Source organism: Panthera leo, chromosome A1 (assembly GCF_018350215.1).
Source record: "Panthera leo isolate Ple1 chromosome A1, P.leo_Ple1_pat1.1, whole genome shotgun sequence".
Taxonomy (NCBI): domain Eukaryota; kingdom Metazoa; phylum Chordata; class Mammalia; order Carnivora; family Felidae; genus Panthera; species Panthera leo.
In genome coordinates, this window is record NC_056679.1 from 31,621,460 (window position 1) to 31,765,638 (window position 144,179).

The 144,179-nt window shown below is 34.4% G+C and overlaps 1 long non-coding RNA gene and 1 other non-coding gene across 2 annotated transcripts; both read left to right on the forward strand.

Moving 5' to 3' along the window:
- The first annotated feature begins 1,396 nt into the window (after window positions 1-1,396).
- LOC122213252 lies at window positions 1,397-87,270 on the forward strand. The gene is made up of 4 exons (XR_006199456.1): window positions 1,397-1,518; window positions 19,342-19,517; window positions 53,290-53,369; window positions 87,157-87,270. It is a non-coding gene; the product is annotated as an uncharacterized LOC122213252 (long non-coding RNA).
- Window positions 25,175-25,281, forward strand: LOC122202799. The gene has a single exon (XR_006194886.1). It is a non-coding gene; the product is annotated as a U6 spliceosomal RNA (small nuclear RNA).
- Window positions 87,271-144,179: the final 56,909 nt, after the last annotated feature.

Sequence of the window (144,179 nt, forward strand, 5' to 3'; positions counted from 1 at the left end):
CTCGCTGTAACTCAACCCCCAGCAGAATGCCTGTCACAGTTGTTGTTACTCAGTTTAGTTATCTAATGGAATAATTTATCTGGAAAGATAATTTTGAAACTCCAATATTATGCATATAAAGTATGCAGGTTATCAAGTAACAGGTAACAAACATTTGCAGCATCCTTTGGAACAAACAACCCTCTTGATGGCAGACAGTTTTAGGTGTCAGTCCCAGTGGCAATGAAAATACCTGTGGTTTATACCCATCGTTTAAATGTGAAGTTCTGTTGAGACAAAGGCATATCTAAATAAGTTCTTGTTCAACTAATGTTCATTGAGCTCCTAATAGGTGACAGGCACATTGCCAGGTTTTGTTGATACAGAACATATACTCTTACAGAGCACACACATGTGCAGACCAAATATAAAATTTACAATCTAATGGAGGATTAAACACTCTTTTTTTTTTTTTTTTTTTTGTTCTCTCCTGTTTGTGGATTGAATGTCAGGGGACCAAGATGGGGCTGTGCACCTGGTTTTTCTGTTTTTCTGTTTTTTGTTGTTTTTTTTTTTCCGGCTGTGAGGGGGGTACCTACACTTAGTGTGGTGCAGGACCGGTTGGGCATGAAGTGCAGAGTTAAGGTGTTGGGAGGGAGCTAGGGGGCAGAAGGACATTCAGAGGGAGGGAGGCATAAGACATTGCACAGTGGTCCTTTCTAGGTGATCAGGAATGCTAAGTGGCGCTGAGGCTGGCGCAGACGTGCTCACTCCCTTCCCCTCAAGTTCCCAAGAGCTTGCTCACAGTCAACCAGAGTGTGGGTTGGCAATGTCCCAGAGAAGCTGACGCATTGCCACTCCTTGTCTTCCCTAACCCCTGTTGTAGGCCAAGGAGCCCGTACAGACGGGTGGAAGGGGGTGGGGTGGGGGCTATTCTTCCCTCCGTTGGGGCTTAGCCTGTGAACAGAACCTGGCTCAGACAAGGCCTGCAGCGGTGCCATAAATAGTCACATCGTGAGTTCCCAGTGCTTGGCGACTGAGGAACATGGCTGGACCCAGGGCAGCATTGTGCGCGGGGAGCGGGTACACAGCCTCAGGCTCTGGCGGGAATGTGAGGCTGCTGAGGCCTCCCGCGGGAAGTCCTCCCTGGTCAGGCGGGAGGAAAATAGGAAGGGAGGGGACAGACAGGACCAATGGGGGTAGGCGGGCGGGGCGCCCTCTACTGGAAGCCCCTCCCTTCATCAGCTCCTCTGTTCCCCCTTCCGGCACCCACCCTCAGCTGCCTTAAAGCTTAAAGCGAGGGGACTGGCCAGGACTTCCCCGGCGTCCCTTGCGCGGTGGCGGCAGCCACGTGACTACCCGCCAGGCCTCCTGGAGCTCCTTGCCGCTTGCTGACTCGCGTGCGGCTCCTCGGGAAGACGCCAGGGGTGGGGCTCTGTCGCGCGCCTGTTGCCTCACGTTCGGCTATCAGCTGCCATAGGTCAGGTGGCACAGTGAACGTGCTGGAATACGAGGAAATTAACCCTACAAGTTAACCAGGTAATGCTTTTTTGACATAAAATTTTGCCTAGTGATTTTAAAGACAGGCTTCTGTTCCTGAAGCATGCCGAGGGATATTTTCACTGGGTGTAGGATTCTGGGCTGACAATTCTCTGAGCACTTGAAAATTCTTGCGCCACTTCCTTTTGACTTCCATTTTTTCTTATGAATAATAGCCACAGTATTTCTAATGGTTTTCCCCCTATAAGCAAGGTGATGACTTTCACCAGATTTTTTTTTTCCTTTTCTAGTTTTCTGCCTTGTTAGGCTGTACTCTTCCTTGTTTGTTTGTTTTTTTTGTTTGTTTGTTTTTGTTTTTGTTTCAACCTAGAGAGAGAGCAGGCCTGTGTTGCTTGTGTGTAGGTCTGTACTCGTCATTTCTGGGTTGTGGCTTCTTCGGCTCCTAGTTTTGCATATGTGACACAGAAAGAAATCCCCCCAAACTCACAATCACATAGCTACTCTGTCTCAGGCTGCCTTGATGGTCTGCTTTATTCTCTCCACTTTCAAGAGTTGTTTTGTTTTGTTTTGTTTTAGTATAATCACTGTTGTTCACAGTTGTATTTAGCAAGAGGGAGTAGTAAAAAGTATATCTACTTTACCATCCTAGAAGTGGTAGGGGTTGTTGTCATTACTGATACTATTATTGTTTTGGTTTTTATCTCTCAGTGAATGCTTTTTGAATTATTCCCTATTTGATGAACTACTAGTGATGCACTAAGTTGAAACTTTTTGCCTATTTCTTGACTGTATTTTTAACTTAGCACTTTCTTATTTACGGTTGTGTAAACTTTGATGGAATTAATGCACTTCAAAATTAAGTATCAAATGAAGAAAAAAATATCAAAGTCAAAAAGGTGGCTTTATGCCCATTTTTCTAGATTATTTTTTAGCAATTTGATAGGTCAGAATGTATTTCTACTGTATACCTTCAAAACTTATGTATATGCTAGACAACATTTCTTTCTTTTTTCAGAGATACTTTTAAAACTTTATTTAAAATACTTTATATAACAATTTGGGGTATTAGTTTTCATGGGAATCTCTTACATTTTATTTTCTATTTGTTAATTTAGATACAATATTTATCTGCTGTGTTATATTTATAAGTAATAGAAAGCATGCTATAACAGAAGAAGCACTACCATGAAAGTTAGGAAAATGAGGTCCTGATCCAATTTTACCAGCAGTTCAATACCTGAGTATCTGTCATGAACACAACTCTACACATTAATGGTTCTTAAGCCTCTTCACTTTTAAAACGATATGTATAAACTGGGTGATCATTAAGATTATGTTCAGATCCAAGATTCTACAGTTTTGTGAATGAATCATTCTAATTTTTTGTGCCATATTTATTTGACCTTGTAAGTATTCTCACTTTTGACAAGAAAACCTTCAGAAGCCATGGCAAAATTGACATCAAGGAAATTTGATCGAAAATGACAGCAAAATTAACAAAGTGTCATTATTTTATTTTTGATTATTATAAAAATTTTAAGTGTTTATTTATTTTGAGAGGGAGCACACAAATGCATGCAACGGGGGAGGGACAGAGAGAGAGGGAGGGGGAGAATCCCAAGCAGGCTCCACACTGTCAGCACACAGCTCAATGCTGGGGCTCTGTCTCATGAACTGTGAGATCATGACCTGAGCTGAGATCAAGAGAGAGTCGCTTAACCGACTGAACCACCCAGGTGCCCCTAAAGTAAAATTCTTTTACAAGCCTGAAAAATTCTGCATTGACTGTATTTCTGAATCATGAAGAAAAATCAGCGATCTATTAACTCCAACTGTTTTTGTAAACTATTTCTGTCTGCTTTTGTCAGGTTTGCAGACAATTTTCATTGGGAATTTTCCTTTGACTTATATATTTTATATTCTTACTTTAAGTACTTTTATTATTCTGGAAAAGCGTCTAAGCAGTTTTTTTGAAGTGTCATTTTTATGTGACTTTTGATATACAGTGAAGAATTTTTTTCCAGCACATCTTATGTTTCCATCATTGCCAAGTGCAGTGAATTAATGTATTTGAAATCCTGTTTATTAGAGTACCCCACTTAGGCCTTAGCTATACACAAATGTTTTAATTCTGATTTTCCTTTTCTTCTCAAATATAGAGATACATTTCTAACAGTAGACACTTTCTTATCCAGTTACATTTACTTTGTTGTGTAGAGTATATCTGTTTATCTTTGAAGAGAATGTATCTTACTGTTTGTCACAAATTTTTAAAAAAATGAAATCAGATTTAGGAAAAGCAATATGTTTGTGTGATTTCATATAATTAAATCATTAGGCCAATACTTATTGTTCCTTCCTATCTTCTTATAGTGTGCCAAAAAATACAAAGTAATTTTTAAACTACAGAACAAAATTGATTGACTTTATTTACATATATCCTTTATCTGCAGGTTTTGCATTACTAAACCATTTTGAAATCTGATAAAGAGACTTACAGTGAAAAATTATTTCAATAATTTAACAAATATTTATTTATTATATACCATGTTCCAATCCTAGACTAGATGCCAGGGACACCGTTGATGTAGACAACATAAGTTGTCAAGAATATACAGAGAAGATGGCGTGCCTGGGTGACTCAGTCTGTTAAGTGTCTGACTTGATTTCGGAACAGGTCATGATCTTGTGGTTTGTGAGTTCCAGTCCCATGTGGGGTTCTGTGTTGATGACTCAGAACCTGGATCCTGCTTTGGATTCTGTGTGTGTGTCTCTCTCTCGGCCCTTCCCCTGCTCTCTCTCTCTCATAAATACATAAACTTTAAAAGAAAAGAGGAAGAAACAGAGAAGAAGACCTAAATTAGTTGGATGTTTCTGAGGGAGGTAGTGAACAGGGAGCCTTCCAGGGAGAGCCAAAATATGTTAAGACTTGAAGAGTAAATTGGAATTATTCAAATATGGAAAATAGAGTGGAAGGTGGTAAATCCATGCCTGTCACTTTCCTCTTTTGTAGCAAGATGTCATCCTCAAGATCCTGGGTATCAGAAATTTACAGGAGTGACTCTTTTTTCACTGCTTATAACCAAGCCACTGTTCCATCGCTCTTTCCTAATAATTACTCTTTCTGCAAAATAGTTAACATGGGACATGCCAATCTCTCGCCTACCTCACTGTCATTATCCACTTATCTATAAGACACTTCTTCATATGCTCTGGTACATCTAAGTACTATACAGCTGACAATTACATTCTCTATCTCTGTGCTATCATCTTTTTGGAACTTAAGGATTAGTAAATGTTCTTGTGCTGCCCTTACTAAACTTTATTCTCAGAGTTATTACTCTCCTACTATACTCAACTGTGGCCAGAACCTTTCTCTCTTCAAAGTATAAATCTTAATTTTTTAACTGTTTTATTTATTTTTGAGAGAGAAGACAGAGGGTGAGTGAGGAGGGGTAGAGAGAGAGAGAGAGACAGAATCTGAAGTAGGCTCCAGGCCCCAAACTGTCAGCACAGAGCCCGGCATGGGGCTTGAACTCACAAACTGTGAAATCATGACCTGAGCCTAAGTTGGATGCTTAACCAACTGAGCCACCCAGGTGCCCAAAATATTAATTTTTAAAATTGACTAAATTGTCATTTGACTTCAACAACAATCACAATTATATAACTCTTTTGTAATTAGGATTTCTCTTCACTTGACTTGCTTTCATTCCTATGTTATAAATAATGAACAGTGTTATTATAGGCATCCTTAATGAAGGAATTGTCCCTGTGATAGGTCTATCAGTTCCAGGGATTTAGATCTTTGGTGCTGAAGATAATGCACATTTCTGTTGAAAATAGCAGAGAGAATGTGAAGAATCTTAAGTACAACAGGCAGATCCTTAGAAAGTATGTTTCAGGTGTATATTGAAAAAGTGAAATGTTACCATCAAGTCTAAAGGAAAGGTGCCAGGTAAAAATAAGTGCTACAGCAAGGTGTTAATGTATGAACATACAGTGAACACAGTGGAGGCTATTATCTTAAGAGACATAAGAAGAATTTCAAGCGTTCATGTGAAACCAAACTGAAGTGTCCTTGATTCATTTTTAGTTGATTTCAGTCCAAGATATATAAGAGTATTGGGAAGTCTAAAATTTTAGGTTTGGGTCAAACAGTAGGTTTTCTGAGCATTTGATTTTACCGACTCACCCTCTCAATCTCATGGATTGATAACCAGGTTTGCTTGGTATTTCTAGAAAAATTGATGAGTGACAATTGAATCCACTCCAAACTCATGTTCTCTAGCCCATATAGTAGTTTTCTTTAAAAATAAATGATCCTAATTTTTCCACTCATTTTACTTCGAGCTTATAATTTCTCAGTCAAAAAAATCACTTTCTTCTCATGTATCCAGTATATCTTACATTTTTACCCAGCATTTCTTCATCTCCTCTAACCTTTAAAGATGACATAGAAATTCTTACTTCCATTACATTTACCTCTTCTGCCAAGCCATGATATATAGATATTCCTCAGTCTCCACTTAGCTTTTCTCTTTTCTTTATAATATTCTGTAGCAAATTTATATAAACTGATGGATAGCTGTTCACTTCTAAATATATGTGTAGACTCCTATATTTTAAAATTTGATCCTATTTTGACTTTCAGATTCTCTCTTCCAATATGTTCCTGGCCATCTCCATGTGGATATCACACTATTACCTAAGGCTAAACAATGTATACTACTATTTTTTTAAGTTTTCCTTCCCCAAATTTGTTCTGTCTACTATATGTCCTATGTCAAATTAATAAAATCAGTACCTTCCCAAAAAACAGTTCAGACAATTTAAGATTATCCTCAACGCATCTCTTTTGATTAATCCAATGACTTTCAAACTTGAGTGAGCATCAGAATTATGTGAATGGTGGGCTCTACCTTTAAAATAGAGTGCTGGGCTCCACTTTTAGAGTTTTGATTCAGTAGGTTTGTACCAATGCCCAAGAGTAGGCATTTCCAAAACGTTCCCAAGTGATGCTGATGCCACTGGTCCAGGAACCACAGTTTGAGAATCAGTGCTTTAAACTCTTTTAAGAAGTAGTCATCATGATGTTGTTAAGTTTGCTAATGACATTTTTGTAACTCTCCATTGCCTACAAAATAAAGTTGAAATTACACACACACACACACACACACACACACACACACACACACACGGTGAAGGGAGTGGATATTAAGTCCTTTGGCAATCAGATTTAATTATATTCTGTTATATTTTGTTGCTCTCAAATATCATATGATCCACCATCCAAAAAACATTTTGATCCTTGAACAGGTGATTGTTTCATACATTTGTTTTGGAGAAATTCTCTAGATCTAACTTAAAACAAACAGAAAACAAAACCATATATGTTAGTGCTTCAACTGTCTTGAATTTTAACTCTCAATTTCCATTTGTGTTTTTAGACTTTTCTACCTGGTTGTCGTGTCTGCAGCTCATTCTTAGCAACTTTGCCAAAAGTATCATCTATAATTTGTTCATCCCCCTTTTTTCCCCCCTCTTATAGTACCTCCTATCTATTTTTTTTAACAAATATTTATTATTAATCTTAGGACATCAATTAATGCCTATTGAATTGAAAAAATAATAGGTACTTCTTCCATGCAGCTTTACCACTTTAGCTTTCATTGTAAGTACTGTATATTACAAGGTGTTTCCCTAGATGAGTAAAATTGTTACCCTCATTTGGCTAGGGAACTGTTTTTTACCCACTGATAATCATTTAAAATCCTCTCAGAGGAGTAAATGACCCTGCAGTCTTTATAAATCTCTTTTGTAATAAACAACTAGTTAATGTTAATTTTTAATATTCATACTTAAGTAGGAAGGTACTTTCCTACACAAACAGGGGCAAAATGAACTGATACATACATTGTGCTCATTCCACAAGCATAAACTTCTCTAAAGCATGGGACCTTAGGAAACATTCTATTATCAAAGCACATAGTTACACACCAAGAAATCTAAACCATGAATACAAATCGTTCTGATGAAGGAAATCATTGATCTTAACACTAATTAGCAATATGTTCTCCAGGAAGGAAATCACTCTTGAGAGGTTTAACAAATGGTAGTATGGATGAGCTATTCACAGGCTGGTTCCACAGAATGGTCCACTTCCAGATGCAAACACCCTTGCTTTTTTCTCCCTCCAGCAGATTCTTCTCAAGTTCCTGATATTAAAAGTAGTTTCATCTTCAGTTTTATCCTCTAGAATGGACATGATCTTGCTTTTATTTCCCCTCTCAATTGCCTTTTATTAAACAAATAAAAATAAACATTTTGTGTGCTACTTTTCTACAGGAATGGTTCTTTTGAGTACCTTTCGTACCTCTCCAGTTTTGTTTCTGACTTCTGTTAGTTTCTCTCTAGCTTCCTTTACGTAAGCTGCCTCATATATAGGATCTTATAAATGTCAAGGACATAAACTACTTGAATGTCTTTGAACTCCCTCAGAACCTCCTTTACTATAGTTGCTCCCTGATTGTTAAGCTAACTTTTGATTGATCTGTTTTTCTCTCTCTTTTAAACTGCCTCCTCCTCTGCTAGTCACTACCCCTGTTTACCCACTCAGCTACTTACTCTCTTTTGCTTTAAACTCCTTTTTATTAGGACTCATGCAGTCTCTGCCATGCCCTCATGCTGTCTTTCTGTAGCTGGCCTCTCAGAGCTTTAGATTATTGATCATTCTGCAGATGTGAAATTAAGCTGAAATTCCTCTGCTTTACTTCTGGTGTTACTCATGTTAGGTTTGAATTCAGTATTTCTGAACATGTTATACTTCTTAGAAAGTAGTAACTCCCTTAGTTGATGGATTATTTATTAGTAACTAATAAAGACCACACAATTTAAGAACTACAATGGCTCTGAGTGTATGGATGTATCATTTAAAGAGGAGGAAAACTGAGGCTCAGAAACTGTTAAGTGATTTGAAGTGGGTTTAAGTAGTATGTTAGTAAAAAGCTAGGGAGAAAAATCAGGTTTTCTAACTCTTAGAGAGTTTCTAGTTTACCGTAAATAACTTATCCATCTCTATCTATCTGTATCCCTATCTATCTATCTATCTATCTATCCATCTATCCATCTAAAAACCATGAGATCATGACCTGAACTGAAATCAAGAGTTGGAAACTTAACTGACTGAGCCGCCCAGGCACCCCAATAGCCAGTATTATTTGATGGCATAAATACTTAAAGCTTTTATATCTGTACTATTAAACAATCATTGTTTAAATAGAAGAAATAGAAAAATACTTTATTTACTCAGATTTCGGTATTATTTCTCCAATAGTCCTGTGAGATGTTAGGAATTGTATTTTCACTCTCAAGTAGTATCTCAAAAACAGACACTAATAATAGTAGGTTGCCAATATTTGTACAAGGTGCTCTAAATGATTTTTCTTTTAATTTTATCTTTTGGTACCTTTAATCTCTTTGTAAGCCAGAAAAGTCAACTGATAATTTCCCTGAAATAGCACAAATGTTTTGTTTCACATTTATTTTCACAATTCCCCTTCATTGCTTAGAAAAATCTTGATCTAAGCTTCTTGAAATGGAAAATTAGTTCTAGAAATTGTCTAATAGTGAAAGAATAAGTATTTTAAAAACAGATATTGCTGTATAGGGTCCAGTTGGTTTTCAGATCTTGAAGTCCCCATCTTGTAACAGTTGGATTCATTTAGCTTTTACCTTGAAGATCTAAGTCAGGCCCATTTCTAAGGCCAATACTGATTTAAGAGATAAAAAAACAAAATTGGGACTCACAAATAAGTATATTTTCTACTATAACTTTTGATTAAAGGACCATTTTTGCTATTGAGAATTTTCTTTGATTTTAAAACCAATTCCCCTTTGGTTCTCCAGGACTAATAAATGCCTCCCCGTAACTGTGTTCTTTTTTTGATTATTTGCCTTTCCACATCTCTGGGACTGAATCTCTGAATCATTCTAGCTAATTTGTTAAGGATTCAATTCACATCCTCTTGCTTCAGCTACCCGTAAGATTACAATTTTCTAGTTTGTATTTCAGATATTTCTGGGGCACCTGGGTCGCCCAATTGCTTGAGCGTCTGACTCTTGATTTCAGGTTATGATCCCAGGGTTGTGGGGTCAAGCCTTGCTGCGGGCTGAGCATAGAGCCTGCTTAAGATTCTCTCTCTCCCTCTTTCCCTCTCTTCCTTTCTCCCTCTCTTCCTTTCTCCCTCTCTTCCTCTCTCCCTCTCTTCCTCTCTTCCTCTCTCTCTCCCCCTCCCTCTCTCTCTCCCCCTCCCTCTCTCTCTCCCCCTCCCTCTCTCTCTCCCCCTCCCTCTCTCTCTCCCCCTCCCTCTCTCTCTCCCCCTCCCTCTATCTCCCCCTCCCTCTATCTCTCCCTCCCTCTATCTCTCCCTCCATCTCTCCCTCCCTCTCTCTCCTTCTCCTCTCTCTCTCTCCTTCTCCTCTCTCTCTCTCCTTCTCCTCTCTCTCTCTCCCTCCCCCTCTCTCCCTCTCTCCCTCTCCTTCCCTCTCCTCCCTCTGCCCCTCTACCCCTCTACCCCTCTACCCCACTCACGCTCTCTCTCTAAAATAAATTTTCAAATAATGTTAAAATATTTCTGTGTGAGGAATTCCAAAATCTGTACCTATTGGTGAAACTCTAAGATGGTAGTGGCACGGCTGTTGACATTTACCATGCCCAGAAACAGTGCTTTATGTTGGGATGGACTTCCTACCAGCTTATTTGATTGGAGTAACTCCTTCCAAGTTTGAAAAACTAGCCCTTTTAATTTCCCCATCTCTTTAAACTTAAATGGGATCTAGCAAGAACATATTTGTTATAAAATGTACCATGTAATTTTGAATTACGTTTTTAAATTAGTGCTATTTTTAAAGTCTATTCTGCTTTTTTATGGCCACCCTGCCATTAGATGGATTAAAAATATAATTTAAAAAAATTAGTGCTTTTTTTTTTTTTTGAAAGTTTATTTATTTATTTTTAGAGAGAGTGAAAGTGGGAGAGGAGCAGAGAGAGAGGGAGAATTCCAAGTAGGCTCCATGTGGTTAGCGCAGGCCAGTCCCCTACACGGGGCTTGAACTCATGAAACTGTGAGATCATGACCTAAGCCCATGACGCTTAACAGACTGAGCCACCCAGGCACCCCAAAAAAGTTAGTGTTTTTAAATGTAAGATATCAAATCTAAAAGTAACTTATGTTTATATAACTACATTTGCTTTTATCCATAACATTGTTAGAATATAGTGTTATTTTTATAGGTGTACATTTTCGCTTTCATCGGGTATTAAAGAATTATAGAATCATTACTAATAAATTTGAAACTCACAATTGTAATTTCAATTAAAAATTGTGGTTTGGCATCACTTATTTAATTTAAATAATTGGAAAGGAACAGAATATATTTTATTTTGTTTTAAAAATAGATTGATTTGTACAAAGATGAGAAATAAGAAGTGCCCTCATTTATATTTAACCAGTGAATGTTTGTCGAATTGTAGCCACTCTTCCAGCATAGTCAGCATCATGTAAGAACTTGTTAGAATGCAAGGACCCCAGACCTACTGAATTAGAATTTGGTCCTGGACCCCAGCAATGTGTCTTAACAAGTCTTCCAGGTGATTATGATGCAGTGCAATTTGAGAACTACATAATAAATGAGTTTTAACAAGAAAAGTTAGCTATTCTCAAATAGTAAGAACCAATGGATAGCTCATTTTGAATGCAAAATTGAGTTTACAGAAAACAAAATAAAAACAAGAGTGAAAAAAAGTGAGTTTATCATTATTTTTCATGAAAAATCCTTCAGAAACTCCAAAAATGTGTTTATTTTTTGTGAAGTTTTTAGAATGAACTAATAATTGTAATGAAATTCATGATGGTAATTTGAGTTTTGGATTTCATATGATATTCAGTGCTTACTGACTACCATGACTTCAATCATTGGGTCAGGTTACACATAATTATCAATGGCCAGTTTTACTATTCACATGTAAATGTACAAAATTTAAAAGTCATGGAAATGAGTGTTTAGCAATTGGCTTCTCAATGAAGAATTTGAAATGTGATTTATTTTCTTGGCTTTGTTAGCAATGAATATATTAGCCCTGCTCTAATAAAACTCACGTTTCCCTTCTGTGCTTACTGAATGAGCTTTTCAAAAGGCAGAGATCTAGAGTTTTGCTTAGTAAACAAGAATCAACAGACTTCTAACAGGTGTTATTGCCAGCCTGATATTCGAGTATCATAGGGGAACAATTTAGAAACACATTAGTGAAAGCAAATGTGTGGAAACTATAATTCGAATTTATTATCTTTTGTGGCTAGTTTTCAAGAAATTCATATCTTTTGAGGATAATTTTATAATTTGCCTTCAAACTTGTACATAAGCCTATTTCTCTTAGGTCTGATATTAGTAGGTTCAGTGAAATCCCAATAAAGGACAGATGTTTTTAATTCAATGCCTATCACAGTAAATTGTTAAGAGCAGTTATTAGAACTGATCATGAAACTGATCAAAACCTTCATGAGCAATGGAAAAAAATTGCAATGACAGACTCCCTAGTATAGGAATCTCATTTTTACTTAGCAGATACTTATTGGCCATGTTCTAAATGCTAGAACTGTGTTTTCAGTATGCAGTTCCCATAAGGGCAGCATCAGCATCACCTGGAAACTTATTCAAACTGATAAACCCATAGGTACACAACTCTAGACCTGTTGAATGGAAAACTCTGAGGATGGGCCCAGCATTATGTGCTTGTTAAAATTGCCTCCAGATGGTTCTAAAACACATTAAGTTTCAGAACTACTGTCCCAGAGCTAAATATTATATTAGTAACTGAGTATACTTAAATAGAAAGATATGAAAGAAGGGAGGAAGGGAAGGAGGTAGAGAGGGATCAGTGAAAGATAAATGGATAGTTTAACTACTATTCCTACTTGTAATTTATTCATGGTCTAGTCGTGAAAACAGCTAGACTGGCAACACATGTAAGTTTATGGGCTTCAAGAAGGACATGTACCGGTATTCTGAGAACACTGTGGGACTGGTTCATATGTTAGAGCTCGCAGAGAAAGCTATACTTGAATGAAAACTTGTGAAGGGGGGTTGCTAAATAGGTTTTAGGTACCGCCCTGTCTCTGACTTTTTTCACGGTGTGTCTCTCTTCTTCTCTGCCTCAGGTTTAGATTCTTTTTTCCATATTGGATTTGGAAAATAAACTATAATTACTATTTAGTACTGAAAAGAGTGTTGTGAACATTAGAATAGTAATAAATATAATCATTGGCAGTTGGTTGTGGTATTTTTATGTTTCAAAACATAGGCTCTTACATCTTTTAAAGAGAATAATTATAGTTTTGCTTTGCCAAATAAGAACGGCATGGCAAGATTGACTGGTTTCCTCTAGGTTTTAGGGCTAACAAGAGGTGGGACTTAATATCCACTCTTTCACCACGATCCCTAGGGTCTTCCCTTCATCAGTATACTTTGTTTTCTCTGCAAAACTAAAACTAAGCTCAAATTCACTCAAATTTTGACCACCAAGGGGCAGTTTTGTCTCTGTGTTAAAAGAGTGCAACACAAATAAAATATTACACACAAAAATTTTTTAAGTAAGGGTAAAGATAAAAATAAAATAACATCATTAAATATATATGTAGAGACAAAATAATTTGTACAGCCCAGTATTTCTCTTTATCAAACAGATCAATATAAAATATGTGGAATTTTCAGTCTAATTCTTAGTTGTTTTTTTTTTAAAGAGTTTATTTTTAAGTGGTCTCTACACACAATGTGGAGCTCGAACTCACAACCCTGAGATGAAGAGTTGAATGCTGACTCAGTCAGCATTCAGATACTGACTGAGTCATCCAGGTACCCCTGTAGTTCTAAATAGCTAAGTGATAGGAAGATTATTTATGTCTTTTATAATGCTGAACAGGCGCTCCTAGTTAAATCCTGAGTTTTGACCTTATTAAGCCTTTAACCTCTTAGTCTTTGAAATGAAACCTAGCAAGTTAAAAGAAAACCAACATCTGCAAAAGCCTAACAACTGTATTTCCCCATTAGTCCAAAATCAGGCGTTCAAATAATTTTCACATAAAGTACAAAGAAAGCTTATTTTTATATTTTTACTTTAGTATGGAATGGTTACGAAATTAATGATGACAAATATTTCCATGTACTCTTTAATACACTTTGCAATAATACTGATCAATGAATTGATTGCCCTCCTCTTTTCCCAGTATGTATTACATTAGCTACTTATTTTAAACTTTAAATTAGATGGACAGAATAGACAGAATTTGAGGTTCTAACTATGCAGTTTACCTTGAAGTCGTCAACAATGCTATTTTGTCAAAATTAAAGTTTGCTTGCCAGAAAATTGAAACAAATTTTGAAAATTGAATGGTTTTCTCTAATTTCATGAACATCAACATTATGGATACTTATTTAGTATGTGTTTATTTTATAGGTATTGTATATATTGAATAAATACATGGGTTCCATTCAATTCAGCTTAGGATTTTACATTGGTAGTAGCCAATACTGTTACTACTACTACTTTTGATCAGCTACTGAGTCAAAGAAGATGTTAAAACAATAATTTTCAAAACCTCTTTATTTTGCAGTATCTAACCGTTTTATTGTTGTAACTCTAAGTTACTGCTATGTTTTGCTGAAATTAAGATATTTTTTAATGACATTTTCACATCTAGAATAAAAATAGAAGTTGAAAATCAGTAAGAATTTTTGAAGAAAAATACTGTCCTCATCAATGTGCGTAAACATGTCACAGATGAATGTACAAGTGTGTGTGTGTGTGTGTGGGGGGGGCGGGGGAGATTGTTATCACCTCTAACACTAGTTAGAAATTAATGAAATCTTGAACATTTTCTAGAAGTTATTGAACTCTAGGAAAACAATGTTATCTCTGACATCTGCAATACTGATATCTGAAGATAAACAATGAAAAGATTGCTGGTTTTCTATGGTAAAATTGAAAATCTTGATAATTGTGCAATTTTTTAGACTTAAAAACACATTGTGTTTTTTTTTATTTCAAGAACCAATCCTTTTAAAGCCTGGACTTGTCCTTTTCTAAATATATTTTGCTTAAGTCTTCCTTTCAAAATGACCATTTCCATGTATTAAATTTACATTATTTCCTATTACAAATGAAACAGTAAGAAACAAACAAAATTTCATAAGCTTAATTTCATTGCTTTCTTATTATAGTGAGTTGAATAATGTCCCCTCAAAATATATGTCAGTCTGGGAGCTTAGAATGTGACCTATTTGCTGTAAGCGTCTTTACAGGTATAATTAAGGTAAGGATCTTGAGAAGAAATCATCCTGAATTTGGGTGGGCCCTTAACAAAACGATGAGTGTCCTTATGAGAGATAGAAAAGGAGTAGACACAGACACACATGGGAGAAGTTCATGTGAATATGAAGGTAGCTAATGGAATGATGCATCTATGAATGGAGGAATGTCAAAGATTGACAATAGTCATCAGACAAGACTCATCAGAGGCATGAATAGATTTTCCCTCAGAGCCTCCAAAAGGATTCAACTCTATAGACACCTTGGGCAGACTTCTGTGAGAGGATATATTTCTGTTGTTTTAAGCTACCGAGTTTGTAGTAGTTTGTTACGGCAGCCCAAGGAAACTAAGCCACTTGTCATGAATGATAGATCAGTACTTCTTTTTAAAATTTCTTTGTCCATCTTCCACTGGCCACAAATACATTTCATTGAATGTAAATTGAAGTCGTGTCACTTGTACATTAGAAAAGCTTACCAGAATCTCTGTTACAAAAATATTGCTGGGGAGTCTTAACCACTACCTTTAGAATCAAGTGGATTCCATTGGATCAGACAAAATTCAGTGGAAAATGGAAACCATATTAGATGTGTTAAGCAGGAAGAGATCTTAACAGGGGCTTTAGATGCTCATAAAACTGTTAGGAGGGTTGAGGCAGTAGGTTCTAGTCTCTAGAACTGCCTTGAATACCTCCTAGTGTAATTCAACAATAATCTACTGAGGGAGCTAATACTCTGAGGCAACCTCTTAGGTTATGACTAAAGCAAAAGCTTCACCATTATAACACTTCCATTTTAATATCAAGGAAGTTGGAGAACGGAGACCCATACTTTTAGTTCAAGGAGCTTATGTCAAATAGCTTCCTAGTAGCCATAGCTAAAAACCTTGGCCTGCTTCTGCCTTTTTAATCAATTATGAATACATCTAGCTGGCAAAACCAACGTCACCTCCAGAATTATTGCTTCCAGAAATTACATAAAATGCATATTTCAGCTTCCAAACCTCCTGACAGTTAGAAGGGACCCACATTTGGTTCAATATTCTGCTGTTGCCCTCTTGAAATTCTTAATAATGATTTAATAAGGAGCCCATACTTTCATTTTTTGTTACTCCCCCCAAATTATATAGCTGGTTCTGTCAGCCCTGTACAGAGCTCTGACATTTTACCAGGTCCTAATATTACAAGGACATTTGTTAGGGTTTTGCTTTTGTGGCTTGCCTCTCTAAATCCCAATTCCCAGGATTCTGTTGTTTGTTCCCTTAGCTCCTTGGTAATGACTCTTGACTGACACACAGTGTGTTGCATCTTCCCAGATTCCTTGACTTGGAGCTTTGCCAGCACCCACTTCTAATATCCCACTTGCTCCCACTTGCTCCTAATATCCCAAGACTTCTACTCTTCGCTTATAGCCACATTCTCCCAATACTGAAAATTTCCTGCCCATTCAGATTTTCTCTTCTCTCTTATACTCAGCTTTACTTGAAATTAATCCTGACTTGGCATATAGACAGAAATCTGGTGCATTGACTCATTAGTATGGCCTTTCTACAAGCAAGACTGTCCTGCACTGAAGCCAGCTTTTGTATACAGCTTTCCTTAAATTTATTTTATATCTTAAATAAGGATGCTCTGTGTGTTACAACTGTGTAACAGGAAGCAGCTTGTAATTTGATATAAAGTATACTGAGTAGGGAACATGGAGACCTTGGTTCATATCCCAGTTCTGGTTAACTACTCATAAGACCTCTGGGTATTTCTTCCTGTCTCTGAACCTATAAATTGGAGGGGCTATACTAAATGGCCTATAAATACCTTTCCAAGGCATGGTTTTTTTTTTTTGTTTTTTTTTATAAATATGCTAATAAGCATAGCTAGCCCCATAGATTTTGTTATAAGAAAAAAAAAATACTATTTTTTTTCCTAATGGTATATTATAGATGCAGGGCAATGATTACTAGTAGTCAAATGTAGCATGCAGTTTCCATGCTGTATGCAATCATGCTAAGTACAAAAAATAATAATTTTAGCTAAAATGAATACTATGTGCGTTTTGCATGAAAGAAAACTAGTGCTAGCTTCTCAGTATTCATGCAGGCAAACTTATATTAATACTTGATCCTGTGCCTTGCTTTGACACTCAGTTTCTTCAAAAAAGAGAGGTACAAGTTGAGGGCAAAAAGGATTAAAATAAAAAGGGGAAAAGAAAGGTAGTAGCATAAGAGTGGTTGAAGATGAGATTGACAGGATTATTCTTTAGATGGTTTACCCCATGCCACTGCAGTTTTTGGGTGTCAAGCAATATCATAAAAAATGTTGCTATAACAACACTAATTAATTATAGTGGGGCTTCACACACAGTACCTTAGACCCAATTCATGATGCTCTTAGGATGCTTTTTTGTGTGATGTCACACAACTGTGGCAAAAATGCTTCTGTTGAGGTGTCTTGAGATATGAGGTGATGTGCAAGGCAGTTCTTTGTGATTATTTTAACCTGTGCTTGGACTGTTCTGCACATAATCTTGTGGTTTTTTTGTAAACATATGGCATGGCTATCAGAGCTAATGAAGCTCGGAGTGTACATGTACCATGGACATTCTTTGAAGTCAAAGGAAAATTGTGATAAAGGACAGATTTGTGGAACCCAGGTTACCACTATTACTGATTTAGAGGGCTGAAAAAAGTCATGGATGTCAATGCACTTATGGAAATTAGTCCCAAGGATTCTAAAATGACAGCAGTAACCATCTGACAGAGAGGTGAAATCCAGTGTAAGCAGTAAAGAATCTGTGATGTATATGTAGTAGGAAGATGTCCAAAACAATAAATAAAATTAGAGTACCCAGATGTCTGAATATTACCAGTGGATGTGCAAAATGTCACTGTTAATGTTTTAGTTACTGAATTCATATTTTCTCTTTTCTCCCTCCAAATACCATGTTTTCCATAGTTTCTTTTTTTTTTTTTTTTTTTTTTTTTTTTTTACAGTGGTTGCTACTGCAAAACAACACTGTACTAAAATCCAACTTATTGTTTTGGCAGGATATATTATTATGGAACATCCTACACTATTACTAATTCTAAAGAAAGTTTAAAAAGAACTATTAGCTTAAAATAATTATTAAAAATATTTAGCAGATTTATTTCCGAGAGTGTCTTAAGGTGGAGATAGCTACTGAAATGAGTTCGCAGGTCACTCAGCAATCTGGTAGGCGAGGAGAAATTTGAACTCTCAGCCACGATAGAAACAACAACAGCAGCAACCTGTCTTGTAGTGCAGATTAAAGAAAATCAGACATTTGGAAGGCAAGGTGGATGCTTCCCATTTAGCAATGTCGAACCTGATTCTCATGTCCCTGCATCCGGCTGCCAGCTGTGTAAGGGGCTGCCAGCGACTGTTATTCCCCTGCAGACATAACAGCAGCTGTAACACCACCTGTGTAAGGAGATGAGCCTGAGAGACGAGAGAATTACATTGACCTCAGGCTAGTTTTGTCTTTCTCTAATTTCTGCACCACTGTCAGATTTGAAAAAGAAAATCACCACGTTCTGATATTGTATCATCAGACCCCTCAGTGCTCTGTGTAGGGCACTGGGTAGCAATCATAAGCATATAAATGCAAAACACATCACTACAAAGGACAGGAGCTCTTTGGGTCTTTTAATCTAAATCAGATGGATAAAGGATAGACTCAAGAAAGAAATGTGATAACAAGGAGTAAAAACTAATGGTGGAGTTCATCATCTTTTAACCTTAGGGAATCTGTAGTTATTAGTCAAGAGCTCCCAGTAGAGGTCTGTTATAAGCCAAAAAAAGGAAGGACTGCAAGTAATTTGTTTTCTTGATGTGAAATAGAAGATTGCTGTAGGACTATGAGGAATTAGAAAAGAATGTTCAGAAAATAAATAATGTATATACATATGTAGGAAGGAGTAAAAATAATATTAACTTGATCAGAATAAAAGAAGTAAATGAGATAATGTGATGAAGAAGTAATAGATGGAAGCAATATTGTCATCAGTGTTTTCAAGATCAGCTAATACACTAATAAGATAAAGGAAAATGAAATGAACATAAAAAGGATTATCTTACACAGTCATCATTACAGCCCCACTGGTTTTATTTGGGGCTTTGAACAGAACAAGAAGACAGATGTTCCAGTAGCCTTCTTATAGTCACAACGTTTATTTCACTAGTAATTTTAGAAAAATCTAGAAGATAATAATTGATATATTTTTAAAAACTATGTCATACCTGTATAAAAAAAGACTTTTAAATAATTTATAAAAGGATTCTGTTTCAGAACGGCATGTTTAATAAACTTATTGCATTAGTATGTATCAGTGACTTTTATCAATTAACCAGAAATCTGGGTCTATCAGCAGAATTCATCCATCCATCTTTGCTGTGAAACTGGAAACAGATTTGTTTAAATTATTGGTCTTTTAATTTGCCTCGTTTTGTCTCCTGTCTGAGAAGCCTGTTTATTTTCAGGCAGCTGCATATGTTGGCATGATTGATGAGATCTGCTACAGTCAAGCAAGCAGCCCTGGGTGACCAGTTTACCCTTCCCCGCTAGGGTTCCAGCTGCCAGTTGCCCCCATTCTGTGACAGCTTCTCCTTCTTCTCACCTTGTCATCGAGCCAAGATTGTACACTGTAGGAGAACAGGTAAGCATCTGCCTCCATTATCATTGCCAACAGCTCTCCATTATCAACTGCCAGGGGTGCTTCAAAGCAGTGTGGAGTTCTTTCTCTTGACACAGGGACCAAGTGTGTTTATACCGGAGACAAGCTTTGTCTTTACTGACTGGGGAACCTCACGTGTAAACTCTGTTTTTTTCAAACGTGCATCACACATCACTACAATATTATAAAGCAGGTCAGATCACTCCCACCCCCTGCAGGTATTCTAGATGAGACTATGCAAAGACCTGTCACTTAAAGATAGGATTTTTTTTTTCTGATTATTATATTCCTATATAGCAGAAAAATTAAAGAGCTCCGTCAAACATTTTCACTGCAGCATGGTGTGAATTAAATCTACCTAAAAAGGTGAATTATCTTGCAACATCTGTCCTTCTGTTTGTAGAGCAACATGTGTGTGGATCAGAACCAAAGTAGAGAGAGCATGTTTGTGTATAGCAAGATTAAAGTGAATTCTACTGTTTTGGTTTTTAAATGCATAATACTGAATATTTTAAACGATCTGTTGTGGTTTAATATTTATTGAGAGTTCATGCTAACCTAGGAACTATAGGGACTATCAATACAACTTTTGCTTTTAAAAGTAGCTAAATTTCTATAGTAATATATGTTATTAATTATATTTATGCATGTGACTACTGGTATTTAGAGAACATGGTACATAATTTTGACAAATATGTGTTTGTCAGACTAACAATAATGTGCTTCAAAACAGTAAATGTTATACAGTGGTTATTAAGATCAGAGACTTTCAGAGAAATAATTTGGTTCAAATCGTGGGTTGGTACATACTAGCTCTGAGATCTTGGACAAATTATTTAACTTCACAGAACATAAGTTTTCTTATCTCCAAATGGTGATAATGAAACTTAACCTTTTGTGGCTGTTCTGAGAATTGAATATGAAAATATATGTAAATAGATGTTAAGCTCTTAGTGCAATGGTTGACATACTGCTATTATTATGTTTAAAGCAGTGAATAAAAAACACAGGATTGTTTACTAATAGGTTCTGAGATAGCCATGAGCCACACTAAGAACCTTGTACCAGTTGAAGTTCGTTAATATACTTGCACATAAAAGATACAGCATATTAATATAGTGGTTGAGTAGAACTGTATTTTTCTGCAAATTCTTGTCCCAAAGTAGAGATACTTAATCAAATTTAGCAAGTCAGAGAAAGTAGTCTGATTTGTTTCTTCTATAAAGGCAGAGGATTCAAAGTCTATTAGGGCCTGTCTTTATTTGGTGGCTCACTTCGGTGAGCTTGATATTTAATTGGCCTCTTTAACTTCTTGGTGTCTTATTGACAAATTATTTAATACATCTAATTCTCACACGCTTGATAAATAACACAATAATGAGTATCAATGAAATAATTTAGAAAACACTTGGCATAGAGCTTGGTTTATTACCTATTTATAATTAATACTATTATTGTTATTATCATTATTTTTCTTATATTTAAGTTTAACTAAAATTAGAAAATTGCCTCCCAATGGTCAGATTAATATGGAAAATTACATTCTAAGTCAATTTGGATTAACACTGTTATTGGTTCCTGGATAATAAATAGGAGCTTGAGGTGAAGAACCATTTTATATTCTGGCTCATGTTTCCCCTAAACCTAAATCCCAGAATATAGGTAGAAAGATAAACTGTATTTGTATAGGTGTTACAAAATTCTCACCACAGGCTATAGTTTTCCCTCATTTATCCACATGTAGCTGTCAGGAAATACCCATTGGGATAAGCATGTGATCATAGCTAACAGCAAAAGCTCTAAGAAAACCATCCTTTTTCTTTTTTTTTTTTTTCCTTTTCACAAATTATTGTCATGACTGTGACTACTAGTCACGTTGGTTTATAAGTAGTCCATAAGCAATATAAATAGCATAGTAGTCACAATGAATATTTATTTTAATCACATTTTAACTCATTAGGATACTCGGATGTTGGTAGAATATTTACAGAATGAAAGACACAAAAGGAACTTGGAGGGATACAAAACAGCTAGGTCACTTTGCTTGATAACGTCAAGGTGAAGAAGTCTTAGAGTACCCACAGCAGGGAATGGGCGAGTATCTCTCAGCATAACAGACGAGTGTCACGCATTAATCAAGGGCAGAATAGTCTACAGACAGAATTTGTGGGAAGTTTTTATACTACTGGGTAAGCACTGAAGCAGTCCATGTGCCAGGGGTTCTTAGGTGAATACAGAAGAACATGGATAATTTTTTGTAAGTAAAAATGGCTGAGAAGGAGTGAAACATTTGAAGCGATAAAGCATGAAAATAGCAGGTGGAATAAATGGAAGAACTGGCAAGTTTTTACCTTTTATTTTCAATTGACATAGGAAAAAATTACTGATTATTTATCTCATTTTCTCCTAACTTTGGCAAGCCTATTACCTAAAAGACATATATCTGCTTCCCCTTACACTGTGGAATATATTTTCCCTTGGACTTTGAAACAGAGATCATGTAATCTGTAACACATCATATAATATGTAATAGGGTCATGTGATGATTAGTGTCCCTTGGACTTTGAGACAGAGATCATATAATATGTAACACATCATATAACATGTAACACAGTCAGGTGATGATTAGTGTCCATTACCCTGCATGAAAAAAAAAAGGAAAACAATTCACAAAAATAGCTGTTGTCATAAAATAAGTAATACATGTTGGTCAACAATGAATCATCAGATGAAAATTTAATTCTTAACTCATTCATTAGTTTGGGGATCACTTAATTTTTGTGTTCCTCAATTTCTGCAAAAAGTAAATAGTGTTAGATGTACTATCCATCTTCACACTTTATTAGTATTTTAATGAGAGCGTTTATTAAATGCAAGCAAATGCCATCAATCTCCATTAAAATATATTTTACTATATTAAATTATCTCAAAGTGGGGGCGCCTGGGTGGCTCAGTTGGTTAAGCATGTGACTCTTGGTTCCAGCTCAGGTCACGATCTCGCGGTTTCGTGAGTTCAAGCCCCGTGTCAGCCTCTGTGCTGGCAGCTGAGAACTTACTTGAGATTCTATCTCTCCCTCTCTGCCCCTCCCCTACTTGTGCTCTCATTGTCTCTCTCAAAATAAATAAGTAAATTAAAAAAAATTTTAAAAAAATGTCTCCAAATGGAGGTTTTAATTTAGGCATGAAGTGATAATTGGGCTTAATGTTATTTTGTTGAGAATGATGGTATGTGTATCTCAATAGGGTTCAAGGATGGAGAATGTATTAATAAATTGTGTTTCACCAGCAGTGAGGAGTAGAGTAAAATATTGACTACTTCTGAGTCAAATAACCTACTTGTTTTCCTGGCACCGTCTTATTCAAACATTTACATCTGTGGAAATTGTTTGCATTTGCTCCTTTTTCAAAAAAAATCAATCCTACTCTGTGGCAGTTATCAATTAACTGCCTCTCATCTCATTTCCTGTTTTATTAAACTGGAGCTTAACCCTGTGAACAGGTTGTGCTTAGAAGAAACTGACAACTTGAACCTATAATAACTCTAAGCCTCCCTGTGCCATTTAAGTAACCTGACCACTGGTACCTGAGGAAATGAACCTTCCTTTGCTTAAAACGTCTGTTAATCTTTCTGGGGCAGACACTTTCAAGGGGATACTAATTCTTCTTGCTACTTGACCCATGAATAGAGTCACATCTCAACATGAATGTAAAGAAATGACCCCAGGGAGACAATTCTGTAAATTTCTTCAGAGTGCTACATTATATCTAGCTTCCAAAGCCTTTCTTATTCAAACATCCTCTTTACTTAGAATTAAGTAAGGATTATGGGCAAGCATGAAAATATTCATGAAGAATGTCTTCTGACAACTTATTGTAAAGAACAGCAAGGACTTACTTGGCCCACAGGGACCAAACATCTCATTAATCTTGATCTCCCAAGAAATCAAATAGATGGAGAGCATACTCGAATATTGCATGACTAATATAAAAGTGAGAGAAAAAAAAAAAAGCCTTCTAGATCTGGTGGCCAAAAAAAAAAAAAAAAAAAAAAGACTTGAGTCAGTACAGTGCAAAATCATGGCCTTATACCCAGTGCTAGACTAAAGCCAGGTCACTGACATAGAGCACCTTGATTGAAAGGGAGGGTGGTCCCTCCTGGATATCAGATAACCATGCGGCCCAAGTTTTCCATGTCTGATCCATTTATTTATAAAAAGTTGGACATGGGTAGCAACAATCTATCATCAAGTAGAAATAATATATAAAAAATGGGTTTTGGCAAGGCTGGAATATACAAGTAAGTTGCATAAGCAAATGTCTCAGTCTTTTTTGAAACTGATTTCTTCTTCATTGCCTCCTTTCCATCAGTCCACACCCATTGTCTTGTAACAATTGCATACAACCAGTTGACTGGAAATAAAACACTGGGGTCTAGTTTACATCTGGGTCTGCAGGATATGCTGGTATTACCTGAAAGTACAATTGCATCGTTACATCCCCACTCAGAATGACTGCTAATATTGAGTACTTACTCTTAATCACAAATAGTTCACATTAAATATCTGGGATTAACTCTACACTGGCACTGTCCAATACTGATGCTTTCTAATATGGTAACACTAACCACATACGACTGTTGAACACTTGAAATGTGGCTAATGCTACTGAGGAACTGAACTTTAAAATTTTCTTAACATTAACTGACATAAATTTAAATGTGTATAGTCATATGAGGCTAGAGGACATGTTATTAGACAGTGTAGTTTGAGACAGATTCTGTTTTATTTACTAGACACATAAAATGGACATTAATATCTGTTATTCCTTTAGTATCTTCAAATCAGCCCTCTCCTTGTTATACTGATGGTTACCTCTTTTAATTCAGTTTTTTCATCTGTATTGTTGCACCATCTTCCTGTATGTTCCCCTGTCATTGTACTCCATCCTAGAGACCCTAAGATATTTGTAAAACATAAAAAACTTAGTTTGTCACTTCTGTGTTTACACTCAGCTCCCCAAAGCCTTCAGTATTTTGGCCCCAGATTTGCTCTCTAGCCTCAGACTCCTGCCACATCATCAAAAACTCACCCGATTCAGGAGGACATATCACCCCTTCTAAAATTCTTTTAAGAAATTGTATATTTTTATGTCTTCATGATTTTGCATGTTCTAATTGCTCTTTCTGGAATGATTCTCCAGCATTTTCACTGATGTTTCTCTAATTCTTCCTTTAAGACTAAGCTCATTTGTAACCCGGTGATCTTTAACTGCTCCTAATTCCCCAGAGAAATCTATGTTAAGGATCTCTCTTCACTGTTTACATAACATACACTTTTACTATCCTGGTGATAACTACTAAATTGACAGCTGGCTGTGGTCATAAATAAAAGCTTAGTAGTCCAGGACTCACAATATAAAATGTTTTCTTCAAGGTCGAGTACTCATTTAAAGAGAACCCCTGAATGATGACGAGAAAGAGTTATCTAATATGATGGTTCCGTGGTATATTTGATGGCTTAAATATATTGATAGTTTTGAAATACGTAGGTTGTCAATGAACTTTGTTCAAATAAACTAAACACTTTTCCTCACTTCTGTTCAATATTAAATAATTTTATATTGAAAAATATTTGCACCCAGTGCTCACTTTGGCAGCATGTGCACTAAGATTGGAAAGACGCATAGAAGACCAGCACGGCCCTTGTGCAAGGGTGACCTGCACATTCATGGAAATCTCCCAACCTAGATTTCAATTTGCAGTATATTGGAAAGTATGTAATTCAAGGACAAGAATATTCTTATTTTTTATGTGTTCCAGAACATCCCATGTAACTGAACATGGTGGCAGTATTTATCTTTATTTAAAAAGTTCTTGTGAGGAGGCGACATAGTAGGGGATGATCAAATTATCCAGAAAATGGTTTCTGTGAGACTTTACTTTGATATCAAGTCTTCATAACTTGTTATTTTACCTTTATTAGTAGAGACTTACTTTCACTATAAAAATTCTGATTTTCTTGGGGCGCCTGGGTGGCTTAGTTAAGCGTCCAACTCCTGATTTTAGCTCAGGTCATGATTTCACAGTTCATGAGTTCAAGCCCCAGGTCAGGCTCTGTGCTGACAACGCAGGGCCTGCTTGGGATTCTCGCTCTCCCTCTCCCTTTGCCCCTTCCCTGCTCACACTCTCTTTGTCTCTCTAAACAAACAAACAAACAAACAAACTTAAAAAAAATTCCGATTTTCTTAGTTTCCTGAATAGAACTTACACATCGGATGTAAAAGAGTAATGCTCCCCCCAACCATGATATATAATGTGCCATAAGAAGCAGCTTTGTCACTTATTGTCATTAAGTACCCATTAATACAATATTTTTGTCTGTTTATATCATGAGATGATTGATTTAAAAAATTTATAAATGTATTATGTGTGCACATTTCTTCATCTGATACACTCATTGAGAATCTCATCCTTGATGAACTTTCCATGCATGCTTATTTTACATTTATTTTCCTTGTTATCTCACTGTCTTGAGTCCTAAAAGTATGCATAATGGGAATAATTACTCTTAAGCTTATGTGCCCTTTATTTCACAGTGCATTTAGAAGACCCAATCTATGAAAGAGTGACTTTCTTTTTCTCTAAAATAACTACCAATTCAAGGTGTTTATTGGTGGCAGCACGGTCCATTAACGCAATCCCCTAAGACTTGCACTCTGCTATGATGAACAGATTCTGCTACGGAAGAACATCCCAGGCAATAAAAATATAATCTCTTTTCAGAGTCATTACCCTCAGCAATTAAAGCTTTTAAAAGTAGAAAACTCATATTTTCAAGTTTTTTCACTAGGTGATCAGATTTTTTAAAAAATAGGGTGTAAATAAAGAAGTGATAGTTGGATATTTTACTCTTACAAATTAGTTCCTAAACTGATTTGCACTTTGAAGTTAGTCTAGGCTACTGAAGCAATCTTGCTCTTTTAAGAGTAACTCTGTTACAGAAGTTTTCAGTTTTAAGTACTCGTTTAGTTAAAAACTCATTAGTAACTTCTCTTGCTAATTGTTTATAAAACTAGGTATCTTGGAATAACTGTAGTTTGGAAAAACTAAACTTTGTTATATTAATTGCTGAGAAGTCACAGAAGTAAAGATCAGATAGTGTCTAAAAATGGAAATTAAAGGAGGACTCCTGGGAGAACATGAGCTTCTCCCACAATGGCTGTCTGGGGTACAGTGAACCAAGAGAAAGCCTAGGTTCTGTCCAAGATGGAATCTAACAAAAGATCTTCTTGCTCCCACAACATACATGTGCACACATGCTCAACACTGTGATCAGTTTGGGCCATACAATCAATGTAAATGTGAACAAGAAATAAACTCTCCTGAAAAAAGGGGGCAATAATGAAACCTGACTATCTTGATGTTTTAGTACTCAGGAGAGGGAGGAAATTAGTTTCCCTTATGAATATGTGACATCTAATGGACCTCTTATGATTTTTGTAGTTCAAACCACTTTGGAGCAAAAACATACAAAGAAAAACTCAACAAACCAAAGAAAATTTTAAAAATAACCCATCTCTTCAAAGTGAGAATTTAAATAGTCTTCTAAGTCACTACTATTCTTGAGTAATCAACAGGTATAAAAACAAATACTCTCTGAAAGAATGTAATTTCAGCTCAGTGTCACAGTACTTCTACAAAGTTCCAAGAAAAAAATTACTTGAAATTTAAAAAGAGATATCCTAAACATGTAGAAAATAATGTACCAAAAGTGAAGGTGAGAAAAAAAGGAAGTAGGATGAGACATAACAAATTTTTAGATATTACAATAATTATATACAGAACATAAAACTCATTTTAATATATGTAATGCTAAAAATAGCGTTGGTTATAATATTAGTTTTATATTTTAAGCAAGGATGAAAAAACTACACGTGGGTCAAATAATTAAGAAGAATCTGAAGAATTAAAAAAATATATAATTGTTGACTCTACAGCTGGTGGATTAGTTAAAATTAAATCATGAAATTAAATACTAAGTTAAAATAAAAAGATACAAAGGTTAGGTTATATTATACATAGTAAATTGGACAAAATGAATAGTAAACTGGTGGACCACAAGTAGGACTGGGAAAGCAGGGAAATCTGAAGATCTGACTCAATATGTCCCTCAGAGAGGGAAGAAAGAGTTGTCAATATGAATGCTAATGTGAATGATAAGATCCAACAGAAAAGTTAACAAAGTTATGTAAGTATAAAAATGAGAATAAGGAAGCCAAACTGTCTGAAGATATAATGGATAACAATTTTTATAGGATTATTCAAAGGTATCTTTTCTCAGATCAAGAATTTTAGCAAATTCCAACAGAATAAAAAATAGTTAATTGACACCTAGATAATCATTGGAAACTAAATAATATGAAGAAATATAAAAAAATTAAAATTAGGGAAAAATAATCTACAATGAGTTTGCAATTAGAATGAGAACAGATTTTGAACAGCATGATGGAGGCCAGAGACATAAAAATAATATGTTTGAAGTTCTGAGAGAAAATAGTCTCCAGTTTTTAATTTTATAGATGGTTAAACTATCCTACCTTTTTTTTTTAATGTTTATTTTTGAGAGAGAGAGAGAGAGAGAGAGAGAGAGAGAGAGAGAGGGGCAAAGTGCGAGTGGCAGAGGGGCAGAGAGAGAGGGAAATAGAATCTGAAACAGGCTCCAGGCTCTGAGCTGTCAGCACAGAGCCTGACATGGTGCTTAAACTCACGAGCCTATGAGATGATGACTTGAACCAAAGTCGGACACTTAACTGACTGAGCTACCCAGGTGCCCCTAAACTATCCTATGTTTAATTAACAAAATTTAAGTAAATGTATTTTCAGATGAAGTAAGGAAAACATAGAGATTCTTTCTAATATATTTTTAATACAGTAGCTTTTCTCAGATGTACTTCAGATATGAGAAAAGTGATTACAGGTGGAAATTGAGAGTTGAAGGGTTAATACTAAGTGGACACGTTGCAAAATAGGTGGATAAGTGGAAATAAACCTTGACTCCATAAAAAAAATACAAATTCTAATATTTGAGGAAAACCAAGATAGAGCTAAAATGCTGGAATACAATGGACATACAATTGGAGAATAAGTTTTCAGAGTTTAAGCATTTTAAGATCCTTGTGTATTTTAGAATGAGGTAAAGATATTGAATAACTAGACAGGATTGAATCTGTGTATTTAAGTAGCTATGCTAATCACTAAAAAGAATCATAATGTTTTTTTTTTTTAATTTTTTTAACGTTTATTAATTTTTGAGACAGAGACAGAGCATGAACAGGGGAGGGGCAGAAAGAGAGGGAGACACAGAATCCGAAACAGGCTCCAGGCTCTGAGCTGTCAGCACAGAGCCCGACGCGGGGCTCGAACTCACAGACCGTGAGATCATGACCTGAGCCGAAGTCGGACGCTCAACCGACCAAGCCACCCAGGCGCCCCATAAAAAGAATCATTATAATGTTTAAAGAGGTTGAAGGGAACAAATGGAATAAGGAAAAGAAGAAAAAAACTTGTTTTAAATCAAACCCAGAATGGAAGATACAAAACATTTAAAGAGAAAGTTGAAAGAAAGCACATGAAGAACAAATTAAACTTTTTATTTGTATTCATTTATTTTAAAAATATTTATTTATTTTGAAAGAGAGTTTAGTGGGGGAGGGACAGAGAGAGAGGGAGAGAGAGAGTCCCAAGTAGGCCCTGTGCCCATCAGCGCAGAGCTTGACATGGTGACATGGGGCTTGATCTTAAGAACCCAACTGTGAGATCATGACCTGAGCTGAAATCAAGAGTCAGATTCTTAGACGACTGAGCCACCCAGGTGCCCCTTGAATTATCTTTTTTAAAATCAATGAAATGTGTAATCTCAGCAAAACACAAAATTAATTATATTCTGCTTCTAAGTCACACACATAAATTTTAAAGACTGATTTATGTTGAAATTATAAAATACAAATTAGAATTACCCTACAAATACAAGCAAATAAAAGTGATATAATTATACAATTTCAGACAGATTTTAAAGGAAAAACATTCTGAGGTTAAAAAATGTGAGTGAGGCATATGAAAAGTTGCTCAATGTATAAGGGAGCTATAATAGCTCTAAGAATATATGTGACAATAACACCCTCTGGGGTGTGTGGGTGGCTCAGTTGAGCATTTGGCTCAGGTCATGATCTTATGGTTCATGAGTTTGAGCCCTGCATGGGACTCTCTGCTGTTAGCACAGAACCTGTTTTGGATCCTCTGTCCCTTTCTCCTGCCCTTCCCCCACTTGTGTTCTCTCTTAAAAAAAAAAAAAAAAAAAAAAAGAAGAATACCCCCAAAGTTGTAAAGCATATTTTATAGGTCTTTTCTTTAAGAAATTGATAAATATACCAACATATAAGGAGAGACTTAAAAATACCTTCATAAGGTATTGATAGATGCTCAAAACAAAAATAGCAAAAAATGTCTGCTGTATATAACATAGAGAATATCACTTACAAACTTTATACCTGGACATATGTCCACTAAAATATATATTTTGAAGTACACATAGGACATTTAAAAAATTGACCTGTATGCTAAGCCATAAAAATGAGCTTAACAAATTTCAAATAACTGATGTTATTGTGTTCATACTCCAATTACATACCATTTACATAAATAAATAAGTAAACAACCCTTAGTCATCTATACTAAACAATATTTTTAACATTCAGCCAAAAATTACAAGTTACACAGAAAGATAAAGAAAAAACAGTCTGAAGAGACAAAGCAAATCTAAAAGTTAGACTCAGATGTGATACTGATGTTGGAAAGATCAGACAAGAAATTTGAGATAACTCTGATAAATATTTTAGAGGTTCTAATGGGAAAAGTAGACAAAATGGAAATTAACAAAAAGAATTTTAAAAAGATAGAAACCAGAAAAAACAGTAAAAGAAATAAAGAATGGCTTTGATGTGCTTATCTGTACCGGGGACAGACCTGAGGAATTTTTCTGTGGTTTTGAAGATAGGTCAACAAAAAAATAAAAATTACAGTTTTTACATTTAAAACTTTGAGATAAGCTGGCATAGATCTTTGGCATTTTCGCTCTCTTTGATATCTCCAGTCATAATGTCAATAGTGATTCTAATAAGAAGTCACAAACATTTTCTTGTTGACATATTGTTTTAAATGAAATGAAGTACTATTACTTCTAGGATATGAGCTGAAGCATGTTTGAAAAAAGTAGTTTCCCTGAAGCTCAATTAAATCAGCATATTGTCGACCTTGGCAATATACAGAGGAATATGTAGTTTAACTTTACTGGGAGTGGATTTCTTGGCTATAAATAATCATTAGGATGCATTTTCATCAAAACTTCTTTAGGGTCTTTTCATAATTATGGCTACCATTTATTACCATCCATTTCTATTATGTGGCTGGACATACAGTCAGGTAGTTTTCATATTATCTCTTATTTTAACTCTCAACAAATATGAAAAATAGATTTTATATCTTCATTTTTCAGAAGAGTACTACAGCTCAGTATCACATAGCTGCAAGTGGCTGGGCTAGGATTTAATAGTCGTCTGAGAGTTTGATAACTGTTTCCCTAACAATCCTGTAAAGCTGCAACAAGATGAAAGTGGTCTAAGTGATGAACTACATTAGGTTAGTTAATTTTATCACTGTTTTTGCCAAAGTTCTAGTCAAGGCATTTGTAACAAATGCATTGGCTGTGTGTCTGTTATGCTGAATCAGCACCATAGATTTGGTTAAAATTAGAATGTGCTAATTGTATTCTATTTCATTAGAAAAGAATATATCATCATGGGAAGGGGATGATGAGGGAAGATTTTTAAGAAATGTGAGCAACAGGCAAAAAGAAAATAAGTGGGACATCTTTAAAGAAAGTAGTTCTGATACTAGAAGGAGTCACTTTAATGATGCAGTAAAGTGTATCATTTGATCCTTTAATGTAAATTGGTAGAAAAAAATTAATTTTCTAAAATATCTAGAAATTCAAGCTAATAACACATTCGTTTATATTTTTAGTGATTCACCTACAAAAATGATGGCCTTGCATTTTGAAAAGAGCGTGGGTTTTAGAATTGAATCTGTGCTCAGTTCCCAACACTTTCATTTATTGTTTAGCTGTATGGTATTAGGCTAATTATTTAAACATTTTTAAAATGGGCATGATATCCTAAGGCAAGGAAAACAAAAGTAAAAATAAACTATTGAAACTACATCAAAATAGAAAGCTTTTGAAGAGTGAATGAAACTATCCACAAAACAAGAAGGCAATCTACTGAATGGGAGAAGATATTTGCAAATTGTAAATCTGATAAGGGATTAGTATCCAAAATACATAAACTATACAACTCAGCACCCAACAAACCAACAATCAGATTAAAATTAGGTGGAAGACCTGAATAGACATTTTCCCAAAGAAGACATACAGGTGGCCAACAGACACATGAAAAGATGTTCAACATTACTAATTATCAGGGAACTGCAAATCAAAACCACAATGAGATATCACCTTACATCTGTAAGAATGGATAGAATCAAAAAGACAAGAAATAACAAGTGTTGGTGAGGATGTGGAGAAAGAGGAACTATCATGCACTGTTGGTGGAAAACAGTACGGAGTTTTCTCAAAAAATTGAAAATAGGAATACGCTATGATCTAATATCACTACTGGGTATTTACTCAAAGCAAAAAAAAAAAAAATACCAATTCAAAAATATATATGCACCTTGTTTGTGCTTGTTGCAGCATTATTTACAATAGCCAGCATATGGAAGGAAACTGAGTGTCCGTGGATGAGTAAATGGATGGACCAGAGGGTATTACGCTAAGTGAAATTAGACTAAGAAAGACAAATATATGATTTCACTCATATGTGGAATCTAAAAACAAAGCAAAGGAATAAACAAAATGCAGAATCAGGCCTGTAAATACAGAGAACAAACCGATGATTGCCAGAGGGAAAGGGATTGGAGGGATGGGCAAGATAGGTGCAGGGGAGTGGGAGATACATGCTTGCAGTTATGGAATGAATAAGGCACGGAAATAAAGGTACAGCATAAGGAATATAGTCAATGTATTGTAACGGCGTATGATAACAGATGGTGCCTGCACTTGTGGTGAATATAGCATAACATATAGAGATGTTGAATCCCTATTTTGTATACCTTAAACTTATGTAACATTGTGTGTCACTTGTACTCAAATAAAAACTTTTTTTTTTTTTTTTTTTAAAGGCATACTATCATCCCCATCCCAACCACTGTAGGTTTGCTGTCAGGTTAAATGGGATGCATGTAAATCACCTAATCCAGACTTGTTTCTTCTTAGTCAATTGTTATAACCTTATGACTTAAGAGAAATTGTATGGTGGACTCTTAAAAGTTTTTATGACCAGAGACTTTATATCTTAAATGTTTATTTATTTGTTTTTGAGAGAGAGAGAGAGAGAGAGAGAGAGAGAGAGAGATCACACGTGGGGGACAGGCAGAGAGAGAGGGAGACAAAATCCAATGTAGGCTCAACACAGCCAGTGCAGAGCTCGATGTGGGGCTGGAACTCACGAACCATGAGATCATGACTTGAGCCTAAATCATGAGTCGGATGCTTAACCAACTGAGCCACCCAGGCACCCACAAAATAAATCGAAATTATTGTCTCCAAAATATGTCATCAGACCTGTGCATACATTTTCAGACATCTGACAAGGCAAATGTACTGATCACTACTAATTTATAGGACTTATTCATATAATTTAGGGAAAAAAATCTTTTTCTGTTCCAAAAGAGCAAACATATACTATTTTTCTTTAAAGCATGGGGGATAGTCTAAGAATTAAACTCATTACAAGAAGTATATATATTTTTAATTACATTTATAACATATGCATATATATATATATATTTTTTTTTTTTTTGATTTCCTGAACTCCAAGTCCATGTATAATGAAATACACCAAGTAGACTATATCATGATGTTTGAGGTGAGAGCTATCACTTTAAACATCTATTTTGAAAGTATATATCAAACGTACTTTAGGTTGACTTTTTTATAATTACTAATTATTACTCTAATTCACCTATAATTACTGTAATTACCTTATTCATAATTAGGGCACCAAAGGCCCAATTAAGGTCCCAATTAAAGGCTAAGACTGTATGGCTCCTAACATTTGAACTGAGACAGAAGAAAGTGGTTAACAGGAGCAGTCTCAAAATGGCTGCTAAGATTGCAAGGGCTTCCTTCAGGTTACAGTAAGGAAAGATCTGAACAAATTTGACGATAATTCAAGCAGAAACACACTGCCATCATATTTACCATCTTTGTATTATTGCACAGATATTTTAAAATTAACTCTCTTCTGTTTTCCCTTTGTCCTGTTCTGTTACTTGGAAAATATTTAACCAAGTGATATTTACTGATTTTGATTGCTAATACTGTCATTTTCAGATCTACTTACTGACCTGGCCTTTATAATTCTTTTAATTTTTCTTTTCAATCATACTTTTAGTGGCTTATTGCTGTTGCTGCTATTGTTGTATTATTGTTGTTGTCATCATCATCCATATCAAATATGATTCATTTCAAGAAGGTAGAAGTCCAAATAACAGAATCCATTTATCTCAGTTTTACTGTTTTTGTAAATTTACTCCAAGCTTTATGTATATTTTCTGTAGTGTAATAGATAACAAGGGCCACTGAATTTTTAAAAATATTAGGCCAAAAAAATATCTTTCTTTGCCTGTTTTTAGTAGTCCTCAGCAACAAAATTAAAGTGAAGAATGAACGTGGGGTGCCTGGGTGGCTCAGTCAGTTAAGCATCCAACTTTGACTCAGGTCATGATCTCATAGTCTGTGAGTTTGAGCCCCACGTTGGGCTCTGTGCTCAGAGCACAGAGCCTGGAGCTGCCTTGATTCTGTGTCTCCCTCTCTCGCTACCCCTCCCCTGCTTATGCTGCGTCTCTGTTTCTCAAAAATAAATAAATGTTTAAAAAAGTTTAAAAAAATGAAGGATAAATATAAAATAGGTATTTACTACACCACATTCTTTGCTGGAAGCTGTTGCCAGTGGCCTTATTTTCAAAAACACCTAAAACTAAGCAGCATCAAACTGTAGAAGACACATATTGCATAGCCCAGGATGTGATGATGAAGAAAGATCCATATCACCACTGATTTTTAAAAGCTGTTATCAAAACTCATTTTGTGAATAAAGAATGTCATAAAACTGAGCACAAATAGGCCACTAATCAAATACCTATATCTTTTCAAGGAATCCAAATATAATAAATTGAATCAAACTAGATTTCATTTCATCACCCTAAGTAGAAATTACACATGAGCTTCTTAACAGGATTTTACTTGGATCAAAGTATTCATCTAAAATGAAGATTGATCTGAGCAACTGTGATCTTTGTGTCTTTCTGACAGTCATGTTTCAGTTTTATAAGCCAAGAAGATCTGCATACAATATATAGAGAGAGCATACACACACACACACACACACACACACACACACAAACATATGTGTATATATGTTTCACTGAGTTCAAGGCTAATTAAATGCAATATCAGAGCCATTAGTTGAAGAAGAAAGAGTAATACAGGCAAAAATAATGTCTTCATTATTTCAAATTGTATAATATTATTCATTGTGTATTTATTATGTTTAAGCAACTTACTCAGAAATACCTTCAAAACTTATGTGGCCAAAACTTCTTAAAGGCATCTAAGAACCTAGAGTTAATGCATATCTTTAAGATATAAGTTAATTGAAGCACAGGGACATATCCTGTTTTATGAAAACAAAATGTCATGCATTCTTACTTGGAAACCAAGTTAATTGCCCAAGGAGGACTAACATTTTAAAGGTAGTTTGTGAAAGCTACATCGTATAAGTTTGAAAGTGAGTTTTGAATACATAGTCACCTTGAACTTAAATATTAAAAATATAAGATCGATGCCCATCATTATGTTTTAGCTTGAGGATATAAAATGCATTGATTTAACCATGGATCATTTAAGACCCTTAATTCATTGTAACTAAAGGTACTCATCTTATTCAAAAAGAGAATTTTGAGTGGTATGTAAAAGAATATAACGTTTGAGATCTTGGCTACTGAATTCAGACTCCCTTGTTTTGAAGTTCGTTAAAGGTTATGGGAAATTAGAAAGCTATTTAATCACTCTGTCCTACCAACTCTGCAAATAAGAGTATAATTAGTACCCAGTTCATTCATGTCTTAGGGATTAAATGGTCTACATGTAGAAAACACAGCTGCCTTCTATGTAGTACATTAAATATCTAATTACTATTATTATTATTACTATTATAAATTACTATAATTAATGTTACATATTGATAAGTCTACTCCAGATTGATTTGAATATCTATTGCCAGGAATGTGGTAGATGGAAGAAAAGATAGTTGATCTAATAATAATAAATGGTGAAGCACACGAACACAACAAAACTTGGTATCTAATACCACACAATCACTCTATTCTAAGATTAAGACTGAGGGAGGGGTGGCACCTGGGTGGCTCAGTCAGTTGAGTATCCAACTTCGGCTCAGGTTATGATCTCGTGGTTCGTGGTTTCGAGCCTCGTGTCAGGCTCTGTGCTGACAGCTCAGAGCCTGGAGCCTGCCTCAGATTCTATGGCTCCCTCTCTCTCTGCCCCTCCTCTGCTCACACTCTCTCTGTGTCTCAAAAATAAATAAACTTAAAAAAAATTAAATAATTAGGACTAGGAGGTATGTATTTTGTGTCAGCAAAAAACTTTAAGGAAAAATGTGAGCAAAGCACACAAGTGAAAATTTCTGAGCATAACTATTACAAAGTTAGAAGTGAAACAGAGTTAGGGCGCCTGGGTGGATTAGTCAGTTGAGCATATGACTCGATTTTGGCTCAGGTCATGATCCCAGGGTCATGGGATTGAGCTCCACATTGGGCTCCCTGCTGAGTGTAGAGCCTGCTTGGGATATTCTCTCTCTCTCTCTCTCTCTCTGTCTTTCTCTCTGTCTCTGTCTCTCTCTGCTCTTGCTCTCTTGCTCTCTCCAAAAAAAAAATAAATAAAAAAAAATAAGTGAAACAGTTGAATTCTAGGCAAGTAAGAATGAGTTGTGAGCAGGAATATTAATAGCACACAACTAAGAATGATTTCAGAGGGCTCAGATTGAAGGATTTAAACCAAAGAATTACATTTCCGGTCTTTACACGATCTTAGGTCAATAAAGCTAAAATTTTTTTTAAATGTCTAATAATATATTATGCTAATATATGCAGATAATATTCTGTATGAATTCCCCAGTATGTATATTGTAATGAACCTTTAACTTACGGTAAAGAAAATATGTATAAATACAGAATTCATAAATGATAATAGCCAATTTTTGTCAAGTATATATTTTTTTAGAGCTATAACAAGCATGTTATAGGAATCTTTTCATTTGTCTGCAAAATCCTGTAAAGAAGTACATTATCAGAACTATTCTTGAACTAACTTTATAGACACAATTTACATATAGTAAAATTCACTATTTTTAAGTGCACAGGTCACTGAGTTATGAAAAGTATGTATTTATGGGTAAACAACACCACTGTTAATGATACATTACTTCTACTAGAAATAAAAGATGAAATTAAAATTTAAAAATACATAACAATATCCAAAGCATGAAATATTTGGTGGTAAATACAATTAAATATGCACAAGACCTGTACACTGAAAAGTACAAAATATTGCCTGTAAAAACAAAAGTAAGACTAAATAAATAATGATATATACTATGCTCATGGATTGGTGGAATCCAAATTGTTGTACTCTTTTGCTTGAATCTGACAAAGTAATGTCACTTTGGTCATAAACAGAAATGAATATTTGAGAAGAAATTATTACTCTGTAGGTGGAATCAGTTCTTTTGCCTACATGGCCCTATTGATTGTTCAATACTTTAATGCTGTTTCAAGCAGTTTTAACATAATTCCCCTAGTACTGTGTTGTCCAGTATTTTAGCCTTCTTGAGTGACAGTGTTTTTTCAATGCCCTAGGCACTTCATGGCAAATGTCACTTTGAAGAGCTCACTTAGCCCTTCAGGCCAGTAGTGCAAGTCATTTGTATTCCTGCTGCAGGTCTGAGTGATACCACACCTCTTCAAGCGAGCCCCAAAGAGAACATACCTCACGTGGTATGCCTGCTAAACTACAAGAGCAGATGGCTGCTTTATTATTGGTTCCTGGTGAAATACGAAATTGCTGAGCAAGCTTTTAAGATTTCTTTTTTGCAGTGGTGTAAAGTGTGATTTTTTTTAATAAAGTTTTAATCTAATATTAAAATTTATTTTGTGTATGGACCTAGAACAGAACTGACAAGGTTCCTTTTATGTGCAGCAAAAATGTCTACATGTTATACTCACAGTTTTTTGTATTGTAGGAAATGCATGAAAAATTCTTAGTGATAGGGGAACGGCCTCTAGGACCTTAGACATCAGTTTTAAAAGATAGATTGTTATACCTATAAATTTGTCTCTCCTGGAGCTGACATCCAAGGTCCCAGGATCTTTTTTCCATTCACTGAAGATTTTTTATGCAATTCCTACAGCACACTGTATTCTATTCTTTGCAAGGAATGCTCAACCATTAATATTACAGAGACAGCAAGACACCTTGCCTACTGCCAGAAATAAAAGGGAGAAATTAAAAGTGGGGGCACAATGTACCATACCTATCAACATTTTAAAGAAAAACAAAGGTTTCATTACCAAGACAGTTACTAGTTATGTTAATTACACTCAAGTACAAGAACATGCTGTGTATATTTAGAAAAGATAAAGAATGCAGTGATGTACAATGATATTTTTTGGTAAAATCATTTGAGCTAGTTTTTTTTAAATAATTAAAAAAAATAAACTGATTTTTTTCTCAATGAGTTTGTGATGAGAATCTTTGAAGTTCAAATATAAAAGAAAAAGATACAATCATAGGCCTCCATCCTAATGGAACAGAATTGATTTTTATTTTATGATAATTGTCACATTGAAAATTGGTCAGCCAATTTAACACTGGAAGTCCTATGTCCATAAGAAGAACTTGGCTAAAAGTTTAAGGAAGTTTTTGATTTGGAGGATGCAAGTAGCCTCGAATACCATATTCATTCACAGTAGTAAAATCTGCTTCATTTTTTCATTGCCCATATATCTGTGATTTCGTATAATATCTGGAATATCTTAAAATTATTTTTCTTATTTAAATATAGTAATAATGGGTTACTGCCAATAGTCACACTATATATTCTTTACTAGATATAGCCTAATTTTTTTATTATTAAAAAAAAACAAATTTCAGAACACCAACAAAGAGACTAACGTCATGTGAAAAAAGTACAAACCGTATTTAGATATTACTTTGGTGGCTTTAGCCCTCTGATTATTTCAGTTTTATGCTTGTAAAGAAAATTCTTTTTCTTCTCTATGTGTTCAAGCAAAACAGGAAACCTGACATTTCAGAGTGTAGATTCAAAGAATTTGATCCAGCGAAAATTGTCTCTGATGACTTCCAATCATATTTATTGTTTCATATGAGATGGATTTGATAGGAAAGTCTTCTGTTTTCCAATAGGGTAATTAAATAGTAATAGAGATTTAAGACAGGAAACTATTACCCATTATAATTTCGAGTGTTACAGTGATGAGGAAAAAAAAAACCTTAGATACAGAGAACAGCTTGGTGGTTGCCAGAGGCAGGGACTGGTGGGTGGGCAAAGTGGTTGTGAAGGTGGTCAAAATGTACAACATTGCAGCTACAAAATAAATAAGTCATGGGGATGTAATGTGCAGTATGGTGACTATAGTTAATAATACTATAACGTGTACTTAGAAGTTTCTAAAAGAGTAAATCTTAAAAGTTCTCATTATAAGAAAGAAGTTTTTATAACTATATATGGTGATGGATCTTAGCTGGATTTATCATGATCATATCACAGTATATGCAAATACTGAATCATTATGTTGTACACTTCAAACTAATATGTCAGTTATACCTTATTAAAAATGAATAACAAGAAAATGAAACTCAATTTAAACAAATAGGCAAAAGATGTGCAACATCATTAGTCATATGATTAGTCTATTAGATTGCTAAAATAAAAAAGAGTGACAACTTTAAGTGCTGGAGAGGATATGGAGCAACTATAAACCTCACATGTTATTAGTTGAAATGTAAAATATGATTACAAATTTGTTTTTTGGTAGTTTCTTTAAAATATAAAACTGCAGCTACCAATTCACTCTGCTCCAGGATTCTCTCCAGGACAACGCACTACCCTTAATTGCCATTTCTCACTAGACTCCTTTGGGCCATGACCGTTTTCTGGATTTACTTTGTTTTTGAAGACTTGAGAGATTTGAAGCGTAAGGTGTTTGTAGAATATGAATTGATTGGTATTTGTGGTTTTTCTTATGATTAGACTAGGGCTATGATGTTTTGGGAGGAAGGATACAAAGGTAGAATTCCATTTTTATCACATAATGCCAAAGGTACATACTATAAATAGGACTTATCATGGTTGATGTTAACCTTGATCTGGCTAAGGTAGTGTTTGTCAGATGTCTCCACTATACAGTGGGTCTTCCCCCACTCTCCCTTGTCATAATGTATACTTCAGAGAAAATGACTTTTTTCAGCTTACACTGTATTTCTGTTACTGAATTCTAAATTTAATTTATTATGACCTGAGAACATGCTTTCTGTGATTTCCATTCAATTTGTTCAGATGTGCTTTATGCCTTGAAATTTGGTCTATTTTGGTAAATGTTTGTCAAATCTTGAATGTGTAGTCTCTTAGTAGATGGAGTATTCTATAGATATTAATTAGATTATGTTTGTTAGTGCTGATCACACTAACCTTTTCTTTATTGATTTTTTTTTTAATGTTCTTATTCTATCAATTACTGGCGGATAGGTGTGAAGTCTCCTACTATTAATGGTTTTGTCTATTTTTTCTTCTCAGTTCTCAGTTTTTGTCTCAGATTTTGATGCTCTGTTGTTAGGTGCATAAACATTTGAAATCGTTACCTATTCTGTGAGAACTGACTTTATCATTTTGTAATTCTCCTCTTTATCTCTAGTAGTTTTCCTTGTTTGGATATCTTCTTTGTCTTAAACTAGTGTATTTGTTTTTATTTGGCATCTTTAATGATTTCTTTTGGTGATTTCCTTATTTTTAAGGCTTTTTTTTAGAGCAGTTTCAGGTTTACAACAAAGTTAAGAGGGAGATACAGAGATTTTCTGTATACTTCTTGCCCTCACACATGCATATCCTTCACCATTATCAGCATCACTCACCCGAATGGTGAGTTTTTACCAAAATGAACCTATGTTGACATATCATAATTACCCAAAGTCCATAGTTTATCTTAGGGTTCATTTTTGGTAATCATTCTATGGATTTGGACAAATGTATAATGACATGTATCATTACAATATCATACAAAGTACTTTCATTGCCCTACAAGTCCTCTGTGCTATCTTTGTATTTCTGTCTCCAAATTTAGAGGCCATGGTTTGCCCCGTATCTTCTCCTTACTTGAGGATCTAAGAAGTGTGTTTATTTTTCAGTCTACTAAGCATTTTACTTACGTTAGTATAAAATGGCAACCTCCAAGCTTATTATGTATGGAATTTGAAACTGGAGGTTTAAAGATTTCCTCTTAATTTAGTTTCCTCCAACTTGAGTTCCATGTCTAGGTGTAATTTTTTGATATTTACCCTGCTTGGTGTTCTATGAGCTTTCTGGATCAATGGTTTGGTGTCTTGCCTTGATAAAGTTCTTAGTTACTGTTATATCAGTTATTTCTTTTGTTCTGTTCTCTCTTTCTTTACTCCTGGTATTCCAGTAAAAGTCCTACTATACTTTTTGGAATTGTGTAACATTTATTGAGTATTGTATTCCTTTTTTCTTAATTTTTAAATAAATTATTTTAATTCATCTGGAGTAAGATTTATTAAAAATATATAAATCTAATTAATATGGTTATGTAATATATTAAACATACTATATATTTTATATATGTGTTTTATACATTTACTATTATATATTACATTGTACATATGTTAAAAGTAATGGTGAAATAAAGACTTTTCTTCTGTGTAACTAACCACTAATCATTATCTGAAAATAACCTCCATATTCACTGTGGCAGGCAGACTTTAAAATGAACCCTAACAATTCCTATGTTTTGGTATTCGTTCCTTATATAGTCTCTTTCTTATGTGAGCCGAGCTGAGGACTTCCTTCTAACCAAAGAAATGTAACAAGGGTAATGGGATGTCACTACCATGATTAGACTCTGTAAGACTATGGCTTACATCATCGCAGACTCTCTCACTTACTGGATTTGACGAAGAAAGCTTCATCATGTTGGAGAGGTCCGCAAGCAAGAAACTGAGAATGGCCTCTGACCAACAAGGGACTGAGGCCCACAGTCCCAACAACCTGTGAGGAACTGAAATGTGCCAGCAACCATGTGAACATGGAAGCATTTCTTTCCCCAGTGGAACCTTCAAATGAAGCCTCAGTCCTGCTTGGTTCCTTAAATTCTGACTTGTGAGAGACCCAGAAGCAGAGGACCCAGTTAAGCCATGCCGGAATTCCTGACCCATAGAAACTGAGAGAGAGTAAAGGTGTGTTGTTTGAAACCACCATATTTGTTATAATTTGTTATGTACCAATATATATTTAATAAACCTATCAAACAGAGATTGCTAAATACCAAAATACCTATCTAATGGAATACTAGTGAAAAACAAAGATAAATAAACTTGTGATACATGCAAAATCATGGTTCAGTTGCTGAGACATTATGCTGAGTTAAAGAAGCAGTACATAAATATGCACTAACTCTTGGGACCCTTTTCAAATATGGAGTCTAAAAATCACAAAAGTATATAAAGATAATTCAAAAAAGTCAGAATAAAAGGAAAGGACTGATTAGAAAGATAAATGAGGGAACTCTATAGAAATTTGTCATTTTTTTAGAGGTGTGCATTGCATGGTTGAACACACTGGTCAAAACTCGTTGAGCTTTACACTTTACATATGTGCATCTCACTGTTGGCCAAAAACAAAGTGAACAAATAAAAAAAAAAAAAGACTAAAATTCTATAAAATGTCAGTTATTTGTTGCATAGCAATGGAAAGAACAGGGATAGTCCTTGCCTTTAATGAATTTATAGAAGAGAATCATTTAACAATAATTGAAAGCATTATATTTCTTATAAAACGAGAATTAGAGGATGATATGACCATATAAAAACTTGTGTCTACCCTACTTTTTCTAGCTGTAGAATACCTGCATTTTTTCTGCCAGTTATTACTGTATCTTGTTCATATCTTGCTATTTAGTTATAACTACTGATCTGACTATGAATTGTCACCTGCTGGGTTTATTTTTTAGCATGAAGTAAAGTTCGATATTACCTAGCCTAACCTTTCTGTTTTACAGTTTAGAAAAACTTTTATGTCTCTAGACTTGGCTAGGATTCTAGGCTTATATTCATCCTTGGCTGCGATGTGAATAGGGGAATCAGTGATTATTTTCATTAGGTTTCATCATCTGAAAGCATAGTGACAGTCATTTCCTTGGCAATGAGAATGTTTTAATGTAAATTTATCCTTAAAAAGGAGTCACTTATTCACTAAAGAGTTGGTTGTAACAATTGCTGCAGTTACATAGTGAACAGCAAGTCTATTTTACTAGTGTATAGCTGCATTCGTGTCATTTACTAAGGAAAAACAAGACAAAACAACTACAAGAACAACTCATGGTGCTGTAGTTAACACTTTTGTTTGTACTCTGAAGTTGTCTCCATTTGAAACTTTCTGACTAAAAGGCACATTGGTAATGAACCGATTATTGTATAGATCTCCTAGTTCCATAAATTCCCATTTACTAATTCATTGCCTAATGTGCAGTTATATCAGGTGACGAAGTTTTGGTTTGTAAACTTTGTTTCTTTTTTTCCTTGTTAACATAAAAAAATAGAACCTCTTCCATTTACTAATATATTTCCTTCTCTTAAAGCATTCTTTTTTCCTTCTTCATATTATGGTTACTTGAGATCTTATATTAAGTCCCTCTGCTTCATCCACTGCTTATTGTGCCAGTTTAATTTGATCTTAAAGGGTTTGAGGTAGGCCAGAGGTTAAAACTCTTTACACTTTTCCTCATTTCCGTTTTACTTACTTTAGAAGTGCCTGTCATCACTTACTCTTTAAAACGTTTTTTTGTTTAATTCATTCATGATCATATGTTCGTATTATTCTTACTAAATCAGTTAAACTACTTCCTTTCTGGACAAAATGGATTCTCCAGTGCAGGAAAGCTATAGTCTCTTAAAAAGTATTAGCAGACACTTTGACACAATATTCTCAAAGGATGTGCCATGCTCTCTTTGATACCATTATATACATCAATATCTGCATCACAAATTATTTAAGTTCTTTGACGTTTAATTTCTTTTTAATGTTTATTTATTTTTGAAAGAGAGAGTGAGAGCGACAGAGCATGAGTGGGGTAGGGGGAGAGAGACACACACACAGAAATCCAAAACAGGCTCCAGGCTCTGAGCTGTCAGTCAGCACAGAGCCTGATGCAGGGCTTGAACTCATGAGCCATGAGGTCACGACCTGAGCCGAAGTTGGACGCTTAACCGACTGAACCACCCAGGCACCCCTAAGTTCTTTGACTTTTAAATACAGCTCCTTTCATTGTATTATAACTGGTAGTTTGATAATTATGATACTGCAAATTTTTTATTGTTGAATCTAGTGAATATGTATTACCAATACTTTGTCTTTCCACTCATATGTGGTCAGTTTATTCCCTACCTCCATTCCCATTCTCACTCACTCTGATCAAATGAAATTTATTTGAAGTTCCTCTCTTGTTTCATTTGTTTGGTAAGATCATCACAACGGGGATGAGGCACATTGAGCATTTGGCACAGCGACAATCAACAATTTTTCATCTTTAAGCATTTTACCAACGCTGACTTTGGAAGTGTGTCTTACTAAGGTTATTTATTCATAGATACCTGAATATAAAACATAGTAAGTGACATAGTCTCTGTTGGAAAATTGCTAAAGAGACTACTCACTAGGTTTAAAAAGCTGTAACGGTTAGTTTCACACAGTGGAGAACAGAAAAAATATAAAGAGACATAAGCATTTTTGAAACATTCATTTTGTAGTGTCTAAAATTATAGGAACTTTATCAAATTGAGGTGTACCTATTATAATTTAAATGCATACCAACTCATGCTAATCAAGAGGAAAAGAATCCTGAGTAAAATAAAAGGACGTATAAATCTAATATTTTAGCTTGTTTTGGCTATTGGGAATAGTTCTCCTTGGATCTCTTTGATTTATGCCTGACACTGTTAATTTTGTTCTGGACTATTTTCCCCAGGATGTTTGTATAGCAAACAGCCTCAGATGATAGAGTTAGAATCTCTTTCCGGGGAAGATAGCAAATTTATTTTCTAAAGAAGAAACCAATGGTAATGTTTGCCACTGATGCAAAGTTTGCCATCAACCTCTCCCTTGTAAGATTGGGTTTTCCTAAGCTTCTGGTTCCTCTGCTATGACACACATCACTGTGGGTGCAGAATTATTTAGACCTCTATGTATCAGGTCTTGGACAGTAAGGAGAACTGATGTGATCTTGAAGCTCATGTCGCCTGCTGTGCCAGGAGTAATACGTTCCTTTGCCTCTGACGCAGGAATCTTGTAGCTTCTATTAATATCTGTGAAACAGCGGCAGGCTAAATTGTTAGCTTGAGTGTAGGGTAAAATCTCAGACCCTTCACAGTTCCTGACAACTATAAACAGATGTATTCCCAGGATCTCCTCTACTACAACAAAATATATGTCTTCTCATGACTTCTTTTTCTAGAAGTAAAACTAAGTTTTGAATAGAAATATGCTAGATTTTTTTTTTTTTTGATAAAAGAACAAAGAAAAGAAAAGAAAAAAAGAGGAAAGAGAGAATAGAAAAAAACTAAAAAATGACTTTTCATTTGTTATTTAATCATTCAAATCCAAAAAGTGTCTCCTTCATACTATGGACTCTTCAAGAAAATAGAGAACAGAGTGGGCATGGTACCACATTTATGGAGTGACTTTCTGGTTATACATTAAAAAAATTACAGGTGAGCATCTGGGTGGCTCAGTGGGTTAAGCGTCCGACTCTTGATTTTGGATCAGGTCATGATCTCGTGGTTTGTGAGATCGACCCCCTTTTGGGATCTGTGCTGACAGTGCAGAGTCTGCTTGGGATTTTCTCTCTCTTCTCTCTCTGCCCCTCCCCCTCCCTCTTGCAAAATAAACAAACTTAAAAAAAAAATTACAGGTGATGATATGTACCATGAAGGAAATGAAGATGATTGGAGAGAATGTGATTAAAAGAGGGCTCCCTTAGTGATTTAAAAAAAAATCTCTTCTTAACTCTTAGAGACTTAATCTGGGAGCATGGTTTATAAAAGAAAGCCCTGGATTCTGGAAATGGAGCTGATATTTATTAAATGTGAGATCTCTGCAAGGACATAAACACTGTCATGTTGACTGATAGCTTCTCTAATTATAGTACTGACATACTGTAAACATATTTTTAAAACTGTAGAGGACACAAAAAATGTTTGATATTATTAGTAATACTTAAACTACCAGAATTCTGTTCACTTTTATTTTTCAACTAAACTTAGGAGTTGATATGACCATCCTTTGTTTTTGCCTTTATGACTTGGGAATTGTTTACAAGTATTAGTAAGCTTTCCTCCATCATAGAGTATTGTGGTCAAAGTCGAGCTGTCTTTAATAAATAAGCTCGTAATGTACCTCTGGATCATTGTACTTTATACATACTATCTTAGAGTCATTTTGCAGATATGAGTGTAGGAGTTGGCTTTGAATGAACACTGTCTCGAACAAATTAAGGAAGCCTAATAGCCTTACCTCTTTTAGCTTACGCATTGTTTTCTTTGATGTTTCTATCACCCTTGTAAAAAAAAAAAAAAAAAAAAAAAAAAAAAGCAGAGGGTGGGGGTATATAACTGCATTTCACTAAGCGGAATCTGGGCAATTCAGAAACAGTGTTTGTACTATATGATTTACAACTTTTGAAGTAAGTATTTTTAATTAATAATTCAAAGAATTTCTCTTATCATCACTTTGAATCTCCTCAGATCACAAGACCATGAATGCATAAACCTTATGGTCTCAATGTTGAAATCCAGAGACCTATTTTTTTATAAATTAGATACAATTTGAATTATCAATCTTTGTCATATAGAGGATGATGAGAGAAAAAAGGTATGCTTAATTTTGGATTTAATAAATGATGTGATATTATACATTGATTAAAATTGTGATGTTATAGACATTAAAATTCAGAGTTTTAAATTTAAATTCAATTTAAATTCAGATTTACTTTCATATTTAAATTCAGTTTTAATTTAAATTCAATTTAATTCAATTTACTTTCATATTACAGGTAAAGAGAATATAGTAAGAATAAATCAATAAAGTTTTTTCTCATCAATAATCAAAAAAGGATCTGTCATGATCACAAGAGTAGTGAAGTTAAAGTAAGATCTGTAAGTTGGGCTTTCTCTTTCCTTGTCAAGGGCCCTTCTAACTATTCCATATTTCACAAATGTGATACTTGCATGATATACATCAGAGTCATCTCTGGTACTTGTTGAAAATTCAGATTTCTAGGCCCCCAAAGAAACATGCTGACTCTGAATTTGGGCAATGAAGCTTATAAACACGCATTATGATAAGCTTTTTTCAGGACTTAATGTGTGCTTAGAATGTATACAACCAGCAAATTAATTAACACATGAAAACAAAATGACTGGTCTACTGGAGTTATTGAGCACTTCAATTAGTATAAGTGAAAAAAGTACATAAACAATCGTATTTTCTTTAGAATTCTTTGATAAACTTAATTTTATCTTTCAATGAAATTTCGTTTTTAATAATTTAAAAATATGTACAAAATTCCCCAAATGTATATACATACACACACACACACACACACACACACACACACACACACACGTATCCTTAAAGAACTCAGATGATATGATTCTATGTAATAATATATGAAAAGTTATAAATGATAAATCATTATATAAAGGGAAGTAATTGAGAATCATTTATTTTAAAAGTATACTCCTGCTTATCAATTATTATATTTTATTTTATTAGCTTAATTTAATCAGTTTCTTAAACTTCTTTTGGAACTCAAAACCATAAGTTTGAGTCTTGGTTCTTTTCTAGTTTCTTTTTATGCTCTTCTCTAGGGTAATGTCCCTCAGCTTGTTCTTTTTAACTGACCTTTAATTTCTATGTAGTGAATTGCAAAAAAAAAACACAAAAAAACAAAAAAAAACCGTACATTTATAGTTGGATAAATTAGTTTCAATGGTAAAAATGCAGCTAAAGTTATTGAGAAGGAAAATATATTAGATAATATTTTAAAACAATATCCTGGCTCACAAGGAACACGCATGGCTCTGTGCAGTTAAATGATTACATTCCTGATAGGTTTAATTGTAAAGTCTGAGAAAAAGGAAAGATATTGTCATGATGTGAAGCTGAACACAGAAAACAAAAGAACAATGCAAGAGTAGTCGACATAGGGAACTGGATAACAACAACAGCTACAAAGACTAGTTTTGAATAGGCAGCTAAGAGAAGAGTTTTCTGCATCTTAGGCTGTTTAATCTAAGTTAATTGTAGTCCTTCAAATTGGGGTAATTTCATAATATTCAAATGTTAATTAAGCATATGTATTCGATACTATCCTATGTGATAAGTATATACTAAAGGAAAAAATGATGGATATAAAATCTTTAGAAATCCCTGGCATATAGAAAGCATTTAGTAAATCATGTTAATTAAGATTATACAAATGACAAATGAAAATTAAATATGCACAAAGTAATACAGGGCTCCCTAGAGGTGGTTCATAGCTACACAAGGATTTACAGTGCAAGGTAAGGGGACAGGGACGTTTAAATGAAATGGGGTTCTGATAAATAAGTTATTTCATACATGGATCCATAACAATATGTGCAGAGTAGAATGGGGAGAAAAATAAGAGCAAGAAGATCTAGCACTTCTTAATGGTTCTAATTAAAATTGTCATGCCCTAACATGTGTCTCTGTTTGTGTCTGCACGCATGAGTGTGTCAGGATGGGCAAAGGATGTGAGGCAGCGCAGGGTTCAAAAGAGGTTGGAATATGGAAGATGGGATAACGCAGGTAACTAGTCAGTCCATGGAGGTGGGATCAGGGCAGAAAGCTAAATCTGAAGGAAAAAATTACACTGACAATTGTGTGTCCTGTGACTCAAGAAACTCCCAGGAGCCCAAGAATCATTTCTGAGATCTTCGTTCCTGATCTCAGTTTTGATCAGCCGATGTTGGAGGACGTCTAGAGGATGTGACCACTGGTTGGCTCATGAGCTGGCCTCACCCCTTTGGAGGCTCCTCACCTCTTTCCCTGTCCTTGGAATGTACATTTTACCCACTGTCCCCATACTTGAAACTACTTTAAGGACACAGCTTTGAGAGAGTAAGATGTTATTGAGCCCATATGACTGAACCAAGTTAAGGCTTCTATGTAAACTGTTAAGATTCTGGGGACAGTGCAGAGAACTACTACTCATCTTGTGGCTGCTCAAGACAAGTCTAGTATGTAAGTTCCATTGTGTGTGAAAACTGCCACCAACCAATCTGGTCTGCCTCTTTCTTTCACTCCATGTATGGGGGCCAGTTTCAGGTTTCACCCGGAGAACTCCCTAGTTTGTGACCCAGTGACAGGACATCTTAATCCGAACTCTGGAGATTAGAGGGACTGAATGAGCTTCCACTGTAAGTGATGTTTCAAGGACTGAGGCAGATTTGGATTGGGATGATTCCCTCAGTAGACTCAATGTAAGGCCTAGAAAAACTACAGGAGATCCTAAAATTTTGCCAATTTCTTATTTAAGGATTCAGTTATTATATATTTATTGACACTCTCTGATACTACTCCATGAAGATGGCTTTTCTTTTATTCCATTTGCAGAGGGGATTGGGATGTTGGATAGAAGGGACCATAGGACACGTTATTCCCTGATACATGAGGTTTCCTGGGGGAAAGGGGATGGTTACAGAGGTCTGAATGTTGTCTGTACTACTATTCCTACATGTCATAGATTTGCGATTAATGTGGCTTCACACTTTGTAGAAAAATACACAATTTAATAATTGTGTATTAAACATCTAGCTAATATAAAAAAATGTTTTGAGAAAACATTGGGAGAAAAATATTTTAGAGAAACAAGCAGAATGTGACAGAAGGAAGAATATAGGCTTTTAGTATGATTTGAACCAGGTTCAAACAGATGGAAGAGTAATTTAAGAAGTAAAGTTGCATCATTCCTTTGCTTGTCCAGGCATCCCTCCAACCCTCCTCTCTTCCATAATCTAAGTTAGACTAAGTGCTCATAAAGCACCCTGAAATTCAAAGGTAGCATTTAGGTATCTGCATTCTAGAAAAATCGATCATAGCAGGAAATGTTTCATTTTTTTGTTGTATCCCTTGAATCTCGGTACCCAGACAAGAACCTTGAAACTGCAAAAGAGCTCAGTGGATGATTTGTTTATTGTTAAAATAATCTCATCTCAACTTAGTTTAAAATAGGTAATTTTTATTCTTTTCAGTTTGTCACTTGTTTATTTGATTTGTGCCTCTTCCCTCTTGAGAGGGAAGTAGGAAGGAAGTAAGACAAGTTATGGGATATGTGTAGTCACTTTTCTCTGTTAGAGGTTCTGAATCAAATTTGAATCTCACACCCCTTTTCTAGGAATGTTACTTGTCCTATCTTCTACATGAACACAAAATTCTGCTAGTAGTTCTATGATGGTGATGTAATGTTTAAATATAGCTTCCAGGTGAAATACCACCTCATCAGCGTGGTACATTTTCATGTTGAGAAGGTTTCCTCTTTTCCTGGGATTTCTAGAATCCATTCCCAAATGTGTTTGTCAAACACTATTTAACTGGAATATTCTATAGAAGTTTCTCTAGCTTTAAAGTTTTTATTAAAGCTAATAACCTTTTCAAAACTGAATATCAAAGTACATTTTATCTGTGGGAGAGGAATTTTTCACATATTCTTGCACACTCTAAAAATATAAATTTAAGCTTTGGTATAATAATTATGTGTACTATATCACTTTATGTATTACTATTCTGGGATATGTGCACATTTGCCTGAGGGTGTGTATAAGATGGTTAGTGTAAAAACATAAACAAAGTGGGAGGGTGATACCAAAGCATAAATGAAGAAACATTTAATGGAATGTTCTGCACTTGGTATTCTACTTTGAACAATCTATTTAGTGACAATTACAGACTTGAAATCGAGATAGAAAGATATTTCACTGTAGGCAAATTCTAGAAGTAATTGTGTGGGCCGCTTAGAACTGCTGCTGGATCCCCTTCTTGATTAACCACTGATGAGAAATTGTTGGTACCTTGTTCTCTCCAGGGGGCCATTTCCTTTGAATTTCATAAGTTCAAAGAAATTCCTATGATTTGATCCACTTTTGAATATGAATAAAGCTCCTTATAAGCTTAGTGAGAGATTCATATTAAGTCAGACCTCTCTATAAGAAAAAAAAACCCACAAAATTGTCTTACAAGATCTAAACCTTAAAGCCCAGTTTCTTACTGAATTCTTGATACCTTGGTTGATGTGATCATCACAAATATTTTTTAAGTACTTGAAAAGGTGAACAAAATTTAAAATCTTTTATTTATGATTTGTCTTAGATGCTGCTGGGAAAGCTCTAATTATGAAAACTAACAATTTTCTATATTAGGAAACAAAAATATGTTTGGTAAAGTGATATTTGTAATTGAAAAAAATGCTCATTTGTTGCTGTGTACGGACTATTTTCAGTTCCATTTACATGAAATCTATAACTCTTAGAACTTTCAGAACCTGAAACCTACAACTTTTAGAACTTTTAGAACTTTTAGGACATTGGAAAATAGCTAAATAATTATACTAAAGGCCTAGAAGGAACTAGTTAAGTTTGATAATTTTGGAGTTTGAAAGTGATGTGTTATAATTTGTTATCAAGAATGGAAAGGTTGGTGCTTCTTTGCTGATAGTTTCATTATCACAGTATTATTGAAAGAGCAGTGATAATGCCTAAAACCTAGTGCCCACACACAAATTTTAGGCCTAACTGATTGGCAGTGGGGAATCAATTCTTCAATCTCTGATGGGAATACCAGGATAAACAAAACCTTTTCTCCCCTGTTTGATACTTAAGAACTAGGAATTTTAAGATCTTTATTGGACTCAGGACACAGAACTGGTTGAAGATTCTGGTAATGTCTCCACTGTAGAATCTCAATAAAGAAGCTAGAATATTTTACCTTAAAACTTATTTTAAAGGGGTAAATTAAGAGAAACTGTTAAATGCTAAAAGTTTTGAAGCAGTCTTTCAAAAGTGGCTTTCCTTTTTATTATCGAGCCAAAGATGATTCCTATAACCATCAAATCTAAACATACAGTCCTAAAGGTAGCAAAACAACAGGGATTCTTTAAGCACTATATGTGCATTTTATCACTTACTGATTTGAACCGTAATAACTGTAATAGTTATATGCATACAGTTTCACATAGCCCTTTCACATCATTAGTCAGTGTAATAAAAAGATACTAAGTTCCAGGGAAAAAAAGGATTAGTAAAATAAATTCCCAAATTTCAAAGAGTTAAGAGTTTAACCTGAGATATATGCTAAATATACAAATACAGCTTGGTAAATGTCATGATAGTGTTACATGAGTATGGGTGGAGAGAAAACTTAATTATTTCTGGGGAATATTATTTATTTTATGTGATCCTCCTACTAATATGATAAAGGTTCCCTAAAGTTTATTCAAGGCTTTTCTCCCCATATTATCTGCTTTTTCCCTCATGATTTTAAACCTTGACTAGAAACCGATTCCCTCACATCATCACTAAAGCATGGTTAAGTGTCTCCCTTCCTAAAATACACATAAAAGTGACTCAGACTCAAGTTCTTGTTCAACTACTTTGGCACCTCTCTCCTTTCATGACCACCTACTGTTCTTTTTATTGCTAACTACACTGTCTCCCTCCCGTTTTTCACATTACTTATTCACTCATCACACCCCTCACTGTGGTTTCTGCTGCCCAACATTTTAGGAAGCTAATGCCTACACCAAAAACAATTTTTTAAAAAAGGAGCTCTGATATGAGAAGCAGTTTGTCCAAAGTCAAATAAATAGCAGAAGGTAAGCGAGATCTCTGGATTCCAATGTTGCTTCAGAAAATAATTTATGTGTGAAATAAAAAAGGTACATATTATAATGCAGATCCGTTGAAATTAAATAAATTGAAAATCATTTGCTTATTTTCAACACATAGCTCTTTGCTCCTGCTCACTGACATATAAACGTATCCATGTAGAAAACATCATGTACATTTAAATTTTAACAATACTGATAATTTAAAACATGTCAATAAGAATCAAGCCCATAATCATGTATAAAGCTGTCAACGACTTTTTACTATGCTTAAATTCAGGTCTTTGTTGTTTACAGTGACCTAGGTGACTATGTTTGTTCACCTTTGCCTTCATCTCTGACCTCAACTCAGGCCACAAGAGGAGAAGAAATACAGGGTGAGTTCCATGTGGAACCAGAACTGACTCCATGTGGCAGCCATTTCTGACCCACTGTGATGGTATAAAAAGTCACTTAGGAAACAAACTCAGATGACAAATGGTAAAAAGATAAATTGACTCTTGGATATTAGGATTTTAAGAAACTCTCTATATGCCACAGCATAATATGCTGTTTTGATAGATTAGTGAGCTTGTAACAGCAATTTTCCCAACTCAGTGCATATGATCCAGGATAGTGATGGCAGCAGTGAGGCTATACCTTATACCCATTCAGGAGAGGTCAATTTCTAACATAGCAAATATCCAACAAATACTTGTTGAAAATGAATTAAAAAGTGAATTAATAAAAATTATTTGGTATCCTTGAAATAAGTACAGTTGATTTGGGTGATCACAAAATTAAGGTTAGCATAAGAAATTTAAATTATATTTAACTGTATTTCACTAGACAAGACCCAGTTTTAGATTTTGTTTGTCCTAGACAGAATTATCATGTGTTCCTTTGGGATTCACCATTAAGTAAAGAATGCTGCTGAGACTACTCTAAAAATTGCAGCAAATTATCACAATTAAAGGGGTACTTTACAAAATAATCCGTAAAGTTTATAATCTACCCTTCAGAATTAAAAAAATATTTTTAATAGTAGGTCGTTTTTAAAGCAAAGAGTTATTTAAAGTTAAGTATATTCAGCTTGAGTTTCTTTTGTGACCTTTCTTTGAGAGCACATCATTTTAGTTTTGGGTGAGGTTTAAAAAAAAAAAAAAAAAGGAAATTGGGATTAGAGATATTATCATGTATGCAGAGACACCATCGGTAGTCATCTCACAGGTAGGATTGACAGCTGGAAAGAAGGGTGAATAAATGGCAGTTTTTCATCTGAAACTGTCTACTTCTCTCAAACTATTCATCAAGAACAAGATAAAACATTTTAGGATATTTTTATTTAAGGAGAAATACTTTCTGTGATCTGTGTTCATTACTAAAATGATTGTCAAATATAGTAACAAAAATAGAAGGTACTACTGAATCAATGTATATGAATCTGGTTTGGAAAGGTAAGAAAAGGGGTAGAAAATGATAAACAGGGTATCTAAGAAAGATGGATTCAAGAGTTAGAGCAACTGGTTTGGGAATAGCAGTGTCAATGAGAATTTTTTTTGTGTTTTTGTTAAGCTTTGAAAATATCTATGCAATATATTAGAATACCCTTAGATTAATCTTATATAGAAAATTATAATTCCTCAATTATTATAGAAGTATATTTAATTTTTATATGTTTCAGACTTATTTTAAAATCTTATGTAGTTAAAATTATCTGGTTATACTTTGTCATCTTAAGCAGCATTGTGAAATACTGCTATTATTTAAAAATATTCGTTCATTAAGAAGTCATATTTTACTCATTTTGATTCTAGTTGAAACAAAAAGTTATAGTGAGATAATGTAGGCACTAGATATTTACTCCATGGTTCAATTTACAGGGTACTCTTCATGTATATATGCTTTTTTACTCTATAATAACTTTGTGAACTTGAGCTTCATTTTGCAGAAAAGAAAACTGAATGGCATAAGTAATAAGAAAAGGAACTAGATATAGAATTGAGAGCTTCTGGCTTGGTAGGTCAAGGATATTCAAATATAGCAAGTTGCAAGGAGTCCTTAATACATGACCTTGATGGTCAGTAAAGCGGAGTTTATAGTTCTGCCATGAATTAACTGTAAACCCTTAAATATTCTAATTAACCTCCTTAGACAGTGGATTCTTCACTTGTAAAATAAGAAGATTGGTTTAAACATTAGTTCTAATTCCTACTGTCTCTAGAATTATTCTGTGTGGCTGGGACCCTACCATCTTCATGTACATCTAGTGGGTGTGAGGGCATCCAATATAGTGACACATTTCCCCACTTACGTTCTGAAACAACTCAACCAGGTAGGTAAGTAAAGAGCAACACGTCATACTTATTATGTGTGAAGTTTTTAAAAGAGAATATGGTTTATATTTGTGGGAAAACAGACCCAAGTGAACACCCTAAGATGGATTATCCACCAATAACTACATTGAATTGGGTCAGCCATTCCCCATTTTCAGAAACAGAATTTGCCTCTTATATTATTTCTGCCATAGATGATGGATAGTGAAAACGAAGTCTTCTCTTTTCACGTCCCAGTTAATAAGGGGGAAATGGAGTAGGGAGTAAAGCCTTAGATGACTGGAAACTTACTTTCTCATTCTCAGCAATTGGATAAATGCTCTCCACCTTTATTGTGTAAAAATGAATGGTAAGAGAAAAGCCAGAGAGAGATCCTATGTTAACTTGTGTTCTTCCTCTTGAAATGTCGAGTGAAGTATTTTCTTCTTAATATTTTGCTTAGATTGGACCTTAAGTTTTATATATATATATCTCAAACCTAAACAAGTCTATACTTAAATTCATAGAAGAAAGAGTAAAAATCATTGAGTTTTAAAAAAAATCAGACTAAATGTACTTGTTTATCCTATTTCCTTCTTATGGTTTGGTTTTTTTCTATAACAATTTCAATTAAATGTGATGATAGTCAAGGGCCTTCTTCCTTTGAAATTCATTTTTCTGTTTATCATAATTAGCTAATCTCTCCACATTCACTAAAAATAGTCAATTTTATTACATGTGTGGTATCTAAATGTTTTCTTGTGTGTAACCAGATTTTAAAGATTTACTTGATTTACTAGGTTTTAAAAATTGGTTTTTATAGGGGTGCCTGGATGGCTTAGTTAAGCATCCGATTTTGGCTCAGCTCATGATCTCATGGCTTGTTAGTTTGAGCCCCGTGTTGGGCTCTGTGCTGACAGTTCAGAGCCTGGAACCTGCTTCAGATTCTGTGTCCCTCTCTCGCTCTATCCCTCCCTCACTCATGCTCTGTCTCTCTCTCTCGATAATAAATATTAAAAAATTTTAAAAATAGGTTCCTATAGATTTTTTTCCTTGTGTATGTTAAATTCTTCAGTTTTGCGTACGGATCTTATTACAGGTTTGAAGGAAAAATATAAGTTCTATTTTTTTGATCAATGCTTATTCATTTCTTAAGCTATGGAAGATAATCTTGTATCTTATTCATAGCTTATTATTAATTGGTCTTTTCATAGATCAAAATCTAAGAATTAGGTCATTGCCTTTTTGCTTAGCACGTTAGAGTACAATTCACAATACAAAGCTTGGAACTGAAATAATATCTTTCACATTTGTTATTCTCTGATATTGACTTTTAAAATCTCATAGTCTTCTTGCTTATATGAGACAACAGAAAGTTATTTCCTCCAGAAATTTCTGGTTACTAAAAGAATGAAAATAATATATGAGTGGTAGAGCAAATAAGGAAAAGGAGAATTAAGACGACCAAGAAAGTAACTAGGGATTTTAGGAAAATAAATATATTTCTATAGACACATTTTCTATTTGAGAGTAGAGAATGAAAAATATTTATAAATTACACATAAGTATGTAATATTGCTAGGAATATAAATATTTCCCCTAATAAAAATATTTATTGAACATAAATAATCTTTTAACCACTGTGTTCAGGCATTGCATTCAGTATAGTATGGTCTTGTAATTCAAGGTGGAGGGATAGACACTTGAGATAACAATTTAATATATTGAACTGAACTTTCTAACAGAGGAATACTCAGAATGCTGTTGGGCTCAGGAGATAGATACCTATTCTACCTGAAGTATTAAGTTATGAAAGAGTGGAAGAAATTCAATAAACACTTGCTGTAATAGATTCTTAAAATGAGACTCAAAGAAAACTAAAAAATGTTGTCTAGACTTGTTGACTAGAGATTAATATATATATATATATATATATAATAGTACATAGTATATAGTATATAGTATACTATAAAAGTATACTTTTACTATAGTATATAGTAAAAGTATACTTATACTATAGTATATAGTACAACACATAGCTAATGGTACAGCTCAGCTAAATAAGAGTATTTTATACATCAGGCATTAAAATAAAGTCTATTTATTGAACACTGGGCTTAACAAAAGGAAAGATGGACATGACATCAGTTGTAATTTGGCCTCTTATTTCTCCATGCTACTGAGCCATTCTATTTCATTACAGTATGGCTACTAATGGATTTGATATTAATGATCATTCTTGGACTATCATTTAGTATTTCCAAATCTTATTTTCGAGTCATTTGATTGTTGTTAAGAAGGAGGGAGCCTGGGATTATTGAGTCTACTCTAGAGCACAGAGATTTTCTCCTATGTTTTCTTCTAGAAATTGTAAAGTTTTAGCCTTTAAATTTGGATATATTTAGAGATTTAAAGTTAATAGTTGTATAATGATGTGAAGTAAGTGTTAATGTTCTCTCCCTCTCCCTGGATGTTCAGTATCATTTCTTTTTTTTTTTTTTTTTAATGTTTATTTTTGAAGAAGAGGGAGAGAGAGAGAGACAGTGTGAGCTGAGGAGGGCAGAGAAAGAGGGAAACAGAATCTGAAGCAGGCTCCAGGCTCTGCGCAGAGCAGGCTGTCAGAGCAGAGCCTGATGCGGGACTTGAACCCAGGAACCATGACATCATGACCTGAGCCGAAGTCAGACACTCAGTTGACTGAGCCACCCCGGTCCGCCATTTTTAATTTTTTTAAATTTATTTTTGTTTTATTTTATTTTATTTTATTTTATTTTATTTTATTTTATTTTACTTTATTTTATTCTATTTTATTTCAGTATCGTTTCTTGAAATGATTTCCCTTTTTCAATTTAATTTCTTTAGTATTTTTCTGGAAAATCCTGAAAACATATAATTGGGTCTTTTTCTGGACTCTATTTTGTTCCTTTTGCTAGTGTCTATCCTTTTGCCAATACCATGTTGGCTTGATCAGTGTAGCTTTGTAATAATAACTCTTGAAATCACATTATATAAATCTTTTACATCTCATTTTTCTTCAGACGTTCTTTGTCTATTCTAGGTTATGTACATTTCTATAGAAATTTCTATTTAGTTTGTCAATTTCTACATTGAAAAAATGTCTGCCAGAATTTTTATTGTGATTAAATTGAATCTGTAGATCAATTTGGGGAGAATCAATTTCTTAACCACATTTGTGTCAAATTTGTTAAATATGGCATGCCCCTCCATTTATTTAGATTTTCATTATTTTTCTCAGCAGTATCTGTAGTTTTAGTATACTGGACTCAACATCGTTTTTAGTTAACTCCAGGTATTTTGCGCTGAAAATTCAATACTTAAACTATTATATCATCACAAACTTAACAATACTTTTATTACAGACTCATACTGATTTATCAGATTTTAACAATGCAAATTCCAACCAGAAGTCCTGAAATTGCATTAATGTATTTGGTATGAATAGAGTACAATAGAGTTTTTAAATAAGCCCTTTTTTTCCTAACAAAATGTATCAATAAATTTAGATAGAAACATCTAAATGTTTCTAAGAATCCATAAATTGACCAAAATAAATAACGAGAGGACATTGTTGAAAGAATAATGGCATCAAGTAATTTGTTCCTTTGCCTTATAGTTTTTAACAAGATTTATCTGTAAAAATAAACTATCTCAACTGAAAAAGCAATTGAAATAAATACAACTCAGTAGTAAAATAAATATTTTCTCTTTTCCTTTTAAAAGTGTTGAACTGTTTGATGATATTTCACTTGCTTCCTTTGGTTTCCATTTATAGTGTTTCAGGAGTTTTAAACTGGATGTATTTGCATTTCTAAGCTTCCAAACTTCACATAAAGCAGTTGTCATTTTAAAATCAATTATTGTACTTCTATCGTTCACATATACTTGTTTGTTATTTTCTTACTGAGTTAAATTTAGGAGTACGTGCTTTCAAGACTGTTTGAATCAAAAACACTAACCTTTTTCTCTTGGCTTTCTTTATTTTTCCCTTTTATTTCAGACAGGCAATTGAAAAGCATTGTAGTTAGAAGAGGGGAAATTTCACATTCTCACATGGTTCATTAAGTAGCTAACATTTTAGCTTTATGTATGAAACAGAAGGTTTTTGAAATAACTTAATTGTGTAGACTAGATAAAATTTATACAATATAATAACCATAAAGGCAGATTTTACACATACAGATAACAGTACGCACGCGCGCGCGCGCACACACTCACACACACACACACACACACACACACACACACACACAGACCACCACCACAACCAAACCACCGTTTTTTGGTAAATGTAATGCTCTTCAGTATTCTAGATATTTAATCATTTCAAAAGATAAGGTTACCCCAAATTGGATTTAATTCTGCTTATCTTAGAATGCAAGTTTTGAAGAAATGAAATAAGCCAAAGTTAGCAGCCTGCCACTGTTTCATCTCTTAACCAGACTGTGGACTTAGCTCTACATGTCTGACCTTTTGTCTCATATGTTACATCTGCAATTAACGTGGTTCAGTGCACCTCTTGTCAGTGGCTGTTAATGAGATTTAAAGCCGTCTTTATTTTTTTTTTATTTTTTATTTTTTTTTTTATTTTTTAATATATGAAATTTACTGTCAAATTGGTTTCCATACAACACCCAGTGCTCATCCCAAAAGGTGCCCTCCTCAATACCCATCACCCACCCTGCCCTCCCTCCCACCCTGCCCTCCCTCCCACCCCCCATCAACCCTCAGTTTGTTCTCAGTCTTTAACAGTCTCCTATGTAAAGCCGTCTTTAAAGCCAGCTTAAAAAGCATTCGTGTTATTTGATGGCATTTTTTTTTCTCTCTGCTTCAGTATTATGAGTATTAAAGGAACACACAAATTGATGTTTGGCACAGATGTCAATCAAGCATCTGATATATTACTCCTGTTAAGTATTAGTATATTCCTTATATTACTTGTGGCTGGTGAAGTTTCCTTAGACTAGGGATATTCTCTTTATAACTGCTATTTGTTTTTTGATGTTTGCCTCAGCCTTATTCATAACATTTAGAGATAGATTGGCCTATATTGAGTGTCAAGATCATTTTGAATTATTCCTATGTCAAAAAGGTAGTAAATCCCAAACTAGATACTCTCTGGCAAATACTTTGAATTTTCAGTATCCTTAATGTATTAACATATTTGTAGTTTATGAAAATCAGTATTATATTGTACAACTTATAAAATATGGTGCATATGTAATTTGTAGAAAATATAAATCCCCTTTGACTATGTAAAAACTCTTACAAGAAAAGAAAAAGTATTTATTCAATATATATATTTCAGAAATTAGGTAAATACAAAAGTTTTATACAGTTTTTCTCATCATATTGCCAAAGAGGGTGCAAAGGAAAAATTCTCTCATCCAATTTTAATGGGAAAATAATTTGTTATAAAGATTTTAGGATTGAATTTTTTAAATATGTATGAGAAAACTAGAAGGTTTTAATAATCTCTCAATCATATACTCCTCTTCACGGATACATGCTAAATAAGTAATCAAGTTGAAACAAAAGGCTTATGTATGTGTAATATATTGCAGTGTTATTTTACATAACAAAATATTAGAAATTACCTTATTCAAAAGTAAAGTCATAGTTACAGAAGACCGTACATAACTAATACCAGGAACTATTCCATAGATAGGAAAATATGGTTCATATTTAAAAAATAATGAGGACAAATGCTTAAATATTAGAAAACAAGAAGAAACCAATTCAAAACTATAAATTTAGTAAACGAGTATACTTGGAGAGATGTTAGATAGCTGGACAGACAAGCAACAAATAGGTAAACCCTATCTATTAACTGTGGCTAATTATCACTGTTGGATTTATGGGCGACTTCCAGTTTTTATACAGTTTATGTGTATACATTTTCTCTATTTTATATATATGTATAAATATATATATAAATATATAAAAATATATATGTATATATTACGTATAAATGTTCAATAATCAGGAAAATAATATATGTTAGATTAAAATTAAACCAAATTAATGCAAAACCTCCTACACAACTCTCCCATTTCTAGGGCCAGTTCTAATGAAGTCTTTTGTTCAAAATAGTGTTATTTTCACTGCTGTGTTTTTTTTCTGGCTACAATAGATGTGACTGCTCAATAACAATAAGATGAATTTTTTTAAGTTTATTTATTTTGAGAGAGAGAGAGAGAGTGTGTGAGCAAGGGAGAGGGAGAGACAGAGAGAGAGAGAGAGAGGGAGAGACAGAGAGAGAGAGAATCCTAAGCAGGTTCTGCACTGTTAGCACAGTGACTGACACTGGGCAAGATCCCATGAGCCATGAGATCGTGGCCTGAGCCAAAATCAAGAGTCGGATGCTTAACTGACTGAGCCACCCTGGAACCCCAGGAGATTGAGTTTTTAAATACCTTGAATAAAATGAGTCCTTTGTTTGGCACATTAATTTCAAACTGTTCACTGTCCCTTAACATCTCAACGTATCATGGAAAGTCCTCTTGAAGACACATCCAATGGCCATTATTTTTGAGCCCCACATGACTAATATTATTGATTTTGCATGTTTATTCTATACACCAATTTTTTTACAAACACTGGTTTCAGAAAATAGTTATAACTATCTATTTTCAGAGATTTAGTACACTTTTCCAGGAACCTTAAAAGCCAAACTCAACTATAATTAGTGCAACATAACAAATACTGATAGAAATACCTGGATATGTAAGTATATACAAAAGGATCAGTGTTAATTTATTATCTGCACTCAAAATCATCATAAGACTTAGAGAATTTGACCATTTTCCTTCCAGCAGCAATGTGTGTGTGTTTGCCATAAACGTTATCTGTATCCAAATCCTAATACAAATCAAAATGAGCATTTTCTTATTGGCTGATGAAACTATTAACATGGAATGTCAGTGTGACCGAAAAGCCATTGTTATCTGAGAGAAATTTGATGTTTTATAGATTGCTGTCCATATTTATTTTGCAAGTTATTTTATATTTTAGAAAACATTTTCATATTAATTTTTCTATGGTAAACTTACCATAACATCAAAAAAAAAATCTCGCCTTTGCTCTAAATTTAATGGTATTTTTCCAAACAAAATAATTATGTAATTGTATTAAAATATTCATTAGAAATATTTTTTAACAATTTCCTTGTGAAGAAACCAGGATATAGCTGCATCTATTCAACATTGCTAATCCTTATGTTTAATTGATGGAAATTCATGTGGTTCTACTACTTGAATTCTGAAAAAAAAAAACAGATAAGATATCAATGCTTTCTTAGATTAAGAAATTGAACATTTTATTACTACTTAATTTGAATATTCTTACAGAATTTAAAATTAAATATATATTTCAGTTCTCTACCAAATATTGTAAAATTTTGAATGCAATGCTTACTCTGTTGAAAGGGTTTTCTTCATATCCCTGAACTTTTAAAACCTGATTGTTCCCTTCCAATAATTGTTTCATTCAGTAAATACTGTAAGGACTAGCTTGTTAAATAGCACTTTATGGTGCTATGTTTCTCTCAGTTTCTGTGGGTTTGCCCAGGAATTTTGGTATCACCAATGCCTGTATTCAGGGAATTATACTGCTGAAGATGTGGCTAAATAGTTTGTGACAGATCCCTGTCCTATATCCACATCTTTCTATATAATTGCTAGTATCCATGAAGTCACCTAATCAAAAGAAGGTTGCTTTGTGATCCATGCTGTTCATATTATTGTAATATAAATAAATTACTTAAAACAGATCTGTTATAGGTTCCTGGGAGCCTCACAATGAAGCATCATAAACCTATTACATCATACCAATTGGACATAATTTTCAAAGACATGATGTTTTATTAGCAGTCAAGACTCCAAAAGAAATATGTGCTTTGATATATTGATAATTCAAAAAGTAATTGTAACGTATCTTTTCCTGGGAAAATAGAATAGACATAGTTTTCCTTATTCTCCCTGCTAAGTACAGCAGAAACCCCCTGAAATGATATATAAGAAGACTCTGAAATACAGAGAGAAGGTAGGCCAACCAGGGACCTTGGGACACGTTGAAGGACACAGTAGCAAGTTCTCTGGGTTTTCTTTTTGTCTTCACATATGCTAGACTGAGTGCTAGAAAAGTCAGCAAGTCAGCAGTATAGAAACATTAAATTGGGCACAGTAAAAAAAAAAAAAAAAGGAAAGAAAGAAAAGGAAAGAAAGAAAAACAGAAAAAAGTTCCATGAGAAGTATGTTCTCTCTGGCCCAAGAACCAGGAATGTGCAACTTAGCAACACAGAAAACTTTTTGACTGTAACTGCCAAACAACAGAGCAAAACATTGCAGTCCCAGCTAGTTAGCAAAGGGTGAGAGGAAAACTAGATTTCCACCCTAGCAATGCTGGAGAAATGTGAGTTGGGAACCAAGATCTTCTCTTGGCAATAAGGAGCCCACTGTGTCCTGGTGTCAGACCACATGGGGAGACGGGAACTTTGTCTCTACCAGTGATAACAAGGCAGGTGTCCCCATTTCTGCTTGGGTAATGGGTAACGTTAGAGAAGATTAGAGATCACCCAGCATTAAGTAACAAGGCCACTTTGTATTAGAGAATAAAAGTAAGAAAATTTAAAAGGAAATTATATGTTTATTTCTTTAAACACAAAAAAAATAACCATTACATGATAAAATAAAAATATATTTTAAAAATAAGTCTGTTTCAATAATTAAAACAAATGTCAGGACTCCAGCAGTCTTTGAGTGAGTGAGAAGAGTGGCGTTGTTAACATTTTTTTCAGAACCTCCTTAACATCTCACAACTGCTTCTGCTTTTAGTCGCTGTGATACATGATTTTGAATGAAGTGCCTAAAAATCTGACTCTCCTTCCCCTCTGTATATGTACATCAGCCAAACTGATACTGTATTCATTTTTTTAATTTATTTTTTTTAATTTAATTTTTTTTAATGTTTATTTTTGAGACAGAGAGAGACAGAGCATGAATGGGGGAGGGTCAGAGAGAGGGAGACACAGAATCTGAAATGGGCTCTAGGCTCTGAGCTGTCAGCACAGAGCCTGACGCGGGGCTCGAACTCACGGACCGTGAGATCATGACCTGAGCCATAGTCGGCCGCTCAACTGACTGAGCCACCCAGGCGCCCCTGTATTCATTTTTTTTTAAATGTGTGTGTATATATAAAGAGAAAAAAAAAAGAGAATTTTTAATAAATTTTCTAGAGAACTGTGGCTTTGATGCTACACCAAAACTTGACAAATGGTAAGGTAAGGTTACTTGCAAATGTGGAATCAAAATGATTTAACTGAACTTTTCATTTTCTGTTGCATTAAAATCCATTAGTCTTCCTTGATTTTTTAATGCAGACTTGGAGTCATGGGCAATTTGTGTAGTTACCAATGGCAAGGATCTCATCGTCAAAATCTAGAAGAAAATTTCCTTAGTACCTCAGAATGCGAAATATCCCATTTGTCTGCCATACTCTGATAACACACTCCAGTTAAAGAGCCAGCCTTCATCATGTGACCTGCCCCCAAATCAGGGATTTTACATAAGATCGCATTTGTAGAAAAGAAGCAGACAAGTCTGTAGTATTAATTCATGATGCCTCAAAAAAGTGCCATCATATGACTGCGTCACCCCATGTTGTGATCCTATAATACCTCACTGCTTCTTTTCCCATTGTTTTCCTTGATAGTAATGGGCAGAAGTCCTGGTCATCTTGGATTCCAAGTCAAATATATCCATGTACTCTCATCTATATAAAAATAGAGATGAAGTGGACTCAAAAGACAATGTTCTTGTTTGCCAGAGCAGACAGTAGACATCTTTCATCCCAAGTATGAAAGATACTAAAATTAATCAAGGATATTAATTTTAATGTGGTGGAAAACGAGAGTTCATAAAAAAAGAGACTGAACGGTTTGTCAAAACCAAGATGTTGGGAACAGATACTAGAAGCCAGATTAAGAGCCAGATACTTTTATTTCTACTGGGGCATGGTTTGTGACAGGGATAGGCCTCACAAGGGCAGATACCTTGAGTGAAAACAAAAGAATGCGCATTCCTAGACCCAGTGTTCTAGATGTGGTAACAGTGGTGAATACAAAGAGAACTACGGTCAGTTTTTTAGATACCACTTTTATTCAGCCACACTGATACGGTATTCATTTTTTAAAACAGTTGCATCACTCAGTACTCCTCAAAAACATGTCATTTCTGTCTCTCTCAAATAACATTAGGTGTTTTTCAAAGTAGTATTTTTGACCTAGGTCGTTTATTCTTAACTGTTTTCTTTTATGTTCTGGTCATTGGCTATGATGCTACATTTTTGTGACTTATTCTAGTAATGACAGCAGTTTTAAAAGTGAAACAACATCTTGTTCCCTTTGATGAAATGATATAGTTTGGAGGATTTTGCAGAAACTACAGAGTTTTCCTCCAGATTTTCTGTCACAAGTTTGAAATCTACCTCTTCAGGAAGAGACAGTATTGCCCTTGATCCTGGAAGCTGTTTCAGTACTTTGACAAAGAAATAAAGGAGATAGATGATAGATAGATAGATAGATAGATAGATAGATAGATAGATAGATAGATGACATTAGATAGTTGTAGATACATGATTGACAAGATAGAGAGATTTGAAAATAAAAGATATATACATACAGATATGTGTATCTAGTTAGGCATTAATGAACTGAGGTAATTTTACTGCAGCTTTGGCCATGATACATGATACTTTTCCTGTGCTGTATTCTTCACTGGCAACTAGCAGGGCTAAGTTACAGCTATCCATAGTGGCAATGTGTTTGGTAAAGCATCCTTTACCGATTGGTGTTCCTTTCCTGTTTTACGTTCCACTCCTCAACTGGTGTTCTCTGAAGCTCTTCCCAAATATACTACTTGCACTCCAATACCCTGCTTTAAAGTCTGTGTCTGGGGGATTAAGAACTATAACTGCTGCCTTTTTCACTTTTTTTGTTTATAGGTACTCATATAAGAGCACTAGGTACTTTATTATCATGGGAGAGTCTCATGGGCCTCATCATGGGAGAGTCTTCAGTTAGAACATTGTAAAAGTCATTAAAATCCTAAAGCTGGTCAGTGTTGACAGCAAACAGATGCCAAGAGGAAGGAGTATTTTCAAGGACACGTGGAAAATTCTAAGGGAGGAGGGACATACATCTAATTCAGATGCACAAATCATGCCCACATACAGTATACCTGAGCCAAGAAACTAGCCTTAACCTGACATCATGATTCATTAGTGTAAATAATAGAATAAAAGAGAAAACTCAGCATCATATTGTGAAAAACTCTCCTCTCTCAAATATAGTGTGGCTCTTACCCTGTAGAGACTTATTAGAATCCATTACCAACCTTTGAAAGCCCTAATGCAGATTAAATTTATTACCAAGTGGACCCTGTGTAACCCCAGCCCTACCTAACATCTGCTTGAGGGGGGCCTGGGTATGGAGTGAGTCATGACTGGTCTCTGATATGGCTCTGTATCCTTGCTAAACACCAGGCATTCATAGGCTCCATCTCTCCTAGAAAGAGGGCAGTGAATTTTATGAGGAGAACAACAGACACCCAAATTAGCACCTTCATAAATATATACCTGTCTAGCTTTCATTTCAGTACAAGTTTACACGCATACATGATATATGTGCATACATACATAATATGAATATGACTATGAATATACACATATACATATATATTTTCTTCTGCAAAAACTTGAGATTTTTTCCACTTGCCAAAACTAATTCTGAGTACTATTCAAAGCTGCCTTTCCTATTAAATTCTGACATAAAAAATACTTGTTTCCTTGCAGATGTTCCATGGTAGTTATTAGTTACCAAAATCACACTCACACAGATCAAAATATTACAGCTGAAGGAAGCAAAAATGTGGCTTAAAGTCTAACCTACTACTGCCCTCACTGCATTTCACATCCTCTCAGGATTTTTATCTGTATTTCTAAATCTCGTTACTCACATAAATTTCCTAAACATGGTTCACCCAACAAGGAGGTTTATAGATTTCTAACTTAACCTCAACATCCATTAAAGCAAAATAAATTTCTACAATAGTTTAAGCTTGTTAAAGTACCAAAAAAAAGTGTCCTGAAAAGATGTACTAATTAGTGTGAGTATACTCAAAGAGCCCTGAGAATTATTCTGTACGATGAGTGTTATTCTACAAAAGACAAACAAGAACATGTTGGAACTTTAGCAATCAGAAAGACAAAACAACTAAAGAAATGTTGACTTTTTATTTTTTCACTGTCATTTAGATTTTTGTAGAACCAGCCATCTGTTTACTTTTGCCTTTCTTATTTCAAATCAAATAAATACTTTTCTAGTCCGATCCCATATTATTTCCATCCAGAGTTTCATAGAAACTTTAATCTGAGCTGAACGTGGCCTTTGAAGAAACCACATATCTAGTGAAATGCTCCAGCCCTTTTCGGAAATAGTCTTAGAGTCTTTGTAAATGTCAAAGGAGAGCCACAAATCTCAAACAGTTGCCAAAACCAGAATATCTCTGAATGTCACAGTGATGCTTGGTACAAGCCTACCATACGTGGCTTTTGTGTGAGTGTCAAATTCTGTCAGGTTCATCTTAAAGAAGCAAAGCATTTTAGGAGAGGATTCAAGAGGTTTCGGGTGAAATAATATTCATGTTTTGCCTGGGTCATCAGTTACTGCAGTTGGCCATCATCAGGTTGAATAGAGGCATGTTGCTGCATTTCAATTACGGGCAAGTTCTTAAATGATTTTATCTTTTTCCCCCCACAAAGCTGTGATTAAACACATTTTGATGCTCTATACTTAAGTAACCATCTATTTCCATTTTATTTGAAGTCACTGCTGATTTTCTGACATTTTATTTAGTGACATGGGTTAATTTCAAATTCATCAAGAGAGTTTCACAACTGGGACACATTAGGTTACTATATCAGCAAGTTAGTATTTCTGATAAGTTCTAGGGACCCTGCTGTTATTCTGTAGCATGATATGACAGATTTAATCTCTGGCAATGTTTTATCACTTGGATATATAGAATTTCACAGAGAAACATGGGTATCTGCTCTAATAGCTTGTTATTTGAATTAAGTACCGGAAAACATATGTTCCTGGGAACTGCTTTTATTTATTTATTTTTTATTATGGCATTATTTTGGCCATAAAAATTTTCTCTTTCTTGCAGGTTTTCTTTAATTGGATTGTGTTTGTTTTTCCTTTATTTGTTAAAATATACGTGGTTCTTGGAAAGGCCATATTTTAAATGGGTGGTATTTTGATTATTACTTTTTATTTTTTTAGTACTAGTTACTATAGAACATCCCAAATTTATATTCTGGCTTTCAGTACTCTATTTCTTTTATATATCTACTTTCTAAATTTTCAGCTGAATCCTTACTAAAATATAACTGCATTGCATATAATTTTAGAATGGAAATTTGTATTTTCCCACATTCTACTCATCCTAACAAGAATGGCTTTCAATGCTTCACATTCCTACTTCCATCTATATAAATCCTTGTCTTCCTCTAAGACTCCTAAAACTTACTTGATCCTTCAGGTTCCATATGACCTTCTTTCTTTGAAATAAATGTCTATACTTTATAAGAGCTCCCTATCATTCATCACTTACAGTTAAATCTAATCCTCTCATTTCTGTGGGTCAGAAACCAATTCTTAAGTATTTTTATATTCCACCATAATGTAGTACCCAATACAGTGTCCTGCACAGAGGTTAGCATAAAATAGATGAACACTGTAATTTTGAAAGAATGACTGATTGCTGTTTTCTTTATGAGTTATGACTGCTCATGTGTAGACTACATTTCTGTCTTCCCTTGCTGTTACCATGTGACTAGCTTACTTCCAATGGAGTTCAAGCAGAATTGCTATGGTATTTCATATCTACTTTCTTAAAAGGAAAGCCTTTGCCCTGGATAATCTCATCCTTCCAGGACAGAGAACTAAAATCTCTTAGGGGATAATGGAACAACTACTTTTTTAGAAGCAATCCTGTGTAACAGAGAAATGGAGCTGCTTTCTGTACTTAAAATGCACATTTCAGGACTATTGTTTGAAAGAGAAACAACAGTAACAAAGCCTTTGTTGTTGTTGTTGTTGTTGTTGTTTTAAGTTTATTTATTCATTTTGAGAGGGGAGGAGAAAGGGCAGAGAGAAAGAGAGGGAGAGATGGAGAATGCCAAGCAGGCTGTACACTCTGAACACAGAGCTGGGCGTGGGGCTCGAACTTAAAAACCAGGAGATCATGACCTGAGCCAAAATCAAGAGTCTGACCCTTAACCAACTGCACCACCCAGGCGCCCCAAGCCTTTTTTATTCTTTAACCTCCTGTTTTATTGGGTCTCTCTCTCTCTCTTCTTTTCTTTTCTTTTTGATTTTACAGTAGCCTAGCTTTAACCTAATTAATTTTAATTAATAAAGTAAATGAATTGACTTGAAGTATTTGAGAAAAGTATTTTATATTTATTTAACATCCATATACACCGACTTCATTGTTCTAATTCATATATATATGAATATATATATAAACTTTATGTGTGTGTGTGTGTGTGTGTGTGTGTGTGTGTGTGGCAGGTTGATTTAAATATCTGTAAAAAAGCCGGCCTATTGAATATTAGGAAAATACAAATATAGACTATTTTGTACCACCTTGCTGGCATTAAACAACATGATCTGGGGCCAATTTAAAGTTCAGGAATGAACCTGTAGTCTTACTATATAGCAATTTTTCCCTTGGATGGATACATGATCAGTATTATTTCATAAATTTGGCTTAGCTTAAAACATTGAATCGCTATGCATATTACATTATTGAAGATAACATTTTGTATAGTATTTTCCAAAAGGAACTTTGTATATATCTCATAGTACCTATTCATTTAGGACATTAGTATTGCAAAGCACTCTGACATGCTACATTGGCCTGTGACAGGGAGAGGGAACTGAAAGAAAAACCGCACACACATTATACTATTATGTCTCTCATGTAGAAGAGTTCAGCAGATAGAGATGAAATTTATTTTAACAAGGAGATTCATAAAATTTGATAAGTACTACATTTGCTTTTCCAATAAGTTCAGTACTGAATCTTTTTCACCACAGTTCTAGGACTTGGGACGGGATTCAATATTTCAACTCTTAAATTTAGATTGTGTATTATTTATATTAAAATTAGAGTACCATTTTCTTAGAATTTATCCTTATTGTCTATGCATGTCTCAGTCTTTGCCTGAAATGGTGTGTTAAATCTGAAATATGAAGGAAAAATGTGAGGATTTTTTTTTTTTTAAATTTTTATTTATTTATTTATTTATTTATTTAGTTTATTTATTTTTGGGACCGAGAGAGACAGAACATGAACGGGGGAGGGGCAGAGAGAGAGGAAGACACAGAATCGGAAGCAGGCTCCAGGCTCTGAGCCATCAGCCCAGAGCCTGACGCGGGGCTCGAACTCACGGACCGCGAGATCGTGACCTGAGCTGAAGTCGGACGCTTAACTGACTGAGCCACCCAGGCGCCCCAAAAATGTGAGGATTTTTAAGAATCTTCACATTTTTGAGTGAGAGAACATGCATGTAAGTGGAGGAGGGGCAGAAAAAGAGGGAGAGAGAGAATCCCAAGCAGGCTTGGTGCTGTGAGATCGGAGCCTGATGTGGGGCTTCATCTCAAGAACTGTAAGATCATGACCTGAGCTGAAATGAAGAGTCAGACACTTAACCAGCTGAGTCATCCAGGTGCTCGAAAATGTGAGGATTTTTAAACTTATTTTTATTTACTTATAAATACCAGGAAATGATTGATGACATTTATTTATAATGCACAGTATGTAATAGCTCAATCCTTAAATGTGTTCTACTGTCATTGTTTCAATCTTCTTCTTATTTTAAGCTTATCTACCAAATCTAATTTCCTAATTGCTTCATGAGGAAGTGAAGACATTGGTGCCAGTAAGGGTGGTATGGAGGAAAAGAAAAACATAGTTAAAGAAGAGATTCCGTGCCAAGTTTAGGCTTTTTTGCTACCTCCTATCTCCCCTTGTGCTTTTTTGACTGACTTCAATTTTGTGCAGTATAAAGAAGCTAGAGAGAAGAATAAGTATTCTTAGATAAGAATAAAGAACTTTTATCTTTGTCTGTATGCATGCACAGATGGGGGGGTAATTGAAACTTGTTTTAAAACATACTGACTGACCCAATGAACATTGACCTCAAATGGGGCGTCTGTTCTTCCCAACTATCATATTTTAATTCCAATTTCCTTTCAGTCTCTCTGCTTTCCTAGAAAATGATTCCACAGTCTACTCTTCCTTTTACTCTTTACCATCTCCTCCCTATTGTCATGCTTAGTTGAATTAGTATCCTACCTCAGGAAAGGAGCTGGCATGGACTCCCTCTGTCAACTCTCTCTATTCGTATACACTGCCACTTTGCTTTTTCTAAGAAACTGTACATTCTCCAGTCAAATGCAATCCCTCGACGTGCACAAGAGACTGGGGACATCCCAACATTTTGTTTTCAGAAAGAGAGGAGACAAAATTAGAAAAGAAGGTGGAAAAGGAGGGGCCTGTGGAATAGAAGGAATAAGCAGAATAGTGTATTTCCTAAGAAACACAGTGAAGAAAGAATTTCTATAAGTACAGAAATTTTTACATAGAAAGTATCAAATGTTCTTGAGAGTTTGAATTAATAACTAAAAAGTAGATATTAAATTTGACAATATTAGGTATCTCTGATAAGACAGTGAGATATGAATATTTGGAGTGGATTAAAAAGGGGATAGGAAATGAGAAAATGAGGACAATTTAAGTGGACTTTTTAGAAAACTTTGGTATAAAACTTAATAGAAATGAGGATGAAGGAAATACAAAACGGAAACTAGATGGAAGGAGACATAGTGTGTAATAAGAACTTGTTTTTGAAGAAGAAAAATATCACAGCATGTTACATGGAAATGGACAACCTGTACCAATGGGGGGAAATAATAATGCTGAAGAGTGAAGATGTGATGAGGGAACAGAACACCTGAAAATAATAAAGTAGATGAAATCAAGTGCACAAGTTACTAATTTTTGTCTTGTCATCTATTGCTGCATAAAAAATCACTCTGAATTTATTGGCTTAAAACAGGATACCGTGTATTATATTGTACAGTTTTGCGAATCAGAAATTGGTGCAGGCCTGAGCTGAGTGGTTCTCTTACTTTAGGAGATGTTGACTAGATCCCCTAGTGTTAATTATCTGGCCAGTAGGCTCATCTGGAGGACTAAACTGACTTCTCTCTCAGATTTGGTGCCTTGGCAGGGATGACTTAGACTAAGACAGGGTTTAGCTGGGACTGTTGACCAAAATGCCTTCATATCGCCTATTTAACAGAGTAGCCTTACAGCTGCCACAATCTTACACGTGGCTTGAGGACCTGAAAGAAACAGGACCAAGAGAGTCTCGGCAAAAGCTGCATAGTATCTAATGACCTAGCTAAAAATGCACAGAACTTCTCTCTGTTACAATCTATCAGGCAAATTCCTACATTCAGTAAGATTCAAGGGAAGGGAAATAAGAGTTCACTTGTTAATGGGAGGCATAGCAAACGCATGTACAGTTATTTTTAGTCCACCAGAATCTTATATAGAGGAAGAGAGAGTTCATCCGTTTGCTGTTGAGGATAAGTAAAGCATGTAGATACCAATACCAGTGGAATGGTAGCTTGCTGGTTGGAAAATGAGACAGTGTTTTCCTGAGAAGTTCTGTTTTTTTCCATGAAAAAAGTTAAATGTTAGAAAGTTTTAATCTGTTCAAGGATTTAAATTTGTTCTACTTATTTTAAATGTTTAAATATTTATTTACTTAGATTTTCTATGAAACAGTGCCATTAAACATTGTTATCAAAATTGCTTTGTGTCTTAGGTCTGGTCGTTTTATTGATGTTTTCTTTTGAAACCAATACATTTTGATTCTTATATTAAATATTGAATTAATTGTTAAATTATATTTTATTTGATACATATTAGGTTTTAGCTTGTTGTAGCTTTTGGCAAACCTTTTTTTTTTTTTTTTTCCAAATTAGCATGCATTTATGAAGTACTCCAAAATTAACACACACAAAAATATAATACAAAGGTTACATTCAAACTACATATGGATCATCCTCCACTAATCAAACATTAGTCTCATTGTTTTTAATAAAGTCCATTTTAACTTCCACAATGTATGTGAGCGTGCACCTGTGTTAAGTTGGTGAAAGAGAAAGTAAGCATATCTGTGTAAGTTGGTGAAAGAGGAAAGTAACCGCGGAAGTAAAGAAAGATGAGTGGTCAAGAAAACTTGAAATTCTGGAGAGAAAGTAGCACTGAGTAACATGTACAGCTGGCCAATGTCATCAAGAAAAGACTAAAAGAAGTGGAGGAACGGGAGTGAAAGGAAAATCCCAAGATACAGTAACACTGTTACTATCACAATTTGTCACATATTTTCCATTGCTAAGATAATTCTTTATCCTTCTGAAATAATTAATATTCCAGATGGAAATTGGCATGTATGGAGGAGTAAAAATGGTTGACAGAACTACAACAAAGTTAGGTAGTCTGATGAGGTATATTTTCATATGAAAGATAGGCTAAATAGTCTACTCTTACCATTATCTCAATTTGGAATTAATAAAATGGTTTGATGGCAATTAAATAAACCCAGTGTCTTATGTCCAGTCAAGTAAAATCAAGGAACATTATTTGCTTTAAGATTAAAGGCATTGAAATTATAAAAATTATCACTTCAAATTGCTAAGTTGGATCTAAAAAATGATAGATTATTAAACTGGGGTTTCGAAAATCAAGATGATTTTGTAGCCATAAATATTCAAAAAGAAGTTCTGATGCCAATCTAAGAAAACACTGTATATGACTTCGTCACCAAACTACAGATTAGCTTTCCTGTTGCTGTTTCTGTCCATCTGTGAACAATGTGAGGAAATACAGCTGCTACCAAATTAAATACTTTTCTTTCTGATTTACATCTTTATTTCATCAGAAAAATGATAAATTAAAAATATAAAGCAGGTATCATTAAGAATGACCAACTTCTATAACCGAAGTTAGTAGTTTGTAAATTTAGTTTAAAGAATCAGAATAGTGTATCCTTCTTTGAATCACTAAATGAATATATATAAAAAATACAAGTATATTAAAAATATAAATCATATATATAATATATATATAAAATTTATAACACACATACACACCCCCAGAACTATTTCCTTCCAAATGCATGTGTGTATATGTATGTGTTGTCTTCCAAAGTGTAAATATAAATATGCCAAATGCAGACTGTGCTCTCTAAAAATTTAGTAGATAAAACAAACTGATAAAATAAAGCCAATATTGACCTTTCTTCTAATATTTTATCTACCTCATAGGAATTCCAATGAAAATATGTCTGTTCATCTCTCTTTCTCAAAAAGCAACTTTCTTGCTCAAATATATTTAGGAATTCCATGTTAAAACACATTCTGTAGCCCAGTTCTTTAACATGGTATAAAAGCCTACTGATAGGAAGTGCCAACATATTGTCTCATTTCCTACCACTTCACCCTATTACTTACCCACAATACCCTCTCAGTTTTTCTTACGTCATTTTTTTGTGCTCCAATGCTCTTCTCCTGTTGTTTCCTTTCAAACTATTCATCATTCAAAGGTCAGCTCAAATGCCACATTTGTGTACATTCTTCTAATTTTTTACATCTTAACAAAATTCACATTTTTACTCTGATATTTGCAACCTTGTTTTGCTTGCTCCTTAAAACACTTAGATAATTTATATTATATTATTAATAATTCTGATTATCTAATCTACATAGTAAAAATAAGTCCAAATTAAAAAAAAATCTGTGCCCCTGTATCCCATAAAATTGCTCATATACAAAGGCAGTCAATATATATTTAATGCATCAAATATATGTATTCATAAGGAATAATTGTTACCTGTATGAACATGATTTGTTTAATAGCAGAAGCAGGAGCTAGTTAATAAATTGAAGATGGTAGAAATATTACTAAATTTACCCTAACTAAATTTAGAAAGTAGGACATTTTACAACCAATCTTTGCATCTAGGGATATTTTTTGACACTATGTGTTTTTTCTTAAGAATTTTTCCTTAATTCTTTTATTTCATGATTTCAGACTATTACAAATTTTATTGCCAATTAGATTTTTCTAATAAGAAAAATAAGCAATATGCTTTTAAGTCCCCTTGATATTATTTTCAACTTGCTTTTAATATCTAACTGAATGACCAACTTTTAAGTGTAAAATTTCTAATAAACTAATATTGTGATCTATAGAATGTGCCAAACATTCAATAAATAAAAGCATCCCTAATGAAGTAGAAAGCTTTTGATTCTAAATATTTATTTAAGTTTTGCTCTCATTTCTAAAGCAACCAACTTTGGAAAACTAGCTTTAAAAATGGGGGTAAAGCCTCTGTCATATTGTCTTGTTAAAGCTTTAATAGTGAATAATTTTTATCCACAAGGTCATATTTTATTAAAAATATATAGTGGAAATTACATAAAGCCAAAGTCTAGGGACTAAGTTAGCATTCCAGGTAAGTAACATGGATATTAATCCAAAAAGAGATGTTTCTAAAAAGTATTGGGAGAGATTCTTTTTTTTTTTTTTTTACAAGTTTATTTATTTTGAGAGAGAGAGTGAGTGTGCAGAAGTGGGGGAGAGGCAGAGACAGAGGGAGAGATTGAGAATCCCAAGCAGGCAACACACTGACATCACAGAGCTCAATTCAGGGCTTGCCCTCATGACTATGAGATCATGAATGACCTGAGCTAAACTAAGAGTCCGTTGCTTAACCAACTGAGCCATGTAGGTGTCCCAAATATTGAAAGAACTTATATGACTTTTTACATTAGCTTGAAGTACAATTTTTTTTAAAAAAAGTTTTTATTTTTGAGAGAGTGCAAGCGGGGGAGGGGCAGAGAGAGAGAGAGAGAGAGAGAGAGAGGATCTGAAGCGGACTCTGTAGTGATAGCAGTGAACCCTATGTGGGAACTCATGAAACAGGAGATCATGACCTGAGCCGAAATCTAATGCTCAACTAACTGTGCCACCCAGGTACCCCTGGGGTAAATTTAAGGCAGATTTCCAAAATGTTTAAAAATATGGTACCTTTATTGAGAGAACTGCATAGATTATTTGAAAGACAATGGAAGAGCCTATATGCTTTGTCCTATGAAACATTTCTGGAATGTTTTTCATGGTATGCACATTTAATTTGCTTACATATTTGTTTCTCCAACTTGCAACTACACTTAATATTGTGTTTGATACACAGTGATATGTAGAACACTTTGGAAAATGATTTTTTAAAGCTTTCTTAGGAAAATAAGGAACATTAGGAATATTTCTTTCCTTTGAGTTACTTTCAATAATGGTACTTCTGGAATTGCTAAGCATTTCCAATTTTGGTATTCTACAACTGGTAATATAGTTTGGTAGAACACCAATTATTAAATCTTTCAGGTTTATGTTGCATTTCTGTTTTGAGAAATACCTGAAGGCAATGACTGAGGGTTTTATTGGCTAAACATATTAATGATTAAAAAGAGCTTCTGTGAAAGCTTTCCTAATATGTTAAAAATAGTAATAGTGTTTTATGATTTTATTAACATATACTAATGTTCATAATAAAGCAAATAATAAACATGACACATTTATCAATTTCTTATTTTTATTTCAGAAAAGCAGTCTTAAATTTAAAAAAGAACCTATATAATTTCAAACATTGTAAAATAAGAGGATTTTCACTACACCGAAAGTAAATTAGAAACCCAGCTAATCTAAATGGCCATATGCTTCGCAAACACTACACTCAAAAATACCATCTATCATTTATTGCTCCCCACCTGGCCACTTTTCCAGGATGTAACCTGAAGCTTGATTCCTGTATTTGAAACTGTATACTTCACTCATCATTCTTATAAGTTGTACTAACCACTTCATTAATTTTTTGGCAGAGGAAAAGTGGCTAAGAGGACATATTGTAATTTTTTTCTTTCTAACTTTTTACAAAACGTCACTTTTCCAATAAAATATTTTTTAAAAATGTGAATTTGCATGAAATAATTATTTACATGTAATAACATGTAGACATAAGTTAAATTTTATATGAAATGCATTTCTATTTGGGATCTCATTATTGAAATGCCAGGCTTGTAAGATTTCATTGCTTTAGGGGCACCTGGGTGGCTCAGTCGGTTAAGCGGCCGACTTCGGCTCAGGTCATGATCTCGCGGTCCGTGAGTTCGAGCCCCGCGTCTGGCTCTGTGCTGACAGCTCAGAGCCTGAAGCCTGTTTCAGATTCTGTGTCTCCCTCTCTCTGACCCTCCCCCGTTCATGCTCTGTCTCTCTCTGTCTCAAAAATAAATAAACGTTAAAAAAAAAAAAAAAGATTTCATTGCTTTAATTATACTTGATTCTGGTTCATTGTTGCTGAGGTGAATTGAGATACTTTAAATCTTGAACAATGAAAAAATATTCAGGATGAAACCTGCTTCCTCCATTTTCCCTATTTAATATATAGAAGAAAATTTACTATATTTTGTTTGAGTTGAGTATTATCCAGGTTTATAATAGTTAAGAACATTCAGCCATTTAACACAATATTGTCATAAATAAACAACATGCAAGATATTATACCAAGGATTGCATAGGACACAAAATGAAAACCATGTGGCTGCTCCTCTCAAAAAGCATAAGTTCCAGTAAAGTGTACCAGTCACGGAAGCACTGAAATAACTTGTAAATTTGGCAGTTACTACAGAGTGGGGGAGAACGTGGGAGGTAGAAAACAGCTGTGATATGGGGATCACAAAATGTCTCGAAAAGAGTGGCATCAAAGAGAGAATCAGGTTTCTATAGGTAGAGAAAGAGATGAATGAAAGTTTTGACTGAACAGTTTAAAAAATTAGACACACACACACACACACACACACACAAATTTATAGCTAAATATTAGAATTTAAAATGTGATATCCGGCGGGCGGGGGGGGGGGGGGTGAGGGGCACCAGGGAGGCTCAGTTGGTTGAGCATCTGACTCTTGACTTTAGTGCAGCTGATGATCTCATGGTTCCTGGGTTCCAACCCCTGTGTCCAGCTCCACGCTGACAGGGTGGAGCTTGCCTGGGATTTTCTCCCTTTCCGTTTCTCTCTGCACCTCTCCCACTAGTGCTCTGTCTTTCAAAATAAGTAAATAGACCTTAAAAAAAAGGTTTTTTGTTGTGTTTTTTTTAAAGAAAGATCATACCCAGTTGTTAGAAAGCTATCATGATTAGGTACACATTATAGAAATTGTAGAAAATTTTATTTGGAAATTAGAAAGAAAAGTAACAAGTAAAGAATGAAGTAACCTTATGCCAAAACTTACTTATCTTCCCAGAGCTTATGTTTGAGATGTAGGATGAAAGGAATGGATTAGAGTTCAATAAAAAATAAAAGAACTGTCTCACTGCATGCCTCTGTGGAGAGCCACAAATGCAGTGTGAATGCTGGCCATTGAACCTTGTGTTCTCATTAGTCTGGATTTCTCCAGCAACAATGATGCCAGCAGTTTCAGTAGAAGTTAAACAGGAAAAGCTAGATACCAATTTCAGCAATTCAGGTATAAAAAGTTAACAACCTTATCATGAAGCAAACAAGCAGAATTGGTTATTTACTGATCCATTTAACTCATTTGCTTAGCATTATTCTATTTAACTTTTTTTTTTTTTTAAATGAGAACTATATGCTTAAGGAACTGTGTGCTAAGTATAGGGAATCCTACAGTCAAGAAGACAGAGATGCCTGTTGCTGTCATGAACAGTTAGAGTTCAGTGGCAGAAACAACATGTTACAATAAATCACAATAGGAGGATGGGAGTTAAGATAGTGGAGAGACTATGACAGTGAAGCAAGTAAAACTCACCTTGGCTTAGAAAGCTTAGTGCAGTCCTGAAGCAGAAGTTGACACCTTCAGGATGAGGTGCGTTTTGCCAGGCAGCGAGAATGGGGATGCACATTAGACATAGCTCACTCGTGGAGAGGAAGCACGTGTGCATACCCCTCAGGATGGTTTATAAAGGGTGAAGGGAGAATCTTCTGAAGGGATCTGTGGAGGCTTCTAGAGAAGAGATCCTGTATTCCCTTGTAAATAAAGGAATCACCAAAGGGTTGTAAGTATTGGACCAAAATAATTTGCTGTTTATTTTTTAAAATTTGAAAAGCTTTAATAGAAGTTTAAGGGCTTGGGAACGCCTGGGTTCTTGGGCCAGAATTCTCAAGCTGGGGCTATCAATAAGTTCTGGGCTCTGGTTAAGGTTATAGGAATGCAGGCAAAGCTAAGAAACTCCCTCTACTTTAAAGTCTCTTTTTCCTTGTTGAAGATAAATGGAGACAATTTTGTTCTCAGTCTGAAGTCTGAGGCAGGATAGGGAAACACTGAAGCAGGGAGGAAAGGAAGGTGCCAGATGCATCCTTCCTTTTCTTGTTTTCAAGATCCCAGGTAGAGCTCAAAGACAAACTCTCAGTTAAAAGTAACAATACAGGTAACTTCAGATGAATTCAACCTTAAACTGCTGAAGCTTTCTGTGGAAATTTTGGCTACCCCTCAGCCTAGAGATTAGAGAACTGAGCTATTGCCAGGCGGAAGTTTCAGGGACTGTGCTAAAACCAACCTCGGCTTTGGGGGCTTCTGGACAGCTAGAACAGAACAGCTATGAATCTGTATCGTAAAGATGCTGTCTCTCCAGAATCTAGAGAATAGAGTCTGAATAAGGAACAGATACCTCATCATTAGTGGAAGGAGCTCAGAAAATAATACCTTGGCCCTTCCTTCCCTCCACCTAGCTTGATACGTGTTTCCTGCTATACTTGTTTCTCTAGATCTCACTGGAGACTAGCTAAGTTCTATTTAGGCATCCTTTGCTGAAGCAAGGGAGTGGAGGTGGATTTGATCATGGAAAATCAGAGAGGAATCTGAGAGTTTACATTCGTAGGGCCTCTGCTAGCTAAGCTATGCTCTAAACCATCCTCCTAATCTCGTGTATCTTGTTCCACTTTGAGGAATTCCAACATAGACAATTAGAGAAAGGTTTCAGAAGTGTGCACCTTCTGAAATCATTGTGGCTTCTATCTGCATTCAGAAAGAAGGAGGAAGATGTATTAAAAAGTAATCATTGGATGTATTATAGGAAATGGCTTGAGAAGAAAAAAAAATCTGTATCCAAGAAAATAATTTAAGAAACTATTTTAAATAGTGTATACAGAGCTTAGTGTTTATTACCTGGACTAGAATAATGTCAGAGGAACAGACAGAATTCTTTGTGATTTTAACTTCCCTGTTGATGACCCATTGAAACCTGATTCTCAGTTCTTTGATTATATCTCTAAAAATAATGTGCTGAATTCTGTCCTCTTTAGTTATAGCCTGACCAGTAATCGCAAACTCTACATATTTTCAGTTTCAAGGATCTCATTCTGCTAATAACACAAGCCATCTTTCCAGCTCGCTCACTCTTTGTATTTTTTTATATTTTTTTTTTTTTTTACATTTTATTTATTTTTGAGAGAGAGAGAGAAACAGACAGAGCCCAAATGGGGGAGAGGCAGAGAGAGGGAGATACAGAATCTGAAGCAGGCTCCAGGCTCTGAGCCGTCAGCACAGAGCCCAATGTGGGGCTCGAACTCACAAACTGTGAGATCATGACCTGAGCCGAAGTCAGACATTTACTTAACCGACTGAGCCACCCAGGCGCCCCTCATTCTTTATATTTTTTTCCTGACTTCACTGGTCCTCCAATCCCACCAAAACTTGCAATCCTGGAGGGAGAAATCCAGACTAATGAGAACACAAGGCTCAATGGCCAGCATTCACACTGCATTTGTCGGGTCCCCTCACTCTCCTACACATACACATAATTATGTCACACTTTCTTCTCTCTCCTCAAACTTCCAACATCTCACTCCTGTCCTCAACCTCAATCTATAATATTGTTTCCTATTTGCTTGAGAAGGTAGAAACAATAACCAGAAAATTTCCATGACTGCCTTTCTCCCAATCTATCTCCCTGCATCTGTGACCATTTCCCCTGCCTTTTCTATTACTTTGGAAGAACTCTCTGGTACCCAACTAGGCCAGCTTTCCATTTGTGTACAGATCCTAGCTTCTCTCGTCTCCATAGAGTCATTACTTCAGCAAACTGTCTGTTCCTCTCCTCTGTCAATATTTTTTCTTCTTACTGTATCACAGCCTTATTAAAATACAAATATCTTACATTCTCATTTTAAGAAAACTATCTTTTGACATCACATCCCTCTCCAGCTATAACCTCTCTTCTTTACTGTAAAATTTCTAATGTTGACTATGGTAATTGTTTCCAATTCCTTTTTTTAATTCTCTTTTGGAACCAATCCAATAGAACTTTTGTCTTCTTCTGCTATTTTATCAAAAATGCCTTTGCTAAATTATTAATAATCACCCTTTATTAAATATAATAATCATTTCTCATTCTTGAAAAGCAATCTTCACTTCATTTGAAGGGCATCATGCTCTCCTGCTTTTCCTTCTACTTACTGGCCTCATTGTCAGTTTTCTGATACATTCCTGTATCCTTGTCTTACCAACACTTTGTGCTTTGATACTCTCCGTTCTCTAGAAATACTTACTTCGCTGAAGTGAGGAACATAGAGAATATATCTGCCATCCACACAACAGAATTTCTTATTGCATCACTGTTATGTACTTACATTTTTGGTACACATACATATACTGTATCTTTTTGGACACAAAATATACCAAAGGTAGTCTTGTTCATGGACTACCAAAGAGATCATGGATTTATACTAGTGTCTACTAAAAGTTATTATAATTAGTGTGTCTTTGAATCAGTAGCAGCAATAGTAGCAGAACCTCTAGAAAATTTCAACAGAATTGTGCAGGTTTTAAGATCATCAGCATCATGATACAATTAACAGAGAGCTGACTCAGCAGAAGAAGTCAGTGGAAGAGCAAGTGGCATGTAGAGCGAACATTGGTGATGAAAGAGGAGACACCTAGAGTTTTAGCGAGCCAATAGGGACACATGTGATATGAACAGGAATTCTTCCTAGTACCACATAGTTTATGTAAAATTTTGTGTGGGTGTCCAGAAATGTATCTCCTGGAAATTTGTGGACTAGATTTTAAGTGTTAAAACTTAAGGATAGCAAGTTAAAATGAATTTCTGATAATCAGTGTAATCTCTTGATCAGCCTACTTGGCGTTAACTAAAGGTGGCTATGTGCAAGGTTCTGCAATGTTGATTTCTTAATCTAATGTCTTCCAAATGCTAATAAAAATGGAGTATTCATGGAGAACGTTTGCAGATTAACTAGGACTGGCTGTGGATGCCTACCATCTGGTGTTACAAAGCATGGGTGGATTAGTTATAACAGTGGAGAGAATGAAATGCTTTACACAATCAGATGGTAAAATGGCAATAATGATCTGTGCACATAATCGAAGTACAGTGTGGGGTAGACAGAATTCTGGCAGCCAGAAAGCAAAGAAAGAGCTAGAGTAATTCTACCTTTGGAAAGCTTCCAAATTAATATTGTTGGTACATTACAGTGTCCAACTGGGAACAGCATGTACTATATTCCATTGGAAAGTTAGAATTTAGAGATGTGGTTGTTCCTTTCATTTTCAACTAACTGTGAGATTTGCTGGCATGTCAAATATTAACCTAGAATTAAAAAAAAATAATAATAAAACAAATTTATTGTTCTCTGCCTGCAAACATAAGAGAGCATAACTTAATAGGAGATGCAAAAAGAGAAATGTACATGGAAGATCCACGGATGGATTTAAGGAACCTAGCCATTTTGAGAAAACTAGCATTTGGTGGCATAGTCAAAAAGAAAGAAACAGAATTGGCAATAGAGGCAGATGAAGGAAGTCATCTTTTGTATTTCTAAGAGAAGTAGACATAGAAAAATATTTAAACCAATCATTAAAGATTAAAGAGATTCCTAAGAAAATGAAGACAATTTACCTAAACCCACACATAACACATATACACACACATGTACAGAAAAGATAATTTTAAAGTTGAAGGTACTTATAGAAATTAAATTTCTTTTATCCTCTAAATACATCAATAAATTATACATAGATTTGTACTTATATGTCAGACATATCCATAAAATTACTAAGAAGCATAAATACATAGAGATACTGAACTAAAAGAATACAACGTTATTAAAGATGTATGTCAGACACACACACACACACACACACAAAATGAAAGGGAGAAACAAAATCACCATGAGAGTATTTGAGTGAGTTAGTTATAACCCTAGGAAACAGAAACAATGAATAATTGGCTATGAAATGTGGTCATTGAAAGGTACTTGTGATCATAGGCACAAGAAAAAATTAGCTATTCTTTCTGATAGCAGCTTCAAATAACCAAGTCACTTCAAATAACATGATGTGTAATGAATCAAGAAAAAAGAGAAAAAATGTCTTTATGTTTCATTATTAAAAGAATGTAAGCATTAGCTACATCAATTTGTTAAGCAACATCTTAAGGGAATTATCTTAAGGGAAATACACAATTAAATAAATTCAAGTAGTTAAGATAGTTAAACTTGTGTCCAAAAGCTATATACATTCTCCTGACAAATTGAAAAATGTTCAGAATTTAAAATGTCTTTTTTTTTTTTTTAACTTTTAAAGAACTAAGATATTTAAGGTGTCAGGAAACAGGATTCGACAGTTGGTCCTGAAGGGCTGGAACAAAGAACCCTTGAAGCATTTCATATCTACAACACATAAAAGGAACTGGGACATTGGTGCCGAAGTCATAGTGGAGTAAATATTCAAAATAGTTCTTTATAAATAGAAGTGACTTAGGTAAAATTTGGAATATAGATGCAAGCATGAATATAGAGGCAAGTATGTTTCCAGGGCTAGGAAGACAAGATATAGAAGAAATAGGAAAGCATAAGAGGTGAAGCACAAAGCAGTCTGGAAGATTTCCAATGGTGATGGCCAATACCCATCATGGGATTTTCATGGACCCTACCAGATTTATAGAGGGTCTCAGTCTGTTTATTGGATCATGATCATACAGATGTCACCACTTGTGCAAACCTTACCTAGTTGGGCAAAGTTGTGCCTTGTCTTTAAATATACTCTATTTACCGCAGTAGTTTCCTAAATAATTTTAGGAGTGTAAACTTATACTTTCATCCCTATCCCAGCACATACACTCAGTTTTTTACTTGAAACCCAGGACCTGAATTACCCTAGGTGAAGGATGGGAAGTAATCTCCTTTACTTAAAGTTAACTGATGGTAAAAATGTTAATCACATTAGAAATGCTTTCACAGCAACATTTATACTAGTGTTTGACTAGATAATGGGCACCGTAATCTAAACAAGTATGACCTTCCATTATAGAGGGATTTCTTTTATCTTTTGTCTTAGGACCCTATTGAAGTATTGATGTACTTTGTTGAGAAGACTCAGCAAATTAAAACAGTACAGTTAAAAGAAGTCTAGATCATCCAAGGCAAACATGGAAACATGTATTATGTGCCAGGGAAGTTAGGGTTCCTATATATGAGATTTTGTACTTCTTTTGTGTTATGTGCTGAACAATAAAAGACACAAATGCTCTTCTCAAGAAAATGGCTCCTTAAGGGGACAACAGAGATTAACCTCCTTCCCCGAGAAATTATTTGAGTAAGATATTTTCAGCCGGCCGGTCACAAGTAGAGGTAGATAAGACAGGCCAAATATCATAAGCTATATGGAGATGTCTAAACACATCAGCACTGAATAAAATCAAAGACTTATCTGTAGAATAGTGATCATGAGTGGGGGAGTAAGCAGAAGAACATAATAGTTCCAATTCGGATCTTAGATAAGACCCAAATACAATGATGGCAGCATAATGCCCTATATCCATATCTGATTCAAATTGATATCCAATCTGCCATAATCATCTTGTAAGACTAAAGAATTTGTTATAAAAGTGGGATTTTTCATGCCCTGCCTTGATACTACAACCACTGGCGCCTAGTTCATCAAAGATACCTTCTTACTGTAGCTCATTTGCCTTTGTAAAGAGGACAAGTTGACTTAATTCACTCGTTTTAAACACATTCTAGATACTGTATCACCCTTAGAGGCATTACATGGGAGCTCATTTTTCCCTTTGTGTGTAGTTTTTTGTGTTGATTCTGTATTAAACTTTGTGAAGCCCTGACATTTGTACATAGGTACTATAGAAGTTTTTTTTTTTTTTTTTCTGTTACAGCCATTGTATAATTATTGCTACATGATAAAGAATACCAAAGTAAAAGACAGTCTATAATTTCTATTCAAGTTTGTGATTTTCAACACTTTTTCACCAATCAGTGAGATACACTGAAATATTTTCCACCTAGATTTTAGCACTTATGAGATTGCAGTGGTTTACTCTAATCCCATTATAGCAAAGCTGTTAGTACTATTATCTGGAGTTTGCTGCTTTCTTGTCTTCATTCTACTTATTTTTGTCACTTTCATCTGTCACAAGCATGCAACATAGATATTGAAAATAAGTTATCTTCTTCTGTTTCACTCTCTTTTCCATTTAGTGTGATCAAATAATGTATCTACAGGGACATTCTCTCTATTACCACAGCTCACCTATGCTACTAGATTTAGTTACTTTAATCATAGGATCAGTGAATAGCCCATTCAGCCCTTTATAGTTTACTTCCAGGGAAATAAAAATTTTCCCTAATGTCTGAAAGGTATGTATTAGCTCTCAAGATTAGTTCTGTCTTTGTTCCCAAATTCAAAACATTTGCCAAACAAGCTTCTTAGTATCTCCTTTGAGACCATGAGTGGGGCTTTATTCCAAAAGATATATTTTCTCTTTTTTATTCTTTTGGTGACTTTTTATTCTTGTGATGACTTTGATAGAAAAGATGAAATAAAAAGTTTTTATTCAAAAACTATATTTCACATATTTATTTGTTTACTTATGTATTGTCTATCTTTTTATATAGACTACAAATTCCTTAAGGTTGGAATTTTGTTTTATTTCTTGCTCTGCATCTGGCAACTAACAATATGTTTTCTATAATTGAGGCATCCAGTGAGTAATTATTAAAAGGTTAAAATAGGGGCGTCTATGTGGCTCAGTCGGTTAAGCATCCAACCCTTGATTTTGGTTCAAGTCATGATCTCACAGTTGTGAGACTGAACCCCATGTTAGTCTGTGCTCTGGGCGTGGAGCCTGCTTACAATTCTTCCTCTCACTCCCCCCCCCCCCCAACACCTCAAAAAAAGTACATGTTGAATTGATACTATATCACTTAAATGATTTTATTATATATTTACTCAATAGATATAAGAATACAATTGAACAGTTTACCTTATGGATTATACCAAATTTGTCTATTATTTTTAAGTCTTGAGAGTTCTAAATTATAATTAATTATAAAATCAAATAAATTTGGTTACTATAAAAACATACATATAAGTAATAGGAACTTGGAAATGAGCTAAAAACTTTATGAAACAGTGGGATTTACATTATTTTTTATTATGTTGTGTGGATCTAATATTCTCCTTAATTGTCCTTTCTCAAGTGATTGGTATGTACCTAGCATTGTTTTTATCATGCTGAAAACAACTTTTAAGGGTGAATTTTAGTTTCTTTAAGGAAATGTCAGCAAGATAGGTTTTCAGCCTTCATTTCTCCCACAGAAAAACCAATTTTGACAACCCATGGATGAGAGTATGTGTGTGGGAGTCCAGAAATCCAGCAGAGAGGTCCCAACACCGCACTGGGATAAAAATACCCAAGAATAGACACAATTGAACAGGGTAAGAAGGGCAATGTCATTTTTTCTGCTTTATTCTAACCCCCAAGGCAGCACAGCTCAATAAGCACAGTGCCAATAAAAACCCCTCAGCCCTTGATTTTCCCATGGGAAGGTGAAAATGTATGAACTCCCAGCTTTGCCATCTGTTTGGGATGTAACAACACATTCATGAACAACCAATGGATCAAAAAAGGAATCAGAAGAATAGGGTGAGATCAGGTATATTGAGAGTAGTATGGCCATGGGAAAAAAAAATGAGAGAGAAATAAAAAATAATATATTGAGACATACAGAAATGGAAACACAGCACATCATGGGATGTAGTGTGTTGTGTTTGGATGTGTATAAGATGGCGTAAAAGCAGTTCTAAGAGGGAAGTTTATAGTGATAAATGCCAAATTTAGAAAAAAATAAATATCTCAAATAAACAACCTAATTTTATACCTCAATAAACTAGGAAAAAACAATCTAAGTTCAAAGTTAGCAGCAGAAAGGAAGTAATGAAAATTATTGAAAACATGGCATAGAAAATAGAAAAACAATAGGAAAAAAATCAACAAAGCTAAAAGATTTTTTTTTTTTTTGGAAAAGGAATTAACAAAACTTCAGCTATAAATAAAAAAAAGAATACTCAAACAAAATTATAAATGAAAGAGGAGACATTATGACCAATAGTCCAGAAATATAAAGGATCATAACAGGCTACTATGGAACAACTATGCCAACAAATTGGATAACCTAGTTGAAATGGATAAATTTCTGGAAACATACAACCTATAAATATTGAATAATGAAGAAAAGAATATCTAAACAGACCAACAACAAGTATGCAGATTGAATTAGTAATCAAAAATCACCCAACAAAGTAAACACAAGGACCAGATGATTTCACGGGTGAATTCTACCAAACATTTAAGGGAGCATTAACCTCAGTCTTTCTCAGACTCTTACAAAATGTAAAATAGGAGGTAAAAATTCCAATCTAATTTTATGAGGCCAACATTACTCTGATATCAAGGACACAAGAAGAAATTACCAGCCAATATCTGTGATGAGCACAGATGTAAAAATCCTAATTGAAATATTAGTAAATGGAATTTGACAGGATATTAAGAGGATCATATATGATCAAGTGGGATTTATCCCTGGGTGCAGGGATGGTCCATAAATGCAAATCAATAAATGTGACCTACCAAATTAACAGAATGAAGGATAAAAATGATAGAATCATCTCAATACATGCAGAAAAAGCTATTGAAAAAATTCATTGTCTTTTCATGTAAAGATTCTCACAAATTAAGTATAGAATTAAGTACTTATTTAAGTAAGTATTAAGTGTACAAATTAAGTATGTAAGTAAAGATTCTCAACAAATATAGAAATTCTCAAAAGTATAGAAATTAAGTATAGAAATTAGGTATTATGTTAAGTACCTCAACATAATAAAATTCCTATATGATAAACTCACAGCTAACATCATATTCAATGGTGAAAAGCTGAATACTTTCCTCTAAGATCAGGAACAAGATGAGGATCCCTATTCTCACTACTTCTGTTCAACATAGTCCTGGAAATCCTAGTTACAGCAATATGGCAAGAAAAAAATATAAAAGGCATCCAAATTGAAAAGGAAGATGTAAAATTATCTAAGTTTGCAGATCATATGATATTCTATGCAGAAAACTTGAAAGATTCTGTCAAACTGTTAAAACTAATAAGCAAATTCAGTAAATTTGCAGGATATAAAATGAATGTACAAACCTCAGTGGTGTTCAATCTGCTAAAAACATACTATATGAAAGAAAAATTAAGAAAAAAATTCCTTTGACTTCTAAAACTCAACACCCAAGAAACAAATAATCCAATTAAAATGGGCAGAAGATAAAAATAGATATTTTTCCAAAGAAGACATACAGACAACCAACAGCACATGAAAAGAAGCTCAACATCACTCATTCTCAGGGAAATACGAATCAAAACTACAATGAGATATCACCTCACACATGTTAGAATGGCTAAAATCAACAACACAAGAAACAACAGCTGTTGGAGAGGATGTGGAGCAAGGGGAACCCTCCTGCACTGTTGGCGGGAATGCAAACTGCTGCAGCTGCTCTGGGAAACAGTGGGGGGAGGTTCCTCAAAAAACTAAAAATAGAACTACCCTATGACCCAGCAATTGTGCTACTAGATATTTTTACAAAGAATACAAAAATACTAACTCAAAGAGATGCACCCATATGTTTATAGCAGTTTTATCTACAATAGCCTAATTATTGAAGAAGCCCAAAAGTCTATTAACTGATGAATGGATAAAGAAGAGGTGATACACACACAAACACACATACACACACAGGAATATTACTAAGCCATAGAAGGAATGAAATCTTACTATTTGCAATGACATTGATGGAGTTATAGAGTATTATGCTAAATGACATAAGTCAGAGAAAGGCAAACACCATATGATTTCACTCACATGTGGAATTTGAGAAACAAAACAAATGAGCAAAGGGAAAAAAGAAAGAGAAAGGCAAACCAAGAAAAAGATTCTTAACTTTAGAGAACAGACTGATAGTTACCAGAGGGGAGTTGAGTGGGAGGATGGGTGGTTAAATAGGTGATGGAGATTAAGAAGGGCACTTGTGATGATCACTAGATATTGTACATAAGTGTTTGAATCACTAAATTGTACATCTGACACTGATATTACACTGAAAGTTAACTCACTGGAATTTAAATAAGAAATTTTTAAAAAGTTCATTTACAATAGCATCAAAAACAACAAAATAACTTAGGAATAAATTTAACCAAGGAAATTGAAGATCTGTACAGTGGAAACTATTTAATGTTTATTTTTGAGACAGAGAGAGACAGAGCATGAACGGGAGAGGGTCAGAGAGAGGGAGGCACAGAATTGGAAGCAGACTACAGGCTCTGAGCTGTCAGCACAGAGCCCGATGCGGGGCTCGAACTCACAGACAGTGAGATCATGACCTGAGCCGAAGTCAGACATATAACCGACTGAGCCACCCAGGCGCCCCAGCCCTTGAAACTATTTTTAAAAAATGATGAAAAAATTGAAGACACAAAGGGGAAAATATTCTGTGTTTATGGATTGGAAGAATAAGTATGGTTAAAATGTCCATGCTTCCTAAAGTGATCTGCAGATTCAATGCAATCTCTATCAAAATTGCGGTGATGTTTTTCACAGAAATAGAAAAAAATCCTCACATTCATATGGAACTATACAAGAACCCAAATAATAAAAGCAATCTTGAGAAAGAACCATGCTGGGGGCATCATGCTGCTTGATTTCAAAATATACCACAAAGCTGTAGTTACACAAACAGCATAGTAGTGGCACAAAACAGACACATGGAACAATTGGGCAAAATAGAGAGCCCTAACATAAACCCACATACTTTGATCAATTTATCTTCTCTAAGGGTGCCAAGAATATGCAACATGATGAAGAAAGTCTCTTCAGCAAATGGTACTGGAAGAACTGTATATCCACATGCAGAAGAATGAAATTGAATAATTCACACCATATACAAAAATGAACTCAAAATGAATTAAAGTCTTAAACTTAAGACTTATAACTATAAAACTACTGGAAGAAAACATAGAAAAAAAGTCTTCTTGACATTGGTTTGGGCATGATTGTTTGGATATGACCACAAAACCACAGGCAACAAAAGTAAATATAGACAAATTAGTCTGCTTCAGAACAAAAGCTTCTGCACAGGAAAGAAGCAATCAACAGAGTGAAGATTCAGTTTATGAAATGGGTAAAAATATTTGCAACCATACATTTGATAATGGGTTAATATCCATAATATATAAGGAATTTAACTTAATAGCAAAAAACAAACAAACAAATAATCTGTTTAAAAATGGGGAAAGAACTGAAATGGGCATTTTTTCATAAGAAGATATACGTATGGCCAACAGGTATATGGTAAGTTGGTCTCTACTAATTCTCAACTAATTCTCAGGGGAATACAAATCAAAATCACAATGAGGTATCATCTAACCCTGTCAAAATGTATATTATTAAACAACAAAACACAAATATTGGTGCAGATGTGGAGGAAAGGAACTGTTGTACACTCTTAATGGGAATGTAAATTGGTACAACCATCATGCAAAGTAATATGGGGGTTTCTAAAAAATTAAAAAATAAAACTATATGATCCAGCAATCTTACTTATAGGCATATATCCAAAAGAAAGGAATCTATATCTCAGAGAGATATCTGCACTCCATGTTCATTGTAGTATTGACAATAGTCAACACATGTACACATCCTACAAGTCCACAGGCAGATAGATTAATGGGTAGATAAAATGTGATATGCACCTATCTATCCAATAGAATATTATTGAGCCTGAAAAAAGAAGGTAATTCTGCTCTTTGAGACAACGTGGATGAACCTAGAAGATATATTAAGTGAAATAAGTCAAACATAAAACAAAAAACTCTGCCTCAATTAGAATGGTGGTTACCAGGGGCTGTGGGATGGGAGAAATGGGGAAATACTGGATGAAGGGTACAACAGTTTCAGTTATGCAGCATGAATAAATTCTGGAGATATAATGTACAGACCAGTAACTATAGTTAATAATGCTGTATTGTATACTTGAAATTTGCTAAAAGAGTAGATCTTAATGGTTCTCACACACACACACACAAAAGTAACTGTGAGGTGATGGATATGTTAATTAGCTCGATTGTAATTATTTCACAATGTATATCAACACCTTACTTGTATGCCTTAAATATATGCCATTCTTATTTGTCAGTTATTCCTCAAAAAATCTAGGAATAAAATAAAGTTAATTGAGTGACTGGCTTGACGATGCTTGCAAACAAGTGGTTCATTTGTCATAATGACATGAGAGAACAATAGCAGTTAAACATTTTTTTAAAGATTTTCTTTTTTTAAGTAATCTCTACACCCAGTGTGGGGCTTGAACTTACCATCCTGAAATCAGGAGTTGCATGCTGTACTGACTGAGCCAGCCAGGCACATTTTTAAAGGAAACAAATTTTGATTATAGACCTAAAGCATATGAAATTTGAGTGGTTTAAAGAGCAAAGCATTCTAGCAACTAAATACCCTGTGTGGACTGTTCTTCAGATAAAGTGAAACACATAATTTTCCTGTTTTAACTTTAAAATTTTTCCTCTTATAGGACGAGACCTTAGGCAAATTGTAAAATAAATGAAGCTTCCGTTTATTACCCTCACTGGTTGTAACTCATGGCTGACATAATTCCCCATGGTATTGTGGGAGCTTCCAGTGTGGATCATTTTCCTGGATGGCCTACCTAAACATATGTGAATCTTCTGGCATTTATTAGCCCTTCATCCAGGGCAAATACAGTTGTTGTTATAGTCTGTTCCCCAAGAGTTGATGAGGGTCTAGACTTTTCAGAACAAATCTCATAGAATATTTCTACCATTTATTTACTTAATTGATTTAACTCTTTTTTTCCCCACTGTGTGAATAAACAAAGTGTCAAGTGTGAATTGCTCCCCCCCCCCAATTCTTATGTTAAAGTAGTAGCCCCTACTACTTCAGAGTGTCTATATTTGCAGATAGGATTTTTAAAGAAGTTAATTTAAAACAAGACCATCAGGGTGGGTCTAATCCAATCTGACTATAAGAAATAAAAACGAAGACACACAAAGAGACACTAGGCATGCATGAGCACAGAGGAAAGACTTACGGAAACATGAGGATAAGAAAGAGAAGGCTGTCCACCAGCCAAGGAGAGTGGCTTCAGAATGAAATCCACCCTGCCAATACTTTGATCTTTGACTTCCAGCTTCAACAACCGGTAAGAAAATTAGTATTTGTTGTTGAAGCCACCCCGTCTGTGGGATTTTGTTGTGCCAGCCTTAGTAAATTAGCACACCAAGTAATTGCCTAGCTCTACAATTGTTCTTGTATTTTTACACTTTGAGTGTTCCAGTGTGTGCTCTGATTTCTTATGTGCTATGCGTGTCAAGATTCTCTTGCAGAAGAAAGAATAGAAATGGTAAAACTTTAGTTATCACTCTTTTACTATCTGTGTGACCTTTTGCAATTCTCTTACCCTCTCTGGTGTTTTCAAGTCCTAATCTGTCATATGGGAAAAACAATGTTGGGTCGGTCTCTTTTTATTACTGCTGTATTTTTTTTGTGACATTTGATTGTAGTTGTTAAGTTTCTTGGTAAAAGTTTTGGCCAAAGTATAAAAATAAAATTCAAATGGATATACCTTGTCTGCAATGCCCTCTTACCTCTCCAATCAAATACTATTTTCAAAAACCCATTTTAAATCTTACCTCATGTTTTATAACTTTTCCAAAGGCCCAAAAGTAAATTGATGGTCTCATATTATTTTCTTCTCCTTTGAAAGCATTTTGTTGTTTACTGTCCTTTAACACTTAACTCTGTTGCATTGTAATTTATCTCAGCTGACTGTAGCATAGCAGGAATAACACCACACAATATAATTATCAGTGAATTCCTAGTACACTAGCACTGTGTCTGGGATATATTAGATGTTCAATTAAAAAAATGCATAGGTGAATAAATGAAAGTGGATTAATCATATACAACTCTATGTTTTAAAATTGAGATTTATGGGGTGCCTGGGTGGCTCAATTGGTTAAGTGTCCGACTTCAGCTCAGGTCATGATCTCACGGTTCATGACTTCGAGCCCCATGTTGGGCTCTGTGCTGACAGCTCAGATCCTTTAGATTCTATGCTTCCCTCTCTCTCTCTGCCTCTCCCCCATTCCTGCGCTCTCTCTCTCTCTCAAAAATAAATAAACATTAAAAAAATTTTAAATAAAAAAAATAAAATTGGGATTTATAAGAAGCCATTCAAAAAGACAATGGATATTCATCAGTATGTGGCATTTAACACATGCATATTGTTTCAAGATTTTTTCAAAGATTTTTTAAAAAATAATATTAAGACTCTCATACAGATATAAAAATGAACGCATATTCAAAACTTTATGTAGCTCATTAATCAATGAGGGAGACATGCAGATATTAAAACCATTTAAAAAACAAATTTTAAGAACAGAAATATTTATAGACCAGGAATATCGAAATGAATGTGCAAATGCAGGCAATATCATTTTTTTCCACAAGGAGGGATTATTATGCCTCCACAAGACAGAATTCATTTGCATATTTGTATGCTATAATTATTTTGCATCTCTATCAGCCATCTACAACTTCCAGAATTATAAAACAGCTTCCATATAATCCATGTATGGTTTTCCATTTAGCCACTAATTCTTCCCTACAAAATCAAAGCCACAAAACTTTCAAAGTCTAGCTGAAATTTTCTCTCCTCGATAGCAAAAGATTGGTGGATGTTAGCTGGAGGAAAATTAAACATCCCTGGCTTTGTTGACAGACAGCTTTTCTATGTATAAGGCATTGGAATAATGATTTGAGGAAAATTTGTATGAGGGGATTTTGCAGGTAATGCCAGCAAGGTCAGTGTCAGTTTAGATTAACTATGGCTTGGTATCTGTCAGCCAAATTAGTGCTGCCTAGAAGGGAAGTTTAACCTGAGCACTCAACTCTTCAGGAAGGTTTTCCTTCATGAATCAGCAATTCTTTCCACCCTCCTTTCTTCTCTGCAAGGTCAAAAGGGTTATACTATCCCTATAGGCCTACTTTACTTGCCAATTGGTTTATCCCTTCTGTAGCTGACAAGTAACTTGTTGCCCACTGTATTTGACAGACTACTGATGAATTATAATTCAGTGGAATTTATAAGGAAGCATAACTTTATAGCTGTGTGTGTGTGTGTGTGTGTGTGTGTACATATTAAGTAAAATTTCAGCAAATGTAGGACACAGGTCCTTTTTGAATATACCATTTTTATCATACCGAAATGTGTAATGTTTTATTAAAAGAGAATTTAGAATGGATCTCAGTTGAATTATAACCTGATCACAGAGCCCATACCTGAAGGATATTATACAGTTGAAAGGAGAAACCTAAGCAGATGAGTGTTTGCATAGTTCTGACGGTCTCTCCTTCGATGTTGAGCAAAAGAAGGACATTTAAGAACATCTTTAAAAATTCTGTGTTTTAAAGTGTTCAATAAAACCGAAAGCCTTGGATATTGTCTGTAAGTAACAGTATGGGAGGGACTACTGAATAAGAATGACCTGAATACCACTTGTAATTTTTGGCTTCTTTCTATACATAAGTGGCAATCATGAAGGTACATCTCATTTCAAGAGAGAACTTTTTGCAGGGAGTGTGGTAGCTGAGAAGCTCTAGCTGAAGTGCCTTCAGGATCCACTGCAGCGTTATTATAGCTGAGGCTTTGCTCTTTAAGGGCAACATCTTTGTGTTGCTCTCCTTGGCCTGGCCACCTCCTTCCAACGTGAGACTCCTCTAATGGGGAATGTTGCATTGCATCTCCCCTTTCTGCTCTCTCAGATGTGCTTAAGAGCTGAACAGTTTGAGGTCCTTCCTACCCAATCCACCTTCCTTCTGCCTCTCCTTTTATATGTGTCAGCTTTGAATAGCAGTCCTTAGGTTTCTGTGCCTAATGCCTGCTCCCTCTCATCTAGATTTTACTGAATAAATATTTTATACTTCCAATTTAGTCTTTCCATCTGCTTCCTAGAGGACCCAAGACTATAGAGGAGACTATCTATGAATATAAGGTAGTACTCATATCATTACTAAACGCGCATACACACACACACACACACACACACACACACACAAATCTATATTTTTCTACATTTTCATTTAAACTTTTATAAATTGACAAGATATAGGTGTGACTATCTTCATTATATAGATTGAAATATTTTAGGCTCAGTGATAACATGAATAACTGTGTATGTTTTTAAGGCACAGAATATATGACTACATATTTAATATCCTTAATGTAGTCCTTAATATGCTACATGTTTTGGAAAATTATAATAGGTTTTATTCAACACAAAGTTTCTTTGCTTTTTAACTGAAAAGGGGAATGTGATTAAATTATGAGTATCATTTTCCATCTGCTTCTCAATAACAACACATACTTGATTACTGAGCCAGGAGTGGATGAGGGCAAAAGCAAACAGAGAGGAGCCAGACACTTGCACTTGTTTTATGTAAGAAAGAGCTAAGCCACAGAATGAACAAAGGGAGAGTACAGCCCTTCACAGTCTGGAGGTTATGGATATATAAATACTTGAATTGTCCTTTCAATTACTCTTTGTGGTTAGACTTATTTTATTTGACCGCTAGCTAGAGCAGAAACTAGAACATAAGGAGTTATCTTGAGAGGATGCTGTTTTAGCCCTTTCCTCTTCCACATTCATACCCTTCCACTGAACACGGGAATATGGAAAGTGGAGAAAGTGACCGAAGCATTCACATCCATGCTCAGAAAGATTCTGTAGTAATTTGTATGTTTACTATTTACTACTTCTAAAGTATTTAATAGCTTAGAAGCTCTATGAACTGATTATTTTACCTCCTTTTTTTTTTTTTTTTTTTTTTTTGGCCTTGACCTGCATGACTTAAATTCTCTTTGCATGTGGCATGTTGAATGAAGACCACTGTATTCTAATTTAAGTGAGAGAAGATTGCCAAATGAATTTTAAAAAAGTCTTATGAAAGAATTGGCTTATAAGGTGTCAACTTTTAATAAAAATATGAAGGAGGAAGTGGCTTTTCATCAGTTCTCATTCTCCTTTTCCACATCTGTCTTCTTCAGGATTTTAGGATTTTATTAATTCTTCCCAACCTAATTCACCTGCTGCTATTCTTGTTACCCACAAAGAAGCTTTTCTTTTTGCCTAGAATGTTCTTCCATGTTTTCTCTACCTAATGAATTTCTACTTATCCTTAGAGACTTATCTTCATGCCCCTCCCTAACACCTCCTTTCTCCTATGGCAGTTTACTTTTATTTTTGCATATGATTGTCTTTTCTGTTAAACTGAAAATATTCAAGGGCATGCCTTTTTCATCTTGTTTCCCCAATACCTGACATGTAGTAGTCAGCAAATGCTCACGTTGGCATTTAATTACTTTATAGACTGTCACTATTCTAAATTTCCAACCTAACCATTCAATTATCTGTCATGCAGACTCTGATTCATTCAGACTAGGCCATTTACCATGCAAAGTGTATCTGAATATAATTATTTAAATACATAGCCTAGTTCAAAATAATCGATTAACCAAACTGCTTATACTCCTCTCGCTAAGACTACTCTTTTTCTTCCTTTCCCACCTTTTCATATGCTACTGATTTTTTCAATGCTAAAGGGAAGTTTCACCTTCTCCATAAACTTCAGCTTCCTATTCCAGATCATAATGATTATGTTTTAATTTTGACCTCACAGTCTTTGTTGTTTATATCATTCATTGGCACTAGGGCTTATTTTTGCCATGCTTTGTATTTGTCTTGTGGTGGTGTTGGTCTTAATAATAACATATTTTTGATTTGTGTGTTTGTGTGTGCGTGTATGATGTAACTAAATTGTATACTGCAAACCAGGAAGATGCATAAAAAAATTGTGTTCAAGTATGCTGACTTAATACAAGGGTAGATGGTTGTTAGGGGATCTATAAGAGAAGGACAGTTGTTCTTTGTGAGGAAACTCACCAGGCCAACTAACAGTGGAGGGAGAAGCATGAAGAGGAAATTTGGGCTTTAGTGGGGCAGAATGGCTAGCCAAGGGGGCATGAGGGAGCAAAACCCAAGCCAGTAGCATGAGTTCTTTTGCCATTGAAAATGTTTCTTTTGTGGAAAGTTGACATGGGTGGCCAACAATAGCACTGATGGTAAGAGAGATGTGTTCTGCCTTGCCACTTGGATTCTGCAGGTAGCAGGCCAGCATGCAACTGCAATTAATAATTTTTTTAACCAATACAGTGGCAAGGACACCAATTAAGTTTAGTGCAACCCAGGCAACTCTACAATGATGAAGTGCTAAGTCATATGAGAACATGGAGGACATGGCATTATGGGTCCAATCACAAGAAGTAATTTTTGTTTGAATATCTTGTGCATACGCAGACTAATATCACCTAAGAAAATGCTTGAAAATATTTCAAAACATTTGAAAGACTTATCTAACTTAAATTTATTTTCTATTAAGGATATAAGCATTCCCTGACTATATCATAAGCTATATTGTTGTTTGTTGTTGTTCTTGTTTTGGTGAATATGTAGTGGAGAAGTAAAGACCAGAGATTTTTGGGGGTTTGTTGTTTGGGTTTGCCCCAGCTCTATTGCTATCTAATGATGTGGCTTTGGATAATTAAAAAACCAAAGTGATTATAAATGCTGTCTGTATCTCTTTGGAATATTTTGAGTATAATGAGATTATACTCAAATACATTAATACAGAATACTTTGAAACACATACAAATTATAAGGATCCTAAAACTTTCTGTTTCTTACAAGAATTAGTATGGTCTCATTCATATAATAAGTGCTGAGGCAAAGATTGTTGAATAATGGGCAAGAGAACGGAAAAAGTTATAACCAAACGATACATAATTGACTACTTGAGGTAACTAGGAATGGTCATCATTAGTATGGAGTCCAGAGTCTAGATACAGGTTTTGAGATACTGAAATGGTATTATATTACTTCCCTACGTAGCTAACCACCTAAGAACTGGATCACTATAACTAAACTCAGATGAAATACCCAAATCGCAATTGATTAATAGATCAGCCAAAATGCAAATATATTTGCCTGAGACATTATCCTAGTAGATAACCAAATAAACATACTTGAAGACCAACTCACTCCTTTGCAAGTGTAATTGGGGAGAGGAGAGTTAGATGATCAAAGTGAAACTAGTTTTATTTCATGAACTTCTTCTCTCCACAAATAAAGAAAATTTAGACTAGTTCATTGATACTGAGCATTTTATATGTACAAACTCATTCTCTGGTTAAATTCATACTTTTTAAAACTCTTCCTAATGAGTTACTATAGAGCATCGGTTGATATTTGATGTAATAGTGCCGCTGAATACACTTTGATATTTTTTGTTGCTTTGTATCATCCACAATACCTATCAAGTCTAATGGCAGCATATCTCAGCTTGATTTCAAGTAGCGGTTGGCCTCTTCAGCAGTATGTGCAATGCTATTCATCCTTCTAGGAAAGGCTATGATATTGATGGTCAATCACATTGAATGGTAAAATATATCAGTTTTATTAATAGAGAATGGCATTTCCTGATCTCATTCTAAAATTCTGAAGTACTTTGGAATTATGGGACCTGTGGCTTCTGAGGTTGTGAGAACTGCATGAGCTAAGGGATAAAATGTACCATATTTTCAAAAAGTGTGTAATTTGTTGACTGACCATATGTTTTGTCAACATTTCTAGATTGCTGTTTGTCACTCAGATATTTGACTCTCTGAACTGATTTGTTTTATAGAAAATTATGATTTCATATTTTCTTCTGCTGCTGCCAAATATATAAAATCAGTGATGCAAGATTATTAAAAATCCACATCTTATTTTACCACCAAGTTTCATCCTAAGTTACTGACATATCTTGATAATGGATAAGCATATGCAGTCATCCACTGAGCACATAACAAAGCATGAGCTAGATGAGATGTGGCAGGTTACTTTCCACTCTTAAAATCATATATGACTTTACTAATAGTATTTACCACAGTCTAGATAAATTAGAATTCCCAAGGAAGGGGAAAAAAACAGAGAAAGAAAGAAATTGCTTTGATAATGCAAGATAAGGTTACTTGTGGTGGCAGGATTAGACATATCTAGCAAAAGAAACCTAATTATTCCTCCCTGGATCTTTAACTCTGAAGACATGACCACAATCCATTCAGATGGATTTTCAGCCAGGAACCCCAACACATTATTGAAGTAAAATGAATTTGAATGAAGTTTGCTCTTACCTATATTGGATTTTTTTTCATTTCTTTCTTTCTTTCCTTTTTTTTTTTTTTTTTCCTTGCCACTACTGTTTTAAAACACAGTTTATTTAGTGTTTCATATAAGATGTGGTCAGATATTTAACTTTCTTTTCAGTTCTGTCTATTAGTAAAAAGTCTTTAACAGTGTCAAAAAATAGCAGTTTGAATAGATGTATATGACATATCATATACAGAGTAGAAATTCCAACTTCTTAAGATGGTAACTCTTTCCATTAAGTAGAGAAGACAGGCAAAAATAAAGAACATATGCTTCAATAAGAATAAATAAACCATTTGGTTAGTGAGTGTGGTTACTAAATGAGAAACCATTCAAATCATTAAACTGTTTCATGCTGCTATTGGAAATTATCCTTGCTTAGATTTTAAAAGAAGATAAAGCATGTGTTAAATGTTTCATTATGTTCCCTGGCACTCCTCTGGAATTTGCATCAGGTGCAGTTTCATGAAAAATAAAAGTGTCAACCTACTAGATTTATTCTATATGCAAAAATGTGTCTATATTTTGATTTTGTAAATGTCTCAAGAATTCATCATAAGATCTCAGTTCTCAAAAATAAAATAAGTCAGTGTTACTGTCTATTAAATTACAGGAAACTTTATGTATGCTATCTTAAGTAATAGTTACCAAATTAAGGTTAGTATACTATTTCAACATATGACAATAATAATCACATTTCAAAAAAGTGCCCTGGGACTCAAAAAAGAGTAGGCATTTCATCCAAAGTCATGCATCTTGTGGTTGGCAGAGAAAAATATAGAAACATTTATTCCGGTTATATTTTAAAATAATGTTTTATAGTACATATTGACCGCCTCAGACACCCTTGTTCCAACTTATATCTATCCCTTTCTCTCCCACACTCCTTTCTCCCCTCCCTGTTTTGACCATCCCTTTATCTCTGGCCAGGTCTGATTTATTCCTGGTTCTCATCTTTGGATGTCAGACTTTTGCCACTTCAATATTAACTACCCTATTGATATGGGCACTTCTGATCTTCAGGAGCAATGCTATTTTTAGTGTGTTTCTTTTTTTTAATTTCAAGTGTAATTGACATATAGTGTATATTAGTTTCAGGTGTACAATATAATGATTCAACACTTCTATGTGTTTCTCAGTTTTTATCAAGATAAGTCTGGTTTTAACCCCCTTATCTATTTCACGCAGCCCCCTCACTTCTCCTCTGGGAAGTGGCAGTTTGTTCTCTGTATTTTGGAGTTTGGGTTTTTTGTTTTTTGGGTTTCATTAATCTTTTTTTTTTTTTAAATTTTTTTTTTTTTAACATTTATTTTTGAGAGACAGAGAGAGACAGCACGAGCAGGGGAGGGGCAGAGAGAGAGGGAGACACAGAATCTGAAGCAGGGTCCAGGCTCCGAGCTGTTGCACAGAGCCCAACGCGGGGCTCGGACTCACAAACCGGGAGATCATGACCTGAGCCGAAGTTGGACGCTTAACCGACTGAGCCACCCAGGTGCCCCATTGATCTTTTTTTTTAACTTTGTTTTGTTTCTTAAATTCCACATATGAGCGAAATAATATGGTATTTGTCTTTCTCTGATTGACTTTTTTTACTTAGCATTATACCCTCTAGGTCCGTGCATGTTGTCCCAAATGGTATTTTTTATGGCTAATATTCCATCTTCTTTACTCAATAATTTATTGATGGACACTTGTTTTGTTTCCATATCTTGGCTATTGTAAAAAATGCTGCAATAAATATTAGGCTGCATATACTTTTTTAAATTATTTTTTTTTCATTTTCCTTAGGTAAATATCTAGTAGTAAAATTAGTGGATCATATGGTAATTCTCTTTTCAATTTTTTGAGGAACTTCCATACATTTTCTCATAGTGGCTGTACCAATTTGCATTGCTACCAACAGTCTGTGGAGGCTTCTTTTTTTCTACATCCTCACCAGAACTTATTTCTTTTTTTTTTTTGTATTTTATTTTATTTTATTTTATTCATTTTATTTTAACCATTCTGACAGGTGTAAAGTGATACCTAATTGTGGTTTTGATTTTCATTTCCCATATGACTAGTGATATTGACCATCTTTTCCTGTGTCTGTTGGCTAACTATATGTCCTCTTTAGAAAAAATGTCTATTCAGCTTCCCTGTCCATTTTTAATTGGATTATTTGGGCTTTTTTGATGTTGAGTTGTAGAAGTTCTTTACATAGTTTGGATATTAACATCTTATCAGACATATCATTTGCAAATATCTTCTCCCATTCACTAGTTTGCCTTTTTGCTTTGTTAATGATTTCCTTCACTGTGAAGAAGCTTTTTATTTTGGTATAGTCCCAATAGTTTAATTTTGCATTCATATCCTTTGCCAGAGGGGACATATCTAGAAAGATGTTTCTAAAGCCAATGTCAAAGAAATTACTGCCTATCTTTTCTTCTAGGAATTTCATGGTTTCACATCTCACATTAAGTCTTTAATCCATTTTGAGTTTATTTTTGTGTATGGTATAAAAAAGTGATCTAGTTTTATTCTTTTGCATGTATCTGTCCAGCTTTCCCAACACCATTTGTTAAACAGACTGTCCTTTTCCCATTAGATTTTCTTTCCTGCTTTGTCATAGATTAATTAACCATAAAAACATGGATTTATTTCTGGACTCTATTCTGTTCCGTTGAACTATTTGTGTTTGTGCTACTACCATAACTGTTTTCATTACTGCAGCTTCAGAGCATATTTTGAAATTTGAGATTGTGATATCTCCAGCTTTGTTCTTCTTTTTCAGATTGCTTTGGGTATTCAGGGTCTTTTGTGGTTCCATACAAATTTTAGGATTTTTTGTTCTAGTACTGTGAAAAATGTTTTTGGTATTTTGATAGAGATTGTATTAAATCTGGAGATTGTTTTGGGTAATATGGACATTTTAACAATATTGGTTCTCTCTAGGAGCAATGGTTAAACCCTTGCTTCTGAAATCCCAGATCACCTGATGCTCTTTGCTTTGGGGGATTCTACTTGGATGGAGGCTTTGGGTGTACGTGTTATATCGTAACTACTTGATGCCCTGTGACTCGGTTCTGGACACTTAAATTAACAAAAGTTCACTAATGGAGATTAGAGAAACCTGTTGTTCTCTTAATTAAAAGTTAAAGTTCTTAATAGACATTGACTTTTGATATTTATTAATTTTTCCCTCCTGCCTGGGTCATGCAAGTTATGCCTGTGGTTCAACAACCATACTGTGAGCTTGAGGGTAAAAGCTACAGCTTGAGGATGGCAAAGTGAAAAGAAAGAAAGTAACTGCATCCCCTTTGTGAAACCATTGTATTAGTCTTGGACTACCTACTCAGGCTTCATATTTTTATGGGAAAAAAGAAATCTCTACGTAACCAGTCCGCTCTAGTGGTGGTTCTATAAATATGTATCCTAACTTACACACCTAAGGTCCTTCTAAAGCCCTGACTCTGCTAATGCATAAAAAGGTGAACCATCACTTCCCAGGTTGTACTCTGGACAATAAGCATCAGTAAAAATTGAACTGAGCACCCACTTTTTTGAGTGGTGTGCTGAGACTAGTGGAAGGAAGAGTTACAGGGTTATGAGTTAAGCACTGTTGCAGATCCTGACTTCAGGATTCCAGAGCATTTTTATCAAGACCTCTAAAAGCAAGGGAGTATTTCCTTTTCCTCTAAAGGACATCAAACACAGTGCATCAAAGCTTTCTTGCAAAAAAATGGAGTTGGAACAGCTTTATATTTATTTTCTCTTAGATTCTTTTGCAACTTAAAAGATAAATCTAACCTCAGACTGTGAGAGTTTTGCTAATACATAAGTTCTCTTGCTCTCATGCAAAATAGCTTTCCCTATGTGGGAAACTTTCATTCATGCCACAAATGTTCATTAAATGCACAGTAGCAGTCCTTTGTCCTGTGAATGTAAGGAAGGTCAAGAATGATTCTGTTCATTCATAAAGTTTACAGGATAATAGAGACAAAAACTGGAGAAAAAAACCTTTTACCTCTTGTATCAACTTCCTTCTATTATAAAGCAAGCAAACTCGTTACCTCTTTGTAAGGAATAATAATGATTCTTAGCATTATAGGTATGTGTTGGTGTTTATGTTTTAATAAGTAGAAAATTTTAAATTTGTTAATTAGTTCAGACCCAGGTAATAAAGTCTGAAGTGTACCTATGTCTACATATAGCTGTGTGACTGACGTAAAATAAACTGGTCATCAAAATACAATCCCAGCATTCACAGGAGAAATCATCATTATAATAAAATGTCAATAGAACTGTTTTGGATATTTTCAGAGAAAAAATATACCTTAGAATCTTTATACACAGTGATGACTTTTTTAAACTATAAAGCCCTCTTGATAAAATGATGAACATATAATGAAATACATATACTATTAATAATAATAGTCATTATTTTTATCCAGACGTGTTTTCTCACCATCTGGAAACACGATACCTTCAGTGCATCCAAGAACCAGAGATAGAGCTTTAGTTAAAGCACATGGACTGAAAATAGTGTTCCCCTGAAGAATTTTCAAAGAAAACACAAAGATAGCACATTCCTTAACACAATACACACATCTTTTTATAATGGCCCAATCACTTCTGCTCTCCATGGTTCTATTCTGTTAAAATATAATTCTGAACTGGCTGAATCCAACAGGAAATCAAATGTCGGAGTCAGGTCACTAATGGTTAGAAACACTAATAGAAACCCTAATTAGAGCTAAGCATTTAATTATCTTTTTGTTCCTCTCATTTCTAGTATTACCACATTTCTCAAATGACTTACTTTTTTTGAAATGACTAAAAATAGCTGTCCATAAAAGATGAGTTTGGCCCCAAATCTCTGGATTCTGGAATAGATATATTGTAATGGTTCGTTTTATAGGAGAGAGACCATCTTTATAAATAAGTGATACCCTGTGCTCTCCACTGTAACTGCATTGGAAATGTACTAATCTAAAAGAAACTCACTGGGTTGAAAACCAGTTTACATTGATTTTTCAGATGTACTGAATTCTGTGAAACGGCCTCCAGAAACCACTATGAACTTCCCATATTCTAGCCATAGAAAATATGTAATAATACACTTAAAAAGATCCTCCTTGGACTTCTCTGGTATTTACATTTTAGAAGATTATATTATTTCCTAACCCAGTGTGGTTTTTTGTGTTGTTGTTTTTGCTTCCCCCTCCACAACATGTAACATTATCATATATAAAAAAATCAATGTGTATGCCTTTTTCAGTTATTTTACTGGTTAGTTTGGACTAGCTACATACTTTATTTAGTACAGGCTGCTTTTCTCAAATAGCTTTTGAGGTGAACGTGTGTTATTTAGCTCTAAGTTTGAAAGAAACACAGAGACAATCAGGTTTCTTCAGGTGATAGGGTATTATTGTAAAGATGCCCAGAAAAGCAAGAAAGCACAGGAAATTGGCACAGTCAGTTGCAAAATCAGGATAGAGTAAAATTACTTTTGTTCAGGCTGCAATAAAAATCCTAAATATCCAATAACAGTTCTAGTTGTCTGCTATTCTTCTGACTCAGCTTCTCTTATCTCTGCCCCTCTGCTTATTTCTTCTGTTGCTTCATATTAAGTCAGCCGTTCTGCTTGGTGCAGTTTTTATGGTGTGTATTTTCGTCCATGCCATTCCTACTGGCTTTGTTGTTGTTGGTGTATCTCACTCTGAAACCCCCCATGTGTGAAAAATGGATTGGATATTTTTGTTACTTTAGAGCATCTTTATTAATTCAAGGACAGGCATCTGACCACCTCAGAAAGCACTACTCCAGCCAACAGTTTGCCTTTGCATCAGGTGAATGTCTTTTCTCCATTGTTGGGGAAAATTATAATGGTTTTGGCAAAACTATGATGAGATATATATATATAAATGAGAAGCCTCACTCAGCAGATTCACTTACAAAGAGCAATGTAGTTGATAGACATCCTGGGCTTCCTCCTGATACTTATTTTAGAGGGAATTTCTCTTACATTTTTAAGGTATTGTTTATTTGTATGGATGTTGTTGTGGAATGGATAATCCAAGACACTGTTGGTGAGATTTCAGGTTTTTCTGTGGTATCTTTACACTCTGAAGATCTATTAGTAGCAACGTTGTTGATTCATATGCCATCTGAAATTCCCTAAGTATTTCATGGGGAGGATCATTCACTGGAGTTAATTGTTAAAATGTTTCCAGTGAATGTGTGCCATTTAATTCTCAGATACATATTGACTCAAAATAAATGCTGAGCAAGATTGAACTGTGGAAACATATTCATTGTAGAATATAGGTCGAAAACTCCATTTTGTTAACCTAATCTTTTACTGTTTCATAGAATTTCATTGAATTTCTAATCCATGTTATATTTAGAGAGTCTGATAATTATATGGATATTAAAGTGAGTAATTTAAATTTGTTAATAGGAATATATTATGTATTATACAATTCAACAGAAAGATACATTGATACATTTTATTAAATAAAATTGAGCTGATAGGCTGATTGAAGAGCAATTATGTTCACTAAGATAATAAAAACGGAAAACTTGATTATGTTAAATAATCTGTATTTTTAATGGCAAGACAAAGCCAATGTGAGAAGTTTTATTTCAACCAAAGCAAGTGTGATGGTATCAGGTTTTTAAATGTACTTTAAACCATGACAAGTCAGAAAAATGAAGATTTAAGTTTAAACCTTACTGATATTTATTTCAGAAACTTTCCCAAATTGCAATGCTAAGTAGATATTTTCAAGGAGAAATATGTTTGGGGAAGGTATATTTACTTTTAAGAAAATTGAACTCTATAAGCACACATATTACAGTGTAATAATACAATCTAGACAGAAATTCAAATATTTAATGGGACTGTGGATGAATATGGTAACAACAAAGAAAACTGGATACATTTTATAATACCTCTTGACCAATAAAAAATAAAATCACTCTTTAAGCATCTTTGGGGTATTTTTATACCTTCCTCTCGTAGAAAATTATTACATTTGGGGCTCCTGGGTGACTCAGTCGATTTAGCGTCCGACTTCAGCTCAGGTCATGATCTCGCAGTTCGTGAGTTGGAGCCCCGCATCGGGCTCTCTGTTGACAGCTCAGAGCCTGGAGCCTACATCAGATTCTGTGTCTCTGCCCAATCCTTGCTTGCATTCTGTCTTTCTCTCACAAATAAATAAACATTAAAATGATTTTAAAAATTAGTGAATTTTTCTGCAGTTTAAAAATATTAACTATAAGTTATAGGAAACTAAAGAATTTTATAGAAAAGAAAAAATATAGTTATATCCTCATTATTTTACATAAAAAAGGTATACTTTTGGTAAATAAAAGTATTTGATGGATTTTAATAAGAATATTCTTTCTCTTCCCACACCATATGCACTATTCTTGAGGACCCCAACATTCATAACATATACCTCACAGTGAATAGCACAGATAAATAAATGGGTGAACAAATATGTAATCAAAAAAAGTAAATTCACATTGACAGTGATATTTCATTTATATCCATGAGCCACTTAAGATCGATAAGAAAAACTAATTCATGTTCGTGTCCCCAGAGACCTGCACAGACCTGGCAAATTGTAGATATTTAATATGTATTTAAAATAATAAAGAAATAGGTAAAAGAACTTAATCTCTATGCTATTAATATTTTTCTCTCAATAAAATTAAAATTTGAAATGAAGTAGGTTATGGAAAAAGTTAATCATATCAAGTGTTTTTTTGAACTCATTTACTGTTGCACTAGCATTAAATTTAAAAATGTAATTAGGTTTACAATGGGATTAAGCAGGAAATGCTGGTTTTAATTTACTGAAAAGTTAGTATCTTTCACATTGCAGATGAGAATAACTGTCTTTCAGCTTAATTGAATATGGCTGATTGTTCAAGTTAAATCACTTCTTTCTGAATGATGTCATTATTTTTGTAGGACAAGACAGATAATAATCCGCCCTGTTGCAGTCAGTGGATGATGGCTATGCTGGCAAAGGTCCACTTACCCATACCTTTAAAAGAGACAAGTGGGGTTTTTCTTGCTACTAGGATGAGAAAAGAAAAATGGGGCACTGGGTCAGTTGGTTCAGCGTCTGACTTCGGCTCAGGTTATGATCTCACAGCTTGTGGGTTTGAGCCCCACGTCAGGCTCTGTGCTGACAGCTCAGAGCCTGGAGCCTGCTTCAGATTCTGTGTCTCCCTCTCTCTTTCTGCCTCTCTCCCGCTCGTGCTCTGTCTCTCTCTCTCTCTCTCTCTCTCTCTCAAAAATAAACATTAAAAAAATTTTTTAAAGAAAATCTTTGGTTCTAAGTATGTTGTCATTTTAAGAAGTAAATTGATACTATTAGTATTTCCAACTAAAATAAAACGTGAAAAACATAACTATTTCATAAAATTTTTATTTAGTTTATGTTTTGTTCGAAAGTTTGAGCAAAGCTTTAAATAATGTATATTTTTCACAAACATGAATTGGACTTAACTAGCCTACTAAAAACTTAATAAAAATACTTTTTTTACAAAAGTGAAATAGTTTTGTTCTTTCCACTTTTCCTTCAAATTTTGAAATATATATGCCACTTATCAACATTAATATTTTGACATATTTTTCTCTGTTCAATACAGACATGCACACATCTTATCTGTTATTATTTGCTCAACAATTTTAAGTAAACTATATACTAAAGTTCTGCACCTCTATATCTCATAAGATTCATGAAGAATTTCAACATTGATACAATACTCTTATTTAATATACAGTTCATAGTTGAATGTTGTCACTTGTCACAATAATGTATTTTGTATCAGTTTTGTCAGTTTTTACCAGTAGTGTGCACTATATTTAATTTTTATTTAATAAAATATTCTGCCTAAAGAAAGACTGAATTCTGTGAATTCCAAAGTAGCTTCTGAGCTTTGGAATAGAGCAATATACATATTCTATTCAATGGTGCCCTACATTACACTAAACCCAATTCAGTTTCCAATGGCTTAGGGCGTCATTATGCTTAAGTATGCTTGCCTTCTGTGCTTATAGCCTGGAAGTACTTGTCCTGGGAAAAGTGGATCCAATGTGGGTGGAAGCTTATTGATTTGGAGTGGGGGTGTTGGGGTGCAGTTTCACCGCTAGTGGAAATCAAGAAGGCTTATTTTAGTGCCCGTGTGTTTTGTAAGTAATAAAGAAAATCATTCTTTAAACTCCTTTGGGGTATCTTTGTATCTTCCTCTCATGGAAAATTATGTTTGTGAATTTTTCTAAAAGTTTCAAAATAAGCAGTATAGCATACATTTTGAGATTTTTATGCTTTCCATATTCATTAGTATTTGGGAATAAGAGGAATATGGCACACTGCTGATAGTACCCAGAATACATCTTCATCAGAGAGAAAAAATGAAGGTATTGTGAAATTCTTTTACAATCTCAAAAAGTTCAAAATCATACCACAAACATTCAACAGTATGTTAATGTTTTCATGGTATTTTTATTCTTCATTTTTTCCATCCATTTTGACTTTTATTTCTCCCATTTTTCTGATAACCTGAAGTTTTAATTGGCTTAAAAAAAACATAACTCTTCTGGGATGCCTGGGTGCTCAGTCAGTGGAGGGTCCAACTGGATATTGATTGGCTCAGGTGGTGGCCTCACAGTCGTGATCTCATGGTCATGAGATCCAGCCCCCGCCATGAGGTTCCACAATGAGCATGGAGCCTGCTAAAGATTTTTTTTTTCTCTCTCTCCCTTTGCTCCTCTCCCCCACTAGCATGAGTTCTCTCTCTCTCTCAAAATAAACATTTTAAAAATGACTACTCTTACATACTAAAAGTACATTGCAACTATTTATAGTGGAATTACCAATGTGTAATATATGCTTTAGCTACGTATAATATCTAATTCACAGTAGGTTTTAATAGTTAATGGTTTTAGACAATTTGCTCTTTATTTGGAAGTATATTTCATTTTCAAAATGTGGCATGTTTGAATGTAAAAGCAGATTCATTTAGATTAATAATGTGTATTTCTGTTATTTAATTGTGTTGGCTTTTGCAAAACTGAAAGAAAAAATAGTTTGTTATTCAGGTTTAAGAAAAAGAGTTTTCTCTTTTAATGCTAAACAACACAGGTAAAAAATAGAAATGATGTTTTAGCAGGTACTAGCTACATCTAATATGATTTTCTGTCAACACAGAAACTATGAGTTGTATGTTTTAAAGATTACAGTCAAATTGTTTTCTTCAGTAAATAGAGGCTGGATTCCTGGTGTGTCAAAATGATGCTCTCTGAGAAACAATGAAATTTTGCATCAAAACAACATAAAAATTGCCAGCCATTATATACATTCCTATAGCTCACTTCAAATTCCAATAAGCAACATTGAAATGCAGGTTATAAGCCTATGGGCTGTACATTATGGAGTGTTATATGGCTCTTGTAGGAAGAGAGGCTTGAATCAGGACATGACTTTTACCTAAGGGTTAGTCAGAGTTATTCTGCATTGTTACAGATGGCATAATCAAAATATATTAAAATAATGAAACTTGTAAAATACTATTTTAGTAACACACATAAAGCTCTGGCTCTCAGGGGCGCCTGGGTGGCGCAGTCGGTTAAGCGTCCGACTTCAGCCAGGTCACGATCTCGCGGTCTGTGAGTTCGAGCCCCGCGTCGGGCTCTGGGCTGATGGCTCGGAGCCTGGAGCCTGTTTCCGATTCTGTGTCTCCCTCTCTCTCTACCCCTCCCCCGTTCATGCTCTGTCTCTCTCTGTCCCAAAAATAAATAAAAAACGTTGAAAAAAAAAAAAAAAAAAAAAAAAAAAAAAAAAAAAAAAATTAAAAAAAGCTCTGGCTCTCAGATGAAAAAAACAGATTGGTGGTTACCAGAGGTGGGGGATAAGGAATGGGTGAAATAGGTAAAAATAGTCAAAGTGTACAAAATGCCAGTTATAAGACAAGTCCTAGGGATCCAATTTACAGCATGGACACTATAGTTAATAATACTGTACTGTATATTTGAAAATTGCTGACAGAATAGATCTTAAAAGTTCTGATCACAAGAAAAAAAACAAAACCGTGTAACTGTGTGGTGATCATTTCACAATTTAGACATATACCGAATCATTGTGTTGTATACCTGAAACTAATTGCTGTATGTCAAAAAGAAAATAAAGCTCAGGCTCTCAGGTCCTATTTAATTAAATAATACTTGAGAATGATAACTAGGACGAGATTTAAATTGCTCATATTGATCTGGATTTCATAAGAGAAATAGAAGACCTGGAAACCTGTTCCAAATTTGATCAACTATTTTCTTAGGGAAACTAAATGCAGAAAATGCTTTTGAAAACTATTCTCAGTAAGGTCAATGATTTGAACTTATTCTGACAATCTGTCTTTGACCTTCTTAGGCATATTATGCTTACCATGCATGCCCTTTAAAGATGTGTTTAAATGAATGAATTCACAAATTCCTCTGAGAAATGCTATTGATTTCTCCAAAAACAAAACAAACAAACAAAAAATAATTAACATTCACCAGTAATTAAATCTAGAGTGTGTGCTTTTGATACATCTGTATCCCTTCTGAATAAAAATTCACCTAAAGAAATTTTGGAATTGTCCTCAAGTATAGTCCTCTTAGAAAGAATAGCAAAATCTAATTACATTCCTATTTAGAATGCTTTAGGATTGCACATTACATTTAGCCTAGATTTTCAAGTTGCTTTCCCAGCTAAATGATATCACTTATCTCTAGTTACTCTTAAAACATTTATAGAAATGGGACTATTACAGAAGCTGTGAGATATTGCATACAAAAGAAGATACGTGTAATGGCACTTTTAACAAAGCAATACAAACATGGATGTGTGGGTTTGTATGAGCTTCATTTGGTTGTTTCTGTTGGACTTGAGCTTGCTTTATTAGAAAGTATTTTTCTCTTCAGGTAATCATTCTTCTCAAGCATTTTTATGTTTCTGTCAATGCCAGTCCTATCTACTTTCTCACAACCCCTAATTTCTAGATTATCAGTGAAGTGACCATAAGGTTCATGTGGATACCTTTGTCTGAGTGCCTATTTTATGATAGATGAGCAGATCAGAGAGATAAAGTAAATGTTCTAAAGTCCCATAGCTATGTAGTGGTAGAGGCTGGAGTGAGGTACCTATTTCTGACTCTTGAGTTCCCATAACCTGTAATCCTTGGGGAGGTGTTTGATAGCAACTCTCCCTCATTTCAGTGGTTACTTTATTTTTTCTATTTACCTCTTTTTTTTTTTTTTTTTTTTTTTTTCATTCCTCCACAATGGGTTCTTCAATTGCCTTTGGCTAGACTGGCACTTACATTTTCCATTACATCTGTATTTTCAGTCATGAAACTTTATTTTTTGTGCTATTAAATTTACTTGTTTAAAGTTAAGCTTTTAGAGAAAGCTATAGTTAAAAAAGTACCTTGGTATAGTTAAAAGAATTGAGTTCACTTTTCTAACTTGCAAAATTTCTATTCAGCAGTGCATGTGAGATAGGTAGGTGCCTCACTCATTACCCTGACAACATATTGTTTTGCCAGATGGTATTTAAATACTCATGTTTATCTGGACGCTGCACTAAACATTGTCACATTTTTTTTTTTTTTTTTGGTCTGATCTCATTTATGTGACGAATAATCTCAATACAGTAAATAAAATATTTGAGTACTTATTATATGCAAAGTACTATGCACCATTTGATGATAAATTATAATAGGAAAATTATCTCTCTCTTAAACTCCCAAAGTATTTTGTACCACTTTTGTAATATAGTCCATCTGGTCTGGGCTGTGAGTGTCTGTCTCCTAAACTAAATGAGGAACTTAGGAATTATTTCTTTATATCTGGTGCAGTACCAGACATAGTCCTAGGCATATTGTCGATTCTCAATTAACATGGTTTAGTTGTGCTCAATTGATTAGAAGATATGGTTTCGATGTCTTTAAAAATTACTCCTTGAAAATTCTTTAATTGGGGCATAAACGACATCATTATTTTGGTTCCTTTTGTCTCAGGGATGAATGTGTGTGTCAGTCTTAATAAGTCATAGTATTTCATTTCCCTGGCCCCAGTGATTTGGTGAAGGGACATCAGGAGACAGAAAGGGACACAATGCAGACTTGCCCAGGCTGTTAGAAAAAATGATTTTGGTTATTTTATACTGCACATGAAGACTGAGTGGTTTTAGGGCCTGGAGGTAGTGCTACTTGATGTGACCTTAGAAGAACAAAGCTAAGCATGGACATACATGAAGCTCTAATGGTATCATTGAGTTATGAAATTCAACCATGCCTGAAGAAAGTCCTACCCATGGACTTTTCATTTACATGATCCAACGCATGCATTGTAGGTTTTTTGTTTTGCTTTTTTAAATTTTATTTATATTTATTTTTTATTTTTTTCCTATGGGGAGCCTTGTTTTTTTGTCATTTGCTACTGAATCATCATAATGTTTATAGTATTTAACCTGTACAAATACTCATTCCCAATTCCAAGGTTTCTGGCTTTCAAACTAAATGAGAAGTTCAAGAAACAAGGGTTCTACAGATGCTGTACAGTGTATGGAAAAATGCTCTGTGGACTGGAGCTTCCTGGTCTGCCTGACTTGAATTATATGGATTTAAGGCACACCGTTTGTTCTAGAAGAATTTAGGAACACAGAAATAAGGCTGGTTCACATATACACACAAGAATGTTCTCTCTCTCTCTCTCTCTCTCTCTCTCTCTCTCTCTCTCTCTCACACACACACACACACACACACACACACACACACACACACACACAAGAAATAAGTAGGGTTTCAGCTGAGTCTTTATGTCTCTCCATTCAGCATGTATCATAATATGATACTCCTTATTGCAATCATAGTCTTCCTTCTTTTTTATTTAAAAAAATCTTTTTAAGTGTTTTTATTTATTTTTGAGACAGAGACAGAGAATGAGCAGGGGAGGGGCAGAGAGAGGGAGACACAGAATCTGAGCTGTCAGCATAGAGCCCAACGCAGGACTCGAACTCACAGACTTTGAGATCATGACCTGAGCTGAAGTTGGACGCTTAACCCACTGAGCCACCCAGGCACCCCTTTTTTATTTTAATGGAATTGATTTGTAAATGATGATATTCCAGAGTGTTACACCTTAGGAGATTTCACATTAATAAAATTTAAAACAATTGTGATCTTTAACCTCATTTAACAAAATGCTAATACTTCATGACATGTAAAATAGCATAACATTTGCCCATGTAAGATGTAAAATCTTTACCAAAAAATAGACTCTTACCAATAGAAAGACATTTAAATGTTGCTAATTTATAGAACACTGATTTTTAGGGAAGTGTTAGGAAACAGAATTGTTACATTCTAATCAGTCAGCAGGTACTGTCTCTTTGAGTAATAGCTGCCTTTAATATGCTATGTATAGTTAGGAGAAATAAAATAGTAAGAAGACACAAATAAATGCTTTATGTATATAGAGACAAATTCCTAAATTAAAAGTTGAATTCTAGCCACTTATTAGCCAAGGGCAACAAATTAGTTGTTTTTTGATATAACACTTTACTGACCTCAAATATTATTATTTAATCAGCAATTATGGGTGGCTTTACATATTACAGTGTGCTAGAAAAGGGCTCAGTTTAGCAACACAACACTGATTAAAGGAGTTACCTTAGAGAATAAAGCCATTTAACCACAGATCATTTTTAGAACTGATTTCTTTTTTTTTTTTTTTTTAAGTTTACTTATTTAATTTGAAAGGGAGAGAGCATGAGTGGGGAGGAGCAGAGAGGAAGAATCTGAAACAGGCTCCACATTCTGAGCACAGTACCCAATTCAGGTCTCGAACTCACACATCATGAGATTGTGACCTGAGTTGAAGTGGGATGCTCAACCAGCTGAGCCAGCCACGCACCCCAGAACTGGTTCCTGATTTCTACATAAGAAATACCAATTATCGGGGTGCAGCTCAGAGCCTCGAGCCGGCTTTTTGGATTCTGTGTCTCCCTCTCTGCTCCTCCCCCACTTGTGCTCTCTCTGTCTCTCGAAAATGAATAAATGTTAAAAAAAAGTTAAAAAAAAGAAATACCAATATTCAAGTGACAAAGTGTGAGTCAAATGATCCATCACTCAAATCATCCTCTACCCTACTTCTAGAGTATAAAATAATGATTTTTATCATTTAATAACAATACATAACTTAATTATTGACCCCAGAAAACAAGTCAAGTAAAATAAACTAATATCAGAAACAGGATTAGAATTTGCCTGTTGTCTTAGTTAATGGATAACTGACAACGATGTGATATCTGATGACATATAATTTCTGATCTCTTCTCTTCTTTCACAGTATCTATGTTAAAAAATCACAAAAATCATCAATGATTTTGTCAAATGTAAAATAATTCAAGGGGTTTTGATAAAATGTAGGTTTTAATTAGAGGCAGAGGATCCCAAATGGAAAACACAGGAGCTGAAATAATTGCTATTTTATATTCCAACTTCCATTCTTGCCAAAGGTCTGTTCTAGGAAGTTCAATATTTTAGTGAAACGTTTTCCATTGTGAAACTGGTTTACCACACAGTTTAATATTTCTGGTCTAACCAATAGGGTTAAGACACATCTGTCCTGTTGTGCTTATCTACTGAGGTGGAAGGGTCAATGAGAATACTGGCAGTATTTAGTGTACTACTGCATCTAGACTTAATGCCTGTTAGGCATTGGACACTAGTATATTAGAGCACTGTGTGATTTTCAAGTTGCTTAGGATCTCTGTACTTCAGTTCTCTTACCTATTAAAAAGAAAAAAAAAAAAAAAGGCCATATGAGGTAGTGGTTAAGGGCGCAGGCACTCAAACTAAAGTCTGGATTTTACTTCCCCTAGCCTGTCATTCACAAATTGCAGAATCTTAGGTAATGTGTTATCTTTTCAAGTCCTAATTTTCTAGATGAAGTAATTATGAGGATTAAAGGAGTCAATGCTCGTAAAGCACTTAGGATACTTCCTGTCTCATAGTAAGCACTCAGTTAAAGTATAGAATCAACATTATCATTAGAATCAACCGAAGCTTCTGGTGTAAACTTAATTGCAGTAAGTGTAGGGTTTTGCTCTTCTGTTTTCCTGCCTTGTAATTTTACTGCACTTAAGAATAGTACTATTCTCCACTTCATTTTGACAGATAATGAAAGCAGGGAACAAAATTATGGAATCAAATTGGTCTCCGTGACTTATTATATCACTTTCTTTAACTGAAAATGGAAAAAATAATTGTAATTAAATTTTTTATGAGCATTAAATATGCTGATTCATTTAAAGCTTTTAGCTAAAAGCTCAGCATCATTCAGAACTCAATAAATGTTAACTGTTATTATTATTGGTATTATTACATTACTCATATTATGCACTGACATTTTTAGAAAGGCATGAATATATGGTAAATTCTTAGTGAAAAAAAAAACCCAGATAAATAGTCTAGAAAATGGTACCAAATAATGCGCGTGCATATACACATACAATTTTTTACTTCGGGTCACCTGTCAGTCCAACCTTTCTCTGAATCTACTCTTATTATAACAGCCTAACAGCTGAGGATTCCTTCTAGGATTCTTTCTGATGCTCCATAGTGAAATATGCATGAGAAAAAGAAAGATTTGTTCTGATAATTTTGCTTTCTTTTCACTGTGTAATTTTGATGTAGGTATGATAATCTGAGTTAGGGAGACAAAGGGGAGAAGGGAACAGAGAACTCTGTTCTGCTGCATTATGGATATTATTTCTAATATTAGTATTATTATCACTATCATCATATGGCATCATCTTAATTATTTCATTGGTTTTTCTAAATCAGCTCAATATTGAGCTTACACCTATGACTTTTTTTCCCTGTTTAGTTTCTCCTAGTCAGTGACCTCATTCCATCTCTTGGATATAAATATCACCTCTATGCCAATGAATCCAAAACTGGAACTTTTTCCTAGACATTTTAAGTAAGTGCCAGAATGGAATATTATATCTATTAAGGATCTGCATGCTTAGCAACAGAAACTCATCATTTGAAAAGCAAGTATGCTTTGGATGACTGTTCTCTTGCCAGTCTGATAGCCATCTGAAATTCTCAAGTATAATATGCTCAAAACAGAACTCTGAATTTTCAATCCATCACTAACACTTTCCTTACTTGGTTTTATATCCATCCAAGTGTTAAAATAATAAATCTAAGAATGATTCTTGATTCTAGTCTTTATTTCACTCTTCACATTGCCATCATTTTAGCACCATGAATGAACTTTGGGTCAAAGCTTATGATGAACTGTTTCTTACCACTTTTCTTTACAATTACTGCTACCTTTGTAGTACAAGCTATCATCATGTTTTCTGCACTAATACACAGAATTCCTAACTTGTCTTCCTGTTTATTTGTCTTCTTTCCAATAGCAGCCACAGTAATTTTTTTTTTTTTTTTTGTAAAACAGGTCAGTCTATGTCAGTCTTCTGCTTAATTTCCTCCAATTCTTTTCTATCTCATTTAGAATAAAATGCAAATATTTACCAAAATATACAATCTTAACTAATCTGGATTTTGAAAATATCCACCATTCTTTCTTTCACTCCCTGTGTTCCACTACATCAAAGTTGTGTATACTACTGCTTCAGAGCCATTGCATTTGCTGTTCCCGCTGCCTAAAACAATCTTCCCCAGTCTCCCTGTAGAGTGAAAGCTCTGTGAGGGAAGTGGATTTCTCTATTTTGCTAACTTCTATAAAACCAGTGCCTACATTAGTTGTTGAAACACTGTACATTCTTAGTAAGTATTTTTAATGTTTATTTTTGAGAGAGAGAGAGAGCATGAGCGGGGGAGAGGCAGAGAGAGGAGGCAGACAGAGGATCTGAAGTGGGCTCTGTGCTGACAGCAGAGAGCCTGATGCGGGGCTTGAACTCATGAACTGTGAGATCACGACCTGAGCTGAATGTGGGACACTCAACCAACTGAGCTACCCAGACACCCCAAAAAGTATTTTTAATGTATAAAATTAGTTAAACTCTGCCATTTTCACCTTGTCAACTAACAATGTTAAACTTTACTGAAGCTCTACGATCCTGGGAAACAGGGAAGGTAAAGAAATCCTCTCACCTTTTTGTGTTCTGTGAAACAGCTGGTACAAAGAACCATCCTTACCCATATGACATATAGGACTCATGGGTGCCTTTTATTCACCTATGACAAGACCAAGACACAGACCCTTCAAATTCCCTTTCTTTACCTCATAACTGATTATTAGCTGAACTGTTTGTCCCCAGTAATCAATTGGAATAAAATGCCCACTGTCGAAACGATCAAACTTGAGTTAAGCTTCCATCTTTCCCCAGATTCTTAAACCTTGACGCATACTCATCTGAGCCACACTAGATGTCCTTACAACCCATTAGCAAACAACTCCTCCTCATTAGCCTCTTCAAGGAATAGACTGGCATTAGGTAAAACATTCTCTGATTTACTGTCCAATCACATCACCTCTACTCTTTCATCCCATTTCCCCATACCCCATTCTGTTTCCTCACAAAGAGTTCTCTTTACCATGTTTAATCTTCCCTGTAAAATAAAATCCCTTTTCTGCCTGATGTTTGTGGCCCTTGCAGATATCATTGTCAGGATAATCCTTTTGAATAAAGTCTTTTCTTACTGAACCAGGATGTGTTTTTTATTTGGCACAGCATGCCATCACACTCTGCTCTTGCCTTTCTAGAATCCATTTTACGTACAGCAACAGGAGTGTTTTTAAAATTAACATAAAATAAATCTCATAATTTACCTGTTAAAGCCTCCCAGTGACTTCCATTGAAGGCAGAATCCTTAGGATGTGATACAAAGTTCTAAGTCACCTACTTCCCTCTGTCTCTCTAATACCAGCAGTCCTACACTCTCTTCTTTCCCGTCCTCCTGCCTTAATGGTTTCTTAATTTTTGTGGATTTATTTGAATACATAACCACATTATTATTTACATTTTTTTTTCCTATTTCAGTGGATATTGGGATTGGGAGATGAATTATTCACAGATTCTCAATTTATTATATTCAAAGGTTGGTACAATGTTAGATTGAATACTTAATAAGGTAAACATCTGTTTTAAAAATCCTTTACGCAATTAAGTATTTATAAAATGTGAGTGAATATTTAAAACTATAATAATAGTTGTACATTCACTGGCTATCAGATATTGTGCTAATTACTTTTTATATTTTTAAAATTTATTTATCATAACAACTATGTTCTAGATAGTATTGCTTTCATCATTTAAGGGGAAAGAGCAAGGCTCAAGAAGATTAAGTAGGCTAAACATGGGCTTCAAGCAAGTGATAGGGAATTTAATGGATACACTTTAGGCTTCAGAAAATTATGTTTTTCCCAATACATCATAGAAACTATTAAAAATTTAAGAAAATTAAAAGCATGGTAGTAATTATTACAAAGTTACTATAATTTTGTAATAATTTTATAGCAATTATTTGAAGATGTTACATTCATCTGGACATTTGAGCAGGTAGGATAGCTATCATGGCTCTTATTTCATTGAATTCTTTAAGATTTTTTTGAGATGAAAGTAAAATTATGAGTATTATTCCTCAGGGCCATTAATTTTGCAGTGTTTTGAGATGTTTTGTCAGTAAAAACAATGAATTTTCATGTGATGACTCACAAGGCTTCTGGCAATATTTATGTTTCTAATAGCACTTTGAAGTCAAGTAAACAAACATATAATAAAATTTAATTCTATAGAACTATAGTTATAAAATAGTAATTTAAAAATTTTTTAATGTTTTATTTATTCTTGAGAGAGAGAGACAGACAGAGCGTGAGCGGGGGAGGGGCAGAGAGCAAGGGAGACACTGAATCCAAAAGCAGGCTCTAGGCTCTGAGCTGTCAGCACAGAGCCTGACATGGGGCTGGAACTCAAAAACCGTGAGACCATGACCTGAGCCACAAAGTCGGATGCTTAGCTGACTGAGCCACCCAGGCATCCCATGAAGTGGTGATTTTTAAGAGAAGTTTTAATTGTCACAGTAATCTTATTAAAACAGTAGAATATAATAGTTTTATAGTGATATTCCAATAGATTACAAATTAGATGAAAAAAATTTTAAATGCAAACTATCAGAAATAACTGTTTTTCAGAACTTGTAATTAGAGTTATAAGAATTTCGACATTATAAAGTAAGTAGGTGCAAATGTTTTAAGTATAAAAAAAACTTTATGACTTTAATTACTTATAATATGTGCATTAAAATGTAAATCTACAAATGTTCATTAGAAAATGTAATATAATATTGAAAATCAGCATCAAAGTGTTCAAATATGTATTAAATCAATTAAAAATCAAATATTAAGAATATTTTTGGCTATTGGGAAGAATAGTTTAGTGCCAATATTATTGGCACTGGAAATACCTTTCCTAAATATTCTCAAGGGAAAGAAAGAAATTGATGTACAGTGACCATATTTGTGTTACACATACCTTACATGTAATGTCCATAATTGTGTTATATATGAAATTTAATGAATAATTATGATTGTATTCTTATTATAATAAATAGCAGTCTTCTCTGTTGAGAACATAGTTACATGTACTTTATGTCATTAGCTCATCCACACTCATATTTTCTACAATGATCATAAATTATGTATACAATACAGACTATAGAGTTCATAAAAATACTTAAATGAATTATATTAAGCAATAAATTTTATTACTAAGAGAGGAATAGTTGTAATTTAACAATGGGGAATGATTACTTTTTCTCTAACATTTATTAATGCAACTAATGATATATATATTAAGTCAGAACTCTGTTTGTTTAAAAAGGTAAGTTTTCTAAGAAAATAACAATCAAAACCCTTTTCAGACCTATGTTTTTATTATTATTATTATTATTATTATTATTATTACTGTTATTATTTTATAAGAGCCAGAAGTGCAGCTTATTGTTCAGAGCCTTAATGCGGACCACAGTTGTGTGTGCTCCTTGCTGCCATTATAATGACTGCTTATCCTATATCAAAATCCTGGGATCCGGCCTTGTTTTAGGCAACATTTTGGACAATTTTTTGTTCTGGTTTTAATTTTTTATTATTATTGACAACAAACAAAAAAACTAAACATTTATCAGAAACACACATTCACTCATCACTAATTCTGTAAAATCGTACCATGTAGTTAATTAATTTAAAAAATACTCAATTACTGCAATTGTTGAAATTTTTTCTTCTATAATCCTACAATCCTAAAATATTTTTTTTGTTTTTTGTAAGTTAAAAATCAAAAGTTTAGTCATCTCCCCCCAAAACACCAATGCTCAGTCGAAAATAGCAGCTGCCGAATTGCCTCGTGTATACCATGCTAACTAGAGGATGCATTATCGTTCTCTTGATTGGTCTGTGTAATCGAGTACAGTTACATTTTTCTGATTCAGAATTGAGAACTAAAATAATCCTGTGAGAAAACAAAAGGGAAGATTTGTGTACCAGATGTGTTGACCACTGCAGCCTATTTTACAAAGGATTGTACTGTATCATGTGAAGAATTGAATCGTGCCAACAAAAAATGATCACTTTAGCTCTTAGGTACTCTAATTTGAAAATAGAACTCGAAATTGTCTTCTTATTTCTTTGAAGATTTTAATGAAACCACAGAAAGCGTAAAACAAGAAATTGTTGGTATTTTGTCGAACATTGCTTTTGCTCCATTCTCTCTTTGCTTCTTTTGTGGGACTCCAGCCCAGTTTATGCCAGACTCTAACCAAGTTTAACATTTCTAATGTGCTTTTTTATGTTATATTTTTTTTGCATTAATTTTTAAATTTTAAATTTTAATTTGTGTATTTTTTCCTTTTTCAAAAAACTTTGGTGATTTATATTTGTCTAGAAAACTATTCTTTTTTTCTCTTCCTTCCCAGTAACTCCCACCCCACTTTCTCCTACTGTAGCAGCAATTTTTGAAGTAAAGTTGTTATTTTAGCTTAATTTTTTAAAATATTTATTTATTTTTGAGAGAGAGACAGAGTGAGAGTAAGGGAGGGGCAGAGAGGGAGGGAGACACAGAATCCAAAGCAGGCTCCAGGTTCTGAACTGTCACAACAGAGCCCGATGTGGGGCTCAAACTCACGAACAGTGAGATCATCACCTGAGCCAAAGTCGGATGCTTAACCAACTGAGCCACCCAGGCGCCTCTATTTTAACTTTTTTAAAGCTGCATTTTTGTGTATTGATTCTATTAATTATTTGGGTTTTTGTTTGTTTGTTTTCTATTATAATAATTTATGGTATTTCTGTGTTATATGCTTTCTTCTACTTTAGTAATGTTCCTCTGATGTTCTTTTTTGAGCTTACACTTTTGAGCTTATACAATCATAGAACAATAGGATTTGGAGGATATAAATTTATCTTTCAGTTCTCTTAATGGACCCCTTAAGTTTTTATTTTCATTGTTTTCTAAATATTTTGTCATTTGTGCTATCCTTGTGTTAATCAGAATCAGGTTGTACATTTAAAAACTAAATTTTTATAAACTACTTTAAATTAATACTATGTTGTAATTTATTATCAGTTTGGAATATTTTGAGATGCCCTATGGGATTTATTTGCAGTCCATTCAAAAACTATATATATAATCTGGTATTTTCTTTTCCACTAAATTTTAAGATCTTTTTTTGGAAAGTAGTACATGATGTGTTTGAAATGCAAAAGTATGTAGTGTATACAAGATAGAAAATCTTGTTTCTACCCCATCTATGCCATCTCTTTGCCCTTTCTGTGTTGTTCTTCCTATTTTTGTGAATAATTTTCTATTATATTTTTTCTTTTATATTTTATTTTATTTTTTAAATTTTATTATTATTATTTTTAATTTTAGAGACAGAATGTGAGTGGGGAAGAGGGCTGAGGGGTAGAGAGAATCTTAAGTAGGCTCCACGCTCAGCATGGAGCCTGATGCGGAACTTGATCCCATGATTCTAGAATCTTAGGATCATGACCTGAGTCAAAATCAAGAGTTGGATGCTTAACCATCTGAGCCACCAGTCACCCCTTATATTTTTCTTTTTTTTTTTTTTTAATTTTTTTTTTAAACGTTTATTTATTTTTGAGGCAGCGAGAGGCACAGCATGAGCAGGGGAGGGGCAGAGAGAGAGGGAGACACAGAATCGGAAGCAGGCTCCAGGCTCTGAGCCATCAGCCCAGAGCCCGACGCGGGGCTCGAACTCACGGACCGCGAGATCGTGATCTAAGCCGAAGTCGGCCGCTCAACCGACTGAGCCACCCAGGTGCCCCCCTTATATTTTTCTTAAAATGAATTACTATAGTATATTTTACAGGCAGAATTATTTTTTTCTTGTGTTATTTTTACACAGTAAAGCATCACATTTTCCTTTTCTTGCTTCTTGGTTTTTATTCATAATTAGAATGCTTCTGTCTTCTTCCAATTTTAAGGGAGTTTGTTCTTTTAGTGTATGTATTGTTCATTTTGTACATTTAGTTTTATAATGTTTTGCAGTTTATCCTGATAGATGTCATGAGGAATTATCCTAATTTGCCTTTTATTTTTTTATCAAACAGGTAATACATAGTCTTTCCTTATTTATTAAATAGTTCATAATTACCTCTATTATTTTGAGGAGCCAACATATGCTAAAATTCTTAAAGTTGTTTAGATTTATTTCTGTCCTTATGTTCTGTGCTATTGGTCTATCTCCCTCTATATATAAACCAATTCCATATGTCTTAATATGTTTTAGTTTTTAATGGTAATTTTTATAATTACAAGAGTAATTATCCCCTCATTTTCTAACTTTTTAAACTTTATTTTGCTATTATTACTTGTTTGTGGTATATGTGTGTTTAGCTGGTTGTTTTCACATAAACTTTAGAATAAGAATGATTAAAGAAAGCAATTCACAGAGTTACAACCCTGACTATATTCAGGAAATGAGGAAGACATATCACCAAGTGCTGGCATTAGGATCATGTCAGGTCAACCATGTTACCGGATCAAGAAATAGAATGAACTTTGGCTCCAGGAATAAACACCATGTTTTTCTGTTAAAGCCAGAGGTTTTTCTATTCAGCCACCACCTGAACTCAGTCCAGAACAACACTGCACCTGCTACAGTCCCACATTATCAAAAGCATTATCAAGCACACTTCCTGTGCTGCCTCTGTGACTCAGTCCACACTCAAGTCTGTGCCAATGCATCTGATTAACAAAACCTACTCCTCCTCTGTAACTTTAACCACAAAGTGATCTAGGTAATATTTAAACTTTTTTTACCTCTGAAATATAGGAAGGTCACTTGCAGGAGGGTAAGATTGCCAAAATATTAAATCCACTATATTGCACAACCTTATGTGTACATTCTTCTCTTTGAGCATCCTAAACATGATCTTCAAAGTTATTGTTACATTCATAAAGACAACTTTGTTCTAATGGATGGATACTAGTTCTGACTATTCACTTGGTTATCATTCTTGACATTAGCTTTTTAAAAATTTTTCATTTTTTTTTCTAGTTTTGTTAGCAGGACAATTTTGAGTGGTTATTTTGGTTTTTATCAGTTTTCCTTTTCCTTTCTCCCATGGCATTTTTTAATGTTCTCCATATCTACTCTTAGTTTCCAAAAACGTATAGGATGGTTCCAGATTCTATGTGTTTCTGTTGAGCTGTTACCCCAGGTGTAGTTCCGCTGGAAGGAACACTGGCTGGGTGCCTCTCCATTTTTTTCTGTCTTCTCGCCCACAGCTTTCCAAGAACCTATGTCTGGCAGTAGGTTGTCAGTGATACTCCAGGTTCTTTCATGATTCCCAACTACTGGCTTCAAGAAGTGAGTGTTGGAGCCCCATATGACTTAGAAAATTTATTTTCTGTTAATACATTTGAGCTCCTATTCACCATTTTCTCTGTAGCCTAAGAGCTCAGCAGACCCAGAGTGAGCAAAACTCACTGCTTTGTGTTGCTGTGAGCTTTCTGGTAGTCAGAAAAATTCATAAAGGACATTTATGGATTTTTTTGTTGCCTCTATGTTTTATCTATTATTGCTGTTTGTTTAGAGCAGAGAATCACATGTGCGGAGATATACACTTAGTATACCACTATAGTCCAAAGAGTTAGATCTGACATAAAAATATTTCAATGCAAGGCAAACCTTTAATACTGCCTTTTTTTTTTTTTATCCCACCCATTGAACCCACTTGGTTTTATAGTTCTTTGAAATCTTATTTGGTGCTCTACTGATTTTATGAAAGATTTTTTTTTTTTGTCTAGAAAGATTACTATACAATAACTTTTGAAGCCGGTCCCAGTTCTGTAAATAATCTGAACAAGAAATAAAGTTGATGTCATCTATTCTTTTCTAGCACATTTTGTAGTTCTGGTAATGTTGATGGATACTGCTATTTAAAATAGTTATTTGTCGTGTTTTTGTATATCACATAGCATCATAGCATTACAAGCTGAGATGTTGATCTGATGATAACAGAGAAAAACTGCAGAGTTTGCAGGACATGGCTGAAATGAATAAGACACTCAAAAACAGAAGTCATAACTGAACCCTCTGGAAAACACACATGCATGTGCGCGCGCACACACACAAACAGGCCAGTAATTTCTGACTGATTCTAATCTTCATTTTAGTCATGATAAGGAAGTACCTCTTTCCTTATTAACCAAATTGAACTTATTATCATTATTATTTTTTACTTTTTTCCTTTATAGAGTAGGCCTTGAGAGCTCTAGTAAGCAGGGGTAGGAAATCTGCTAAATAAATAGAGCAGCTCTCCCCATTCTAGGAACACCCAGGGATTTGACTTGTTCAAGCTCAAATGATAAAACAAATAGTTACCAAATCAAACAAGAACCTTGTGTTGTAATAGACTTTCCCCTAAAGTATTCATGCTACAAACCTAAATAGCTTATATTTCATGGAACTTTTCTTATTAACTTTTCCCCCTGACAATTCTCCATGTAACTATAGATACCTCAACAATTCTGATACTTATATGTATTTAGATCTTCATAGACTTATGATCAGATTATGCGCCAATAAACCCATTATAAACTGAAAATATTAGAAGTCAGAAATACATTTAATACACCACCTAGCCCACCAAACATCATAGCTTAGCCTAGCCTACCTTAAACTTGCTCAGAACACTTAACGTTACCTGCTGTTGGGCAAAATCATCTAAAAATCATCTAAATCTGATTTGATAATAAAGTATTGAATGTATCATGTAACTTACTGAATACCATACTGAAAGTGAAAACCGGAATGTCTGTATTGGTACAGAATGGTAGTCAGTGCATTAGTTGTTTACCCTGGTGATTGCATGGCTGGCTAGGAGCTGTGGCTTAACTCTCGCTAACCAGCATTTGGGCACTTGATCAAAATTCAAAAGGAAAAAGAACAAAACTCAAAATTCAAACTATGGTTTCTACTGAATGTGTATCATTTTTGCACCATTGTAAAATTTAAAAAAAAAATTGTAGATTGAACCATTATAGGTCAGGGACTGTGTGCAATTATTTTATCTATTACATTGCTTTTGTGGGAACAAAAGTGAAATTTTTTTATACACAGTTCTATTTATGGCTTTGCAAGAAATTAAAAACATGAAAAATTATGCCATCACTGTGATTTTTTTAAGTTTATTTATTTTGAGAGACAGAACGGGAGAGGGAGGGAGGGAGGGAAGGAGGGAGGGAGGGAGGGAGAGAGAGAGAGAGAGAGAGAGAGAGAGAGAACCTAAGCAGCCTCCATGCTGTCAGCACAGAGCCCAACAGGAGACTTAAACTCATGAATTGTGAGATCATGACCTGAGTGAAACCAAGAGTCAGACACTTAACTGACTGAGCCACCCAAGTGCCCCAATCACTGTGATATTTAAAATATAACTATTATCTTGAATGAGTTATAGATCAACATAAGATTATTTTGAAGACTGCAGGCCTTGGCATCAGAGTTAGTACTTGATTGGGATTCCTGCTCCAACACTGACTTAGACTTTGTATGAATCATTAATCTCTAGGGTTTAATAGTCTCATTTATCTAATGGGGATAATAATAAGATATTCATAAAGTTGTGAAATTTATGCAAAACATCTAAACTGGTTTATAGCTAGGCTGACCGTATGTCCCAATTTTCTCTGGAAAATCTGGGGTAACACTTAAATGTTAACTCAAAATGTCATTTGGGCATTAAATTATAATATCAACATGTATTAGTTTCTTGAATATTAATAATGACCTTTTAAATAACTGGTACATCTCTGTGAGAAATTATTCATTGAATTTGCTTGACTATAAAATAATTCATTTTCATCTTTAAATGTTTGTTTCTCTGGACAAAGGTCATAATTGTGAAAACTGAAAAGATAATGCTCTTGACACAAAGGATCATTAATTTAAATAATTCAGACCAAAGAGAGAGATTTTGTTTTTTTATTTCTTTTATATTATGTTTTTATATTTTGAGAATAAGAAATTAAATCCTTATTAGTCTTGGTGATATGTTTGTGGATCTGACTCCAAAACAGGGGAAACAAAATAAAAAAATAAGCAAATGGGACTACATCAAAGTAAAAACCTTCTGTGCAATGAAGGAATTTATCATCCAAATGAAAAGACAACTAACTAAATGGAAGAAGATATTTTCAAATATACCTAATAAGGCGTTAATATTCAAAATATGTAAAGAACTCATACAGTCCAACAATTAAAAAAATATCCAGTCAAAACTGGGCAGATGATCTGAACATTTTTCTTTTCTTTTTTTTAATGTTCATTTATTTATTTTGAGAGAGAGAGAACACAGGTTAAGGAGAGGCAGAGAGAGATTCCTAAGCAAGTTCAGTGCTGTCAGCGCAGAGCCCAAGGTGGGGCTTGATCTCGTGAACTGAGATCATGACCTGAGCGAAAATTAGAGGAGTCAGACTGGGCCAGCCAGGTGCCCCTGAGAAGACATTTTTTCAAAGAAACAAAAGATGGCCAACAGGCTCATGAAAAGATGTTCCAACATCACTAATTATTAGGGAGATAATGAATCAAAACCATAATGAGAGTATCAGCTCATACCTTTTAGAAATGCTGTTATCAAAAAGACAAGAAGTAACAAGTGTTGAAGAGGACATGGAGAAAAGGGAATGCTTGTACACTATTAGTGGGAATGTAAATTGATGTAGCCAATATTGATGATAGTAAGGAGATTCCTCAAAAAATTAAGAATATATCTAGCAATTACCCAGCTATTACCCTTCTCAGTATTTATCCAAAGAATATGAAAAGAGTAATTCAAGAACATATATGCACCCCTATGTTTATTGCAGCATTATCTATAATATATTGCCAAGATATGAAAACAACCTAAGTGTCCATTGATAGATGAATAGATGAAGAGGATGTAGAATATATGTAATATATATATACTATATATATTTATAAAACAAAATACTATTCACTTATAGAAAAAGAATGAACTCTTGTAATTTATGACAACTCTGTACCTTGAGGGTGTTATGTTAAGTGAAGTAAGTCACAGGGGGATATCAAATACTTCATGATTTCACTCATGTGGAATTAAAAAAAAAAACAAAGAAACAAAACATAACAAAAACAAACACATAGATACAGAGAACAAATTGATGGTTACCATAAGGAAAGGGAATTGGAGGATGGGCAAAAAAAGGTGAAGGGGTCAAAAGGTGCAGCTATGGTGATAGTAACTAGAATTTTGGTGGGGATCACTTTGCAGTGCATACAGATGCCCAATTATAATGTTGTACATCTGAAACATATAATATTATATACTGATTTTACCTCAATTAAAAAATATTACCCAACATAGTTCACTGCAGAATGAAAATTTGGGGATAGATGGTACCTAAATGAAAACTAGAATTCTGGTGTTACTCTTGTTACCATGGTTTCCTGGATTCAAATTAGAGGAATACACAGGAGGGAAGTTTCATGGCTGAAGTATCAGTAGTACCTGATTAACTTTTTGTGTTGGTCAAGATGGAATGAGTGTTGTAACATTGTTTTCATAACTTTTTGAACAGCTTTGAATTCACATTCATGCAAACAGAGTTTCAGTTGCTACTCATGTACTGCGTTGCTGCAAATATCAGCAAGACTTTACATTTGTGGAGTCTTAACTAATTATTCCATATTCTTAAGACATCAGTTACTTATAGAAGTATTATGAGTTTGGGGTCTGATGTTTTTTTGAAAATACCTAGCCATTGCCTTTATACTTGAATAGCACGTTAGCTTAGTTTTAAAACTTTGATCACATTCTATTGCCTAAAAGTCCTGTTGATGTTTACTCTGGTTGTCCTCTTTTGGAGAATGTATCTCTGAACAAGTTAGAACTAAGCCTTATTTATACTACTTGTAGTTGACTAGAAGATTCACTTGGCTGCCTTTGGGATTCTTTAACTTTCATCAAGTCTGCCCACCTTGTATGTCAGTATTGCTTGAATTGGATCATTTTTTGCCGTGAACTTTTAAACCGAAGATTTATTTTTGTCCATTTTAGGTACCTCATATTGAATTGTATATTTGACTGGTTTGTTTCATTTTGTATCTTTTTGGGAGAGATGTTAAAATTCATATTTTGGGTCATTTTTGTATCTATACATTTCTTTCTAATATTTTAAGAAACCTGTTTTAAAAATTTTGCTTAGTTTCTTCATACCTGTTCTATATGTAACAATTTTTTTTGTTAAATATGTGTCTATTTTTCTTTCACATTCTTCTAATACGACCTTAATTTCTGTTCCTTTTTTTGTGCTTGCTCAGTTATTATCTCCTTTTTTTGAGCTACCATTTCTAGGAAGAAAGCTTTTTATTTCTACAGTTTTATAACATCAAAGACATCTTTATGTTAGTATATTTAACTTTCTATAATAATATTTTTTTTACTTCTTCTCTGCCATAATATTTCTAAACGCCCATGTACATGCACACATATGTGGTTTTTATTTGTTTTTGTGTATTTCAGTTGTTCAGCATTTCCCTCCTGCTTACCCTTTTTTAATACTGTGTATGATTATATTACTTTTTTCCTGTTTGTTTGTTTAGTTTAAATAAAAGGAAATCTTCTTGGATATTTAATAAATGAGGAAGAACCTGGGTGAATGAGTGAAGGTAACAGTAATCTTAAATAGTTGCTAGGTTGAGTTTTATGCAGAATTCTATGGCGTATTTCTTAGCAGCAGTCTATCCTAGGAGTATAACTGTTCTAGGCGTCTATGGCCTTACTAGAGCACACAGAACAATCTTATATAGGTTTATGTTTGTGTGTGTGTGTGTGTGTGTGTGTATGTGTAGATCATCTCATACACTTCTCTCAAACTGTCAGGCATCAACAATTGACTGCCTTTCATTCACAGCATCTCCTCTACTTCAGCATATCCAGAGCATGAATTTTCTGTAACTATATCTACTTGATTTGTCTCAACTTAGTTAAACCTCTTCTGCCCTTTATTATGTCAACTTAGGTATCAAGATACTTCCTATAATCTCCATGTATTATTAATTTGTTCCAAAGTAGAGATTCTTTTGTTTGTGTGTGAGTGTGCATGTGTGTGTGTTGCCATGCAATAAATTATTAACTCAGAAAGCTAGAAATGTTCAAACCCTGTACCTTCCAATGAGAAGATAGCTCCTTGACCCACTTCTAGGAGACAGATTTAAGAACTTATAATATCCTTAAAATATTCTGCCTGATAAGAGTGTCTTTGCATACCTGTGGCCCTGGACCATGCCAGAAATTCATGATAGCAATGTGATTTATGGCAGGAGCCTTGGGTCGCAGTGTACCATTTTGATCTCTGGAGGGGCTGGAGGGTGGAGACTGAGTAACTAAAGTTAGTCACACAGGCATTACATACTTATAAGACCAAATCTCAGCAAAAACCCTGAAAATCAAGGCTCAGGTTAGATTCCCTAGGTGGCAACATTGTTATTACCCACCATTTTTGGAAGGATTAAGCACAGTTCATATACTCCCATGGGAGAGGGTGAATGGAAGCTTGCGTCTGTTCTCTCCTTGACTCTATCCCATGTATCTTTTACCTTGCCTAAGTTTAATGTTTCTTTAGACTGTAATAAACTCTAACGGTGAGTTATAAGAGTACTTCATGAAATATTGATCCTGAGGATGGTCTTGGGGACCTATGACACACCTGCTGTGCATGCCCATCATTTTGACACGTGTACTCTCTGCCAGGTCACCTGGAGACAGCAGAATCCCTTCCCTACTGACATGATTTGGTTATTTTAGTGGCCTTTCTTCAGATAATGTTGTTCAGATGTGGTCTGTTAAATTGTTACAGATAAGGTGCTGTAGATCTTTGTGTGTTGTATTTGGATGATGCTAGAGAGGCAAGGTTTACAGAGGAATCTTTACAGTTGAAAAGCAGCAACTGCCTCAGGTGTACAAATCTAGAATTCTTAAAAACCTGGCATTTATTATATAAATATGAAAAATATTTTTCATTCAGTCAGAAATTTTAGTACTGGATTAATGATCCATCATCCCTTTTATAATTCTTTAAAAATATGACACAGTTGCTCAAATTTATACAGAAGTCCACTGAAATGCAAGTTGCTATTAATAACATCGGTATTTCAACATAGTTACTAAGAGTGTTGTCTCTGAAGTCAAACTGCCCCATTTAAAATCTTGGTTGTGCCGGGGCGCCTGGGTGGCTCAGTCGGTTGAGACTCCGACCTCGGCTCAGGTCACGATCTCACAGTCCGTGAGTTCGAGCCCCGCGTCGGGCGCTGGGCTGATGGCTCAGAGCCTGGAGCCTGTTTCCGATTCTGTGTCTCCCTCTCTCTCTGCCCCTCCCCCGTTCATGCTCTGTCTCTCTCTGTCTCAAAATTAAATAAACGTTAAAAAAAAAAAAAATTTAAAATCTTGGTTGTGCCAATGATACCTCTGTCATATTAGAGAAGAACTTAACTTCTCTAGGCTTCGGTTTCATTTTCTGTGAAATTGGGATAAAATAGTACCCAGCTCAGAGGTATTTTGATTTTTTTTTTTGTCTATTGAATCTAAATGAAATGATATATGTAAAAGTACTTAAAAGAGATACTGGAATAAGATAAGTTCTTAGGAAATTAATAATAAAATGAATGAAGCTTTTCATTAATGAGAGTCTTTTTTTTTTTTTTTTTTAACGTTTATTTATTTTTGAGACAGAGAGAGACAGAGCATGAACAGGGGAGGAGCAGAGAGAGAGGGAGACACAGAATCTGAAACAGGCTCCAGGCTCCGAGCTGTCAGCACAGAGCCCGACGCGGGGCTCGAACCCACGGACCGTGAGATCATGACCTGAGCCGAAGTCGGACGCTTAACCGACCAAGCCACCCAGGCGCCCCAATGAGAGTCTTAAATCAACAGTAAGCTATTTATGAAACTGTCTAATCCAAATATTATTTTCTTTTAAAGGAGACATATTTCTATAATTATGGAACATAAATATTTGGTGAAAATTGTTTTGCAGTAGTAATTTAAAATGTATTAAAATAATTCATTAATACATTATGATGCAGCTTATAAAATTAATTTATTTATATTTTTTTAATTTTTTTAATGTCTATTTATTTTTTGAGAGAAGAGACAGAGTGTGAACGGGGGAGGGGAAGAGAGAGAGAGGGAGACACAGAATCTGAAGCAGGCTCCAGGCTCTGAGCTGTCAGCACAGAGCCTGATGTGGGGCTCGAACTCACAAGCTGTGAGATCATGACCTGAGCCGAAGTCAGATGCTTAACTGACTGAGCCACCCAGGCGCCCCTAAAATTAATTTTTGAAGCATACAGTTCAATTAGTCATAATGCCAGGACATTCGGTCATTAGGGAGATGAAAGGAAAGGAAAATTTTAAAAGCTTAGAACAAGGTACAAGAGTCAGTTAGTGAACTACAAATGGTCATCTTTTCTGAAAGTTCACGTGCCTTCCACAGCTGTTACTTCATTATGATCATAATAACTATAATGCTGACACCTGAGGGGTTTAATTTAATAAATAAGATGCTACAACTACCTCTGATTCCTAAAGAAACGACAATGATTTCTAGTCAAATTTAAACAGTGTCATTGAAATAAGTTGCATCTTCAGAATGATGGCCAGTGTGTTAAAGAACTAAATATTTAAAGACTGAATTATTTTAGTAGTTTGGTTTTGTGCCCAATACACACTATATACATATATAACCACTGTATATTGCACTTAGTTTTTTTTATTTTAACTAATCGGTGGTATGATGGCCACAGTTCCCAAAGCAAACAAACAAACTAATAAACAAAACCCAGTTAAATCAGCAAACATGTCCATAAATTCCATGTTCCTTGAATATGCAGGTGCTTATTAAATGTAGTAGTATTAGATGTTAATGATAATGATCACAATTCTCTCAAGGATTCACAGTCAGTGGGAATGCATGATCACAATGGACAAGTCCATTTAGGTTTTTTCACAACTCGGAATTTAGGAACTCAGAATAAAATCATTCACATTGAATATTGTGAATCAAAATATATTTTACATTAACATGGAGAATATAAATACAAATGCAAGGGGATTTGTATTATATTGAAAAAAAAAAAACCTTCACTGACCTCATTTAGTTGAGTAGAATTGATACGCTGAATATATCCGCCAGCCTTTTGGCACTGATGAGAGTTCTATCTCAAGGATATAATAGCTAATATCTCACATGACAGTAGGGCAAAGGATTAGAGTACTTTTGGAGATTATATGTTTGTCATTTTTGTGCATTTAGTACAAATAATGTGTGCAAGGAGTAAAATGTGAATATTCATTTATTGTGAGTAGTTTGTAATGAAACTGTGGTTTAAATGTTAATTTGTTCCACATATATGTGCCTAATTTATGTTTAAAATGACATAAACAAGTTACTTTCTTTGAGTTACTTATGGTAGTCAGTCATATAATTTAATTAAGATGTTCTGTCTAAATCGCTTCCACGTAGATCATTTGAACTGCATCCTCACTTTCCTCCTACCTGTGAACCCCTCCGGGACCAAACCTGCTCCTGTCCAGTCTTTACTAAATCATCTAAAGTTGTCATTGTTGTCCCAGCCTCTGGCTGTCATCTTTAATCTGGGCCAATTCCAGAGAGCCTCCTCAATTGTTGCTCTTCTTCCACACTCCAGATAGCAACCCAAGTGTGCATTGAAAAATATAAATCACATCAGTCCCTTTTTGCTTAAGACTTGCCAAAGGATTTCTGATAAAACAGGAATACAGTTCAAATGTTTTCTTCAGTATTACCTCAATTCTCCTCATTCTTCAAGCTTCTCTCTTCCTCTCTCACTCTCAATCTTGCCCCACATGGTCCCTCTATTGTGGCTCTTGTGGGTGCTTTCCCTGATCCTGATACCCTTTCCCCTAGATGTTCATGAAACATCTCTTATGTTTTAGGGCTTTCATCAGATGTTACTAAAGGAGTGGACTTTCAGACAATGTATCGAAAATATCCAGTGAGATGTGTCTTACTTTGGTCTCTAAGAAATTACTTAGCTTTATTTTTTCCCTAGAATTTATCACTTTTGGAATTCTTAATTTGGATTAATTTATCTTCTTATTATTTGTTTTCCTGAATTTGACTGACTTATTTTCCCATTTTTCTTATTGGATAAGACAACCAATAAAGATTTATTGAATTGATACACAATTGAATAAATGGTACATTATGCGAAATTGTATAAAAACTGGTAAATATTGCCTTTTTTCCAATTATGTTACCCTAGTATGATAAAGGAACCCTAATAACTAACTGCTGTGAATTAGCCCATATAATCTTATTCTTTGGTTGTTTTCTATTAGGAAAAAGAGAGATTCTGAGCTCTTTCAGAATCTTTACATACACACTCATGTACACAGTTTGGTCCATCTACAGTTTAGACAAAGTGTTCCTATACTGCATATTGTATGCTGATTTAACATTACAGTTTTAAATGTATTAATGATCAAGAGTTAACATGTATTCATAATTTTTGTATTATAATAATATATTTTATATATCTTCATCATCACAAAATTATTGCTAATGTAAGGAGGGAGGGAATTGAGTTACTAACTCATAAAAATACTTTTGATATAGGTATATAACAAATTACTTTATTGAGATATGTCTGTGTCCCTGGGAAAAATATTGAACTTGAAGATAGTTGGTTTGATAGTGAATTCTCTAATGCCTACCAGTCAAATGCTGGTTAACTGCACACTTATTAATGACCTTGAATAAGTAGTTTTTATTTTTTTGCTTCCTCCTCTCTACAAATATGAGTGAGAGCATCTGACACAGTAGAAATGCTCAGTATGTGTTCTTTGTTTGTTTTTGTTAGTAGCTCAGAATAAAATCATTTGAGCTGAACATTGTGAATCAAAGGATATTTGACATTAGCATGGAGAATATAAATACAAATTAAAAGGGAGCTTGTGTTATATTTTAAAAATAAGAGTGCCTGGGAGGCTCACTAGGCTAACTGTCCAACTTTTAATCTCAGCTCAGGTCACAATCTCACAGCTCCTGTGTTCAAGCCCCGCGTCTGGCTCTGTGCTGACAGCACAGATGCTGGGAGAATCTGGGATTCTGTTTTTCCCTCTCTCTGCCCCTCCCCTGCTCTCTCTCTTGCTTTCTCTCTCAAAATAAATAAATAAACTTTAAAAAGTGGTTTCTCTGACCTCTATCTAGTTGTACAGAATTGATACACTGAACATATCTGCCAAACTTCAATCATATCTCACCAAGATTACAGCAGCACTTTCCCACCTGATTTGTCCACTCTCTTCTTCTCTTGCTTGTCAGTAATTCACTTGCACCCCCAAATCAGGGTGATTATTTTTTTAATTTATTTATGTTGAGAGAGGTGGGGGTGAAGGGCAGAGAGAGAGAGAGCGAGCGAGAGAGAATCCTAAGCCGCTCCACAACAGCAGTACAGAGCCCAAGGCAGGTCTTGACCTTAAGAACGATGAGATCATGACCTGAATGGAAACCAACTGGTGGAAGCATAACTGACAGAGCCACCCTGGCACCCCAGGATGATTATTTTAAAGAACAAATTTTGATTATGTTACTCTCTTAGTGGTGTGCAATTCACCTTACATTAAATTTATATTACTTGCCCTAGCCTAAAGGTTCCTACCTATTTCTCCAACTTTATTTTCTTTTACTCTAGAAATTATGCTCTATCAACCGTGTTTTACATGATATTCCTTAAATACAGCAAGCCTTTTTCCAACCTTACATCTTTTGCTTTTGGTATATTTTCTTCTTAGAAAGAACTTCCCACAAATCTTCAAAGCTGCTTCATTTTGTTCCTCCAGATCTGATTGTAAATGTTACCTTCTTAAAGGATTCGATCTCATGAATATTTGCCATCCTTTCTGGCTGCTCAGCATCTTTTGAACACATTTCCTGTTTGGAGAATTCCTTACTTATGATTTCCACTTCCCCAGTGTGGAAACCAAAATACACATTCTCCTCGGCTCCCTTGAGAGTGAGTCACAGACATACGACTCAATCCCACCAGTTAAACATGTCTATATCAGACTTCTTATGCCTGAGATTGCTAATGCTTTCCCCTGATTATCCTCACCCCTTCTTCTGTAGTAACAGGGGTTACCTGGGCACGTGGTACAGCATATCTGTTCATGCTGTCCAAGTTCCCTTGTGGTGATGTTTAGGGACTAGGTTCTAGCAAATGGCAGGTGAGCAAGAGTGCCTTTGAAAGGAAAGGAAGATATCCTCCTCCCATGTCTTTCATATCTCTTTGAACTGGTAGACATAATAATAGAGCCCTATATTGAGAAGAGCAGCATGCAAGATTAAGGAATTTGGTCTCCTAAAATACAGCTGTCATGTCAGCTCAAGCTACTTGCACTCCGAATTTTATTGCCTGAGAGAATTGTTTTTTGAGCCACTTTTATATTTGCATCTTTGTTGCAGCAGCTGGTATATGTACCCTAATTAATATTTTTCAGTTCAGGTATGAGCAAATGAGAATGCAAAAGCCATTGCTTAGAATCTTTTCATTTTTATTTCTTTAGGTTTTATTTGCTTATTGTTTTGTTTCGCTCTTTGCTTGTTTGTTTTGCAAAAGCTGTAGGTGAGGTATCCATTTTTTTTAAGGCAGCAAGTTGTTTCAGTATTGTTCCTTGCACACAATAGCTTTGGTACTCAAGTTTAAACAGTCAAGCTTAGTTCCTGGCTTAGAACTGCTTGGCATTTCCAATTTCCTTTTCAGTGCTCTTTTGCCATGTTTTGTTGTGATGGTTCTGGAAGTTTAGCCTCAACCTAGTTCTTCAGTCTTCCAAGAATTCCAAGCTAGTCAATATCCTTTTCTATTTATTCAGTCCAAGTCAGCTTCTATTGCCTACAAGTAGGAACCCTGATGTAACACTCCGCCTAACCAACAGTTGACATAGATCTCTTTAGTACTTTCCATTCCGTTATCCAGTGTGTTTCTTTGAAAGCAGTTATCACATTTCTTTAAGTATTAACTGAGTATAAATTTCACAGACTATAAATTTAGCTGTTCCTGAAAGTAACTTTGTTCAGTGATTGTTACTTTCTATCTCAAGCATCACTGTGCTGAGGACAGACCACTTCCATGTAGTGGAGGGGAAACCAAGTCATCTTGTATTCTTTCTGTCAATGTGCATGTTTCCCATCTTCCCATTTTAGTATCTAAATTCCTGGGGATTTGTAGAAAGGAGCAATAAATATAGCCTATAGTTTTTGGAGGGAGAGAGTGTGCCTTTGAAAGTTAGCACACAGGAGAATGTAATTCCTACACTTGCCTGCATACTACGAAATTGGTTTTATCTCCCTAAGTTTGTCTTAATTTCTACACTCTTATGGATTCCTTCTTCATCCTCCCAATTTAATTAACATTATTTTGACTATTGTAGAGAAACTGATTTTTATTATTTTATAGTTTGCCCCCTTTTCAGGTTTATTTTATACATATTAGGCACTGGGACCTTCAGATTTAGGCTTTTGAAAATTTAGCCTTTGGAAATGCAAAAGTATTTTTCTCAAACTGTTATCTTTTGTTACAAGTTTTGAAATCCTCATTTTGAAACTGAAATTAAAAGTTGAATGTAGGATGTCTGAGCGGCTCTGTTATTTAAGCTGCAGATTCTTGATTTCAGCTCAGATCACGATTTCATGGTTCGTGAGATTGAGCCCCACATAGGGCTCTGTACTGACAGTGCAGGAAGTTTGCTTCTGATTCTCTCTCTCCCTCTCTCTTTACCCCTTCCCCACTCATGCCTACTCTCTCTCAAAATAAATAAATAAATTTAAAATTTTCTTTAAAAAAATTGAATTTGTATTTCCTCTTCACATTTCTTCTGTCACTCTCTTCCTCCAGGAATCTTAAGAGTGGTATGCCTAGTAACCTGAGATAGAAGAGTCTTGTAGGAATTGTAAGAATTTTAAGGAGGAGTTTAATTGTAAATTCAATTTTATTTAGTAGTTTTTTTTAATATTCACAATTTTTTTTCTTCCAGTTCCAGTTGTTACATTTTTAAAAGAATTTTTTTATTTCTTTTAAGTTTTCAAATTTTTTTTTAAATTTTTTTTAACGATTATTTATTTGTGAGACAGAGAGAGACAGAGCATGAACAGGGGAGGGTCAGAGAGAGAGGGAGACACAGAATCGGAAATAGGCTCCAGGCTCTGAGCTGTCAGCACAGAGCCCGACGCGGGGCTCGAACTCACGGACCGCAAGATCATGACCTGAGCCGAAGTCGGACGCTTAACCCACTGAGCCACCCAGGCGCCCCTAAGTTTTCAAATTTATTTGGAAAAAAATGCTCTTAAAATTAAAGATTCTTTGGGTATTGTTAGTGTATATCAGAACTGTAGTGATGTCCTAATTTTTTAAATTGACATTATGTGTACTCTTAATTATTATTATTTTGTAAACGTTTATTTATTTTGAGACAGTGAGAGAGAAAGAGAGCACACATGTGCATATGTGTGTGAGAAGGGTAGGGGCTGAAAGATAGATAAATTATTAATAATTTTAACAAATAAACTTTTAGTATGACCATTTTATTATATTTTTAGTTTTAATTAATATACTATTTTCTATTACTTTTCTCTACTTTTATTAAATCCAGTATTCTTTTTTTCTGAATTCTTGAAATGGGATAGATATTTAATTAATTAATATTGCCTACAACCTTCCTGTATACATACATTTAAATCGTTAAATTTTATTTGAATATAACTTTCTGTGTCTGATAATTCCATTGGCTCTCCTGTATATCTCTGTTAAATGATAATCTTTTTTTTATTTTTTAATCACACCTTTTGCGATTTTATATATATAGTTATTTTTGAGTTCTATGAATTGTATTTGACAGGCATACATTTTATTTTAATGATTGTATAAATATTTTGAAATTATATGATGTTTTGTTATATTCCCCTTTAGAGGATTTACTTTTGCTTTTGACTGACAGTGGGGTAGAGGTGTTAAAATTAGTTTAATTCAATCAGAAATTTAATAAAATAATGAATTAACCTGGACCTTATTCCATATGAATAATTTTTAAAGTTACTCCTTTCTAGTTCATCTTTATTCTTGTAATGTGTTGCTATGGGAGCTGAATTTAAATCATAGGGTCTGATGCCAGATTTTTACCCTAGACTTATGATTTTTTTAAAAGTTTATTTATTTTGATAGAGACAGAAAGCATAAGCAGGGGAGGGGCGAAGAGAGAGGGGTACAGAAGGCCCAACACAGGCTTTGTGTTGACAGTAGAGAACCTGATGTGGAGCTCAAACTCACGAACCCAAGATCATGACCTGAACCAAAGTCAGACACTTAATCAACTGAGCCACCTGTGCATCCCTCTTTCAGTGTATTCTAAATAGACATTTTAAGGCTCTCAGTGCCTTATTAGGAATTGTCAGATGCTGGTAATGCAAAAACAATTCCTAATGCCAGACCGGCTTCTTTAAGCTTTGTTCTTTTTACATATCTTAGACCCACAAACCCTCACTCTTTGGTTGGATTACTCAAGTTTTTAAGATCTTCATATATTTATAAAGCTTTTCTAGTTGTTCTCAGTCAAAAGAGTTAGTCTAAATCATCAAGTTCATCATTACCAAGTATATTTTTCAAATTTTTTTCATTTTCCCTTTATCCCTCCACTTCCATATGCTGTTATTATCATCACTTGAAGCACTTTTATAATTTTGTTCTTGTTGTCCAGGACTACTTTTGACCAATTATCTCAGTTACTGTCTCTTAGGAAAAAAAAAAATATGCTACTTTTGATCCTGAAGAATATTTTGTTGTGTGTTGAATTCTGAGTTTTCAATTATTTTCTTTAAACATTGTCTTCTGGCTTCTATTGTTACTTTTGAAAAGATGGCTATCAATCTATTGCTTCCTTGAAGAAACTATCTCTTCACCTTTGGAATAGTCTCAGATATTGTGTGTTCAACAATTACTTTTGCTACTTTTTCTCCTCTCCTCTTGGAGAATGAGTTGAATGTATACTGGACCTTTTTTTGTCTCCTTAAACCTTTTATACTTGTATTTTCCTTCATATTGTTTTTCTTTGGTTGATTTTGATATTTTTATTATAACCTATCTTCCACTGTACTAATTCTCTTTACAATTCTGTCTAATATATATTTAGAAACATTTACTGATTTCTTTTTTTTGTTTGTTTGGTTTATATTATCATTTCATTCAAGATTTCCCATTTGATTTTTTTAGATTACAATTCTGTGATAAATTTGTTAATTTACCCTTTAATATTTTAAACATGTTTCTAAAATTTATCTGGTTTTGTTTTTGATTTTTGATTTTGTCTTTGTTTGCTAACTCCTAAATCTGGAGACATCCTGTGATTCTGTTTGTACTTTATATAATTTCTTCTGCTTCCTTGGGTCATTTTGTCTTTTCTTTTCTTTTTATTATTTTTTGTTGTATGATGGCTCTTGTACTATAAAATTTCCATGGAGGTAACTTGAGGTATATGACAGCATTATGTTCCTCCAGATAATATCTAAATTTACATTTGCTAGACACAAATTAACCTATTTCAATTGGGTTTGTTAGATATAATGTTATAATGAATTTTATTGTATTATTTTTTATTTGTTAGGATCTAATTTTAGAAATTGGTATGAATTAAAGATGAGCTACAATCCCCTATGAATATCTGAAATATATCTGTTTTTCCATTACTTCAAGGATGCAATCCTTCAGATTCTCTTCTTGGTTTTGACTTCTAGTTCTGTCACCCTAGCCTCCAAAGATTGTCAAGAATTTCCTTTAGCCTTCAAGCACCAGCTTGAATTGGCAAAGCCCCAGATGATAACGGTAGTTACAAATGTCAGGTTTAACAGGGTCGGTTTTTGACCTTCTGTTATCTTGGCTTAGTAAATCTTCAACAGAGAGATGATCAAATTTATGTAGTCTGTCTTTATCCTAAATGGAATTTTTTCTTAATCTATTTTTAATGCACAATTCTATTTATTCAACTCTTTATTCAAGGATTTCTTTGTTAATTCAAAAACACCTTTCCAGTTACTGGTGTTTATGTAGCATGGAGACAGATGCTAGGAATTCAGAAATAAAATTCAGGCTATTTCTCAAGAATTTTAGATTTTATTGTCATAAACAGTTATTACACAGAAAGTTACCATATATTTTGATAAGTGATATGCACATGAAGGCACTGAGGACTAAGGAAGAATTATAAAAGTATTCTAAATCATCTGGGAATGCTAGGGAATGCTTCCTTAAGGAGTTCATTAGAATTGATAGTTGGATGAGTAGGAGCTAGTCAGGTATGAAAAAAGTGAGGGAGAATTCATGTGTGGGAGTTGATCCAAGAGGGAATTGTATGATGAGACACCAAATTAGATTGATGATAACTTTGGTTTGTGAGGTATATCAAAGAAGCAGAGGTTGCAATTCCAGGGAACTTTATATCCTACAAAATAATTTAGATTTTTGTTATGAATAGAGTGTAGAAGCATCAAGCACTTTTGAAAGAGAACTGACAAGGTCTGGTTTTCATTTTAGAGGATAAAGTTCAGAAGACATTTGTATGTATGAAATTATTAGATTAGTGGCGGTGGCTCAGATTATAACCATTGATGTCCCATGATATTTAGCAGATGAAATACAGAGTAATTTGTTGCAAATTGGATAAAGAAAAAGTGAAAAAGATGTCAAGAACAATTATAGGCTTTCTTCTGGGGTGAATGCCATATTGTATGCCATTAAATAGGATGGAGGATTCAGTGAGAGAAATAGGTTTGGAAGGTGCTGGAAAGAAGTTAATTTTTCATTTCATTTCAAATGAGCTATTGAGCATGTGTTAATCTGAAGCTTAGAAAATCCTTGTTTTGAATCATCTGGCTTAACAATTTGAAGAGGAAGTATAATTGGCTTCAAATGAAAATTAATATAAGATTACAAGAAATGCTCATAATATAGCAGAAGGAATAATTAGCTGTATTGTAGACCAGTCTAGTTTATAATTTGTTTTTTAAATTTACATATGTAGAGACTTTAATAAATGTCTAAGTAAACAGACATCAGGATTTTCTTTCTTTTTCTTTGCTTTTTTTCCTCTATTCTGTCCCTCCTTTTTACCACTGTATTTCTTTTTTTTTTTTTTCCTATATGTCATCAAAATTAAGAATTAAGAAAGCTAAAGTAAAATTATATCATGGAAACTTTATTATGCTACATGATCTTGGAGAGCTATGGCGTTCATAATGCTTTGAAAAGGTAACATTGGAAAAGGTAACATTGCCAAAGTAAATTATTTACTCAGATTTTCTTTGTTTTGCAAGTCTTTTATAGCTTAAACTGTTTTATTTACTTAGGCATAACATACATATTAAATTATGATGGTTGAGACTTGCAATTTTGTTATTTTTATATTGCATATTTCCTTCATTTGTCAGATTTTTAAAAATGTATTTCTGTATGTAGTATTCAGTTAATGTTGGGCTTTCAAATGGTATGTGGTTATCTCATTCTTAGTTAAAACTTTAACTTATATTTTCAAACATTTTATCTAAAATTTTTAAATCATATTTCTCTTCATAGTAATCTTTTAAATGATGCAATTGGGTGTTAGGGGTGGATACCTACCTAAGGACACTGAAATGAACAATGTCTCTCAAGACCAAAAGAAAACAGGAATATTTACAGATATAAAAGTAGTTATTCAAAACTTCTGTTATGAAAGAAATGATGCTAGATTCATATCAGATGTGGAGAAAAATAAACTGTCATTTACCATGAAATTTCATAGAAATGTAAATAAGCAATATCTAAATCTGATAAATGTGTTTTAATTCCTGGAAACATTTTTTTTTTCAGTGTTTTTAATACAAGTCTTTCATAGACTTTATGCATAGTTATCTGAAGGGCTTTTTGAAGATAATGTCAATATCCCCTTAAGGAACTATGAAGAAATTTGAATTGTGTTGTTATGATGCTTTCATTATTCCAGTATTCCAGTGTACATATGTTTCATGTGTTTTAGATCACACGTTCCTAAAATATAAAACCTAAAATGTTCCACAGCCTGTGGTTATTGCTTATAGTTATTATTTCATTTATTGAGTTTTGACCTACTGGCCAGAATCTGTCTGTTTGCATTCTGGTGCATTTTGATGATTATAACTTGTAGGTGAATATCTAAAAATTACAATAATAATAACAATTTTTTATCACAAGGGAATTTTAAGATGGTGTTGATTGCTAGAGATATAATATGTCCAATACACTACTCCTTTTGCTTAATCAATTCATAACAATATGTTAAATTCA